Source organism: Prosopis cineraria, unplaced genomic scaffold (assembly GCF_029017545.1).
Source record: "Prosopis cineraria cultivar Desert tree isolate PC_DT_omini unplaced genomic scaffold, ASM2901754v1 PC11, whole genome shotgun sequence".
NCBI lineage: Eukaryota > Viridiplantae > Streptophyta > Magnoliopsida > Fabales > Fabaceae > Prosopis > Prosopis cineraria.
The window spans coordinates 21,808,622-21,952,800 of record NW_026555342.1 but is presented as its reverse complement, the minus strand read 5'-3'; the positions used below and the strand labels follow the sequence as shown (position 1 = coordinate 21,952,800).

The following is a 144,179-nucleotide window of genomic DNA, read 5'->3' as shown; positions in this document are numbered from 1 at the left end:
AATTAAATCAATAGCGGAAACATGTTCTTGAAAAGTTGAATCTTATTGGACGCCTTCTTCACCAATTTCACATCAGGCCCCCACGTGATATGCTTGAAATTTTCATTTTTGGAATATAATAATACTAATAATAATAATAATAAATAATAATGTGATGTATAGCGTTCTAGAATTGGTGCTTTATAGATAACTTGTGGAAGCATCCCATTGAACCTGTCGACAAGTTGAAATCATTTTTACTTCCAACCATAATTCCCAAAGTTGAGATCATTTTAAAATGCGAACAGGAAAAATTAATAAAGATATATATAGAAAAGGAGAAATTCTTATATAAACTTAATACACCATATCATCCATGTTTCATTTAATAAAATTGCACTAATTAATTAAATAAAATTTTGCATGTCATTATTTTTAATAATTTTATTTTTACAATAGAATGACTATTTAATTTTTTATTTTTTTCTTTCTATTATCATTAATAAAAAACTAATTTATATTTAATATCATTTAAATATTATGTTTTTATTGAAAGGAATATGAATAACATGACGCAGTGATTCTATAATATTTTCTCAACCAAAGAAACTGGATAGGTAGCTGCCCACTTATGCCAATGCCAGGGGCCACCAAGAAAAAGAAAATTTTAACTTTTAAGGTATTCCTCATATCTCAATTTATAAAATACTAAAATTTAAATAAAATTATATATACTAATAAAATTTATTAAATACATTTTTATAAATTTATTAGTGATGAAAATATCAGTAAGCACCCTCGTTACTAGAAAAATTAAGATTAATGGTGGAAGTTTAATAATGAATTTTAAATTTGAACATTAGTGATGAATATTTTATGACAAACTGAAACATGTATTATCACATTTTTGTCAAATTTATAAACTTAGTAACAATTTAATTCTGTCATAAATCTTCATCATGAAATTTTTATATTAGTGGTAGATGTTTTTTTATTAAAAAATTAGTAAACTGTGTTTGGATAATTAAAAAAAAAAAATTTAAATCTACATAGAGAGATTCACATAAAAAAACTTCAAATTATCAAAAAAATAATTATACAAATTTTTTTATTGTAAGTAAAAGATATAATAAAATAATATATAAAAATAATAACATAGTTTTTTTTTATTATTCAAATTTACATATAAAAATAATTTTTTATCATATGAGAATATTTTAATTATAACACAGATAATTTAAAATTATATGCTCAAATATTTAATAATATATATTAATTGATATTGAATAAAATATTTAAATATTCATTTATATATTCTTTGTGTTAATACGTGTGTATATATATATATTATTGAAGATTTACATAATAAATATGAAATATATAAAATATATATTAAGTTAAATATATGTGTTCAATTTAGTATATATATTAAATTTTATATGTTAAGATTGAAAGGACATTATCGTTCAACTATCAAAAAGTACACATAAAAAAACAAGAAAGATTTAGGATTTCAGCTTAGATAATGTCACAAGTGAAAAAAAAAATGGTTTGCTAAGTACTAATTAATGACAGATATTTCTATCACTGAATTACTTACAAATCCATTTTTGTCATTTAATGAGTGACAGAAAATCTGTCACAAAATCTAAATTAGTGATAGACAAATTTTGCTGATTAATGAATGATCTGTAGTGAAACTGCCACGCAATAGCAACAATGAAAAAAAATTATATAACAATAAGAGTAGAAATAGCGATTAGAAAAGCAAGAAGATGCACAAAAAGATAAGAAAATGCCAATTACTCCCACCATCACAGCGACAATGACCAGTGCAAAAAGAAGAATGTATTTTTTTGTTGACCAGGTATCCACCGCCAACAACAATAATTAATCCACCGCTAATAACAATGATTAATCCCTTCGCCACAAATTTTTTACAAGGAGATAAATGACTGGCCATAGAGTGTTCTCTATTTACATGAATGAAGAATCGAATCCTCTACCACATACTTAAGGGATGAAGTGAGATAGCCACTACGCTATACTCATTATGATAAAAAAAAAAAGAAGAAGAAGAATGTTAGAGAAAATCTTCATAGAGCCCACATTGTTCGGTCCGTTCATGACATCATATTTTTCTATTATGATGATTTAAAAAAGTATCTTGTTTCTTTAGGAATAATTTTTTTTGTCTTTCTATTCTTTTTACAAGGTTTATGATTATTCATTCCACACTTCACCGATATTTCTCACGGCCTTCTTTATATATATCAAATCATCTCAAATAATTTTAATTATTTTTTCTTTAAGAGATACACGCCTTTTTTTTCTTTATATATACTCATTTTAAATTTTATATTTTTATATATACCTGCACATCTATTTCAACATTTTTATTTCTATTACTCTAACTTTAAAGATAGAGTGTTATTTCTAGGAAAGTTCGAAGAACGTTCAGAAAGAAGAAACAATAATGGCTGCTAAACAAATCCACTTGCCACGGAAGTCTCAATCATATGATAGAAGAGGCATCCACAATCTAATTAATCAGTTAGCAACGCACAATAACTATGCAGTTATAAAGGCATTTAGAGAGACATTAATGATATTTAAAGTAATTTTCAGAATTCAAATTATTATTATTGCAAATTCATCATTAAATTTATTTAGAATTATCATTATTTTTTAATAAAAAAATAAATTTACTTGTGCATTATACGAATCTAAATAATAAGTGGTATTGGGCTTTTAGATCCTATAAAGTGTTAGTATATATTTTATTATTTGTATTGGTATATTAATTTTTTTTAAATATTAAAGGACATTATCTTAGATTTATAATTTGAAATTCATCAAAAAAATTTGATAAACATCATCAATGATTTATAAATATAAATAAAAAATTAATTTTTATATGAATTTTATTTTTTAAATTGTTTTAAAAAAATTAAAATTATGAAACTTAATTAATGAATTAGGAGGTAGGACAAGGACAACCTGCTAAGAACCGCCACGATTCAACCTGTGAGTTTAACGTAAAAGGCCAAAAAAATTAATACCGAACCCCAAATAGAGAATAAAATAACGTGGGCCACGCCAAGATATCATTTCAGTTTGGGTCCACACGGGTTTCCTTTCACCCAGTTTTTGATCCATTGATAAAACCGATAATTCATGTCGAACCCACATGTTAATTTGAATTCGTTCGAAAAAATTTAAATCATATTTACAAAAATAAATTTTAATATTCAAGCTTATTCGAAAAAATTTCAAACCAAGCCCGATGGAATTCGTGCTTGACCCAAATATCCAAATAAAAAAATTATTTTTAAAAAATATATAAAATATATTAAATTATAATTAATTCTTTAAGTTTTAGGTTATTTTACTTAGATATCATATATTTGAGTTATATACACCGTTTTAGTATAAAAGAATATTTTATAATTTTTATAAAATAAAAATAATAAATTTTAAAGTAAAAAATTAATTAAAAATAATTTTTTAAAAAAGGGAGTATTCGGGAAGCCCGAAGCTCAAAAGAATTCAGGTTACACTTAATTATTCAGGTTTTTTAAAGAGAGGTCTGTTTGTTTGAGTTTTCTTATTTGGGCTGAGCTTGAATAGGCCAGTATGTCTGAATTCCTGCTCTGTCCATTGGCCAATCACTATACAGTTTTTCAATAGCTTTTCATTATTGAGAAATTGAAGTTGCTAGAGCTGGGAATACAAGCAGGTTCGGCCCTTAAGCCTAAGTCCTAAAGACTAATTCTCATTTTTAACTTATTTTTCAAGTTTGACTCTTATGTGAAGGGTTTAGGATCTGGCTTGCAAGCCCTTTTTTAAAAAATAAAAAAAATTAAAATAAAATTAAACATTATAAATTAATTAAAATATTTTGAAATTAAAAAATTAAAATCCTCATAATTTTTTAGAAATTAAACAAACACACATTTAGAAGTCTAGTAATAAAATTTAAATCTTGATTAAAAATAATTTATTTTAAATACACAAACATAATATTATAGAAAAATAAAAAATATTAAAATTTTTATTCTACTCATTGATATTTATTAAATTATATTATATTAATTTTAAAATAAAATTAAAATTAATGATAAATATAATGCATAAAATCAGATGAGTAAGTTATTGGTTTCAAACTCATGTTTTGCTAAAAAAAAATAACATAATAAAATTTAAAAGGTCGTCCAAACCTAAACTATTTTTATAAAGTTTATTAAAGTTAAATTTTTAAACTTAATTATTTAAAAAAATTATTTTTTAATATAAATTTTTATTTATTGATTTTAAACTCATGTTTTATTAAAAAAAATAATAATATAATAAAATTTAAAAAGCTCGTCCAATCCTAAACTTTTTTTATAAAGTTTATTAAAGTTAAATTTTTAAATTTAATTATTTTAAAAAAATTATTTTTAAAATATAAATTTTTATTTAAATAGCACCACCAAGCAAGACAATCAGGTCAGCTTTTATTTTCGGCTTTAGAAATTGCCAGGGACAGCCGAAGTATAGCAGCCTCTGCGTTTCCTTCTCTTCATCCGGAACCCAGAAAACTCAAATATGTCGGCTACAAGGAGTAAGCACTTAAAAGTGAGTCCAATCCTTTAGCTTCGATTACCAATAAAGTCTTGATCTTCCCGTTCATCTTCTACAGAAGTGAGTCCAATTCTTAGTGTTTATGATGTTGTTGTCCATTATCATCTTCCTCTCCATTATCCCACATGTATTTTCCTTATCCTTCAACTTTGCTAGTTTCAGTCCCAATGAAAGCAGCATAATATATGAAGGTTCAGTCACTTAAAAAAATCTGCCATTTTTCTCACGACATCCCACAAAAGCATTAACAAACCGGTCGAGCGGTTTATTACAAGCCCTTGCATCTTTGGGATAAAACCACCACCACGCTCACAGGTTTCACAACCCATTTCTCCTTCAAGATTGATTCAGTGAATAATAGTAAATATGGAGATGGGCTTGCATTTTTCCTCGCAGATTCTGGTTCTAAGCTTCCACATGACGCTCATGGTGGTCCAATTGGCCTTGCAGATTCGTATTTGAACTCAATCGACGATCCATTTGTTGCTTTGAGTTTGATATTAACACACTTCTGGGATCCTCCCAACGAATGCGGGTGTAGATGTTAATTCTTTGAGTTCTATTGCCACTGTGACTTGGTTGGCTGATATTAAAGGAGGTAAACTCAATGACGCTTGGATTCATTACAATTCTAGCTCAAGAAATCTGAGTGTTGTGTTCACTGGGTTTAGTAATGGCACTATGTTGTGCAGCATCTTTGCCATTGTTGATTTCAGACGTTATCTTCCTGAATGGGTAACTTTTGGTTTCTCTGCTGCTACAGGAAATGCTTCTGCTTTACATGGTTTATATTCATGGGATTTTAGCTCAACACTAGATGAGAACATAAAAGTGATGGCTCACATTCATGGAAGAAAAGGCAAGGCACGACTAGTAGTGGGACTGAGCATTGGTGGCTTTGTTTGAACTTGTTTTGGTTTGATTTCTTTTAGATTGTGGAAGAAGTTGAAGGACAATTAAGAATTAGAGGATAGTCATGGGTCTGATGAGTACATGAACGAAGAATTTGAGAGAGGAACATGTCCCAGAAAGTTCAAATATGCTGAATTAACAAGGGCATCAAATAATTTCAGAGATGACCAGAAACTAGGGGGAGGAAGATCTGGGGCTGTTTATAGAGGATTTCTCAAAGATTCAAATTATGGTGTTGCCATAAGAGGATATCAGAGGGTTCTAAACAAGGAATGAAGGAGTTCGCCTCAGAAGTGAGAATTGTCAATCAACTAAGGCACAGAAACTTAAGTGCAACTGATTGGTTGGTGTCACAGAAGAAAAGAACTTTTGCTCGTTTATGAATACATGCCAAATGGAAGCTTAGATTCTCATCTCTTCAACAACCAAAGCTTGCTGAATTGGGAAACAAAATATAAAATACCTCAAGGCTTGGCATCTGCATTATTGTACCTACATGAAGAATGGGACCAATGTGTTATTCACAGGGATATTATGGAATCCGATGTATACAGTTTTGGAATTGTTACTTTGGAGATAGCTTGTGGAAGAAAACCTATTGACCCTGTGGCAGAGAGATGAAATGATCATGGTGGAATAGGTATGGGGGCTTTATGGAAGTGGAGAGTTCTTGAAGCTGCTGATCCAAGACTAAATAGGGATTTTGAGACATCAGAAATTCATCGCTTGATGGTTACTGGTCTATGATGTGCTCATCCTGATCACAATAATAGACCTTCAATAAGACAAGCAATCCAAGTTTTTAACTTGGAAGCTGCACTTCCTAGTCTTCCAACATATGTTCAACATTCAGTGATGAAGTCATCTGAAGGGAAGAACAAAGACATAAGTTTTTGTTCTTCTGATATTTCAATATTGTACCCACATTCTCACATTAAGAGATTATTTTACATTGAAATTTCTTGCATTCACATTCTTTGAAAACGGGCAAAAGTCAAGCCCCATAAATGATTAAGTCTAACTTTCAACTTAACTACTAAAAATATCAGTTTGCAACAGTTATGCATAGCTTCAATCAGTTTGTATTTTTTTATTAATGTAATCTTTTCAGATTGAATTGAAAGTTGAAATTGAGTTGTTTTGTCTCACATTCCACCTGCAGTTTGAGGTATAAAGTGTTAGGCATGAGTAGAGATTGAACACTTGGCATAAGGATGATATATTTGGTCACCAAGATGGATCTGGTCTCTGGCAAATTGCCACAAGAGGGCTAAAGAAAATTATTTGAGGACACATAATATTGATGGAAATGCCAGAAAAGAATATAAAATATAACTTAAACCACTAGCATCTCAATGAGAAAACCACAAATTGTTATGATTTTGCTTGAGAAAAGATTCGATCAGGTAAAAGAAACTTGTTAAATGAAAGATCTGCGTCCGCCGTTTAGATGGAAAGAAAAATAAGAAGGAAGGAAAAATAGCGCAGAAAACAACAATAAATCGCAAAAAAAATTACTATTTTTTGAAATTTCATTTCCTAATTTTCTTTCCCTTTTGGTTTTCTTCTTACTTTTCTCGTCATCCAAATCAATATTTAAGCATCATATTATTCACTAAATAATGTAAGAATAACGTAACTGGACTTTTAATTCTCTGCAACAGAAGAGAATGAAAACATATGATTTCAGTCTCTTTAAGATGCATGAATTTGGTTTCATTAGAGCTTCTGGGTGATATTCATCACTAAGCAACAGATCTTGATTGAAATGCATTGTCATTCAGTATAACAATTCGTACCATCTCACCAGAGTGGAAAAACTCATGTGGTACTGTTTGGTTGCTGTTTCGTAATTTATATTTACTTCTAGTGAAAAGTTTTCACTTTCAGGATGAGAGGAAGAAAATAATGCAATGTGGGGAGCAATTCAATTATTGAAAGCTGTGAATGATTATTTTGGTTTTTTAATTTTTAAATTATTTTAGGCTAGGATTTAATTAAAATCAAAGAAAAAAAATTCTAATTTAGCCATAAAAATATATTTAAAATATAAAAAGGTGTAGTTAACGTTTCAGAAGAAAAAAAAAACTGAAATTTGAACAAAACCATTTGGTTTTCAAATTTCTAAAAACCAAACCAAACATTTTTAATAATTGGTTTTGATTGAATTTTTTTGGATTGATTTATTTTGATTAGGTGTGGTCGATTTTGTTTGGTTTTGACCGAAAAAAATCAATCAAAAAAATAATCCATTGCCATTTGCAAAAATAAGCTCACTTCTAAGATATGATTTACAACACAAATGAGAGCATTGAATAGCATATGAAAAAATGGCTTACAATAATTATCAATCAACATTCAAAATACTCATCAAGTACAAACAATCCTGAGGGGCTCAGAGGTAACACTCAAAATAGAAAGATATTTTTTTCCCTAAAAATTTTCTATTTAAATTTCAGATGAAATTATTACTGAAAACCTCATTTCTAAAATCCATACTTTACCTCACTGAACGATAAGAACTAGTTGAGATTTTAGGTGGCTGGTTTCATTTTTCTCAGGGAAAATATAAATCAAGGATCAGTGAAAAAAATTTATATCAATCTATGATTGCTTATTGTCAAAACTCGAATAGATATTTATCTATTTGAATTAGTTTTTTATTAATAAGTATTAATTTATATTTTAATAATAACTTATTCTAAATTAACAATAATTTATTTAAATTTTTTTTATTTATATTTTAACAACAATTAATTTTTAATTAATATAAATTTCTTTCGGGTCCTTCGTCATTAATTTCCTTTTTTCTTAGCCTCGTGTTCTTCTTCCTACCTCATCTTTACCTAATACCTAACCGTCTTCTTCAAATCTTGTCATCTGATGAATATCTTACAAAACTTGACATTTTTTTTTATTTTTTTCTTTTGGTTACTAAAATAACTATATTTGTGGTCTCATAAAAGACAAAAAAAGTATATTAACAAAATACTCTTGAAAAATTTAATTTCTTAAAATGCATTTGACATACTTATTAAAACAATAATTTTATTCTTCAATTTATATTTTTTATTTATCAAACACATTTTAAAAAAAATAAGTTTTAAGTTTTCAAAGATATTTTATTTTATATTCTAAAAAAAAATCGTATTTTTTTTCCTCTGGACAACTAGCTGCCAACTAGCTTTTTTCCCATGTGAATATATAATAATTTTCTTTAAATTGAATTTAATAATTACTATTTATGTTTTAATTTAATCCCACTAAAATATGGAAAGAAATTAAAAGAATTAAAAAAAACTTGCACCAAAAATGAAATGTGTGAAGATGAATTAAAAGAATTAAAAAAAAGCATAAATCCTTGTTCTATTAAATCTATAAATAATGTGGCGTTCTAATTTGTATTTGGTATTGATCATTATTATATTGATATTGATTTATCAATTTATATAAAATATAAAATTTAAATAGATTACATAATTCACAGGTGTTGAATACCTTGGCTGGTGTATTGACACAACTATTTATTTTTTATATATAATTTGGTTCATATCAAAACTATAAAATAAAATAGAAAACTTTTGTCAAGTAGTTATAGCAATATGCAACTGTTCAATACCAGTTCAATAATACAAAATTTTGGCCAGAAAATAAAAACTTGATCGTGGTTATTAAATTATAATTAATCATATGAATATATGTTTGATGAATAATTATAAGTATAATTTTCCTGTAACTGTAAGCATTAAACATGATTAAATTCTGGGAGAATTACACTTAATTATTTTTTTTTCAAATTATAATACTTTTACTATACATTAATAGAGTTAATTTGGAGTAATTTCAGTTTAAAAAAATGCAGAATATTATTATCTATAAATGATAAAATTCATAAAATAAGAGAACAAGAGAATTTATAATAAATCAAAAAATTATACTTCCTCCCTTAAATAAATAAGGTATTTTTTGAGAAGTTGAATGTTAAAAAATATAAGACATTTTTAATTTTTTGAGATGTAATCATTGTTTTTTTTTAAATATCAGTATTGATAATGACTTTATATTTATTGTTGGGTGTTTAATAGAGATAAATATGAAAAGATATGATTAGTTTGAAAGTAGGTAACTATTTTATTGGGGTGAGATTTAATAAAAATGTCTTATATTTTTAAATGGAAAGAGTATTTTATAACATTGGAAATGAAATGAATCCTATAACAAATAAAAGGAATAGTTGGCTAGAAAAATCAAAAAAAAAAAAAAGAAAGGAAAAGTTTAACGTGGGCAATTTGACGTCAATACTACAAAAAAAAAAAATCTTATTTACTCATATCTATGCTTTCAAAAATATTTTTCTAGATGCTATAAATCTAATACTCAATGTATCTCAAACCAAGATTCAAATTTTTTTTCACACGCGAAAGTACAAAATTTGGCCTCAATCAAGCCAAGTTCTATCCTTATAATTACAACAAAAAAAAAAAAATATGCTTAATTTAGGATAGCCTACCATTTCAATTCTCAATATCCTTCTCTCGCTTCCTACTCCCCCCCCCCCTCTCTCTTTGCGCACGGCGCTATCCTAGAGAGAAGAAGACATAAACTTTCATTAATCATTCCAAAGTATGTAACCTAGAGAGAGGAGGTAGGAAGTGAAAAAAGGATACTTTAAAATTAAAATGATAGGCTATCCTAAATTAAGAATAATTTTTTTTTTGTAATTATAAGTAGGGAACGTTGTTTGATTGAGACCAAGTTCTGTATTCCTGTATGTAAAAAAAATTTGAATCTCGATCTGATATAAACTAAGTCTCAAATTTATGGGATTTAGGGAAATATTTTTAAAAGTATAGTATTGGGAAAATATATTTTTTTTTTTGCAGTATTTGAGGTCAAATTTCCGTTTAACGTATTATTATTTCGTATTTGTAGTAATTATCCGTATTATTATTACGTCTATTAATTTTAATAATTATTTTATGTAACGGTAATACAGTACCCCACCTCTATTTGTCTGTCTCTGACCTCGCTGTTTCGCGACACTCTTCCCACGCCCTCAGCATTCTCTTCTCTCCTTTATCTCCTTTTTATCTCTCTCGTCAGAAATCTCTCACTTCATGATGAGCGCTTATCCATTTTTTATCTTAAAAAATTGAGATTTTTTCCTCAAGGTCGGAGATTAAATTCTTTCCTCTGTCATGCTATCTGTTAGCATCTCCTAGCCGCAGATGCAGATTCTGGGTCGTTACTGTGTGCTGGTTTCTGTATACTCTGTTCTTGAGTTGTATGTTCTGCGAATTCTCGTGGGGTTTTGGGTGATGGATGTTACTTCGATGTTGAAGTTTTTGACTAAGGCAGGTGAGATTGGATTTGGGTTTGTTATTCGCGGAAGTTTCTCCCGGTTTCTTAATGGATTGGCGATGCTCTTGATTTTTGTGTTATGCATGAAGTTTTTTGCATTTTGGTTGCCATTTTAAGGGTTTGATGCGCTTTCTATGTGAGTTTGGATCAAAACCCAGAAATGGATTTTTCTTCAAAAATGGCGTCATTGAAGTATGCGCTTCAATGATCACCCATTTCAAGTGTGGCCCACTGGAATCTTCTCAGAATCTAGATGTACTGAACAAAAGCAATTCAATCTCTGGTAAAGAGAACGCGAAATCTAACGATGATGCTGATACCAATTTCAACATCTCAGAAGAGAAAGACGATAATAATCAAAGTGAAGTTCATGATGAGGATGAGGAAATCGATGTAACAACACTGAGAAGACTGGTGAAGATTGAAAGGCAGCGTGCAGATTCAGCCTGTGAAGAGCTTGAGAGAGAAAGAAGAGCATCTGAATCAGCAGCAGAGGAAGCGATGGCCATGATTCTTCGGCTTCAGAGTGAGAAGAGTTCAGTAGAAATGGAAGCAAATCAATTCCGGAGAATGGCAGAGCAGAAGCAACAACATGCTCACGAAGTGATTGAGTCATTACAGTGGATTAACTTGCAGAATGAATCTCAGTTTAGCTTATTGGAAGATCAACTGATGCTTTATAGAGAAAAACTGAGACTATATATGAATGAAGATGAAATGGAACAATTCGAAGAAGGGCTTGACTATGACGACAAGACCTTTTCAAGTTTCTCTGTGGATAAGGATCTTGATGACTCATTAATTAGCTAATTTGCAATTTATTCACAGAGCTTGTAAGTACTGAAATTTTCTTGCCACACAGAATGTATTCAGCTAAGTTTTCCTCTAACCCCTTTTAGTTCACAAATGTATATTGTACTTACTCACTGAGATCTTTAATAGTAGTGAAGGCTCATATCATATAAAATTGTCTTTATATTTTCTCTTTCAACATTCACATTCTCTAGTATATTATTATTATTGTTTGAGAGTTTTTAACATTGCAAGGATACTATGCTTAGGATAACTGTTATCTATGTACTGTTTTCTTATAACTTCATCATCCTGGAAATGGATTTCACTGAAGCACTTTACAGAGCAAGAATACTTATGCACCATCACTTTGTTTTTTTTTTAATTTTTTTTTTACTTTTTTTTTTTTAAATATAAACTCGGTCTTCACTCACAAAACAGAGAGATTAAATAAGTTCACCCAGAGTACTGTTAGTCCTATCATTACCCACCATACTAATACAAGAAGATCGGTTGATCATAGGTACAAATATATATATATATATATATGTATATTGAAATTCTTCATTAAGTAATCTATGTTTTGCAGCTTTCTATGATTATGAGTCTATTAGTGAATTGAATTGAGAGGAAAAGATTGAAGTCTTTAGATATATCCCTGAGATACGGTGTGTGTAACTGTGAGGCAGTGGCGTGATGAATTGCAACGTCCAATGATATGCACAATAAAATAAAGGGAGGTTATGATCTCAAGTATATCAAATAAGTAATTCAATGAATGGATTAAAGCCTTAAACCCTGCAAATAATTTCTGGATATGTTAACTGAAACATTCAATTGGTGCTCTAACTGAATCTTGAGATGGGTTATGTGTTGTTTATAAAAGACCATTATGAATGATAGGCACATTTTTTTTTTTTGTAAGACCCATTTGAAGACATGTTTATGTATTGATTTTAGGCTTGGCTTGGTATACTTAGGTTGAAGTAAATTTTTATTTGTTTTGCAGGAAACATTGTCTTAGTTTATTCTTAAAAGAATATTTCAATCTTGAATATTATCCTCGCGTTAAGCACAGCAGTAGATTATCAAACAGGTGATTTGAAATAATGCACATAAAGCTAGCTTTAATTCTAGGAAGGAAATCAATGAATTTTAAAGAAAAGTGAACAGAAAAGACAAAAAGTATCAAAAAAGGAATATATATTAGTATAAAACAATATAGAAAACAAAACTAATTCTATGCAAAACATTGGCCACATCTAATTATTGAAAAAAAAAAAAAAACAGAAATAGATGAGCAGGTAGAGCATCGTTCCCTTTCTGATGAATGAACCTCTACTATTAAAAGTGCACAACAACATTGAAGCAGTTGTCTGAAGATTCGAAAAATAATTGACATTACACTGGTGATGTCTTGTCCGATTGGATCTCCATCTATGTATCCATGGCTAGTATCTAAGTAAGATATGAACTGCTTGTTAAAGCACACAATATATTGAGGTCTGAGCTACCGACATCCAAACGATCATTGTTCCTCACAGATCCGACCATAGGGCTGATGAAACCTTCATTACAAATGACCCCGATGTATCACCCAAAAAACAGGAAGAAAGAAATAAAAGGACCTCAGTAAGTAACTTGCTTACCTACTCGGTCTTATTTTTTCCAAACTCGTGGTCCAACCTCACCTTTCCGTCTGAGGACTTGGATTATGAATGGCCACCTTGGTCTGCTTGTCACTATAGCTACATCAGACTGGTCTCTAAAGTGCACCCGAGGGTCACTAAAATAGTTTCTTGAATCTGGTGAGCCAATTGCTGAGGCTCTACCTTCCTTTCATGGAAAGTTTGATTCCTAGCTTTCTAAATACTGAGAACAAGAGTAATATAATACTTTTACCCGCCGCATCTCTATCACTCCATTAGTGGTTGTTCCAGCTTCCATAACTACATCTATAATAACTCGGTGAGCCTGTATTTGAACCCTTTTGCATCGCTAGTTCCTCAAAAGCTTTCTTGGATTGAAACACTCATTTATTATCTTTGTTCCAAACAAGTTGTTTATCTTCCGTTTGACGAAAGATTGAAGGGGTTTCGAGGATATGTTACTTGACCTCTAGAGAATAATATGCATCAATAATTTGCTTATTCCATTCCTTCCTGACTCCTGTTACGCTGAATAAGATCTACAACATCGGTCTGGGTAAAACTTGAGGAGACTAATCCTGATTTACTCACATAGGCCATCATAGATGGTGATGAGGATGTTTCGCATCAACAGAGCGTCGTTTCTTGTTATTCTAAGCACATGGATTTTCTCGTCCTCTGACGCCTGTGGTATGAAAGAATTCAAATATGTTCTACAAAATTTTTTTCCTAGTTTCTAATTTCTGTCTCTATTTGGCTGAATCCATAGCATTTCTTTAATCTTCGAAGTTTCATGAATTCTCTCCCTTGTTTAATATCAAACCAACGACCACGTTCTGCATAAATCATATTCAACGAGTTATAATTGGCTGCATTTTCTGGTTCTGATCTTATAAGGTGTGGGGCTAGCATTTCTGCAATGTCCAGTCTTCCATGAAGCTTACAAGATGATACCAGAGAGCTCCATATTCTTGGGCTAGGTTTCATTGGCATCGTTCTCACTATCTCTAAAGCATCTTCAAGCTTCCCTGACCTTCCCAGAAGGTCAATTTCGCATGCATAATGCTCTATGGTTAATGGTAATTTGTAATCTTCACTTATTTGTTTGAATAACTTCTGTCCCTCAGCTACAAGGCCAGAATGATTACAAGCATATAAAACAGCAAGGAAACAGATGGAATCTGGCTTCATTCCTCTGTTTTTCATATCATAGAAAAGTTTTAAAGCTTGTTCACCACATCCATGCAGGCCATATGCACTAATCAAAGTACTCCATGAAACTGAATCTCGGTTCAGCATTTCTTGGAATATCTTGTGTGAATCATCCAGACAACCACACTTAGCATACATATTTATAAGTGCATTGCCCAGGCAGATATCAAAATCTAAGCCAAGTTTCAAGATATAACCATGGATTCGACAAGCATGCCTTAGTGAAGATAAGATAGTGCAAGCAGAAACTACAGCCAGCATTGTTACAGAGTTTGGTTCTGTTCCCTCCAACATCATCTGTCTGAAAAGCTTCAAGGCATTGTAACCATCCCCTCTTTGAGAATAGCCCCCAATCATTGAACTCCATGACACCACATCTTGATAACTTGACCTTTTGAAAATTAACTCAGAAAGATGAAATGATTCCTCAAATTTAGAGTACATATTTATAAGAGCTGATAAAAAACTATGGTCTGATTCAAAACCACTATGGAGTGCATAGCCATGAATCTCTTTCACATGCTTCACAAGGCCTAGCTCTGCGCAAGCTGGTAACAGAGCAATTAATGTAACTCTATTTGGTTCAACTCCCTCAGCCTGCATTGCTCTGAAGTGTGCCAAAGCTTTCTCATAATCTTGATCAGAACTCCACCCAGATATCATAGCAGTCCATGAAACATCATTTTTCACCGTCATTCCATCAAACACACGAGAAGCCATTAGAGAATCATTACATTTAAAATAGAAATCCATCAAAGCTGTTGATAGGAAAACTGACTCTTTTTCTTCTATTCTCTCATCAGCAATAACAAGACCGTGAATCTGTCTTCCTCCACTCAAACCTATTTTTCCGCACATGGATAACAAACTGGCCAACAACTCTGGCTTTGGAACAAGATCAAACGAATACATTTCCTTTAACGTTTGCAAAGCTTCTATGACATATCCGTTTTGTAAATAACAATTTATCATGGAATTCCAAGTGATGGAGTCTCTGTGAGGCATTTTGTCGAACACTTTACATGCCGATTGAGCGTCTGAGAACTTGGCGTACATAGAGATGATGGAATTGGACACAACAGCTTCTGAATCCAAGCCTGTCTTGATGCCTACACAGTGAAGCTGGAAACCGAAACCATAACGCTGTGCAAAAGAGCATGCTTTGATGACTGATGGAAGAATAGATGAAATAGCGTGAAAACCATGGACATGAAGCTCCTTGTACAACTCAAGCGTTTGGTCATAGAGACCCTTTGAAACGAAACTTCTTATATGGTTTGATGATGTTAAAACTGTGGCTGAGGAAGGTAGAAATTGCATCATCAGTGGCCCTCTTAATTTCATCGGCGGAGATTCAATGCATGCATAGCCGTTGGCCACTTCAATTTCTGGTCAAGTGTTGTGATAATTCAATTCTTACTTTATTTGCATATAGCCATCAGAGCTTTCAAAATGGTCCCTCGAGTCATGTTATTAGATGTTTTAATATAGTCCCTAGCTCACACTTAATTAATAAATGGTATTTTTTTTTTTATAAGGAATCATCATTTTCTCCAAAACATCTTATGTTATAGAATACTTCCTATGGGCCACGGGACCAAAATATAGGACGTTCTTTAAAAGCTCCACTTAATTCAAAATGTGAGATATTGTATAAATTATATGTATATATATTGTTAATTATATCTTTATTTTATTATACTATATTCAAGTAATTAGTGATTTTCAACCAAATTGTGCAGATCAATAAAAATTTAAAATTAGTGAAATGGTTGAAGTGACTCTCCATGGTTTCAATTTATCAGATGTTTTTGGAGTAAATTGTGAAGAGTGAAGACTGATAACAAAACTTATTAAATAACAAAACTTATTAAATACAGTTAAAATTCTTATAAATATCATAAAATTTCAGAAAACATATTTTTTAAAAAATAAATGATTTTTATATAACAAAACTTAAACAAGAAGTCCTAAATTTGCATTGTTGTTTGTTGTTATTCTTAAAAAGAAAATGAAATTTATTGTGAAAAAAATTCTTTTCTTTTTCGGCCAACAAATGAAAATAAAATTCAAAGAACATATAATTCATAATTTCATAATTATGTAAAATTCTTTAAAAAAATTAACTGTTTGATTCTTATAATTTTAATTTAGTTATAATTTAATCTTTAAGTTTTATGTCGTTATAATTCAATTATTATAATTTTAATTCGATTGTAACTTAGTTTTTAAATTTTACCTCTTGTAACTTAGTTCTTATAGTTTTAATTATTTAAATATTAATTTCTATATTTAAAAAAATAAAATTATAAAGATTAAAGATATTTTAAACTTTTAATATTTATATTTTCTATAAAAATTAAAAATATTTAATAATTTAAAAATATTAATTATAAATTTTAATATAATTCTCGTATTTATAAATTTATTTTTTAAAGATAAGAAATAATATTTTAAATAATTAAAAATATAAAAATTGAGTGGTAAGAATTAATGCTTAAGGATTAGGTTGCAATCCATTGCCAGTGAAAGTTCAGTCATAAGATCAAATGTTTAATATTCCCAATTCTCAGTCATAATTAATCGGGGGCCAGGTCAAATAGTTAGCGTGGGCGAGAACGAACGACTACCGTAAGCCCGGGGTGAGGGAGCTCGATGCAGTGTCGTCGCCGTTGACAGAGACTTGACGGAGAAGAGGGAATTGACGCCGGAGGTGATAGCGGTTACAGAGGCGATAGAATACCGGTGGGCTAGCGTGCGGAGGAGGGGAAATTTTTGCCTTCAAGGTTCTTCTTTTATTCATCTGAATTTTTCCTCTCGACGATGCGATTATAGCCTTTCTCTTTGGCTTTTGCATTTATGAGCAATGATTTTCGATTCAGTTAGAGTGGACAAGTTGCTGATGTTCAACTGTGCAAATCTGTATTGCTTCTTCTTTGCTAATAATTTAAGTTCTCTTCAAGCTATGTAACGATGTCAACGTTCTGTTTATGCAAATAAATTTTCAATCTGTTGAACTTCTTCTAGTATGATTTAGCCTTCTCCTTTCCACGAAACCTATTTCTAGTGTCCTGGTATGAGTTCTCCGCTAAAGGCTGATTAGTGCTTAATTCTTCCCCGTAAAGTTTGCGTGTTTGATTGGTTTGTAAGTTGATATAATTAAGTTGAATCTATTTATAACACCTACCTTTTGTTTGGACATTTTAGGTGTAAAAATTCTTTCATGGGAAAACTGTATTGTCCCCTGTGATAATGAAAATAACTTGTTTATCACGCTTTTATAAGAATATTTTGGGAGTACATTTTGATTTTTAGTTACCTCTGTTTTGCTGGGTTGATATGTACTTAAGCAATGCTTTTTGGAGGCCAAATATGAATGAATTTTTTAATTCGTGGCCTTTGGTATGCAGTTTTATTCATTTGAGGATAATCGTTGTGTTTGTGGGTGGTTGCGCTGCTGTTCTTTTGGACCATTTCAAGCTAGGCTATTTAATCTTGTCTCTATGGTTACAATTTTATCAGATGTCCAACTGCTCAATTGCTATTCTTTTGGTAACTTCTATCAACAATGGAAGTGATTTTCTTTTGTTTCTTTTAATGTTCATTGTTATATTGTTTATGCGATATGTGATGTTATCTTTCTTATTTGAGAAGTTTGATTTCGCGCCTGTAGATGCAGATAGAAGTTACAGAACTTTTTGAATGCTTGAGCTGTATATATTTGCATTGGAATAAATATGAGGTATTTTAGGAATGCTTTTTTCTTAGCTTGCTTGTTCAGTGCTGTGTTATATTGAATGACTGACTGGGAAGTACATGCCTTTTTTTTCTGATCTTATTCTTTTTTACCCTTCTGTTGTATCTGAATTCTAAAAATGAAATTATGATAAAAAAATAAATATTTGTGTTTCTTGTTCTTTTGTTTATTTTATTTATTTATTTATTTTTTTTCAAAAATTGCCTTATAAAAGGTGTTGCTGTCTTATATCGTCTTCAATACTTGTTTTCTGTTATTTGACACTGGCCTTATTTTAAAGAAGTAGGATAAAAAATAGATTATAGCAGCTTCTTGATTTGTGTTGCTGAGATAACTTTTCTATCAGATATTGAGTCTTTTAGAGGCATGGACACTCATAAAAACCAGCAGGAAAGGCAAACTTCATCAGCTGCGACAGCCTCGCCTATTACGTCGTGTCGAAGGAAGAAGAATGAGCAAGCTACTTTCTTGGAAGATTTGAAGGATCATGTTGATGAGTTTATAAGTGCTTCTATGGGTGAACACAAAACTTGCTTTCAGAAAACCATTCGAAAGGTTTGACTCTAGAAAGCTTTGCTTGAGATCTCTAATGTATTTGCATCACCTTTTGGCTTTGCCATTGACTGTCTTCTGATGTTGCGTGGTTATGGTTCGTTTCAGATGTTTGGGTTGTCCAAATTTGTTACAGAAAGAAACTCTGATACTGCCAAAGAAGTTGAAAGCTCTCTACCTCTCCGGACAACCATACGAGAGTAAAATCTCAAGACTTTTGACCCTTCTGTTTGGACAGTGTGTATATATTATAAAATTCATAGAAAGCAACATATTTATTAATGAATGGTATAGTTTGCTTCTTTGTATAATAAAATTTATTTGTTTGACTTGATCCGAGATGTTTTAACTCAGCATATTTAAAAACAAATTTCCAAATGCATACTTTTAGCACGTAATATAATTCTTATTGCGAAGACAAAAAAGAGATTAACTATAAACTTGACTAATAGAGGAGGACATTAGAATCAAAAGGTTACCATTTGAGTAAGAGTTAAACGGAATATTTGCATTGTAATTTTGAGAAGAGGTCAATCAATAGTAACTTGAAAGTAAAATTGAGAGATCAAATTATATCTTAAGTGCAAAAATTAAGACATTTGAAAGCTAATATTTTACATGATGCAGAAATTGAAGGAGATATTGCACATATAATACAAGTTGAGTGATTTAGTTAGAAAAAGGTTGAAGGCATTTTTTGTGATTATAAAGTACTTGACAAACTAGAAGGAAAATTTTATTGAAATGCTATAAGATGAGTTATGTTATATGGTAATGAATGTTGGGTTATAATAGGACAGCAAAAGCATAAAATTAGAGTAACAAAGATGAGAGTGTTGATGTAGATTTACAAACATATGTAAATTGAGAGAGAAATGGTAGAAAATTATTTTAGATGGTTTAGATATATATAAAGAAAATCGTGAGAGGCATAAGTGAGAAGAGTAAAACAAAAAATTTTGAACTCTATTAAAAAAGGTAAAGGAAGGTTAAAGAAAATACCTTCTGAAATTGTTGATTGAGATCACTTCATTAATAACATTTCTAAAAGATTGGTATATGGTAAATCACAATGGCATGTACACAATTTATGTAGCCAACTCTACTTGGTAAAATAAGGCTTATTATTGTTATTGTTGTTGTTGTTGTTGTATTGGATTCCTTGGGATGTTAAATCCCAAGACTTTTGATCCTTTCGTTTGGATAATATATATCTATATATCTAGAAAAAATTAATTATTTGATTCTTATAATTTTAATTTAATTATAATTTAATCCTTAAATTTTGACTTAATACAACTCAATTCTTAGAGTTTAAACTTAATTATAACTTAATTATTAAACTTTAACATAGGGCAATTTAATTCTTATAGTTTTCACCATTCAAAATATTGGTCCCTATATTTTTTTTAAAAAATAATATTATAAGGACTACATTTATTTCTTGAATATAAGGGATTAATGTTTTAAATAATTAGAATTATAATAATTGAATTGCATTAAATTAAAGTTTAGGGATAAAGCTACAATGAGTTAAATTATAGGAATTAAGTTGTATCAAATAATAAATTTTTCTTTGTATCTATATCAATATATATTTTAAAATTCATTGAAAGCAACACTATTATTAATGAATAAATAGAATCATTCATTTTAGACTATATGCCATGCATAAGAGCCAAGACCACAAGCTAAGTGCTATGAAGCTGTTTGAAGCCACAATGTAAATTGGAGAAGCTTCATCTTTGAGTTATTGCATTGGGGTTCTATTCAATTTAGTAGTAGTTGAATTTCAACAATCCGGTCTGTTGCTATTAAAAAAAAAAAGTGAATTTTTAAATAAAATTGTAATTAATACATTAAAGTCCATTTGTCTTAATTTTTTTGAAGAAAAAATATATTAAGTATATAAGGTGAAAGTAAATAAATTTTACCTTTATAAAATATTATATGAAATGTGTTTTATTTTTATTATTTTTTATTATTTGAAATCGATTTTATGCTTAATTAATCTTTAACATATTTTCGGCCGGCGAAAGGTGGATCTGGATTGTATTTGAACGAAACAAACAACCCAATGTCCAAACACTAGCAAGAGCCCAAACAGAAAAGAGGATATTCGTAACCCCCTCTTTTTTGTAAAATGATGTCCTTAACTTGAATTCTCAATTTGATGCTTTTTTTTTAATAGAAGAAAGTTTAAGTGAGTTGGGAGTTTGATGCTTATTTTGGTTTCAACTATCATGTGGCCAAAAAAAAAAATAGCATACATCATAATTTCCAATCAAATAAATCTTCTATGAAATTAAATTATAACAATAAATAATCTTAATATGCTAATTCTAGATACTAACTAATAACAGTTAGATTCAAGAATATCAATTAATGACAGTTAAATTTTTGAAAATATTTTTATGTAAAATTAATTGAAAATAAAAATTCAAACTATATTTATGAGCACATCCAAATGATAGAATTTTGAGATTCACAGATGTATAGATATATATATATATATATATATATTTACATAAAGAAAAATTGATAATAATATTAATGAAGGATCATGAAATATCAATAAGGATTGGATACATTGGCCGAAGAAAACAAGGATTTTTTTTTTTACTTTGAAAAAAAGAAAAAAGATTGATTTAATAAAAAGGGTTAGTTTTTGACAATGTAATCAAATCTATATTTGAATTTTCATTAGGAGATGGCAATGCTCAATGGAAAAACCACATACAAGTGATTAAGGAATTTTAGGTTTTGCACATCCTTCCTTTCATATTTGCATCACACCTTTTAATATTTTAAATTTTAAATTGATTTGATTCGTTCTCCAAACTAAATTAGATCAAAGACCAATAATGTAATAAATATATATAATTAATTTATTTAATTATTAAATTATTTTAAAAATTATTAATTTCTTCAAAAAAAAAATATATTCAGTTGAAGGCTAAAAAAGTTTAACTTAAAATTTTGATAAGAAAGGTTAATGGAATTTGACAAGTTTTATCCACATCAGTTTTCTTCCTCTAATTTAATCATGCTTGACAATCAATTTGAGACTTACATCATTCATATGTGAAGCCATACTTAATTTGCATCACAAAAAAGAATTGGTAGTCTTGTAAAAAAATTGGTGAAATTAAGAAGACATAGTTTATCCTTTTATTTATACTCTCTTGAAGTTAACACAACAATGGTAGAAAAAATATTTTTAGTTATGAAGTTTGTGAAAAATCGGTTGTAGAATTATATGGAAAATCTATTAATAAATAATTGTTCAGTGATTTATATTAGAAAAAATATTTTTTAATATTGACAATGAAATGATTGTTGAATGATTTCAAAACATAAAGCATGCAAGATATAATAGTAAGATATGTACTTGCTTTTTTAATTTAAAAAATTATTAAATTATTTTTAAATTATTAAATTTAAAAATGTTGCACCTCTGACATTGCCATTGATTGTCCATGTTTAGTCCTTAACTACGTCTTGAACAATTGCACAATGAAAAAAGAAAATGAAGGATCATGAAATATCAATGATATATAAGTCCCTGCATTCAATTATTTTTCTTATACATTGTAGTAATAATTACAACAAATCTTTGAGATATGCAAACAGAAAAGAATTGAACTTTTGCACCGAAAAATCCAATCCAGATATCATCAAAAGATCAATATTTACCCTTTCTTCTTATATATATTCACCCATCAGAGATTCATAAATCAAAAGCTCAAAATCAGAGAATTCATCCACCCCCATGAAAATTGATCTGTACAAGTTTCACCAAGTGATGATGAAGCCATGGTCATCACTGTCAAAGACCAAGAAAGATATGAAGAACATGAAGATTCGAAAAGGTTTCATCCCAATCAATGTGGGTGAAAAGGAAGAAGAAATTGTGCGGTTTATGGTTCCAATATCATGTTTTTCATCCAAAAAATTTCAGATATTTTTGGATCAATACGACGATTACATTCAAAGTTTACGTGAAGGTCCTATACCCTTGCCTTGCTGTGTAATATTGTTTGAGAAAATGCTTAATATTGTTACCAAGGACCATGATAATTGAATATTGATAATGCTATTCATTAGATGTATTATTCATTATTAGATCTAGTTGGATAACTTTGTTCAATATCCTCTCTATTCATGTAAATATACTGCAGGGAGCCAAATTTGTCTCGGTTATTCATTTGGTGTCTCAAATTTAATTTTTATCCGTTTAGTCCTTTAAATTCACATCAGTTATAATTTACTGACATAAATAATAGAATATTGAGGATAATGATATAAATTAACAAAATGTAATTTCAATTTATTATACGTTTTAGTTAAATTTATTGTAATTGAAAAGAATATGTTTTATAAATTAGGAAAAACTTATATACCTAACCTCATATATTTAAAGTGTCTTTATTCAATTAAATCAAAACATGTGGATAATTTATATAGTATATATTATATGACAAACTCTTGTAATTAATAGTATTAACACATTAAAATAAACTTGATTTGATTTGATTAAATAAAAGCATATTAAGTATATAAAACTAAGTATCTAAGTTACCCTTATAAATTTTTAAAATTTTAATTTATCATATTTCCAATGTATTACAGAAGGAAAAAAAAATAATTAATGTTAATATATATCAACAAAAAGTCATGAAACAATCGTGATAATTAAATCCATATATTCCATTATCTTAAATATTCAAATAGCCAATTTGCGTGCGATCATGCCAGAAAATAGCCAATTTGTAGCTTTAAGACTTTTGATGAACCATCACCTTATTGTAGAGGTAGTAGATGATGAAAAGAGATCGCCTATTCATCTTCTTTGACTATCTCATACTACTGTACTCTTTTGATTAATGGATACATGCCTCCAGTTAATATGCAATTTGCATATTAAATTATAAGACTAGGAGCATTTAAACATTAAACATTTATTTAATATGTCCTAAAATTTAAATAATTAAAGTTTCTGCATTTTCATTTCTATCGTTAAATTAAATTAAATGTTCGTCATTTTTCTAAAAAATAAAGGTTAATATGTGATTTTCATTAAATTCTACTCACCCTCTCTTTTCTACCCACTTTTGAGGAAAATTACATATTAGGCTTCTTAAAAAATAATTACCATTTACTTTAATTTAATGGTGGGGCAAAATTACACCAATTTTAATTATTTAGAGTTTAAAATGTACCAAATAAGAGTTAAAAATTTATATCACCTTTAAACTTATAGTTTAAAATTCAAATTACATATTAACCCTACATACCATTGTTGACATTATTTTATGCACTCTTGTAGTTGAGGGCTTGCCAGATGTGCTTTCCCTCAAACGGACATAGTTTGTTCAACTAAACTTCTAAATCAAATGGTAAATTCTTAAAATCTTTTTCCATGATTTTCTCATATGCAAGTACTAAAAAATAAAAAAAATAAGGATGGAGCAAAATGAAAGAGCCGTGTGGTGGGATGAAAGCATGCTGATTTTGGAGAACTAGACAGAATTTTGCAAAAAGAGGGTTTGTACGTTGTCTTTTGGTTCAGTTCATATGGCTTGATATTTCTTTTTTTTTTTTTGGTATTGCAAGCTTGTATTATCTCTATTAATGTTTTCATAATAGATAATCAGTTTATCATTAAAAAAAATCACTTTTTTCGAAGCCACTTGTTGCAATTTTGTCTAAATTTTCCCTCCATTGCTTTTTCTTTTTGCAACTAATAAACTCTAGTGTGATAAAAAATGAACTACTATACTAATTAAAAATTAACTTTATCTTTTCAAACATTCCCATGGTAATAAAGAGTTTATCATAATAAAAAAAATAAAAGCAATCTTTTTAAATTATTACCATGATATAAAAGAGTCTACCATAGTAATTAAAAATCAAACAAAGTTTGTGAAGCTTTACTATGGTATGAAAGGGTTTTCCTTAATTCATGAAACAATTTTAGAGTTGGCAACCATGCTGAAAAAGAGTCAACCATAATAGAACACATAAAACCTAGTAAATAAAACGTACAGTGATAATTAGGAGCTTCTAAACAATTTAAAATTCATCAAGAATGGGATTCCACATGAAAATAGTTTGAACCCAAAATGTTGAATTAAAATAGAAATAATATGTAAATAAGGTTCCCAAGGATAATTTAGTTCAAAAACAAGTTAGTTAATGTCAAAAGTGTTTAGGGGATCAATTTGGAAATAAAAATACAAAAAGGTGGCAATTCTAAAAAAAATGTAATGTTTGTTGTAGCCAAAGTGTCAAACGCTGTGATGTGTGACAAATTAGGCACTGTGGTAAAAGTTTCATTTGTCACAGCACATGACACAAAGCTTCATTTGCCATAGCACATGAGTCCACAACAATAATTTCTTAAACCCAAAAGTCAATATTAGATAAAGGACCACTTGACTACATCCAACACACACCAAACAACTTAATTAGATCAACAATTGCCCACCAGTTTACAAATTCATCGGTTGGCTTATAGCCTCCTAACATAAATTAAGTATGGTAGAAGATTTTGCATACATGGATCATAAGTTTAACTTTCAAACATGTATGCTTTTAAATATCTCAATCTCATCAAAATGAGACCATGAGTGTCTAAAACTCATCTCATGACTCCAATGGACAAATTTAATCCTAAATAACAGTCACATGCTCAATATATGTTATTCTAACAATATAAGGTCTAAACAATCCCATACACCAACTAGACCTTCGGTACTCCTCTAGTTAGACCCTCTACTATAAAAAAAAATTAATCAAGGGGAATGAGATACAAAGATACCAGTAACCAAAACTAAGATACAATTATGCATGTCATACACCTAATCATATGATTGCTAAGTGAGAAGTACAAAAAAGAAAGGTCATTCCAAACATATTTTCACACATATACAAAACCTAATAATTTAATACATGACCACCAACCTTATCTTCTCCTTTCTTTAGAATAAAATCCATACTTAGTGCTCATTTACTCATCTAGAAGTAGTTTAGCCCAAGGCATGATAAGCCACTTGGGTCCAATAAGGGTATATCATATGACATAAAAAAAGAATTTGAACAATAAAATCCCTACCCCTTACAAACCCATATAAATCATGCATATAAGCACAAAACATATAAAATCTAAACAATATTCATGCTTTCAAATAGGACATGATCTTCCAAACAAAGGCTATCAATATATATATACATACATTTCATCCCACTTGCCACTATTTTCACAATCAAATCATATTTTATATTCCATTGCCAAACAATATTTACAAACAATCAAAGGCACACAACTAATCATACAAACACACAATTACAAATTAGAAACGTGACATATTGTATTATTAACACACACACACACACTATATATATTAGGATGGTTTTCTTGCATTATTGAATTTTTAAAAACTCAATTCTTATAGCCCATAATCAATTAGGGTTCACTTTTAGCTAGGGGTGTTCAGCTTTAACCCGTTCTGACTGGCCCAGTATCGTCCCAACCTAAAAACATTTAAGATAGGATGGGAAAGGGATTCAGGATGAGATGGGACACATGATTATCATCGACATGTCCCGTCCCATCCCGAATATTATATATATATTATTTTATTTAAAAAAGATATATTAAATATATTAATTATGTTACTATAATTTATACTTATATTAATTATATTAATTATAATTTTAATATTTACAATTCTTATATAAAGCTAAAGTTTTTTATATTGATAATTTTAATGACATAGAGTAAACAGAGTGATATCTTTCTTTATAACATATTAATTATATTAATACAATTTATTCTCATATCTATCTATTTAATAATTTTTATTTATATCATATTTCTTGTTTTATTTTTGAAAGAGTAATTAGCTAAGCACATCTAAACTAAACTAGAAGAATAATGATTTAATATTGTGCTTGTCTTACATATTATTGCTACTCTTATAGCATAGAGGTAACTTGTAATTGCTATCATAATGTGTAATTGTGATTAATGTAATTCAATAATTGACTTTAAATTGTTGTGATTTATGTACTTTTGTTGTTTTGATTCTAAATTTAATAAATTATATGATTTAAAATTTAAATGAATGTTATTATCCAGATCTTTTTCGACATTATTTGATTTATAAGGATGGCAGAATGTCCCAATCTCATCTCAATCCTATCTTAAGACGAGATAACTTTTGGGATATGATGGGATACGGGACAAAAATTTAGTCTCAATCTTTTTTTTAAGATGAAACATAGGATAGAAGTGTCCCAATCCCATCTCGTCTCGTGAACACTCCTACTTTTAGCTTAGGGTTTTTAACCTACAAGTCAAACTATGGTCAAATTGTAGTCAAACCAATTAATATACTATTAATTTTTGGAAGGTTAAAATTAATATTTTTCATAGGGAAGATAGCATCTTAAGACCTCTGTGTCAAATTTATACAAGGACAAAATGATTTGGTACTTTTTCTACAATCCTTTGATCCTTCTTTCATATTAATTTCGTAAGCACAATGATAGAATTGCCTCTCAAGTTAAAAAAAAGAAAAAGAAAATTGGCACAAGCTGCCAAACCCCTAGCATCGCAAGGTCACCGAAGCCCCTACCGCAAGCGGGGTTCCCGATGACTAATCACCAGAGTTCTAATACAGGTAACAACTATTCAAGAAACAATTGTTTAAATGGCCAAGGGAAGGTTTAATCCGAAAACTCTTGACCACTTAAAAAACTTATTGGCAACTAGGCCACCAAACCCTTTAAGTATACATAGCAAAAAAAAAAATAATAATAATAAAAATAAGTAGTAAATCAAGCTTCTAACTACTTTTATGTTAAAATATAATGATGTGTTATTAATTTCTAAATGAAACTTGTTATTTTATAAATGTTAATCTGCATGAAAAATTATTTTAAAACTTCATGTATTTTACTTGTAAAAAGTCTAAATGTATTATTAATCATGAATAAGTTGTTATCAAAAATCAAACTGATACTTATTAATGAAGGATTAACATGTATAATTAAGCTCATCCTATCAGTTTTTCTAACTTGTTAAAATCATAATATATTGTTAATTTGAATGAATTGTTGTGAAAACCTAAATGTACACTTGTTGATAAAAACTAACACACATAATTAAGTCCATCTTATCTATTTTTCTAGCTTGTTAAAGCTCAAATGGACTGTTATTAATTTAAAATAAATTATTGTCAAAACCCGAATCGATACTTGTAGTTAATTATTAAAAACATGGGTCTATTCAAATTTTTAATCATCAACTATGATTAGACGTGTATTTTTAATCATCGACTACACGTCTTTATTTAGATTTTAATAACAATTTATTCTAAATGAATAATATTTTATTCGTGCTTTAATAAGCTAGAAAAATAGATAAAATAGACTTAATTATAATATGTTATTCCTTCATTAATAAATATATATTTAGGTTTTTACAATTCATTCAAAATTAACAATCTATTTTAGTTTTAACAAGTTAGAGGGATATGACCTGGGCAAGTTTGGACATGCTAGGACCTGCCTGTGCCAGGTCTAGACCTTGTGCTGCCTTACTCGGACCTTGGCAATACTTGTCTAAGCTTGCTCGAGGTGATAGGAAGGGCTTAGTTGTACATCTTAATCCTTCATTAATAAGTATCGGTTTGATTTTTGGAAACAACCTATTCATGATTAACAATACATTTGGACTTTTGACAAGTAAAATGTATAAATTTTTAAAGCTATCAATTTGTAATTGTTTATGCCAGATTAACAAGTAATATTTATAAAATAATAAATTTTATTTAGAAATTAACAATACATCGTTATGTTATGACATGAAAATGGTTAGAAACTTAATTTACATACATACATACATATTTTACTATATATAATTAAAGGGCTTGGTGACCACATTTTTATGTGGCTAAAGGTCATGGGATCAAACCCTCCCTTAGTTGCTTAAACCAATTATGTTTTAAATAAAATGTTATCAGCACTGGAGCTCTGGTGACCAACCACTAGTAGCAAGGGCTCCGGTGACCTCGTCGTCGACAGTGTTCCAATGGCCAAAAACCGCAATGCAATTTTGAAGTCAATTGGTCCTTGACTGATATTAATTTTCCTTAGTAGACCTTGGATGCTATTTTCCCTTTTTCATAAATGAATTTTATTTAAAAATTCAGAAAGATGTCGATAAAAATACAAGGCATTAAGCACTTTTTGAAAACATATTTAGCTAAATAAGAAAATCAAGTACAGGCAAAAAAAAAAAATAGAGACAAATAAAAGGAACTGCAAAGTTTGAAAAGATGTGATTATATTTTAAAAAAGGCTTTAAAATTTAAGAAAAAATCAACAAAGAACAAGGGGAAGAAGAGAAAGAATGCAAAGGGTTATGTATGCTGTGTGCACGTGCATGTTTCCTCAAGTCCCACATAGAAAATATTTATTTAAAAAAAATACTTTAAATGCTTGATAATATAATACGGTTTTTAAGAATATAACATAAACATTCTTCATAAATGATGAATTTTATTTAAAAATTGAAGAAGATACAAATAAAAATGTTAAGCAATAAGTATTTTTGGGAGACATATTTAAATGAAATAAAAAATCATGCTTAAACAAAAATATATATAGATAAGTAATAAGTGCAAAGATTAAACGACGTGCTTATCTTTAAAAAACGTTAAAATGAAAGAAACAGATCAACAAAGAGAAGGAAAAAAAGAAACAGAGAGAGAAATAATGTAATGAGTTATATATGACATATGTGCATAATATTTTTTAAAAGAAATAAGAGATGACTTTTATTGAAAATATTGAGAAAGATATTAAGAAAAATATAAATCATTAAGCATCTTTGAAGACATATTTAAGCTAAATAAAAAAAAATCAAGTATAGGCAAAACAAATAGGGATAAATAATAAGAAGTGTAAAAACTCAAAAGATGGGCTTATATTTAAAAAAGGCTTTAAAATGTAAGAAAAAATCAACTAAAAGAACATGGCAAAAAAAGAGAGAAAGAATGTAATAAGTCATATATGGTGTGTGCGCACGCAACCTTTCTCAAGTTTCACGTAAAAAAATGTTTATTTTCAAAAAAAAAAACTTTAAATGCTTGATAATATGATAATTTTTTATGAATATATGATGAGTTTTATAAATATAAAGCGTTCAACCCTTTTTGAAGACATATGTAAGCTAAATAAAAAAAAAATCAAGTATAGGGAAAAAAAATAGAGATGAGCAATAAGAAGTGGGAAGTTTGAAAAGATGTGCTCATATCTTAAAAAAAAAAAAACAAGCTTTAAAATGTAAGCAAAAAATCAACAAAAATATATCATTAAAAATGATGAATTTTATTTTAAAAATTGACCATCTTCATAAGCGATGAATTTTATTCAAACTTTTAGAAAGATATCAATAAAAATGTAAAGCAATAAGCATTTTTTTGAAGATATATTTAAGTTAAATAACAAAATCAAGTTTAAACAAAAAATATAGATAAGTAATAGGAAGTGCAAAGATTAAAAGACGTGCTTATATTTAAAAATACTTCAAAATGAAAGACAACAATCAACAAAAAGTAAAGAGGTAGAAGAGAAAATAAAGATGACTTTTATTTAAAAATTGAGAAAGATGTTGAGAAAAATATAAAACATCAAGCATATTTTGAAGACATAGTTTATCTCAAAAAAAAAAAACCATGTTTAAACAATAAATATAGATAAATGATAAAAAGTGCAAACATTAAAATACTTATATTAACAAAGCTTTAAAATTTAAAAAAAAATCAAGAAAAAGCACAAGGGAAAAAAGATAAAGAATGCAATGAGTTATATATTGTGTGTGCGCATGGTGGTTTCATCAAGTCCTAGACTGAAAATATATTTTTTAAAGAAAATAAAAGTTGATTTTTTATTAAAAGCTGAGAAAGATATCAAGCAAATATATATATATATATATATATATTAAAAATTTTTTGAAAACAAATAATAGGAAGTGCAAAGATTTTAAAGAAATGCTTATAATTAAAAAAAATCTTTAAAATGTAAGAAGGTGGTGCTTAAAAAATGTAGATAAATAAGAGCAAAGATTAAAAAAATGCGCTTATATTCCAAAGATTGTTTTAAATGTAAGGAAAAAATAAATAAAAAGTACAAGGAAAAAAGAGACAGAAAGAATGCAATGAGTTATATATTTAAAAATTGCACTTAGTGCATGGTGATTTCATCAAGTTTCACATTAGAGATGACTTTTATTTAAAAATTGAGAAAGACATCAAAGATAAATATAAAGCCTAAAACACTTTTTGAACACGTGTAAGCTAAATAAAACAAAATCAAGTATAGACAAAAAAGTCATAACCAAGAGGAAGTGCAAAGTTTAAAAATCTTTGCTAATATTTAAAAAAGATTTAAAATGTAAGAAAAAATAAACAATAAGAACAAGGAACAAAAAAGAGAATGCAACGAGTTATTTAAGTCGTGTGCGCATGCTTGTTTCCTCAAGTCTCATATAAAAAATATTTATTTCTAAAGCAAATATCATAAATGCTTGATAATATGATACCTTGTTTATGAATATATGATTAACATTACTCATAAATGATGAATTTTATTTAAAAATGGCAAAAGATATCAACAAAAATATAAAGCATGAGGGAAAAAAGAAAATATATATGATACTAAAGAAAATACTTTAAATGCTTGATAATATGATACTTTTTTTTTAGAACATAAGATCAATATTTTTCATAAATGATTAATTTTATTTAAAAATTGAGAAAGGTATCAATAAAAATGTAAAAACATAAGCATTTGTTGAAGAGATATTTAAGTTAAATAAAAAAATCAAGATTAAATAAAATACATACATAAATAAAAGGAAGCTCAAAGATTAAAAGATATGTTTATATTTAAAAAAACTTTAAAATGAATTTAAAAAGTAACAAAAAGAATGAGGGAAAAAAAAAAAGATAGTTATATATGGCGTGTTTGCACGGTGGTTTCATCAAGTCATATTCAAAAATTATTTTTTTAGAGAAAATAAAAGATGACTTTAATTTAAAAATTGAGAAAGATACAAGAACTTTTTTAAGACATATTTATGCCACGTAAAAAAAAATCAAGTTTTAAAAAAATATTATTTTATACGTTTTAAGACTGAGATCTTTAGTTAAAAATCAAGATATCAAGAAAATAATATTTCCTGACTGAGAAATTCTTTGTTCTTAGATTGACAAAAGAAGTGAACAACAATACAACATGATGGATAGCTAACAATATTAAAAATATGATAAACCCACTCAACAAACAAAGTAACCATCGTTTCGAAACTACGTATCATAAAATGTTAGAACAGTAGGGGCTTTCAAACACAAAAAATCACAAGTACTGTTGGAATCAAATCAAGACCTACTCAATGGCTATTAGTTGTAATCTAACGTTGACATTGACAAGAAACATGAGTAAGTCAAGTTACAACTACATTCACTCTTATATGATCCATCTAGATAACTATGTTAAATTCCCTTAGCAATTAACAATATCAAATAAGCGATGAAACTACTTTCTTCATAATAGACAAGCCATCCTTTTGAAGCAATCTATGGTATGATGCCAGAACACTAGGAGTTCCGGTACATATACGCATCCCACTAGTTATATTTGCTAGCACACTTTTCTTAAATCCATTTAATCAAATAGTCTAATTCTGAACATAAAAGCATTAAAAGAGTCTCCACTCAATCATTAACAAGGCGATGCTTGGAGGGTAAAAAAGTGCCCTCAAACTTTAAAAGAATAGAAGATCAGCAGAAATTGAGAAATAATATATCAGCTATGGGTGTTGTGAGCGATAAACAAAAATTACCCTGATACGAGTGGTGGCATCTTGACCAGAATGGGGAAGCGGTGTAATGTTTCGCACCGATCTGCCTTGCCACCGCCATCTTTTGCTGCCGTTTTGTTGATTTCACCAAGTCATGACCTAATTCCGAAATCAAACCAGAAACATAACTAAAATTTCCAGATTGACGAAAATGGTATGAGAAAAAACTAATAATAAGTGACAGTATACCTTCAAGCCCTTAAAGAATTGTAAGAAATAAGGAGCACTTGGAGGAGTTGAAGCCTTGACAGAAAAAACAAGGAAAAAAAAGAGAAATAATATAATGAGTTGTATATATTATGTGTGCATGCATGTTTCTTCAAGTCCCACATAAAAATATTTATTTTTAAAGAAAATAGTTATATTTAAAAAAAACATTAAATTAAAATATAAAAAAATCTACAAAATGTGCAAGGAAAAAAAGATAAAGAATGCAATGAGTTATACTAATATATGTGTGCATGGTGATTATATCAAGTCTCACATTGAAAATATATTTTTTTAAGAAAATAAAGGTTGATTTTTTATGTAAAAACTGAGAAAGATATCAAAGGAAAAAAAAGCATCAAGCACTTTTTGAAGATAAATAATAGGCAGTGCAAAGATTTAAAAGATGTCCATATAATTAAAAAATCTTTAAAATGTAATGAGGTGCAAAGGAGGTGCTCAAACAAAAAATGTCGATAAATAAAAGAAGGTGCAAAGATTAAAAAGGTGAGCTTATATTTAAAAAAATATATAATGGAAGGGAAAAAACCACAAGGAAAAAAAGAGAAAGAATGCAATGAGTTATATATGTGCCTTATATAAGCTAAATAAAATAATCATGTGTGGACAAAAAAATAGAAACAAGGAATAGGGGTGCAAAGTTTAAAAAGATGTGCTTATATTTTAAAAAATCTTTAACATGTAAGTAAAAAACTAAAAGATATCAATAAAAAAGATTAATTTTATTTAAAAGTTGACGATCTTTGTAAATGATGAATTTTATTTAAAAATTGAAAAAAATATCATAAACAATGTAAAGCAATAAGCATCTTTTGAAGATATATTTAAGCTGAATAAAAATCAAGTTTAAACCAAAAATAGAGATAAGTAATAGGATGTGCAAATATTTTAAAATACTTGAAATGACAGAAAGAAATCAACGCAAAGCAAGAGGTAAAAGAGAGAAAAAAAATGTAATGAGTTATATATCGTTTGTGCAAGGTGGTTTCATCAAGTCCAACATCAAAAATTTATTTTTTTGAAGGAAAAAAAAGATGCCTTTTACTTAAAAATTGAGAAAGGAACTAATAAAAATATAAAGCATTAACCACTTTTAGAAGACATATTTTATCTAAATAAAAAAATCATATTTAAACAAAAAATTTAGATTAATAGACAGTGCGAACATAAAAAAGATGTGCTTATATTTTAAAAAGCATTAAAATGTAAAAAAAAAAGCATGAGAAAAAATGATAAAGAATGCAATTAGTTACATATGCTGTGTGTGTACGGTGGTTTCATCAAGTCTCATCAAAAATATATTTTTTAAATGAAAATAAAAGTTGATTTTTATGTGAAAAGTGAAAAGATATCAAGAAAAAATAAAGCATTATTAAGTACATTTTAAAGACAAATATAGGAAATGCAATGATTTAAAACATGTGCTTATGATTTAAAAAAAAAAAGCTTTAAAATGTAAGCAGGTGCTTAAACAAAAAAATGTAGATAAACAAAAGGTGCATAGATTAAAAATTCAACTTACATTTTTAAAAAAGGTTTAAAATGAAAAAAAAATTCAATAAAAAGAAGAAGGGGAAAAAAAAAATAGCGAGAAAGAATTCAGTGAGTTATATATGATATGTGCATGATGATTTCATCAAGTTTCACATTAGAGATGGCTTTTATTTAAAAATGAGAAAGATATCAAGATATGTTTGAAGCATTAAGCACTTTTTGAACAAATATGTAAGCTAAATGAAAAAAAATCAAGTATAGACAAAAAATAGACATAAGCAATAATAAGGGGAAAGTTTAAAAAGATGTGCTAATATTTTAAAAAAGCTTTAAAATGTAATAAAGTTAACAAAAAGAACAAGCAAAAAAAAAATTAGAGAGATTGCAATGAGTTGTATATGTTGTGCATGCATGCTTGTTTTCTCAAGTCCCATATAAAAAGTATTTATTTTTAAAGAAAATATCTTAAATGCTTGATAATATGATACCTTTTTATGAATAGATGATTAATTTTATTTAAAAATTGCAAAAGAGATCAATGAAAACATAAAGCAATAAGCACTTCTTAAAGACATATTTAACCTAAATAGAAAAATGGTTTAAAGAAAAAAATATAGATAAAGAATAGAAAGTAAAAGTTTACAAAAAAATGTGCTTATGTTGAAAAATAAACTTTAAAATGAACCAAAACCTTCAAGAAAAATAATTCGGAAAACAAGAGGAAGAATGCAATGAGTTATATATTGGGTGTCTGGTTGATGGTTCTATCAAGTCCCACATCAAAAATTTATGTTTTCACAGAAAATAACAGACGGCTTTTATTTGAAAATTGAAAAAGAAATCAAAAAAATATAAAGCATTAACCACTTTTTGAAGTCATATTTAATCTAAATAAAAAAATCAGGTTTAAACAAAAACAATAGATTCTATTAAAAAACAATAAATAAATAATTGGAAGTCCAAGCATTAAAAAATGCACTTATATTTAAAAAAATTTTAAAATGTAAAAAAAATAAACAAAAAGCATGAGGAAAAAAAGAGAAAAATGCAATTAGTTACATATGGAGTGTATAAACGGTGATTTCATCAACTCTCATACCGAAAATATATTATTTAGAAAAATAAAAGATGACTTTTATTTAAAAACAAAAAATAAATATCAAGATAAATATAAACCATTAAGACATTTGAAAACAAATAATAGGAAGATGTGCTTATAATAATAATAATAGTAATAATAATAATAATAGAGCTTTAAAATGTAAGAAAAAATTCAACAAAAAGAACAAGGAAAAAATAAAAAGAATGCAATGAATTTTATACGGTGTATGTGCATGGTGGTTTCAACAAGCCCCCCATCAAAAATATATTTTTTTTAAAAAAATGAGAAGACTTTTATTTAAAATTTGAGAAAGATATCAAGATAAATATAAACCATTAAGCACTTTTTTGAAAATATAGATAAGTAATAGGAAGTGCAAAGATGTTTTTATATTCATAAAAAAACTTAAAAACATAAGACAAAAATCAACAAAATGAATAAGAGAAAAAAAGAAACAGAATATAGTGAGTTATGAATGCTATGTGTGCATGCTTCTTTCCCCAAGTCCCACATCAAAAATATATATTTTTTAGAGAAAATACCTTAAATTCTTGATAACATCATACATTATTTTAAGAATATAAATGATGTGGTTATGTACTTATGTATGATGTGTGCGCATAGTAGATTCATCCAGTCATACATCAAAAATTTAATTTCTAAAGAAAATAAAAGATGACTTTAATTTAAAAATTGAGAAAGATATAAGCACTTTTTAAAGATATATTTAAGCTAAATATTAACATTAACATTTTTCATAAATGATTAATTTTATTTAACAATATAAACCATATTTAAATCATGAAGTACCTTTTGAAGACATATTTAAACTAAATAAGATATAGGCAAAAAAAATAGAGATAAATAAAAGGGAGTGAAAAGTTTGAAAAGATGTAATTATATTTAAAAAAAAGTTTTAAAATTTAAGAAAAAATCAACAAAGAACAAGGAAAAAACGAGAAAAACGCAAAGAGGTATATATGATGTATGTGCATGCTTATTTTCTCAAAGCCCACATAGAAAATATTTATTTTTAAAGAAAATACATTAAATGCATGATAATATCATAAATTTTTAAAGAATATAATATAAAAAATTTTCATAAATGATAAAGTTTATTTAAAAATAGAAAAACAAAAAAATGAAAATGTTAAGCAATAACGATTTATTGAAGACATATTTAGGCAAAACAAAAAATAATTTTTAAACAAAAAATATAGATAAGTATTAGAAAGTTCAAAGAAAATACATTTCTATAAAGAAAATAAGAAATGACTTTTATTAAAAATTTGAGAAAGATATGAAGAAAACTATAAATCATTAAGCACCTTTCAAAGACATATTTAAGCTAAATAAAATAATAAAGTATAGGCAAAAAAATTTGGTTAAATAATAAAAAGGGCAAAGATTAAAAAGAAGGGCTTAGAAGATTTTTTTTTTAAAAAAGATAGGCTTATGTTTAAAAAGGCTTTAAATGTAAGAAAAAAATCAACAAAAAGAACAAGGCTAAAAAGAGAAAGAATGTAATAAGTTACATATGTTGTGTGTGCATGCAAGCTTCCTCAAGTCCCCCAGAGGAAATATTTATTTTTAAAACAAAATACTTTAAATGCTTGATAATATCATACATTTTTATGAATATATGATAAATTTTATTCAAAAATTGGAAAGTTATCAATAAAAATATAAAAACAATAAGCATTTCTTAAAAACATATTTGTGCTAGATAAAAACATCAAATTTAAACAAAAAAAATATAGATAAAGCACTTTTTGAAGATATTGTTAATCAAAAGATGTGCTTATATTTAAAAAAAGCTTTAAAATTTATTAAGCAAAAAATCAGCAAAAAGATATCAATAAAAATGATGAATTTTATTTAAAAATTGATGATCTTATAAATGATGCATTTTATCTAAAAATTGAGAAAGATATCAATAAAAGTGTAATGCAATACACGATTTTTGAAGACATATTTAAACTAAATAAGAAAATCAAGTTTAAAAATAAAATATAAATAGAGAATAAGAAGTGAAAAGATTAAAAATATGTGCTTATATTTAAAAAAATTTTAAAATGAATGAAAACAATCAAGAAAGAGAATGAGGGAAAAAAACAAAGAGAAAGAATGCAATGGGTTTATATATGGTGTGCATGCATGGAGGTTTCAACAAGTCTCATGTCAAAATATTTTTTAAAAAGAAAATGAGATGAATTTTATTTAAAAGTTGAGAAAGATATCAATAAAAATGTAAAGTAATAAGCTGTTTTTGAAGACATATTTAAGCTAAATAAGAAAATCAAGTATAAAAAAAAGATAGAAACAAGCAATAGGAAGTGCAAAGATTAAAAGATGTGCCTTTATTAAAAAAATTTAAAATTTAAGTAGAAAAAATGAACAAAAAATAGGATGAAAAAAGAGATCGAATATAATGAGTTATACATGCGGTGTATGCAGGGTGGTTTTATCGAGTCCCACGTCAAAAAATCATTTTTTAAATAAAATAAAATAAAATAAAATATGACTTTATCAAGAAAAATATAAAGCTTTAAGCACTTTTTCAAGACATGTTTAAGCTAAATTAAAAAAAATCAAGTTTAAGCAAAGAATATAGATAAATAATAGGAAGTGAAAAATAACTACGATGCACTTATATTTAAAAAACTTGTTAAAACGTAAAAAAAAAAAAAATCAACTAAAAGCATGCGCGAAAAAGAAAAAGAACACAATGAGTTATACATGATGTGTGTGCATGATATGTGCACATTGAAAATATATTTTAAAAAAATAAAAGATGACTTCTATTTAATAATTGAGAAAAATATGAAGAAAAATATAAAGCATTAAGCATTTACAAAAGATAGAATTAAGCTAAAAAGTCAAGTATATATAGGCAAAAAATAAAGATAAATAACACAAAGTGCAAAAATTAAATTGACATGCCAATTTTAAAAAAAGCATTAAAATAAAGAAAAAAAAATCAACGGACAGATCAAGGGAAAAAGAGAGAAAGAATGCAACAAATTATATATGATCTGTGTATGCATGTTTCTTAACTCCCACATAAAAATATTATTTTTAAATAAAATAGTTCAAATACTTGATAATATGATATATTTTTATAAATATAAGATTAACATAACATTTTCCATAAATGATGAATTTTATTTAAAATTCGAGAAAGATATCAATAAAATATAAAGCAATAAGGATTTTTTGAAGACATTTAAGCAAAACAAAAAATTGAGTTTAAAACAAAAATATACTCCCTCTATTAAAAAATATAAGGCATTTTTAGATTTTTGAGGTGTAATCATTATTTTTTTTTCAAAAGTGCTCCTATTGATAGTAACTTTATATTTATTATAGGGTGTTTAATAGGAGTAAATATGAAAAGATGAGGTTAATTTGAAAGTAAATAACTACTTTATTAAGTGGTGAAATTTGGTTAAAAATGCCTTACATTTTAGAAATTAAAAAGATGTGCTTAAATTAAAAAAAAACTTTAAAATGAATGAAAACAGTCGAGAAATATAATAAGAAAAATCAGAGGAAGAATGCAATGAGTTATATATGGTGTGTGCAAATGAAGGTTTCAACAAGTCCGATATCAAAAATATTTTTTAATGAGATGATTTTTATTTAAAACTTAACAAAGATAACAAGATAAATATAATGAATTAAACACTTTTTGAACACATATTTAAGCTAAATAAAGAAATCAAATATAGACAAAAAAATAGAAATGAGTAATAATAAATACAAAGATTAAAGAGATGTGCTTGTGGGTCATATAAGCTCTGTTTGCATGCATGTTTCCTCAAGTCCCACACATAAAATTTATTTTTGAAAAAATACTTTAAATTCTTGATAATAAGGTACATTTTTATGAATATATGATTAACATTAACATTTTTGTTAAATGATGAATTTATTTAAAAATTGAGAAAGATGTCAATAAGAATATAAAGCAATAAGCACTTTTACATTCAAGCTAAATAAAAAATAAAGTTTAAATCGAAAATATAGATAAAGAATAGGAAGTTTAAAGATTAAAAAGATATGCTTATATTTAAAAAAAACTTTAAAAGGAATGAAAACATTCAAGAAATATATGAGGAAACATAAAGAAATAATGCAAGAAGTTATATATTGTGTGCATAGAAGTTTCAACAAGTCCCAGATCAAAAATACTTTTTAATGAGATGACTTTTATTTAAAAACTGACAAAGATATCAACATAAATATAAAGCATTAAACACTTTTTACAGACATATTTAAGTTAAATAAAAAAATCAAGTACAAACAAAAAGAATAGAAATGAGTAATAACAAGTGCAAAGATTAAAAAGATGTACTTATATTTAAAAAAAAAAGAAAAGGCTTTAAAATGTAAGCAAAAAATCTAGTAAAAAAAAAGGAAAAAAGGGAAAGAAAGTAATGAGATATAAATAGTGTATGCGTTCTTTTTTCCTCAAGTCCCACATCAAAAATATATTTTTCTAGGAAAAATACTTTAAATGCTTGATAATATGATAATTTTTTAAGAATATAATATTAATATTTTTCATAAATGATTAATTTTATTTGAAAATAGAGAAAGATATCCATAAAAATGTAAAAAAACATATTTAAGTTAAATAAAAATCAAGTTTAAATAAAATATATACCTAAATAATAGGAAGTGCAAAGATTAAAAGATGTGTTTATATTAAAAAAAAACTTTAAAATGAATTTAAAAAGTAACAAGAAGCATGAGTCAAAAAAGAAGAAAAAAATATATAATGAGTTACATATAGTGTATGTGCACGGTGGTTAAATTAATGAGTTACATATAGTAGATAAAGAATAGGAAGTTTAAAAATTAAAAAGATGTGCTTAAATTAACTTCATTTATTTTTATTTTTTCTATTTGTTCAAAGAACTAAATCCCCTAATTTCCTTTGTTGGAAACCTAGAGAGTTAATTAACAATGAGGGAAGGGATACTTGTAGGAGACTTTTATGATATGGGTAAGACAATTAGGGAGGCTGTTTTATAAGAAAATTGTGATACTTTTATCGTATAATTGCAAAACAAGATGTTGATTATCAAAAAAATTTTTAGATCTTTGTTGAATTTTGTTTTCCAAAAAAGTTATTTTTGAATTCAAAGGAAACAATTGATAACATCTAAAAAATTTGTGGGAGACCGCACATTGTCTATAGGGTTATGAAAAATATTAGGAAAAGAATTATATGAAATCAAGAGGTATTCTATGACCATATTTTCAGAGAAACTAATACTTATATTGACTGATTTACGCATAATGCACATTTTTTACAATTAAATATAAGTTATTATGAAACCTCCTATAGAATGTTTTGCTATTACGAGTTATGATTTTATCAATGAACTCATGGATTTGGGTTCATCCTTACTATTTTTTACTCCAATCATTTTCCCTCCTATTGTATTAAAAAAAAAAAAACTAGGCTAAAATCACAAAAAGATGAAAGCATGACTTATTTATTAAATATTTTACCAGAGTAAATAAATAATTTAATTTTTTATTTTTATTTAACTATTGAAATACAAATGTCTCAATGTAAAAAAAATTTAGTTTGCAAAGTCTCAATTTAGCTCTTATGATATTCGTTTGGAAAAACTACATCTTTAATCTTCTATTTTTTCGGTTTGCAAAGTCCTTGCTAATAACTTCATGGAGCTATCAATGTGTTGCAAAGATATATGACTAATATATCTTTTAGAAAAATATATCAACTGTCACTCTTCATAATTAATAATTGATAATATATGTGAGCAGTAAAGTTCTTCAAGTCAATGATAAAATGGAGAACAAAGCTACAACTTGCCTGAAAAAAAGTATGAATTAAAGTTCTTGCTCTTTTTAAAGTATGAATTAAATCTGAAGCTCTTCTAGATAATTCCAAGAAGAGATCAGAAGCAGAGTGCTGCATTGAAGCAAAAGCACTAGCAATATGATAGCAGAAGTTTGAGGCCATGAACACAAGCCCAGATCTTTGCAGAGAGACAGTCACCATAACCCAATACTCCCATATTCTTTTGTACGATATATTTTTTAAATTTTGAGAATTGAATTCTCCAACCTTGGTCAATGCAACCTCTGCAATTCTATCCATTTTAGAAAAATAAAGGAGATCGACTCCAATTTTGGACAAAGCCCAAGATATATTAGAGATACCTTGTGCAGAGCACTCAGGTAATCCTGTCATTGATATTCTCACAAGCATAGACATCTCTCTTTGTCTAGAAAAACCCAATCTTCGAGCTTTTATCATACAAACTTCCTCCATGTTCTTAGCAATACGAAGAAGAGCAGTGGCAAAGGAGAGAGAGGTGAGGGACTTAAGCCTTTTGCAACTACCACAATAGTTTCAGAGGTAACCTCCAACACTTCTTCTGCGGTCTGTACTTGTATAATTGCTTTGTTCAAGTTAATTTCTTTAATACGGTCAGATGGTCTAGAGAACTGAAACAACCTGTGGACAAACTCTTCCATTGTTTTCTCCTTCTTTTCCATGAAGAGTCCATCAGCCATCAAACTAACTGACCTTTTCAAATCATGAACATCGTTCAGAGGCCTGTTAGTTTGTGACGTCAAGTCCAACTCTGAAACTATAATCAAGATCATCTTCCAAATCCTCAATTTTCTCAATTTTCTTTTCTGTCAATTTCTTCTTGTTCTTGCTCTTCTTTTTCCTTTTAACAGCGACCAAATCTTCCAATGTATGAGCTATGCCCCTTGCTTCAATTGATTTAAGCGCAATCTTTCTTGCTCTCATACACCAATCCATTCCATCAGTGTCTTCAAGCAACTTTGATTTCTGTTCTTTCTTCCTCTTCTTGGGAGCTTGATAACCATATGGATCAAGCTCCCTAATGAACTCTGACTCACAGTCCATAGTTGATTCTTCACCTTCATCCCCATCAAATGCAGCAACACTAGTTCTTCCTGAGCTAGCCGCAGTGTTTTTACCTAAAAATGTGCAATTACTTCTCTAGATATGTGGCCCGATTTTAAGATTGAAATGACAAACTTTTGTAATCAGAGGGAAGGCATGACCAAATTTTGGAGTGAAACCAGGTTTTATACAAGCTTTGATTCAGAAGAGAATTCAATAATCGATCCATACTTAGTTTCCTAAAGCTCTAGAAAAATGATTAGTTAAACAGCTTTGACCATGCAGCTCAGTTAAAAAGATCATTAAAAAAATTCCTTTTTCCCCACTTCCCTATCTGTTAGCAGAATGTAATATATCAATCAAAAGCAGTTCTTGCAGAACCTAGCAACCTGCAAACATAAAATGGTTCATCTTTCAATGAAATAAATATGAGGAAACAAGACATCATAAAGCATACGTATATGTCTTCCAAATTAGTTTCAATTACAAATATAACCAAAGAAGAACTCAGCATGATGAATATGTGAAATGATTGCATTAAATATCACTTCGAATGAATCAAAAGTTTGCTCACTCTTTCACTCCTCTTGCCCTACTCATCATTTTTAAATGCACTCTATAGCCAAATCTTCATTCAACTTGCCAAGAAGCCACTCCTTGCTACCATCAGAAACAAGGTATCTTCTTTCACACTCCAATTATACTTTACAAACACAAGGTCTTTCAACTATGATTAGGCAAGCCTATCATATTATTCCTCTTAGTATGGAGCTGCAGTATTATGATATTGTTAGCAAAAGCTGAAGTATTTTTTTCTTTATCAGTAAATGTAAGTGAAAACTTTGTTTTCATACCTTATTTGACTGAAATTTTCAAGCACACTCTGATTTCTTTCACCTCGTAAGAATTAGGAAACTTTCATCGCACAGATTTTCAAAGTAGGAGCAAGAGCACGCGCACACCCACCAATCAGCTATTGAGTTTGATTTGTATCTTATTGAATGGAAAACTATGAGCTGAACAGATAAATGATATACAGTATGGGACTACTGACAGAAAAAGATTATTTGCAGTAACTTATATGTTATGGTCAGGTTCTTCAGTAGAAAGATGACATGTGTAAGATTTTCGCGGATAAAGATGATAAGCGCATTTACTAGAGTACATATAATGATTCACTGCCACTGCCTTATACCTGATGTTGCAAAGAAGTGTAATTTTCAAAATATCATCAAAAATATTCAATGAGGAGAGCATGGGGTGCATTACAGATTAGGGTATTCTGACCCCAAAACTTCACCTCCTATGAACACCACATATTTAGGCAAAAATCTGTGAATGCCAAATTTTACTAAATCTTAATTCGCAAGAGATTGAAAGAAACTTGGAAATAAAATCTACCAGCAATCAAGCTGTTCGCAGAATTATCACCAGCAACTTGAACCACTTAGCTTGGACCGGGAAATCGTGATAACCATTTGTCCAGTGTCAGGAATTGTGGCAACCAATCCTTGTCGAGAAATAGTTGCACTTGGCTTGGGGTTCTCCTTTAGTTTGAATGTCCCAAACTTCAGATTTATGTTTCGTTCAGAACACCATCATAGGAAATGGCTAATAGATTATTTCATTCACATTAAATTTCAAGAGGGGATGTAGTTCAAATGGTAGAGCGGCTAATGTTCAGAACACCATCTCCATTTACATCTACTTTTTTCTATTTGGCCAGAGAATTAGATTGCATAACTTCTTTTGTTGGAAACGGCTACTTGTAGGAGATAAGTAAGACAATTAGAGAGTCTGCGAGATTCTCCCTCCATTTGTATATATAAGAAAAAAAAAATATCATACAGTTTAAAAAAGTTGATTAATCATAATAATTATGTATGAAACTAAAAAATTAGACTAAAATGTCCTACATTAATCAACATAAGCATGCATTAATTATTTCTTGTTAATACAAATTATGAGAAGCAATTTAGAAAATGTGTAATGAATACTTATTGAAATATGTGATTTTACTTATATAAAAAATAAGTAAAAAGTAATAGTTTCTCTTACAAATAAATCAGAATAATACTTTAATAGTATAATAGCAAAACAAAATGTTGACTTTCAAAAAAGGTTTTAGATCTTTGTTGAAATTTTAGTTTCAAAAAATTTCATTTTTGGATTCATTGGAAACAATTGAAAACATCTAAAAAATTCATAGGAGGTCGCACCTTGTCTTTGGGGTTATGGCCGGATTTTTAGAGAAGCTAATATATGTACTGACTGGCTTACACGTAATGCACATTTTTCTTACCATTAGACACAAGTGTTTATAGAACTTCCTATAGAGTGTTTAGTTATCATGAGTTATGATTTTATTGATAAACCCATAGATTTGAGTTCATCCTTATTGTTCTTTATTCCAATCATTTTCCCTCCTATTGTATTCCAAAAAAAGAAAAAGAGCTAAAATCACAAAAAGAGGAGAGCATGACTTATTTATTAAATATTTAACTAGAGTAAATAAATAATTTAATTTTTTATTTTTGTTTAACTATTGAAATACAAATGTCTCAGTGTAAAAATTTTTTTGTTTTATTTGTTGAGTAGAAACAATCATTGTCTTATTTGATGCTAATCAAATCCAACGATATTAAGTTACCCAGAAAAGATGGAGGAAAGAAAATTTTTCTGGCTGGGTTATGCGTTTTTGACTAAAATAGTAAAAAAGCAAAGTACGTATTAAATGTTCTACAATATTACCGTTGAACACGATTTCTAAAGTAAGGATTAGTTTCGAAATTCAAATGAAGAAGATATTAGGTCAGTTTTGAAACAACGGAATACTTTCGAAATTAATAAATTCACGTGATTTTGGAAATTTTTTTGATTAAATAAGTAATTTCAAAAAATTCACAAGTAGTTCAAGAGTTTAGATGTGAAATCTTGAATGAAATCTGATTTATGAGTGTTCAAGAAAAATTAAATTGAAATTGCACAAATCTTCCTTTGAAATTAAAAGAATTATCAGAAATACAAACTTCGAAAGTTATGGCTTACTTTCAAAAGTGAGAAACAATTTCAAATTCTGGGAACTAGAGAACCTATCAAGAGTCTCAAAGCTCAGGTTTAGTTTTGAAACATTTTCAAAATACAGAAAAGAATTTTGAAATTTAGGAAGAGTTTCAAAATTTGAATTGTGAAAAAACATTTCTAGATCCCTTTTGAAATTCACGGCATCAATTTCAAAATTGAGGAATAGTTTAAAATTCTCAAGTAATTTTGATATTCAGAAGATAGTTTCGAAATTCTCATATCATCAACTTTTGTATCAGCACATGAATTTTGAAAGATTAATTTTTAAAGCCAAGTTTTGAAATAATATGCATAATTTCAAAAAAAAAAAAAGGATAAAGGACTAAGATCAAGATTAAACCAATTTCAAAAGATAGGAAGAATTGGGAAACCCGAAACAGAGTAATTTCAAAAGTGGTACATAATTTCGAAATTCTCAATAAAATTTGAAAACAAAAAATTAATTAAGTTTAAGCCATCAAACTTTACACCTTTACTTTCTCAGGGTAAATTAAACGTTTCAAACAAAAAATCTTCTCCAGCTTTATTATAATCAAAATCAGGGTCAACATATTTCTACGTGTTTGATTCTGTTCTTTGTTTTTATCATGTTCTTAAAACAATTCAATAGAGTAATTTTTTAGAACAAGTTTAAAAGCAAGAAATGAAAAAAAATTATATATTTGAATATATATTTGAATCTATTACAAAATAGAGACTGAGAGGAGAAGAAAAGAGAGAATACTATACTAAAAGAATAAGAGAACATGGAATTTTTTTTAATTTCAATGTGTCGAATACAACTGAAATACCTTTTATTTATATGCACAAATATATCAATTAAAGTGAATATAATATACAAGATAATAATAACTGAAAGATATTATAATAATTAAAAAATATTGGAGAATATGAGATAATGGACATCTACATAATATTTTAATATTCATAATAGAACGATTTTTTTGAAAAACATAAGTAGTTAAATAAAGATTGAAAATAATTATTTATTTTACTAATATAAATGTCAATAATGAACACATGATGTTTTCTATCTTTTCCCTAACTAAAGAGAGCAAAAAATAATAAAACATCAAACAGATATTCTAATTTTTTTCATTTTTCAAAACAATTTTAATTTTTTTATAACAGATAATAGAAAATATATTATCAAACAATTTTTTTATTTGTTTAAAATTTTAAAATAAAAAATTATTTTGAAGACAAAACAACTAATTAAAATGCCCTTAATAGTTTATGATATTAGAGACAACGCCTGAACTAGACTAACTAGATTCTCCGTTGTCATACTAAGTGACAAATTAAGCTATGCAAAATTTACAGGGCAAAAATATAATGAAAGATGCATGTGTAAAAAATTAAACATTGATTTGAAGGTACACATATAAATTATATATATCATTAATTGTAACGTTATTCATCAATTATATAAGTTTTTCTTTTCCATTTTGGATATCATTTTTCCCTAATAATGAAAGCTTCATGTGTGCGTGAAAATTTCATGCAGAATAATATTAAAATAGATAATGACAGTTTTACAACAGTGGCGGACGCATGATCCTAAACCAGCTGGGGTGTGTTTTTTATATACAAATAATAAAACACATTGCATATAATTATATTATTTTTAAATAATTAGATTTAACAGAAAATGATTTTATTAAATTTATCTTATTTGTTGTTTAAAAAAATTATGTCAGGCAAATATTTGTTACTTCCTTATAACTTCATTTTCCTTTCAAAATGCATAAAATTTTCAATCTGCTAATTTGAAATCAAGTTTTAACATTAAAAATAATTTTAATGATTACAAGTAATTAAGAGGATCATAAATTTGAAAACATATTTTAAACAAAGGTGCATAAAAATAAATGATTTTATGGAATAAAATTATGCGAAGTAAATGAAATTTTTGAATTGAAAGTAAGTACTAAAATATTTTGCTTTGTTATAATATTTTCCTGCTTTAATTTTTAATTTGTCGAAGCAAACAAACAATTTTTGAGAATTTTAAAATAATATTATATTTTATTTGATGATTTTTCCCTTTTCCAATTTCCACTAAAAATTGTTGTCTTTTCCAAAACGCATCTCCCAGCTCTCTCTCTCTCTCTCTCTCTCTCTCTCTCTCTCTCTCACACACACTCACATTTTCAAGCTAATAAGATATATTCTCATTTGATGATTAAGAGATGAGGAAGGGAACTGATACACCTATCAGTACTATGCACACCCTCAAATCAATGTAGATCGGCCGCTTTTTACAACATACAGGAGAACAGGAAACTTTTTATTAAAAAAGAAAAAAAATTACCTTCACTCACTCTAAGTTACATGTTAATATTATATTAAGATATTGCAATCATATCAAAATTAAGATCTAAACCAAATTATTATAAAAGAAGGAAGTGACGTTAATCAATGATAATGATAATATAATAGGGTCAAGATAAAGCTGGTGAATAATATATTATTTAGTTCATATTAAATTCAAACATGGCATGTAGCTCAAATGGTAGAGTGACTATTCTAATTATCGAGGTTTGAATCCTCACATCTCCATTTATTTCCTTTTTTTCTTATTTAGTTGGAGGACTAGATAACATAACTTCTTTTACTGGTAAAATAGAGAGCTAATTAACAATGAGAGAGAGAGAGAGAGAGAGAGGCTCCTTGTAGGGGACTTATGCAAGATGAATAAAGCAATTAGAGAGGCAGCTTTATAAGAAATTTGGGATACTTTTCTAGGGTAATTGCAAAACCAAAATATGTTGAGTATCAAAGATGGTTTAGATCTTTATTAGAAACTTGGATTAAGAAAAGTTATTTTCAAATTAAACAGAAACAATTAAGAAAAATGATTATGCCAGACAAAGAGGCATTCTATGACCATGTTTTAAGGGGAGCTAAATCCTGTATCAACTCACTCACACAAAATGCACAATTTTCTTATACCATTAAACATAAGTTCTTACGGAACTTTTCATAAAGTATTTAGTTATTACGAGTTATGATTTTATCAATGAACACACGGATCTAGGTTCATCCTTGTTGTCTTTTACTGTAATCATTTTGCCTCCAATTGAGTATTTAAAAAAAATGAAGCTAAAATTGTAAAAAGAGGAGAGGATAACTTATTTATTAAATATTTAACTAGAGTGAATAAATAATTTAATTTTTATTCTTATTTAACTATTGAAATAGAAGTGTCTCGACGTTTTTTTTTTCTTTTCTTTGTTTTTTTTTTACAACGTTCTCTTATAATATTCTTTTTGGCAAAACAACATCTTTAGTTTTCTATTTTTTTTTTTGGGCAAAATCCCTTTCCAATAACTTTATAAGGCTATCAATGGGTTGCAAACAAACATGACTAATATATCTCTTAGAGAATTTATCAATTGGCATTCTCAATAATTGATAGTTGATAATTGATAAGATTTATAAGCAGTAGAAGTTCTTCAAGTCAATGATAAAATGAAAAACAAATATACAATCTCCCTGCAATTGCAAGAAACCTTATTTAAAAATTAAGTGTAAAGATCAAGACAAGCGTTCTTGTATTTTTACAAAGAAAAAGTCTCATTTTTCACTAGCATAAACATTAGTCAAGGAGGTCATATAGTAAAAAGGGAAAGTATTTATACTTCTTCAAGATGCATCCTCCTTACTTAAAAAATTCAGACAAATGTTATATATGAAAATCGGGTTAAAGTGTAATTTTATATCTAAACTATTCTCAGATGAACAGTATTGCTTTTAAGCTATTTATTGTAGCATTATTGCCTCTAAACTAATTAAATTGGAACAATATTGTCTTCGTCGTTTAAACCTCTATTATTGTATTTAGTAGAACCCACTTTTTATGGGTTAAAATACATTCTTTCCCCTAAACTATTATCAAAGAACAATGTCCCCCTTAAATTAATTAAATGCGAGCAATGTTGCCCTTATCATTTAAAAATTATAAACATCATTAAATAGAGAGAGATAATAAAAAGTACATTTTGTGCTAGTGCTATTCCATTCACATCCTTTCTAACTTTCAATATTCATATAAAAGCATTTATTTATGTTATGCTATTTCTCACCAACATTTCAACGAGAACTATACATTGAGAAGAATCTCAATTTTGTACTAATTTTCTTCAGTGACAAATATGAAAATAGTCAAAGTATAAATTACAATGACAACACTACAATAAGAGCTCTTGATCCAACAAAAAACATATAAACAACATTTCCTGAGTAAAAGGGTTGCTTCTTATCATCTTGAGTAGATTAGTCTACAAAATTGACTACCATAAATATATATAGTCTCTTATTTGCATTATAACAAAAAATCCTATGCATAGACCATCATAAAGTGGTAACCCAAAAACAAATTCAGCAACTGGAATTCACAGTCTGGTTAAAATCCTGACCTGATTCAATGTTAACTAGAGAAAAATAATGAAAAATGAGTTTCACTAGCTACAGTTAATAAACATTTATGATTTTTAAATGTCAAGGGCAACATTTTCCCTCTAAGAAAAGTTTATGAGTAAAATTATACCTTAATTCATAAAAAGTGAGTATCGCTAACCACAGTAACGAACATTTAAATGGTGAGGATAATATTGTTCTGATTTAATTAGTTTAGGGGCATTATTACTACGATGAATAGTTTAGGGATCACATTGTTCCTTTGAAAATAATTTAAAGACAAAATTGCATCATAACTCACAAAAATTGGAACATTTTGCTAGAAGAAGTACTTAAAGTATATGAGATGAAGTCTGTAAAATATAAGTAAAGACTTTTTTCTTTACAACCTTGTTGGATAGTCTTGTAACAAAAATCTCGTATATAATATTCCATCATGTTATTTTCTCTAAAAAAAATTTATATTCTCTTGAAATACTAATATTTTACTTTTGTCAACAGGTATTCAGATATGCTCTGTATTTATCTTTTTGGAAGACCATGTGTATCATAAAGAATCTAGTTATGATCTATTAAAGATGAGCTTCTCATCTTACATTTTTTAGAACAAATTCTGAAAACAAAAAATTAAAAAAATCTATTCCAATAAAGTAGTGAAATAAAGGATGAAAGAACTATTTATTTTATTAATATAATTGTTATTAATGAAAATGTGATATTTTTAATCTTCTCTCTAATTTTGTAAAACAAAAAGTAATAAAACATGATAAAGATATTCAGGTTTTTTGATTTTTCAGAACAACTTTTAATTTTTTTTTTTTTTAAAACAAATAATAGAAAACAAATTTTCAAAATAAAAAACTGTTTTGGAAACAATTAATACAATATACCCTTGAACTTTTTTGGTATTATAGCCAACTCGAGATTCAACATTACCTTTTTTAGACTAATTTTCATGTCAAATTGCGAGTGAAAAAGTCAATTGTCCTAAGTCACCCAAACTTGCATGAAAATGAAAAATAGGAAAAAGAAAAAGCAAAAACTTATCTTAATTATACTCGCTTAACATGTGAAAACAAATTTGAACTTATCCCTCCCTTCAAAACACAGAACACTATGTAGGGGCTGTAATTTAAGTCAAACCTAACAATTATTTGAATAAATATTGAAAAATTTAAGGTCGGACTTAAAAAAGATATTATTTATTTTTAAAAAAATAAAAAAAATTAAAATTGGTTCTGAAAAATTAAAAGTTGTCCTAGACAATTTTACTTACGCTGGAGTAAGTTCATATAGGGACATACGCCAACATGCAAATTTGATCCTTATCTATGGGCCAGTGAAAAATCACAAAAAAGTCTGATCCTTATCGTAATTACTTCCAGCTTTTACTACCTTTCCTCTCAAATGCACACATTTTAAGTAACTTGATAGCGTAAAAGCATTTATTTTGAAGAATTTGTCAAACAAGAAAATAGTAATAAAAACATTAAATATTTAGCCAAACACAGACCCCTTTTTTGGATGAAAATTCTTCGAAAGGAAGCTGTTTGAAAACAATAATATATATGAACTCGACATATAAAAAACAGGGAAATCAAAGGGCGCTTGGTCTATGTTTTCTTTTTTTTTTGTTTTTAAAAAACTGTTTTGTAATATAGTATTCAAAATTACTTTTCAAAATAAAAAATAAAAATCCTTTTAGTTACATTAATTTAAAAAAAATTTAGAATTAAAAAATAAACTGATAGTGATAGTTATAGGAGGTTAATAGTGGTGATTTCTGATAGAAATTAATCGAGGTAATTGGAATTTATAATAATCAAATATAGTGTATTTTAAAAACAAGAAAAATAAAATAAAAATAACTTGAGGTTGTTATCATTTTTTGTTTTAAAAATAAAAAAATGAAAACAGTTTTGGAAACAATTAAATAAAAAAAAGGGGTACATATTTTCAAAATTCTCAATAAAATTTGAAAACAAAGAATTAATTAAGTTTAAGCCATCAAACTTTATACCTTTACTTTCTCAGGGTAAATTAAACCTATCAAACACAAAATCTCCTCCAGCTTTATCATAATCAAAATCAGGGTCAATATATTTCTACGTGTTTGATTCTGTTTTTGTTTTTATTATGTTCTTAAAACAATTCTATAGAGTAATTTTTTAGAACAAGTTTTAAAAGCAAGAAATTATAAAAAAAATTATATGTTTGAATCATTATTTTGAAAAACATAAGTAGTTAAATGACGATGGAAAATAAATATTTATTTTACTAATATAAATGTCAATAATAAAAACATGATGTTTTCTATCTTTTCCAAACTTTAGAGCACAAAAAATAATAAAACATCAGATAGATATTCTAATTTTTCCATTTTTTAAAATAATTTTTAATTTTTTTATAACAGAAAATAGAAAATACATTATCAAACAATTTTTTTATTTGTTTTAATTTCAAAATAAAAAATTATTTTGAAGAAAAAAACAACTAATCAAAATGCCCTTAATAGTTTATGATATTAGAGACAACTCCTCAACTAGACTAATTAGATTCTCCGTTGCCATACAAAGTGACAAATTAAGCTATGCAAAATTTACAGGACAAAAACATAATAAAAGATGCATGTGTAACAAATTAAACACTTGATTTGAAGGTATACATGTAGATTTTATATATATCGTTAATTGTAATATTATTCATCAATTATATAAGTTTTTTTTCCAATTTGGATATCATTTTCCCCTAATAATGAAAGCTTCATGTGTGTGGGTGAAAATTTCATGTAGAACAATATTAAAATAGATAATAACAGTTTTTAAAACCAGTGGCGGACGCATGATCCTAAACCAACTGGGGTGTATTTTTTATATGAAAATAATAAAACACATTGCACATAATCATATTATTTTTTAATAATTAGATTTAATAGAAAATGATTTTATTAAATTTATCTTAATTTTTTGTTTTGAAAAAATTATGTCAAGTAAGGATTTGTTACTTCCTTATAACTTCATTTTCCTTTCAAAATGCATAAAATTTTCAATCTACTAATTCAAAATCAAGTTTTAACATTGAAAAATAATTTTAATAATTAAAAATAATTAAGACGATCATAAATTTCAAAACATATTTTAAACAAAGGTGCATAAAAAATAAATGATTTTATGGTATAAAATTATGCAAAGTAAATGAAATTTTTGCATTGAAAGTAAATATTAAAATCTTTTGTTTTGTTGAAATATTTTTTGTATTAATTTTTACTTTGTTGAAGCAAACAAACAATTTATAAGAATTTTAAAATAATATTATATTTTATTTGATTGTTTTTCCCTTTTTCCAATTTCCACTCACCATTGTTGTCTTTCCCAAAACGCACCTCCCAGCACTCACTCACTCTCTCTCTCTCTCTCTCTCTCTCTCTCTCTCTCACATTTTCAAGCTAATTAGATATATTCTCATTTGATGATTAAGAGATGAGGAGTGGCAGTGATACATCTATCAGTACTATCCACACCCTCAAATCAATGTAGACCCGCCATAATTTACAGCACACACGAAAACAGGAAACGTTTTATTAAAAAAGAAAAAAATTACCTTCACTCACTCTAAGATGCATGTTAATATTATATTAAGATATTGCAATCATATCAAAATTAAGAGCTAAACCAAATTATTATAAAAGAAGGAAGTGACGTTAGTCAATGATAATGATAATATAATAGGGTCTAGAAAATGCTAGTGAGTAATATATTATTTAATTCATATTAAATTTAAATAAGGGGATATAGCTCAAATAGTAGAGTGATCATTGTAATCATTGAGGTTCGAATCCTCGCATCTCCATTTACTTCCTTTTTTTACTTATTTAGTTAGAGGACTAGATGGCATAACTTCTTTAAATTTGGGATGCTTTTCTAGTATAATTGCCAAAAAAAAAATGTTGAGTATCAAAGATGGTTTAGATCTTTATTAGAATCTTGGATTAAGAAAAGTTATTTTCAAATTAAACAGAAACAACTAAGAAAAATGATTATGCCGTATTGACTTGTTTACACATAATGCACATTTTACTTATGCCATTAAACATAAGTTCTTATAGAACCTCCCATAGAGTGTTTAGTATTATGAATTACGATTTTATCAATGAACCCGCGGATCTGGGTTGATCCGTGCTGTCTTTTACTATAATCATTTTGCCTCCTATTGTGCATTCCAAAAAAAAAAAGAGCTAAATTATAAAAAGAGGAGAGTATAACTTATTTGTTAAATATTTAACTAGAGTAAATAAATAATTTAACTTTTATTTTTACTTAATCATTGAAATGGAAGTGTCTCCGTTTTTTTTTTGGGCAGTGTTCTCAAATTAGTTCTTATAATATTCTTTTGGCAAAACTACATCTTTACTCTTTTAATTTTTTTTTTGTTCGCAAAATCCCTTCCTAATAACTTTATAAAGCTATCAATGGGTTGCAAACAGACATGACTAATATATCTCTTAGAAAATTTATCAATTGTCATTCTCGATAATTAATAATTGATAAGATCTATAAGCAGTAGAAGTTCCTCAAGTCAATGTAAAATGAAGAACAAATATACAACATGCCTGCAATTGCAAGAAACCTTATTTGAAAATTAAGTGTAAAGATCAAGACAAGTGTTCTTGCACTTTTACAAAGAAAAAAATCTTATTTTTCACAAGTATAAACATCAATCAAGGAGGCCATACAGTAAAAAGAGAAAGTACTTATACTTCTTTAAGATGCATCCTCCTCATTTAAAAAAGTCAGAAAAATTTTATCTACGGAAATTGGGTTAACGTGCATTATTACCCCTAAACTATTCTCAAAGAAGTAATATTACTATAAAACTACTCATTATAGTAATGTTGCCCCCAAACTAATTAAATTGTAGCAATGTTACCCTTTCCGTTTAAACATCCATTATTGTAGGTAGTGGGATCCACTTTTTATGAGTTAAAGTGTAATTTTTCTCCTAAACTATTCTCAAAGATCAATGTCCTCTCTAAACTAATTAAATCTGAGCAATGTTGCTCTATCATTTAAAAATTATAAACATTTATTAATCAAAGAGAGATAATAAAAAGTACTTTTTGTACTAATGCCACTATATTCACATCTTTTTGAACATTCAATTTTCATGTGAAAGCATTTATTTATGTCATGATATTCTCTACCAACATTCCAACGAGAACTATACATTAAGAAGAATATCAATTTTTGTACTAATTTTCTTTAATAACCAATATGATGAGAGTTGAAATATAAATTCACACTAATAATACTACAAGATAAACTCTTGATCAAACAAAAAGCACATAAACAACATTTTTGGATAAAAAGGTCACTTAATATCATCTTGAGTGGATCGGTCTACAAAATTGACTATCATAAATATATATACTCTCTCATTTTCATTATTAACAAAAAAGCCTATACATATACCATCACAAAAAAGGTTACCTAAAAACAAATTCAGCAACTGAAATCCTACAGTCTATTGAAATTCTGACCTAATTTAATGTTAACTAAAGAGAGATAATAAAAAGTGTGTCCTACTAGCTACAACTGAAAGACATTTATAATTTTTAAACAGCAAGGACAATATTTCTTCTTTGAAAATAGTTTAGGGGCAAAATTACATTTTTAACTCATGAACAATGGGTCCTACTAATTACAATAACGGATGTTTAAATGGTTATGACAACGTTGCTTCAATTTAAATAGTTTAAGGATAATATAGCTATGATGAGTAGTTTAAGGGCAACATTACTTCTTTGAAAATATTTTAATGGCAAAATTGCATCATAATCCAAGAAAATTGGAACATTTTGCTAGAAGAAGTACTTAAAGAATATGAGATGAAGCCCGTAAAATATAAATAAAGACTTTTTTTCTCAACAGCATTGGTGGATAGTCTTGTGAAAAAAAAAATCTTGTATATAATATTCCATCATGTTATTTTCTCTAATTTTTTTTAATTCTCTTGAAATACTAATATTTTACTTTTGTCAACAGAGATTCAATTATGATCTGCATTTATCTTTTTAGAAGAACATGTGTATCAAAAAGAATCTAGTTATGATTTATTAAAGATGAGCTTCCCATCTTACATTTTTTAGAACAAATTCTGAAAACAAAAAATAAAAAAAATTTGAATAAAGTAGTGAAATAAAGGATGAAAGAACTATTTATTTTATTAATATAATTTTTATTAATGAAAAAATGATATTTTTTATCTTTCTAATTTTGTAAAACCAAAGGTAATAAAACATCATAAAGATATTCAGGTTTTTTAATTTTTCAGAACAAATTTTAAATTATTTTATTTTTAAAAACAAATAATAGAAAACAAATTTTCAAATACGTTTTTTAATTTTAAAATAAAAACTGTTTTGGAAACAATTAATCAAATATACCCTCAATCTTTTATCGTATTAGGGCCAACTCAAGACTCAACATTAACTTTTTTTAGACTAATTTTTATGTCAAATTGCCAATGAAAAAGTCTATTTGCTAAATCACCTAAACTTGTATGAAAATGAAAAAAGGAAAAAGAAAAAGAAAAAAACTTGTCTTAATTGTACTTGCTTTACATGTGAAAACGAATTTAAACTTATCCCTCCCTTCAAAACACATAACACGATATAGAGTCCATAATTTCATCCAAATCTTATAGCTTAGCAAAATAAAATTGAAAAATGTAAGGTCAAACTTAAAAAAACTATTATTTATTTTTAAAAATAAAAAAAATTAAATTTGGTTCTGAAAAATTAAAAGTTGTCCTAGACAATTTTACTTATGCTGGAGTAAGTTGATATAGGAACATACGCCCACATGCAAATTTGATCCTTATATATGGGCCAATGAAAAATCACAAAAAGGTCTGATCCTTATCGCACTTACTTCCAACTTTTATTGCCTATCCTCTCAAATGCACACATTTTAAGTAACTTGATAGTGTAAAACCGTTAATTATTTACCCAAACATAGACACCTTTTTTGGATGAAAATTCTTCGAAAGGAAGGTGTTTGAAAACAATACTATAGATAAACTCGATATATAAAAAACAGGGAAATCAAAAGGCGCTTGGTTTATGATTTCATTTTTTGTTTTTAAAATTTTTTTTATAATATAGTATTCAAAATTGTTATTCAAAATAAAACAAAATAAAAATCCTTTTAGTTATATTAATTTAAAAATAATTTTAGAATTAAAAAATAGACTGATAGTAGTGTTTATAGGAGGTTAACAGTGGTAATTTATAATAAAAATTGATCAAAGTAATTATAATTTTTAATAATCAAATATAGCATATTTTGAAAATAAAAAAATAAAATGAAAACAACTTGAGGTTGTTTCTCAATTTTTGTTTTAAAAAATAAAAAAAAAAGTTTTGAAAACAATTAAATCAAAAATACTTATCTAAACAAGTTTGAAAATTTTTCTGTTTTCAAAAATATTAAACAAATTTTAAAAACTGAAAAAAGAAGGCTACAAACCTATCATGAATGTATATGCTTCTGTGAGAGTCATGATTTCTACTAACCTAAATCTTTATAAAAATAGGTTTAAACAAGTGGTATACTAAGCTCAGCCTATATTATTGGCTCTGTCACCATCATGTATATAATTTTTTTCATTTTAAATATCATTTTCCTGCAATAATGAAAGCTTCATATATATAAAAATATAGATAGGAAAATTTCATTTAGAACAAAATTAAAATAAATCATGACAATATTACAACATCATATACGAGAAAAGGAAACTTTTTGTTGTAAGAAAAAATTACCTTCAGTCAGTCTGGTATACATGTTAAGATTATGTTAACTAAGACATTGCAATCACATCAAAATTAAGAACCAAACCAAATTATTGTAAATGGAGGAAGCGGCGTTAATTAATGATGATAATATAATAGGGTGAAGAAAATGTTGTGTCTAATATATCATTTCGTTCACATTAGATTCAAAGGGGGGATGTAGCTCAAATGGTAGAGCGATTGATGCACTTACTGAGGTTCGAATCCTCGCATCTCCATTTATATTTTTTCCTATTTGGCCAGAGGACTTGTTGATCTCATAACCTCTTTTGTTAGAAAACTAGAGAGCTAATTAATAATGAGGGAGAAGCTACTTGTAAGAGACTTACACGGGATTAATAAGACAATTAGAGAGGCCACTTTATAAAAAAAAAAAACTCATATACTTTTGCAGTATAATAGCAAAATAAAATATTGACCACCAAAGAATAGTTTAGATCTTTGTTGAAATTATGGTGTCAAAAAAGTTATTTTCAAATTCAAAGGAAATAAAGTTTAAAAATGAAAAATTAATTAAGTTTAAGCCATTAAACTTTATGCCTTTACTTTCTCAAGGTAAATTAAACCTATTAAATACAAAATCTTCTCTAGGGTTTTCAAAATCAAAATCACATTCAACATATTTTTACATGTTTTGATTTTGTTTTCTGTTTTTATTATGTCCTTAAAACAATTCTATAGAGTAATTTTTTACAACAAGTTTTAAAAACAAAAATTGAAAAAAATTATATATTTGAATCATTATTTTGATAAACATATATAAAATAGTTAAATAAAGATTGAAAATAATTATTTATTTTACTAATATAAATGTCAATAATGAAAAGATGATGTTTTCTATTATTTCTCTAACTTTAGAGAACAAAAAATAATAAAACATCAAATAGATATTCTGATTTTTTTTTCATTTTTCATAACTTTTAAATTTTTTTATAACAGACAACAGAAAATACATTATGAAACGATTTTTTTATTTAATTTAATTTTCAGAAAAAAAAATATTCTGAAGACAAGAAAGTTAATCAAAATGCCCTAAATATTTTATGATATTAGAGTCAACTCAACGCTCAACTATAGCCTCACTAGATTCTTGGTTATCATACAATGTGACAAATTAAGCTATGCAAAATTTATAAGGCAAAAACATAATGAAAGATGCATGTGTTGAAAATTAAATACTTGATTTAAAGGTAAGCATATAGATTATATATATATATATATATCATTAATTGTAACATTATTCATCAATTATATAATTTTTTCTTTTATATATATATATATATATATGTATATATGTATGTATGTAGATGAAAATTTCATGTAGAACAGTATTAAAATAGATAATGACAGTTTTACAACAAACGCGAGAAGAGGAAACTTTTCACTAAAAGAGACAAAATTACATTCGCTCACTCTAATATACATGTTAATATTATATTAAGATATTGCAATCATATCAAAATTAAGAACTAAACCAAATTATCATGAAAGAAGGAAGCGACGTTAATTAATGATGATGATAATATAATAGGGTCAAGATAAAGCTAGTGAGTAATATATTATTTAATTTGTATTAAATTCAAATAAGAGGATGTAGATCAAATGATAGAGTGGTTGTTATAATTATCGAGGTTTGAATCCTTGCATCTCCGTTTACTTCCTTTTTTTTCTTATTCGGTTAGAAGACTAGATGGCATAACTTCTTTTATTGGTAAAATAGAGGGCTAATCAATAATGAGAGAGAGGGCCCCTTGTAGGGGACTTGCACTACAAAAGGAAAAAGACAGTGCTAATCAATGCCAATCCTGTTGCTAAATGGCTTAGTGACAGAATAAGTTTATTGGCAAAAAAATCATCATTAATAATGAGGTATTTAAAAATTTCAGTGAAATTATAATATTTTGAACGATTATATTATTATTTATATAATTCAAAAGAATTTTATTATCTTTTTTTATATAATAATTATTTATATTTTGTTATATTGTTTAAAAAATTTGTTAGAAAATTTAATATTAAATTGAACAAATATTTTATTATCACCATATATTATAATTTTGTAATATATAATATTTTATATTTTTAAATTATTTTTAAAAAAACATTTTTTATTTTTAAAAAAAATAATTGGGTATGTTGCAAAAAATAAAAATAATTAAATATATAATTTAAATTATTATAATCATTATTAATATATAAATAATTTAAAATAATAAATTATAATTATTAAATTATTTATTTATAGTATAATAATAAATTATATATAAATATATATTATAATCATATAAGAAAATTTAACACAAGTAGTGATGTAATTAGCAATGGAATTATGACCAAAAAGGTTCACAAATGCTATCACAAAATGAAAACAATATATCTTGAAAATTAGTAATAGATATTTTTGTCAAAAAAATTTCATTGCTAAATTATTTTTGACAGTTAAATGATAGAATTTTCAATGGTGAAATATTCTATTGCTAAATTTTTTAGTAAAATTATTTTTGATAGTTTAGCAATGGAATAGTAACTCATTTTTTACCAATGGAATGTTGTATGGCTAAATTCCATTGATAAATTAGTGATAAAATTAGTGATGAATTTGTGATAGGATTTGTTTTTTATTTTTATGTTCTTAAAACAATTATGTAGAGTAATTTTTTTAGAACAGGTTCTAAATTCAAAAATGAAAAAAATATATTTGAATTATTATTTTGACAAACATATCTAAAATAGTGAAATAAAGGCAAAAGAACTATTTATTTTATCAACATAATTGTCATTGATGAAAACATGATATTTTTTGTCTTCTGCTTTTAATGTTGCAAAACAAAAAATAATAAAACAATATAAAGATATTGAAACTTTTTTAATTTTTCAAAACAACTTTTAACTTGTTTTTAGTTTTATAAAATAAATAATAAAAGACACATTTTCAAATATATTTTTAAAATTTTCAAAATACAAAAACTGTTCTGAAAACAATTAATCAAACATACTCTTCATATTTCATGGTATTAGAACCAACTCAAGGCTTAACAACTTTATCTTTTTTCAGTCTAATTTTCATGTCAAATCTCTAGTGAAAAAGTTTGTTGTTCTGAATCACCTAAACTCACCTGAGAATTGGGGAAAAAAAAAAAAAAACTCATCTCAATCATAGTTGCTTGACATGTGGATAGAGATGAAAGTAGGCCAAGCTACCATTAAGAGCCTACAAGCTGGCTTACTTCATATCAAGCCAAGCATATTTACTAAATAAGCCAAGTCAAGTTTAGGCATTTGATTAGGCCTATTTAATTAAATAGGTCAGGTCTATATTTACAAGATCTAACCTACAAATCTTATATTTGGTCAAAAAAAAAATCTACAAATCTTATAAGCTAGCCTATTTACAAGTATTTTATTATATAATATATTACATATATATAATATGTAATATATAATATTTAATTTAAAAATTTTGATATAATTAACTCCACTCCCTTTCTTCAGCCCTTCTCATTCTTCTTTCTAAAACAAAACTCGAAAGTACTAGATATTTCTTCCTTGATTATGTTCTTTTTTATTATATTTTGTATGATAAATTTATTATATACCGGTTTCACCATTTGCTTTTTAATCAATATGTTCCTTATCATTTCTAGTTTATTAGTTATGTTTTCAATTAGATTAGACTTATGCATATATTGATTTCAATTTTGTTATTGTGTTGTAGTTGATAAGTCTTCTTGATTATTATCTTAGTTGGTAAATCAGGCTGTATATAAATAACCTTTAATAATCTTACAATTTATATGAAACCTTTAAAGCTTATTTAAAAAACTTACTTTCAAATATGCTTTTAAAAAGGCTTCCAGGTCAAGTTACGTTTTAGATAGACTCAAAGCTTGAACTGTAAAAAAAGTCTTATATGAGCTTCAAATCAAGCTCAGGCTTCTGATCTATTGCACAAGCTCATGCTTATATTGTCAAAATTTAACTTGGCACAACCATTTTCCACTCTTACATGTGAGATTGAGTTTAAACTTTTCCTTGCATTCAAAGCACTTAACAAAAAACTTAACACTAAATAGAATTTGGTAATTTGAGTAACCTGACGGATCAATTTGAATAAATATGGAAAAAATTTAAGGTCAGACTTAAAAAAAATTGTATATTTTGGAACAGGGCAAAATACCTGAATAAAAGTTTAAATTTTTTTAAAAATATATATTAAATATTAATTAATTATTTAACCAAAAGACCATATATTTGAGAACATTATGACAAATATTTTCTTGGAAAAATAAAAGTATTAATGATGTTATATTTTTATTAATTTTAATATATCAATAATTTAAAATGTATTTTAATATTGATTTTTTAAACTTTATGATCCACAATGTTTTTTTTTGAAAAAAGTTGAATCTTTTACATTGTTTAAGCATTCTAAAAAGTATATTTTATATTTTTTATAATATTAAAAATAATTAATTTTAAAATAAAAATTATTTTAAAATAATACATGAAAAAATGATGATTCAAATATTTTGATACATCGTGAATAAGCCCAAAGCCCAAGACTATTTAGGATTATGAGAAACACGCGTTTTTTACTAAAATATTTGTGCTTCTATGGAAGACGTGATTTCTGCTTGCTTATATGCCTAACCTGATCTATTTATTTCTGCTAAGCAGAATATTATTCAGAATTTTTCATTCTAATAATTGCAGTACATTTTGTTTTTTGCATTCCAATGTTCAATATTGCTTAACAATTGTGATAATAAATGAATCACACTCAACAGCTAAAACGCGCGTTAAGGTTGCCACAATCTTTCATGGAAACTAATAACCAAAGGGGAAAGAGGTGAGGGACGTAACCGTACTATGCCATTGTTTTCTCCCTCTTTTCCACGAAAAGTCCATCAGCCATCAAGCCAAATTATTACAAAAGGAGGAAGAGGCGTTAATGATAACAGTAATATAATACAGTGAAGAAAAAGTTTATGAGTAATATATTATTTTCTTCACATTAAATTAAAACAGGGGATGTAGCTCAAATGGTAGAGCGATTGATGCACTTATTGAGGTTCGAATCCTTGCATCTCTATTTACTGTTATTTTTTCAAAGGACTAGATCGCATAACTTCTTTTGTTGGAAAATTAGTATGAGGGAGAGGCTACTTGTTGGAGACTTGTATGAGATGAGTAAGACAATTAAAGAGACCACTTTATAAGAAAACTAGTATACTTTTCTAGTATAATAGCAAAAACAATGTTGACAATCAAAGAACATTTTAGATCTTTGTTGAAATTTTGGTTTCGAAAAAGTTATTTTTGGATTCAACAGAAACAATTGAGATCATCTAAAAAATTCATGGGAGATTGCACCTTGTCTTTGGGGTTCTGGAAGATATAAGAAAAATGATTAAGAAGAGGTATTCTATGACCATATGTTTAGGGGAGCTAATACTTGTGTTGATTGGCTTATACTTAATGCACATTTTCCTTATTATTAAACATAAGTTCTTGGGCAACTTCCCATAGAATGTTTAGCTATTATTGGTTATGATTTGATCAATAAACCCAAGGATATGGATTCATCCGTATCGTTTTTTTACTCCAATCATGTTGCCTCCTATTTTATTCCCAAAAAAATGGAGCTAAAATCACAAAAAGAGGATAGCATGACTTATCTTTTAAATATTTAACTAGAGATGTATAAATGTAAAAATTGTTTTGTTTGCAAAGTTTCAACTTAGTTCTTATAACATTCTTTTGGCAAAGCTACATCTTTAGTCCTCTAGTTTTTTGTTTGCAAAGTCCTACCTATTAGCTTCACAGATCTATCAATGTGCTTCAAAGAGATATGACTAGTATATCCTCTAGAAAAATCTACCGATTAGCACACTCAGTAATTGATAATTGATAAGCTTAGTGAGCAGTAGAAATTTTTCAAGTCAATAATAAAATGGATAACAAAGCTACAACCTGCTTGCAAAAAGCCCTTATTTGAAAATTAAGAGAAAAGATCAAGACAAGTGTTCTTGTTCTACAAGAAAAAAGTCTCATTTTCATATGTATAAATGTCACTCAAGAAGGCCATACATTAAAGAGAGAAAATCTTTTTGCTTCTTCAAGACATATCCTGGTTATTTAAAAATTAAAAAATAAAAAATAAAACATGTAATATCGAAATCTAGATTTTTACTAAAAATATTGAGTGAAAAATGAGAATATTTTTCATTGATATATCTAATAATAGATATTGTCTCCTTTGTGAACGCTAGATTCTCTGTTATCATACATAGTGACAAATCAAGCTATGCAAAGTTTACATGGCAAAAACTTAATTTAAAGGTAAACATATAGATTATATATATACACAAAATATATTCCTGATTGAATATGAAAAAAATGAATATGTAAATAAAAAATCATTAGTTCTACTTAAAAAACTAATAAACATTCAATAAAGAGAGAAAAATCTTATACGTGTTAGCACAATCCCAACAAAAATTCAACAATCTTAGTAAAATCACAACAAAAAGTTAAATAATTTTGCTCAATTAAATAGACTAAGTTGACTGGGACACCATGAGATAACTAGGTTAGTCTTGATTAACACTATCTCGAATTAGATCATAAACAAATTGGCCAACTGGCCAGTTCACCTAGTTACTAGGTGAATTGGCTAGTCCAATTTGATTTTCCAGATAGGATAAAAAAAGAAAACTAATTCCAAATCATCAAGGTGATTCAATATATAAAAAATAATAGTTTTTCATAAAAAAACCATCAGTATAGCTAATGCACTCACAACAATTTAAATTTAAATGCAAATAAGAGAATCAAATATTTTAACCTAAACTCGCTTAACAAATCAAAGAACCAAAACAATAATTGTTTCACAGTACTATAACAAAAACATTTTAGATAACAAATTCACCAAGGAAACAAAAGGGAAATGGAGTTCATGGCTACAAAACTTATTTTACTTCATAAACTAACTGGGAAAATGAATTGTAGAACATTCATATTTCCTAATTTTTTTTTTTTTAATGTAATTTTTTTAAAAAATTAATATGGGCTGGGGGGTTGTTAGAGCTTGAACTCCTTTTTACATGACCTAATAAGGTGTGCTTAGAAGCTTGGTTATGCACACTAAAAATCCATGCTTTTTTTCCTAAATCCTTATAGAAATAGGTTTAAACGAGCGGCCCACTAAATTCAACCCATATTTCTTGCTCTATGATTGTCAAGTATACAAGGTTTTTCATCTTGGATATTATTTTCCTGCAATAATGAAAGCTTCATATATATATATAGGAAAATTTCATGTAGAACAATATTAAAATAGATCATGATAGTTTTGCAACATCATATATGAGAAAAGGAAACTCTTTATTGTAAGAGAAAAAATTACCTTCATTCACTCTAATATAAATGTTAAGATATGTTAATTAAGACATCGCCATCATATTAAAATTAAGAACCAAATCAAATTATCATAGAGGGAGGAAGTGGCGTTAATTAATAATGATAATATAATAGGGTGATGATAAATTTATGAGTAATATACTATTTTGTTCACATTTAATTCAAAAAGGGAATGTAGCTTAAATGGTAGGGCGATTGATGCACTGATCGAGGTTCAATCCTTGTATCTCCATTTACTTCTATTTTTTTCATATTTGGCCAGAGGACTAAATTGCATAACTTCTTTTGTTAGACTAGAGCGCTAATTAATAATGAGGGAGAGGCCACATGTAGGAGACTTGTACGAGCCAAGTAAGACAATTAGAGATGCCGATTTATAAGAAAATTGGGACACTTTTGTAGTATACTAGCAAATAAATTGTTGGCTATCAAAAAATGTTTTACATCTTTGTTGAAATTTTGGTTTCAAAAAAATTATTTTTGGTTTCAATGGAAACAAGGAGAACATCTAAAAAATTCAAGGGAGATCACACCTTTCTTTGCAGTTATGGAAGATAATGATTATGTGAGACGAAAAGGTATTCTATCACCATATTTTCAAGGGAGCTAATACTTGTGCTAACTAACTAACAAGCATTGCAAACATAAGTTCTTATGAAGCCTCCAACCAAGTGTTTAGTTATTGAGTTATGATTTCACCAATGAACCTATGGATATGGGTTCATCCTTATTGTTTTTTACTCATCATTTTGCCTCCTATTGTCCTAAATCGCCTATGCTCGCACGAGAATGAAAAAGAAAAAAAAATTCTCAATCGCAGTTGCTTGACATTTAAGGATGTTTATAAATTCAGTTTGGAAAGTATGAAAAAAAGAACCCGTCTCAGTCGCAGTTGCTTGACAAGGAAAAAAAAAAGAAGTTCTTGCTCTTTTTAAAGTATGAATTAAATCTGAAGCTCTCCTAGATAACTTCAAGAAGAGATCAGAAGCAGGGTGCTGCATTGAAGCAAAAGCACCAGCAATATTAACAACATTTTGAGAATTGAATTCTCCTACCATGGACAATGCAACCCCTGCAATTCTATCCATTTCCAAAAAAAATAAAGGAGTTTGCCTCCAATTTTGGACAAAACCCAAGTTATATTAGAGATACCTTGTGCAGAGCACTCAGGTAATGCTGTCATTGCAATACTCACAAGCATAGACATCTCTCTTTGTCTAGCAAAAGTCAATCTTCGAGTTTTCATCATACAAACTTTCTCCATGTTCTTAGTAATACGATGAAGAGCAGTGGCATTGTGGCAATATTCAAAGGAGAGAGAGGTTGATGGACTTAAAGCCTTTTGCAAGTGCCATGATAGTTTCAGAGGTAACCTTCGACACTTCTTCTACATAATTTGATCTAGAAAATTGAAGAGTCATAGTATAAAACAACTCCAAAAAGGTGAGAAATTCCTATGCCACATTCCAATCATAGACATTAAGAGGTTTAACTGTACCTTTATCACCATTATGATCACCAAGTTCATCTTCATCCTCCTCTTCCATCCTATCAACATAGCTTGAGTTGGAAGATAGTTTAACTTTCTTTTTGAAGTAGTTCTTGTAATCTTGATCCTCATCCTCCATTCTGTCAAAGACCTTAGTGAACTTAACGGCATTCTATAACATAATGTATGTTGGATTCCACCTATTAAGATAAGCAAAAGATTTAAATGTTAGAAAAAATTGCATATCATAATGCAAACAATCATAATTTAACAATTATGTAAATTAATTGGTGGGACAATCCATGCTAAGAAGACTCTTTGAATTAATTCTCAATTTTTCAACAAGCTTCTTAAATTTTTTAAGCCTATCAGGAGAAGATCTAACAAACTTGATTGCATGCCGAATAAATTCAATAGATTGATTCATATCTTTAAGGCCTTTTGAAATAATTAAATTCAAAATATGAGCAGCACACTACATTTGCAAGAATTCTCCATCACACACTAGACCTCCCAAATCCTTCAAACGCTTTTTTAAAAACACAATAGCAAAATCATTAGAAGAAGCATTATCAACTGTAATTGCAAATACTTTCTCAATACCCTAATAGAGTAAGCATCCCTTAATTTCATTGCCAATTGTATCCCTTTTATGGTTTTTCACCACACAAAAATTCAAAATTCATTTCTGTAATGTCCATTCCTCATCAATCCAATGAGCTGTCAGACATATGTAGTTGGAATTTTAAATTGAAGTCTAACAATCTGTGGTGAGTGACACACGAACTTTAGATTTCTTAAAATACCTTTTCAAACATTTAACTTCTTCTAAATATATCTTGTAGCACAACTTAGCCATAGTGGTGTGAAAATGCCGCTAAAGGTTCTTAATCCTAGTTTTAGAAGAATGGCCAGCAAAATCTTTTCTACAGTAATTGCATTTGGCTCGATGCTCACCTTTTTTGTTTATAAACTTCTCAAAATGATTCCACATTTTAGATGTTGTGCTCCTTTTATGTTTGGAGGGTGGTGCTTCTTCAACTTGGGTAGGTTTATACTCAATGGGTGCTGCAACGGTGGTGGTAGTTTTAGGTTCATAGTCCCCTTTCATAGCTTGCACATTTTCCATAATGAATTTTAAAGTAAAAACTATACAACAACCAAAACAAACCAATCATAGACATATTTAATGTTGGGTGCAGCACATTAACAATCACACATAATACAAATACAATTACCAACAAGCCTTAGAAAGTGGACAATATCTTATGGGAAAGACTAAAGAGTCTCTAGATCAAAATAACAAAAAGGACAAACTTCAACATTCAAAAAATATGCCACCAACAATAAATTAAAGCAAATGTAGAAGTTTGTTTATGAATTTTCAATAGGCTAAATCTATCTAAGAATTTGCTTAAAATATAGAGCTTTGTTTGCTATCAGTGAGAATTATAGGCAAAGCAAAATACTAAACCAATAATAGCCAGCCAAAAAAATTAAACAATATAATCAATATTGTAATAACCCTGACTAAATTTAAAATAAATAAATAAATAAATAGGTTAACTTGCTTAAAGTGTGTTTATATTAGTTCTTGGGATAAATATAATAAGTTAGAGACTTGGTCTAGTGGCAGCTGAGCAAGTCTATGCAGTAGGTCCCAAGTTGGAATCTGGAAGAGAAAAAAAAAAGAGTTAATTTTATGGAAGGCTATTTCAGAAACACACTTTTTCAAGTCTATTTTCAAGAATGCTGTCCCTAATTTCCTTTTCAATTGTGTACTTGATGATTACTAAACAGATCTGGTTGAACTCACTCTATTATTTATGGAAGGCTATTTCAGAAACACTAGACTCGAAAGAGAGATCCACAGGCTTGGGTTCTCTCAGAGCTAAATCTTTCTCAGAAATGGTCAGATACATAGTCAGGGACCCTTTCCAGTCATCATAATTAGTCCCATTGAGATCCTTCACAAAGGATAGTTGCATAAAAGCAGAAACTGAAATCGCAAAACAGAAATTGGGAAATATTAATTATGCGTGCATAACATAATTGTAAAACAGAATTTCCCAACAAGCGATTATCAATTATGCAACTATAATCATGCACCAAGAAGGCTCATATATCATAAAAATTTAGCTTATACAAAAGTCCATACAAAATAATGTATTAAATATTTCCATACTTATATGGTACAACAAATATCTAACACATTAAAGGAGTGCTATTAGCTTATCCTCAAAACCAACCATCAAAATCACATTAATAATGTCACACCTATGGGGTATGTCTATTATCAATGCTACAAGATCTTAAGTATCATCAATAATTCACAAAGTCACAAATTTTATGACCTTAGGATAAAACAAAATAATTTTAAAAGTCCTTAGGGTCTTTTGGGAATTAGGAAACAAATTTAGGACTTAAGTGAAATTTTGAAAGGTAATCAGGGGCAAATAAGTAATTCTAAAAGAGATTTGGGTTAAAATTGCAATTCTAGAAGTTAAGGGGACCAACTTACAATTTTAATAAATTTGTTGGGGTAAATGAGAAAATTCTATAAATTTTGGGCCTAATGAGGTAATTCTATCCTGGGGTCAAAACATAATTAGAGTCTGGAATAAGGGCCGGGCCTGGAGGGCCGGGCTTGGAGGCCCTGTTTAAATAAGGGTTCGACCTTTAAAAATAAATTTTTTTTAAAGTAATCGAGTTTGAGAGCTTGGCCCTGATAAGCCTTGTAAAAAAGGGCTCGGGCTCGGGTAGCCCTTTAAACCCTGTTATATTATTATTATTATTATTATTATTATTATTATTATTATTATTATTATTATTATTATTATTATTATTATTATTTTCTTTGGTGAAACATGTGTTTGAAGCTAATGACCTGCTCACCTGATCCTACACACATTATATTATTATTAATTTTAATTTTTTTTAAATTGATTTAATATAATTTAATAAATATCAGTGTATAGTATAAAATTTCTGATATTTTTTATTTTTCTATAATTATTATGTTGTATATTTATAAAAAATGAATTATTTTTTAACCAAGATTTAAATTTTATTACTAGACTTCTAAATGTGTGTTGTTTAATTTTTAAAAAATTATGAGAATTTTATTTTTTTAATTTCAGAATATTTTAATTAATTTATAATGTTTAATTTTATTTTTATTTTTTTATTTTTTAAAAAAGGGTTTACGTGCCCGGCCCTGAGCTCTTTACATAAGGGTCGGGCTTGAAAAATAAGGTTCAAAATAGAAAACCAGGCTTTAGGGCTCAGGCCCTTAAGGGTCGAGCCCGCCCGTATTCCCAACTCTAAACATAATTAACAGACTCTTCTTTTTTTTTTTGAATCAGGCCTAGATTTCATCCAGGCCCAACACAATGAAACCGGATCCCTAGGATCCGGTTTCGTTTGCGCCGCTAGCTTCTCCCCACCTTCTTTTTTTTTAATATCAGAGATCTGGGCCCATACAAAAATGGGCCCAGAACTCATGGAACCGAATCCTTAGGATCCGGTTCCTGACCCGTTTCTAGGTCTTATCCAGCCGCGAGCTAGAACCAGAGGGAGAAGGGAACCGCTGGCATGAAGCTATTGCCGGACGAGAAGACGAGACAGAAGGATGCTGTCACCGGCAACCAGGGAGACGATGCCGGCGAACCAGGAATACACAGAGGAGAAAAGAAAAAAAAAAGCATCTGTAGCAACTAGAACGACGGCGCAACAGTTGCTACTCCTTCCAACGACGTGAACGCTGAACCACAGAAAGAAAGAAAAAAAATATTCGTCCTAAAACACGAAGATGCAGCTGAGGAGGAATTTTTGTTTTTTGCTTTCATCACAAATATAACAGGATTAAAAAAATCAAAATCCTTAAATTTAATAATAATAAGAGGAGAGAAACCCCATGAATGAACATGGTGAAAAATTTGAGCAAGATTAAAAGAATTTCAATTCAATTAATCATATTGAATTGAGATACTTTAGATTTAACATTTACAACCAAGCTCTGATGCCACGTGTTGGATCTATATATCTCAATTCATATAAATAAATAAAGTAATGTTTGCGTACCTGAAGAATCCATGAGTGTTTGAGAAATCTCGATTACCTCAAGTTTAGGCAGGTACACAACCCACAAGTCCCCAGAGCTTTCAGAGAGTTCGGAGATAATAGAAGTAGAAGAATGAGTCGTGTATTTGCGATTATCGACTGATCGACTTATATAGATCAGATATGTAACTGCCTTATTAAATAATTAGATAATTATATTATCTATTATCTTTGACTTAATCAGTTAAGAGATAGGAAATAACCGACGGCTATTGGATTGTGGGTTGGGCTTCTACCCATTGGGCTCACTTGTGTGGTCCACCTATTACAGTCCACACAAGATCATAAAGACCAAACTATTGGGCTTATTAATTAATGCTAATTCATAAATAATATTCCAACAGAACAAAGATATACAACCTGCATGCAAGAAGCCTTGTTTGAAAATTAAGTGCAAAGAGCAAGCGTTCTTGTTCTTCAAAGAAAAAGTTTCATTTTCACAAGTATAAGCGTTGCTCAAGGAGGCCATACAATAAAAAGAGAAAATATTTACACTTCTTCAAGATGTATCTCGTCATTTAAAAAAAATTCAAATAAATGTTATTTTTGAAAAAAGGGACATTTTGCTAGAAGAAATACTTGAAGAATATGAGTCAAAAGATTTTGAGTGCCAACTTAGAAGGGGAGTGAGAAAAGAAGAAAAAAGAGTCGCAGACATGGCATGACTAACCCTTATTCACAAATGGTGGCTGCTGATTTAGCTCTAAAAGTGTGTAGAGAAATGTGTACGTAGATGTGCAAATAAAAAATGTTCAAAGTAGGTGATGTGAATAATAATGGTCTTGTATAATGTGTATGCATGGCTTTGTTAAGTGTGTCTTTTGTCTTGAAGTGTCTAGTAACCTGTACGTGTCTTTTTTAATGAAAGTGTCTAGTAGTAGTAACTTTGTGTCTTTCGAAGTGTTTTGTGACTTGTATCATTCAACATGGGAATTGCGGTGGAGAGAAAAGGCAAGAGATGAAGTCTATAAAATATAATTATATATAAATAGCTTCTTCTTCTCAACAGCCTAGGTAGATAGTCTTGTAACAAAAATCTCATATATAAAATTCCAGTGTGCTTTCTATATGAAAATTCTCTGATTTCCTTCTATTTTCCTGAAAACTTGCATTACTAATATTTTACTTTTGTCAACAAAGATTCAAATATGTCGTATACTTGCCTTTTTGAAAGAATATGTGCATCAGAAAGAATCTGATTGTGCATATTAAAGATGAGCTTATCAACTTAAATTTTTAAGGGTTTAAATGTTTAGATATAATATCCTAATATGTCCCAAGATCAATGCTGTAATTGAGGCCTTATATATTTGTATTATTGTCTTTCAAGAATAATAAGCTTAGTCTTTAAGTTAATTTGGAAACTTGGGCTTGTTTTGAAGATGAGCTCAAGTTCTAAACTCGGGCTTCTTTGAGTGAATTAAGCTAATTAAAATCTTAAACTCAAATGCAGATAATAAATAGATAAGTTAAAAATGATATCACCAAATTTATTTTAGAAGAGAGTGGAAGAAAATAAACAGTTCATTTATCTTGGTTCAGCCAACCTCTTGCCTACATTCAGTCCCTAAGTCTTGTCACTTCAAATTTTTTACTAAATCTTCCAAGATTGATTTGAGATCTTAAAAGCTTCTATACATAATAGAATCTTCAAGTTTGAAACACTCTCCCTCACTATGGTAATTAAACCACCCACTCAAGGTCCCTAAACTTAGGTCTCTGTTCTCAAGTAGGAAAACAAGTTAAATTAAACAAAGGATGATAACACAAGTAATCATCTTTCTCAAAAGAGTATATTTGTAATCAATGAAGAACACAAGGGAATTAATGAAATTGATTGAAGTAATTGAGAGTCTTTAATACAATAGTATATCACTTCAGTCTCTTAACTTTATCTTCATAAATTAGTCATATTCATAGCGTTTATGTGCAAAGTATACATTAGACTCATTAATCTCCCTGTTGTGTCTTGATCTTTGTTGCATAGAAAAAATTGTTTTTTTATCTGATGCTAATCAAAGCCAACGGTATTAAGTTGCCCACAAAAGATGGAGGAAAGAAGTTTTTCTACCTAGGTTATGTGTTTTAGGCTAAAGCAATTGAAAAACAAAAGTTCTGACATTATTACCATCGAGCACAATTTTGAAAATAAGGATTAGTTTCAAAATTCAAATGAAGAAAATATTAGCTTGGTCAGTTTCGAAATAAAGGAATATTTTTACAATTAATAAATTCACGTGATTTTGGAATTTTTTGATTAAATAAATAATTTCATAAAATTCACAAGTAGTTCAAGAGTTTAGATGTGAAATCCTGAATGAAATATGAATTTATGAGTTATGGGTTCAGGAGAAATCAAATTGAATTTGCAAAAATCTTCTTTCGAAATCAACAGAGTTATCAGAAGTACAAACTTTGAAAGTTATGGCTTAGTTTCAAAGTGAGAAACAATTTTGAAATTTAGGAAAACAGAGAAACTACCAAGAGTTTCGAAGCTCAGGTTTAGTCTTGAAACACTTTCAAAATATAGAGAAAATTTTCGAAATTTAGGAAGAGCTTCGAAATTCGAATTGTGAAAACACAATTATGAATCACTTGTGAAATTCAGGGCATCAGTTTCAATATTCAGGAATAGTTTCGAAATTCTCAAGCAATTTCAATACTCAAATGACAGTTTAAAAATTCTCATATCAGCAACTTTTATATTAGCATAGGAATTTCAAAAGATTAACATAGTTTCGAAACACATTAAGAATTTCACTTTTAAAGCCAAGTTTTGAAATAATATGCATAATTTTGAAAAAGATAAATGACTAAGATCAAGATTAAACCAATTTCGAAAGATAGGAAGAATTTGGAAACCCAGAACAGAGAAGTATGGATTTTGAAAATGGCACATAATTTCGAAATTCTCAATAAAGTTTGAAAACAAAGAATTAATTAAGTTTAAGCCATCAAATTTTCTTTCTCAGGGTAAATTAAATCTATTAAACACAAAATCCTCTCTAGATTTGTCATAATCAAAACCAGGGTCATCACATTTCTACATGTTTGATTCTTTTTGCCGTTTTTATTATGTTCATAAAACAATTCTGTAGAGTAATTTTTTAGAACAAGTTTTAAAAACAAAAAATAAAAAATTATATATTTAAATCATTATTTTGAAAAACATATCTAAAATAGTTAAATAGAGATTGAAAATAATTATTTATTTTACTGACATAAATGTCAATAATGAATGCATGATGTTTTCTATCTTTTTCTCTAACTTTAGAGAACAAAAAATAATAAAACATCAAACAGATATTCTGATTTCTTTCCAGAACAACTTCTAATTTTTTTTAATAACATATAACAGAAAATGCATTATCAAACAATTTTTTACTTTTTTAATTTTCAAAATGAAAAATTATTCTCAAGACTAGAATGTTGATCAAAATGCCCTTAATATTTTATGATATTAGAGGCAACTGAACATTTAACTAGCCTCACTAGTTTTCCGTTATCATACAAAGTTACAAATTAAGCTAGGCAAAATTTACAGGGTAAAAACATAATGAAAGATGCATGCGTAGAAAATTAAATACTTGATTTAAAGGTACATATATAGATTATCTATAGGGAAAATGATAGATAAATCTCAAAAGAATCAGTTAATTTAAATTAAATCTTAAGTGCCAAACTCTAAAAATTTATAAGTTCATCTCTTAATTTTATAATTTTGTTGTAATAAATTTGTAACTTATTTTTTAAGTTTTAACAGGATTGAAGAATAAATAAATTTATTTTTCTGTTAAAATTTAAAATGTAATTTGCAAAATTCATCATAACAAAATTGCAAAATTGCAAACCAAACTTGCAAATTTCTAAAATTTGAAATTTGAAACCTAATTTGAATAAATTAGTTACCTTAAGACCTCTCTATCATTCTCCCTTATATATATCATTAATTGTAACATTATTCATCAATTATAAAACATTTTTCCATTTTGGATATCATTTTCCATAATAATGAAAGCTTCATATATATAAATATATATGAAAATTAGAGAACAATATTAAAATAGATAATGACAATTTTACAACATCCATGAGAAGAGGAAACTTTTTATTAAAAGAGAAAGACAATTTGAGAGGCAGCTTTATAAGAAAATTGGGATACTTTTCTTGTATAATTGCAAAAAGAAAAAATGATGAGTATCAAAGATGTTTTAAATCTTTATTAGAATCTTGATTTAAGACAAGTTATTTTCAAATTAAATAGAAACAATCGAAAGTATCTAAAAAATTTATTAGAGATACTCTCTTTGTTAAAAAATGTAAGGTATTTTTTAAGAAGTTAGATGTGCAAAAATGTAAAACATTTTTAGTCTTTTGAGATATAATCATTACCTTTTTTCTAAAAATGCCCCTATTAATAGTGAATTTATATTTATTATAAGGAGTTTAATAAGAGTAAACATAAAAAATAAAATTAATTTAAAAATAGGTAACTATTTTATTAGAGGGAGAAATTCGATTAAAAATGTCTTACATTTTTTAACGGAAAGAGTAGCACTTCATCTTTGGGGTTGTGCAAGATATAAGAAAAATGATTATGTGAGAAGAAGAGGTTATCTAGACTGTGTTTTAAGGGGAGCTAAATCTTGTGCTGACTGGCACCTTACAAATAATGCACATTTTTATAGACATAAGTTCTTATGGAACCTCCCATAGAGTGTTTGGCTATCATGAGTTATGATTTTATCAATGAACTCATGGATCTGGGTTCATCCTTGCTATCTTTTACTATAATCATTTTGCCTCCTATTGTGTATTCCCAAAAAAAAAAAGAGCTAAAATTATACAAAGAGGGGAGCATAACTTATTTATTAAATATTTAATGAGAGTAAATAAATAAATTTTTTTTATTTTTATTTAATTATTGAAATAGAAGTGTCTCTGTAATTCTTTTTTTTTTTTGGGCAATGTTCTCAACTTAGTTTTTATAATATTGTTTTAGCAAAACTAAAACTTTAGTCTTATATATATATATATATATATTTTTTTTTTTGCTTGCAAAGTCCCTTCCTAACTTTATAGAACTATCAATGGGTTGCAAACAAACATGACTAATATCAATGGCGAAGCCAAGAGGCAAAATCATTTACATATTCATGATTTAAAAAAATAAAAAAATATATTTAATAATTACATATCTTATAAATTTTCTTTACGTGATTTCATATTTTGGAATCGTTAAATAATCAGCTCATTGTCAATGCTTTCAAATATATCTTTTTTAATATAAGTCAGGAGATAATCATTCATCCATGGATTCCTTATTTGATTGTGCAACCAAATTTTTATAAACTTTATAATAAAAAAAGCTCTTTCAATTGTTGCTGTGACAATAAGTAATACCATTGCTAATTTCAAGAGAAGATAAACTAATGAATAAACAATGTGTCTTTTAATTTCAAATAATTTTTTAACAAATTTGTTTTGAGATTTCAAACAACATAGGCGAGATTATTTTTTTTCTTATTTTCTTAAAGGTTTAATAAATGTTAATTTTTTATAAAATAATATTACTATTTGGATATATTGAAATTGTGGACTAAAATTTATTAGGCTTTTGAGTTAAAAAAATTAATTTTGGATCTAAGTTAAAAAAATAATATTAAATGGTTTAAAATGCAAACTATGAAAAAGAAAAGGTGCAAAATATAAATACTTATACTCCCATTCCTATGTGAGTACTTTTTTTCGTTTGAGGTGCAAATACATGTGGCTCCACCACTGACTAATATATCTTTAAGAAAAATTTATCAACTAACATTCTCAGTAATTGATAATTGATAAGATCAATGACCATCAAAAGTTCTTCAAGTCAATGATAAAATGAAGAACAAAGGTACAACATGACTGCAACTGCAAGAAACCATACTAGGAAATTATCTGTAAAGATCAAGACAAAGTGTTCTTGTTCTACAACGAAAGTCTCATTTTTCACAAGTATAAACATCACTCAATAAGGTCATGCATTTAAAAGAATATGAGATGAAGTTTGTAAAATATAAAGACTTTTTTATCAACAGCCTTGATGGAAAATCTCGCATATGAAATTCAATTGTATTTTTCTTTATGAATTTTCTCTAATTTTTTTATATTTCTCTTAAAATATTAATATTTTACTTTTATCAAGAGATTCAAGTATAACTTGCACTTGTCTTTTTAGAAGAAAATGTGCATAAAAAAGAATATGGTTATGATTCATTAAAGATGAGCGTCTCAGCTTACTTTTTAAGGCTTTAGCTTTTAATGTTTAGATATAGTACTCTAACAAGGCCCAAGATTAACGTTGTAAATGAGGCCTTAGTTGTATTATTGTCTTTGAAACATGATAAGCTTAGTCTTTGAATTGATCTGGAAACCTAAGGCTTGTTTGGATTTTTTTTCTATTTTTATGTTCTTAAAACAATTATGTAGAGTAATTTTTTAGCACAAGTTCTAAACACAAAAAATGAAAAAAAATATATTTGAATTATTATTTTGAAAAACATATCTAAGATAGTGAAAGAAAGGATAAAAGAACTATTTATTTTATTAACATAATTGTCATGGACAAAACATGATATTTTTTGTCTTCTCTCTAATAGTGTAGAACAAAAAAATAATAAAACATCATAAAGATATTGAGGTTTTTTAAAATTTTTCAAAACAACATTTAACTTTTTTAATTTTTAAAATAAATAATAAAAAAGTTTTCAAATAATTTTTTTAATTTTTAAAATAAAAAAACTGTTATGGAAACAATTAATCAAACATACCCTTAATCTTTTATGGCATTAGAGCCAGCTCAAGGCTTAACAACATTACCTTCTTCAAAACTAATTTTCATGTCAAATTGCCTGTTGTCCTGAATCACCTAAACTCACATTTCTAAACTAATTTTCATGTCAAATCGCCTCTTGTCCTGAATCACCTAAACTCACACGAGAATGGGATTTAAAAAAAAAAAAAAAACTCATCTCAATTGCAAATGCTTGACATGTGACGATGTGAGATCAAGTTTAAATTTGTCCCTGCCTTCAAAGCACATAACAAACACATAATACTAAACAAAGTCAGTAATTCAAGCCAAACTTAATAGACCAATCTGAATAAATCTAAAAAAATTTAAAGTTAGGCTCAAAAAAAATTATATATTCTCCAATGGGCCCAAATACCTTAATAAAAGTTTAAATTCTTTTAAAAAATATATATTAAATATTAATTAATTATTTCATTTTTAGCTTTTTTTTTAATACCAAAAGACCATATATTTGAGTACATTATGACAAATATTAATATTTAAAATATATTTTTATATTAATTTTTAAACCTTAAGACCCATAACTTTTTTACGAAAAAAAAAGTTGAATCTTCTACACGTATATTTTATTTTTTATAATAATAAAAAAATTTATTTTAAAAGAATTTATTTTAAAAAAATATGTGAAAAAATGATAATTCAAGTATTTGGGTACAACTCAAGTAAGGCTAGCTATATGGGCTTTTAGGCCAAACTTAGAAAACCTTAGCCCAAATTAGACCCAACTTAAATAAGTTGGTTGCCAAAATATTAACTCTAACAATACATTATCATGATTTGTTCTTCTCAAAGTAACCCTCAAATCATCATGCACTACAATTCTATGCGATAACATACTTGACAATGTGTAACATTCTGGAAGATATAATAATGTCAATAACACGCGTGAAAAGATTCTACTTGGAATGGTCACATAGGGTAAAATCATATCATACTTTATCGTCTACTGAAAGTTCTCATTAAATGTAGATTTCTTTTGTCACAAACTCAAACCTATTTTATAATTTATTTTTACTTCACCACCCCATACATCAACTTACAATAATAAACTCATTTATTCCCTTCTGATAGAGCACAATGGCGTCTTGCAATCCATGTAACTGACCCCACCTAATGGGATAAAGGCTTGTTGTTGTTGTTGTTGTCGTTGCCCCACCTAATGGGATAAAGGCTTGTTGTTGTTGTTGTTGTTGTTGTTGTTGTTTTCTTAAGTTCTAATATTATTTTCTCAATTGAAATTAACTTACTCTGGCATAAGTAAATTACCTAGGATTAATAATATAGGAGCGTACGCCACCATGCAACTTTGATCCTTGTCTATGAGCCAATGAAATATCACAAAAAAGGTCTGATCCTTCTCGTAATTACGTCCAACTTTTATTATCTATCCTCTCAAATACACACATATTAAGTAACTTGACAATAAAAAGCATTTATTTTGAACAATTTGGCAAACAAGAAAATTGTAATAAAAACACTAAATATTTAGCCAAACACAAGCCTTTTTTGGATGAAAATTCTTCGAAAGGAAGTTATTTGAAAACAATAAAGATAAACTCGATAAAAAAAAAAAAGTAGGGAAATCCAACCTATCATTAGCGCACATGCTTCTATGAAAGACGTGATTTCTACTAATTTATATGTCTAACTTGATCTATTTATTTCTGATAAACAGAATATTACTCAAAATTTTTTCATTCTGATAAAAGCAGTACATTTTTATTTTTTGCTTTCCAATTTTCAATATTGCTTAACAATTGTGATAATAAATGAAGGGAAAGCATAACTGTTGATCCATGTACTTTGCTCATGTTTTGTTATAGGTCCTTGCATTTTTTTTTTTTTCAATGTTTTGGATTCCTACACTTTCATTTTTCAGTGTTCTGAGTCCCTCCAAGGTATCTAAAAAGTTTATGTTTTCTCATAAATGAATTAACTCAACAGCTAAAACGAGCTTTAAGGTAGCCACAATCTCCTATGGGTACTAGCAAGGGGGGAAAAACAAGACATTCATTTCCTAATGAGGGTAACATAAGAAGAATCTCATTTAACGGACACTTTTAACAAATATACATGCCCCTTCAAAAATTTTTGACCATCAGAAGTCAACTCAAGATACATATCTTAGCATGATTGACAGAAAGATCTAGATGATCATTTTACCTCTGTCAATGTAGGGTTTGCACATCCTTCGTCCATATGTTTTCTCAGAATTTCTCTAAGATACTCAGCTTGTTCGAATGACCCTTGAAGTTCCTCCCACTACAAGAAAAAACAAAGTTACCTCATTTTTCCCAGACAAAAATGATTATCACCATTAATTATCAAGTTTTTCAACTTCTCAAGCTGACATTCAAACAACTACATTGCTTATGTAATGTTTCTGGGGCTGCTACAACTTTATCTGATCATGAAATGAAATGATCAGAATTCTTTTGCCCAACAAGCAAGAAATCTAACATGGAGTATAGTGCATAACATACAAAATCTCTTTTGGGAAATGATATGGGAAACAGTCATGCATTGGCAGGGCAGACAGTTTAGTTTATTGATTGAGTTTTCTTTCCTTGCATTTAGTTGATTGATTGAGTTTTTTTCCTTGCATCTTTTTCTCCCTTTATTCTCTTTTCTCTTTCTTTTATAACAAGCAATTTCATGTCGTCTCCTATGTAAGTGTCTGAAATGAGTTGAGCATGGACACTTCTCCAATTTTGAAGTGTCCCAGCTTCATAGTCATTAACAAAAATAAAATGGAACAGAACAGGTGCAAATAGAGGATTGCGATTGCCAATCTCTAACCACATAACATCATAAGCTTACCAAAAAACTGGGAATTGAGTTCTGTATAAAAGTTGTGTTACCACAATACAAACTAATCTAGTGTATGGTAGCAACCAGCAAGCAAGCAATTCTGTAATAGAAATACATTAGCATATAAATTCAGGACCACAGGACTAACAAGAATTCTCATAAAGACAGAAAATGGCATTGTACATTCTACTTCTATTCTGTTTTCTAGATTATATTGATCCAAATTTTGAATTTGCTATTCAAAAACCACTGGTATGGTGAGAGTAGAATAAACAATTACCAAGAAAAATAATATGCCAGAAATTACCTCCTGAAGAGACAATGATATAACTTTCCAGCCAGCAGCAGTAATGTATCGACGTTTTAGCATGGTATGTCCTAGAGGCAAGCCTAGATCAAGAACAGAAAATCACATTAAAATGACATCAACAGAGGGAAGTTTGGGTTCAGAAAAATAATGAAGGTTGTACAATTTTTTCAAATGTTTGAACAAAATTTCTACCAGTGTTTCTTGAGAAATGAGTTGGACCATCAATCTCCAGGGCAAGTTTCTTATCAACTAATACAGCATCCAAAGTGTAAACATCAACAACATATTCTTTCACCCATTCAAGGCCGGTGCTAACAAGAAGACGTCCAACCTCTTTCTGAAATGAAGAAGTCACTTTCTGATTAAATCTCTTTGTTTTTCCAGTACAAGCAACTTTACCCTCAAGTTCACTGCTTAAAGATAGCTGAAGATGTGGGAATTCAAGCTTCAAGCACTGATTAACAAGTTGAACCTGAGAAGCAAACATAACATCCGCCCTATATTGCTCTGAAATCCTTTGCTCCTCATAATGACTCAGAGTTCTCCAAACATGAGAGAAGAACCCTCTTTCCATTTGTCCAAAGACAGCATAGGACCAAGCTATATTCCCAAGCTGATCCCTTCGGAAGGTGAGTACAGGAGGGACAAGAGATTCATCTAAACCAGGATTTGAATCTCTGATGCCTTGTACAAAATAATCTGATGTTTCTTCACTCAGAGGAGAATATTTAAATTGGCTTTCATCCTGGAAGACATTGTCTAGAGAATCAAATATAGCGTCAGCAGGTTCATATAAAGCTGCAAAAGCCCATAAAAGCTGGGCAAGTTCTTGCTCTTGGAAAGTATGAATTAAATCTGAAGCTCTTCTAGATAATTCCAAGAAGAGATCAGAAGCAGAGTGCTGCATTGAAGCAAAAGCACCAGCAATATTAGCAACATTTTGAGAATTGAATTCTCCTACCTTGGTCAGTGCAACCTCTTCAATTCTATCCATCTCAGAAAAATAAAGGAGTTCGCCTCCAATTTTGGACAAAGCCCAAGATATATTAGAGATACCTTGTGCAGAGCACTCAGGTAATGCCGTCATTGCAATACTCACAAGCATAGACATCTCTCTCTGTCTAGCAAAAGCCAATCTTCGAGTTTTCATCATACATACTTTCTCCATGTTCTTAGCAATACGATGAAGAGCAGTGGCAATATTCAAAGGGGAGAGAGGTGAGGGACTTAAGCCTTTTGCAACTGCCATGATAGTTTCAGAGGCAACCTCCAACACTTCTTCTGCAGTCTGTGCTTCTATAATTGCTTTGTTCAAGTTTATTTCTTTCCTACGGTCAGATGGTCCAGAGAACTGAGACAACCTGATGACAAACTCTTCCTTTGTTTTCTCCTTCTTTTCCATGAACAGTCCATCAGCCATCAAACTAACTGACCTTTTCAAATCATTAACATCGTCCAGAGGTCTGTTAGTTTGTGACACCAACTCCTCCTCTGAACTATAATCAAGATCATATTCCAAATCCTCAATTTTCTCAACTTTCTTTTCTGTCAATTTCTTCTTGTTCTTGCTCTTCTTTTTCTTTTTAACAGTGACAAAATCTTCCAATGTATGGGCCATGCCCCTTGCTTCAATTGATTTAAGTGCAACCTTTCTTGCTCTCATACACCAATCCATTCCATCAGTGTCTTCAAGCAACTTTGATTTCTGTTCTTTCTTCCTCTTCTTGGGAGCTTGATAACTATATGGATCGAGCTCCCCAATGAACTCTGACTCCCAGTCCATAGTTGATTCTTCACCTTCATCCCTATCAAATGCAGCAATACTAGTTCTTCTTGAGCTAGTGGCAGTGTTTCTACCTAAAAATGGGCAATTACTTCTCCAGATATGTGGCCCAATTTTAAGATTGAAATGACAAACTCTTGTAATCAGAGGGAAGGTACAACCAAATTTTGGAGTGAAACCAGGTTTCATACAGCTTTGATTAAGAAGAGAATTCAATAACCCTTCCATACTTAGTTTTCTGATGCTCTAGAAAACTGATTAGTTAGCCAGCTTTGACCATGCAGCTCAATTAAAAAGCTCATTAAAAAAAATTCCTTTTTCCCCACTTCCCTATTTATTAGCAGGATGTAACAGATCAGAAGTAGTTCTTGCAGCCAACCTGCAAACATAAAATGATTCATCTTTCAACCTATATGCCTTCCAAATTAGTTTTAATTATAAATATAACCCAAGAAGAACTCAGCAAGATGAATATGTGAAATGAGTGCATTAAATATCACTTCAACTCAATCAAAAGTTTGCTCGCTACCCCTCCTGCCCTACCCATCATTTTTAAATACATTCTACATCCAAATCTTCATTCAACTTGCCAAGAAGCCCCTCCTTGCCACCATCAGAATCTCTCAAGGATAATGGGTCAATGGAACCTTGCTCGATTTATCTTCTTTCAAACTCCTATTATACTTTACAAACACAAGGTCATTCAACTATGATTAGGCAAGCCCATCATATTATTTCTTTTGGTACGGAGCTGCAGTTTTATGATATTGTTAGCAAAAGCTGAAGTATTTTTTCTTTATCAGTAAATGTAAGTGAAAACCTTGTTTTCGTACCTTATTTGACTTAAATTTCCAAACATATTCTGATTTCTTTCACCTCCTAAGAATTAGGAAACTTACATCACATAAATTTTCAAAGTAGGAGCAAATCACGTACACAATCCACCAATTAGCTGTTGAGTTTGATTTGTTTCTTATTGAACACAAAACTATGAGCTGAACAGATAAAAGATATACAGTATGAGACTATCGACAGAAAAAGACTACATGCAGTTAGTTATATATTATTGCAAGGTTCTTCAATAGAAAGACGACAAGTGCAAGATTTTTGTAGATAAAGATCATAAGTACATATACTGGAGTACATATAACCATTCAATTCAACTGCCCTCTACCTGATGTTGCAAAGAAATTTAATTTTCAAAACGTCATCAAAAATATTCAATGAGGAGAGCATGAAGTCCATTACAGATTAGGGTATACTGACTCCAAAACTTCACCTCCCATGAACACCACAAATTTAGGCAAAAATCTATGATTGCCAAATTTTACTAAATCTTAATTCGTAAGAGGTAAAAGAAACTTGAAAATAAAATCTACCAGCAAACAAGCTGTTCGCAGAATTATCAGTAGCAACTTGAACCACTTAGCTTGGACCGGCAAACCGTGATAACCATTTGCCCAGTGTCAGGAATTGTGGCAGCCAACCGTCGTCGAGAAATAATTGCACTTGGCTTGGGGTTCTCCTTTAGTTTGAATACCCCAAACTTCAGATTTATGTTTCGTTCTTTGTTCAAAACACCAGCGAGGAATACGACTAATTTGATGTTATACGGAAATGCATAGCAAAAGGAGATACCTTATCTTGAGTAGACGAACTCGAACTCACTCACCTGCCATTTTTGGAGCAGATAACACAGCGAGAAGCCGAGAGACGATAATCGAGAGGGGAGGCTAAGATTTTGTATAGAGAAAACTAGTAATCCAGTTATGACTCACACAACTTTGTTCTGTGCAAAACTGTCACCCCCGCCGTCAAAGAACCAGACTAAACGTGGCTGATGTGTCACAAACGAGGTTAACTCTGTTAACTATTACTTAGGTGGCATCCATGTCAGCAACATCTATATTTATGTGTCAAGTAATTAAAAAATAAAATAGCAAAATGTACATTTAAATCTGTGGATCGAAGAATCAGAAAGCGAATCAGAAAGGACAGAAGCAGAAGCATGCCAAAAGCTTTAGAAGCGCAAACCAGAATGGAGCAAGTTATTCACGAACCTGTCTGAACCTAATCTGGCTGAAGCTAATAAGAATCTGACTGAAGCAAGCACACGATCTCTTCCTCCGACTCCGTCGCCGTGGGTTCTGCTTCTGCCCTTTGCTTCTTTGCTTTCTGATTCTTCTGCCCTTTTTCTCTCCGAAATCTCTTTGGTGAGGCCTACTCTAGCCAAGTAGAGTGTGTGAAAAGATTTTGCAAGGGCTCGGGTCAAACTATGAATTACGGTAAGACGAAGATGCGTTGCTCAAAAAATGTACACTTCTCCTGGGCTTATGAGTTGAGCAGGGAAATGGGAGTTAGCTTGACAGGTGATCTTGGTAAGTATTTTGAATATAATCCCTCTCTTGCATGAGAGGACTACTTATACTTACTTTGCTCCTATCCTTGAGAAGACTCGAAAAAGACTCGGTAATTGGAAGGAGAAATTCCTTAACAAAGCAGGAAGAGCTACCCTTATAAAGGCAGTGTTATCTGCCTTACCTTCATATCATATGCAAACGTTGCTCTTGCCTAAAAAGTTGGTGAATGAATTTGAGAAGAGTAGCAAAAATTTCTTTTGGGGTGATACATGACACTCGTAATTTACACTTGATTTCCTGGGAGCAAATCTCTAAAGCTAAAGTTGATGGGGGGTTTAGGTATCAAAAACTTGAAGAAACAAAATGATGAAATTGTGTTGGAAGCTACTTATGAACAAGGTAATTCGCACTTGATTTCCTAGGAGCAAATCTCTAAAGCTAAAGCTGATGGGGGGTTTAGGTATCAAAAACCTGAGGAAACAAAATGAAGCTGGTGTGATGAAATTGTGTTGGAAGCTACTTATGAATAAGGAGTTGGGTGAATGTCCTTAGAAGTAAATATAAATGTGAGCATGGCAATAAACTCCTTGTCAAAAAAATAAAAAAATAAAAAACAATCTTCATCTCTCAGTTGGTGGAATATTTGTGATGTCAGGGAGAATTTCAAAAAAGGTATAGGCCAAAAAATTGGAAATGGGCTTCCTCTTGGTTTGATAACGGGTCAGAGATGAATATTCCCTTGATCGATCTTGTTCTAGGTTATGAAGTGTTGCTTAACAAAGGTGACAAAGTGGTTGATTATGTGATGGGAAATGACGACTGGGATAGAAAGAAGTTAAAACGCTAGTTTGATGCACACAACGTTGACTATCTGATTAAAATGTACTCACATTGTGAGGAGAGAATAAATACTTTTAAAAATTTTCTTCTCATAGTTCTTTTATTGTTGAATCTGTCTATAATTTTCTTTTTGCAAGTGACTCTCAACAACAAGATAATGTTTAAAAACTAATTTGGAAACATTCAATCCCTGAGAAGGTCAAGTTTTAGTTTAAGTTTATTTCAGTTATCAATTTAGTCCTTAGCTTAATTTTTATCAATTTGGTACCTGATGTTTTCTTAAATTATAATATTAGTTTTTTAAGTTTTAAAATATAAATTAACTCTCAAATTAATTTAATTTATAAAGTAGGTCAATGACTTGACATGTATATACAACCAAACAAAAACAAATTAGCTCTTAAATTAGTTTAATTTTTAGGACAAATGGATAAATTACTCTCTTCACTTTAGGTTCAATAACACCATATTTTATGAACTTGTTTAATGTGCAATTTGTTTCTTCAATTTTTGAAAACAATATAATTTGCCCTTGCCATTAACAAAAATTAATTTTGAATGTTAGTTAGCCAAAAATGACTGAAAAGGACCCCAAAAAATAGAAAATGACCCAAAAATTATATAAAAAAACCTAAAACATTACACGTCCTTTTATGTAATTTTTTAAGTCTTTTTCTATCATTTTTATTTAACTAATTATCAAAGTTAACTTTTTTAACGGTAAGGAGCCAGAATGCACCTTTTTCAAAAGTTAAAGAAATAATTTATATAATAAATAAATTTTGAGTCCATGATGCTACTAATCTAAAGTTTTGGTATAATAAAGGAGTCTCTTACAATGTATTTTGTTCTTTTGTTTTCTAAAATTTTTTACTCTGTTTTTTCCTATATAAATTATTACACTTCTTTTTATTAATCTATTTGACTAACATTAGTATTCTATTATACATCTCAACAAATTTTAAAATAATAAGAATTAAATTAATAATTAAGGTGAACTTAAGGATAATATTGATAATTGAGGTGAACTTAAAGAACTTAAATGCATAAATAAATTTTTACACTTCTCCTTCCATTTATCAGATAGAGAGAATATTTATTTTGATATTTATAAAGTACTTCTATGATTTTTGTGTCCATATTTATCATTTTGTCCTTATTTAATATTAGGAAGGTTATTAAATGGTAATATATTTATTCTTAAAGTATGTATATTTAATTGGATAAATTTAAAAACTTATTAATTTTTTAGGCAAAGTTAATAAAATTTAATATTTTTTTTTATTCCAATGAAATATACTATAGGTGAGATATAAATAAGAGAGGGACAAATAAATAACAATTGCTTTTGCCAACAAACAACTTTCCTTTGCGATTTTTGTTGTTCAAATTGTAAAGGGTTAAATACTATTTTTCTCTCCTAAACTTTTTTTTTTAGGAGCATTAGGAACTTTTATTAGAAGTTGAGATAATATTCTCTCTAAATAATTTTTTTAGAAGCAAAATTGACATTTCGTCAAAGACTTGTTATCTTTTCAATTATCTACTAATGTTAAATAATTATGGAACTCACACACAGTGATAACAAAACATTTTAACTCATTTTGATGTCATTTCACCACTAAAATCAGGCCAAGTTTTTATTATTGTCATTTCTAGTCTCTTTGACCCATGTTTGATAATCAAAATGGGTCTGAATGCTTGATGTCACTATGCAGGAACCTCACAATTAATCCACCTCAGTAAATAATGAAGAAAGTTTAGAAAAAAATTGAACTTTAATCCAATCATAAATTGTCCTCTTTTTTAACTTATACTGAAATTAAAATAACCTTAAAAGGCTACATACATCCAGAGTTAGCAATAAGGGAGGATCCCTCTTCATCCATCAAACCTAATAGGGGGTTTGGGAGATGATCAAAAATATAAAAAGTCTATTTAAAAATATGAGCTTTTCTAGCTAAGTAATCAGCAAAAACATTCTCTTCACAATCCAAGTGTAGAACATTAATAGTCCAATCCCTATGGAATAAAATCTGTGCATTAGCTACTACATCTTTGAAGGGGTGATTTTTACTACATCCTCTTGTCAGCACGTTCAGTGCTCCTACACAATCCGAGTGTGAGATGACATTCTTGTAGCCACGATCCTAATGCATGCTCAGGCTATGAATAATAGCAATTAATTCAACAATACCTGAAGGAGTATTGAGGAGTTTACAGTTGAAACCTTTCTTCCACTTTTTATGTTCCCCAAAATAATGCCGCCGCAGCTAATCTCGCCATTAGACATAACTAACGCATCCACTTCCAACCTCATAAAACTACTCCAATCTCTATTGGCGGCTTTTGTAACTCCTCTTTCAAAAGATAAAAGTGGAACTATTTTAAGTAGGTCACAACCACCGCAAGCCCAAAAAAAACTAGATAAAGCATGTTTTTAAGCCGAGCTTAATAGACTAACCCAAACCTACCCAAAAAAAGTAAAAGCAAGACTTGGCTGTATGTACTTTTTTTAAAAGGATATAACACTTTAAGCCCAATTTGAATAAGTTTAATTCAAATTAAGCTCGACTCGAACAAGCCTGACTGCTGAAATTTTTAGTTTTATATGTATATAGAGTTGGTAAATTTAGCCAAGCTCAACAGGCCAACTTAATTATCTGGGCTTTTTTAAGAAGATAATATATTTTAAGTCTGATTCGAATAAACTCAAATCGAATTGAGCTCAATTCAAATAAGCTCAACTCGTTCAAAATATCAACTCTACATGTTTCACATTGACAAGTATTTTTCTCATCAAATACTTTTCTACATTTGGTCACCTAAATATCCTAACAAATATAGTCAAATAGGGTTGCCCAAGAAAACTTATTAGTGAAAGTCTGACCAACGTCATCGGTCAAGTTCCACTTGACCCAATTAGCACCTTGAAGGCTTCAAAAGCCATCTTAGCTTTCTTCTTTGACTACTTGTCACCATGTTTCGTTTGCTTGTTGGCAGTCTTTGATTAAATGCATTAAATCCTCGATCATCGTGCATCCAAACAGACATGACTGCTCTACTGCAAGGCCTCTCTTCAATCTGAGCTCACATGTATGGGTCCTCCTATGCACGAAGAGCCACATGAAGGATTTGATCTTCTTTGCTATTAGTCATCTACAAAGGATTTTCCATATGCTTTTCACATTGTTTTTATTACCTGCATTGACAAAGTTATAAGCTGATTTAACAGTAAATTGTCCTCTTTCAATCCTTAATAAAAGAGTAATTTTGAAAGCTTTTTTTAGTGCTTGATATGAGATAAAGTTAGAATAATTAATTTTTTTCATTCTATGTTTACCCGTTATTTATTTGTTAATGCTTGAATTTCTAGACATCAATTTATGATGATTATTAATTATAAAGGATAATAAAATTAAAAATTTATATATTTTTAAATAATTTTAAAGATATATGTATCATTTCTTAATAAGCATAAAGTTAGTTAAGTTTATCTTATATTAAAAACTAGAAAGAATATAGAGTAAAGCTAATAAAAAAACATAACAACTATGCAAGGTAGATTGATGGTATTTTTTAAGAAATATAATCAATTTTTTTTTTTTTTCACTAGATAAACACATTCAATTCAAAAATAGGAATGCAAAGAGTTCACAGTTAATAACAGGCCAAAGCCCAAACACACAAAACCTAATCCCAAAAAAGAAAACACCACCATAATAAACCTTAACCTATAAGCTGAAAAAGAAAGGATGGAGGTTCGTCCCATCCCTTTTAACAATGGAATTGCTAACCTTAAAGCAGATTCAAAGCACGGTACGACCATGGCTGCAAGATGAAAAACACCAACAATAGCAACAACACATCCACCATCTTTACCCCTAAACAGCACCACCTTACATGTCTCAACCCAATGCTGCCATAACTGTGCAAAACTAACCACCAACCCCAATAGATTAGAAGATGTGAAATACAAGGCCTTACCAAAACAAAAACAATGAGGAAAGGCTTGAAAGCTTGAGATTCAGCATCAAGCTTACACTCTTCAATTCGCAATATCACAACCTTCAACCCTGCCATCTTTAAACACTCGATGTTCACCATCGTTGCAGCACAAATTAAACCCCATCATAAAACACAAAAAAAAAAAAAAAACCCTAGCCCCTAAAAAAAAAAAAACACCTCCAGATCTGACACAAACCCTCCCCCAACAAATTTAGGGAAGAGTGGTGCTAGAATCCAATCAACAGAGATGATAAGAACTTCTCACAAACAAAGAGGAAAGAAGTTCTCACCAAATGAGAGAGAAATCTCCCATTCTTTTTTTTTTTGACCTTTCATAACTTAAGCATTCACATGCCAATGTAAATATTGGTGTGTTTGGGTAGCTCACTTTTAACATTTGAGAAGTACCTTTTCACTTTTGGATGTAGGATGTTATTTAAAACAAAAATAAAGAAATGAAAAAGTACTTTGTGAGTGTTATTGAAAATAGATTTAGTGAATGTAAGATGATGGGTTTTTGAAAAATGAATTTGAAAAGTGAGGTGTAATTTAACCATGATATCCCAAATATAATCTATTATTCTTTTATTTAAAAAATAGTGATAATTTATTAAAAATATAATAATCATTTAAATAATGATTAGATATCAAGTTTTTAGCATTATACATTGAATAATTAATCATGTTAATTTTTTAACATTGATGCATATTCAACTATTTATAAATTTTTTGTCCAATAAATAAAATTTTATGTTTTCTACTCTCATTATTTAATATATCAAATTTTATATTATTTAAAATTTTTATCAACCAACAGCAATTTGTCTAGATAGTTAATTTTTTTTGAATAAAAAATGCACCATATATATTTTTTGAATCATGCTAATTTTTAATATTAATGTATGTTGAACTATTTATTATGTGATTTTTTCCAACATATCAAGCTTTATATTTTCTATTCTTATTATTTAAAAAATTAAATTTTATGTTATTTTAAATTTTTCACATTTTTTAAATATTTTTAATATATTATATTTGTATAACAAAAATTATAAGTTATCATAAATTAATGTTTTTTTTTATCATTATATATTCAAAAGCACATTTTAAAAGTATAAAACTTCATCAACCTAAATACCTTTTAGCTAACTGTGGCAAAAAAAATATTTTAATTTACTAAATTGACTTTTAAGAATATATCTAAACATAAATTTTATTATAATAATTAATTTTTATTAAACTAATTTTTATCTAATAAATTTTTGATAAACTAAAAATTAAATATATAAAATTAGCATAAGGCATAAGAAAATAAAATTTAATAATCCAAATTGAGCCATCACTTATCTTTACCAGAATAAAGAAATAGCAAACCTTCATCCTTATCGCCTTTCCACGTCATCTTCACCACGACTTTTGTTTACAATACAATTTTACTATTTTCATTTGAAATTTGATGAATGCAATTAAAAATTTAGGGAGAAGGATACAAAAATATCTTCTAAATAAATAAATGACAGAAGAGTACTACAAATTATAATAATTATTCTGAAGCTTCAATGAATTTCTCTTACATAAATTATTTTAGTGAAATTATTTTTTTTCAAGAGAATTGGAAAGCTAATTTTAGTGAGCTAATTTGTGCTAGAAAAGTCCTGGACTTCAGAATAATTATGATATTTTGGGGTACTCTTCCGTCGTTTACTGGAGGTGTTTTTGTATCATTCTCCCAATTTAATTTTTAACTTGCATTGCAACGTAAATTCTTCGGCGTTGCTTTGCATTCCATTAGTGTTGGCTTATTATTGAATATTGAATATTTAAATCTTTCTGTGTATAATATGATTCGTGGCAACAATGTTTAATGATCTGATAAAAAAAAAAATTGGACATTCTCAGTCTGCCCCTGCAGATATAAAGGAAAGATATGAGTTTGTACCATTTTCCAATTAGCTAGGAGTTTCAGAAGTGAACGAAGATGTTGCGGCTTGCTATTCATCGAGGTTAGTTAACTCATCTGTAGACATTTTTTATGCTGAAACGATTGATGAATTGCTGGAATAAGTAATCGGATAAACATAATGTAAATTTTGATCCTGTGCTTTGTATATTTACGATTTTGCTTACTTCAGTGAGGAAGTTGAACAATTTGAGACCCCAGATCTTCGCTTTGGGAAGTTACCAATTCTCTACGGCTGCTGAGACCAGGAAGCTTAATCCGCCGGTAAGTTCAAGCTTCGTTTGGCTTCCTGGAAAATGAAATTTTCAGATTGGCTTCATTGAGAAAAGGAAAATTAACGATGCATTTATCTGTCTAATCGATGAGAATTTCATGAGTATATTTAAGCTCACTTGGATACAATGGAGCGTTACTGCTGAAAGCTACGATTTTAAGATGAACTATTATAGTGAGCTTGAATCTTTGGAAATCTTTTTGTTTTAAGAAAATTGTATCCGACTTCCATCCTGTTATAATCCAAGGGCTAGTTAGTAACATCCAAATGAGTAACAGGATATATACTTTCTCGCTTCTGCTCCAATGATATATATTAGCTTATACGCAGAGATATGTGATGCATGATATTTTGCAATTTTTTTCTTCTTTATCGTAGCGAATATATAAATATTATTTGCTGTAGTCTTCACGTGTCATAAGAAGTTCCAGACTAGAACTCAATCTGGCTGAGTTGGATTTCATATTCATGAAACTGTGGTAGCATTAAGATGAATTCTTCTACTTCAGAAAAATCTCATCTTTCTTTTTTTTTTCTCTCTATTTTTTTCCGGTATTGCATCAGAGGGTTCCAAATCTTATTGGGGGCAGTTTTGTTGACTCAAAATCATCTACATTCATCGATGTGATAAACCCTGTAAGTGTCTTTTCATTTTTTTTAGAATGTGGGAATTTACTGAGCTTATAGTTTTCTTTGTTGATTTGAGGAAGCCAAATTTCTGAAAATGTTAACTTTGATAATAGGCAACACAAGAAGTTGTGTCACAACTTCCTTTGACAACAGATGAAGAGTTTAAAGCTGCGGTATCTGAAGCTAAAAAAGCTTTTCCATCATGGCGTAATACTCCCATCACAACTCGCCAACGTGTTATGCTGAAACTCCAGGAGCTTATACGCAGAGATATGGTAAGTATGATAAGATTTTTTGTTGCTCTGTTCATTCACAAACATATTCCAGACAGCTACCCTGCCAGCCATACCTGTAAGAGGTTTTCTTTTGATCAGATTATATCACTAATCAGTACTCTGCAACTGTTTTAGGATAAACTCGCTCTGAATATTACCACTGAACAAGGAAAGACATTGAAGGATGCACAAGGAGATGTATTCCGTGGCTTAGGTTAGCCTGTCTATTTGTTTCTGTGGAAGTTAATGTGTTGAGAAGATGATTGAGGCCATGATTTGGTTTTGGAGTTCTCTTAAAACCTTATTGTCTTGTAGAGGTGGTGGAACATGCTTGTGGGATGGCAACTTTACAAATGGGGGAGTATGTTTCTAATGTATCACATGGAATTGATACTTACAGCATAAGAGAACCACTTGGTGTTTGTGCTGGGATATGCCCTTTCAACTTTCCTGCAATGATTCCCTTGTGGGTAAGCTGAACTCTACTTATTGGCATGTTGTTAGATTATTAGTTAATCTTTTCCTAGAGTTTTGGGTACATCTTATTTCTTTTATGCTTAGGTGTGTTATCTAGCATGCATAATGTGGCAAATGTATAGATGGCCCAAACTTAGCTGCCTTCCAGAGTAGCTTACACACACACACACAAACACACACACACACACACACACACACACACACACACACACACACACACACACATCTTATCCATATTATTATTAGTCATCATAGGAATTGAATGGATATTATATTGCATTGCACTCAACAGCTGTCATTCTGTTTGTTTAATCTGGTTGGTAACAAATTCAAACTTATAGTATCTAACTGCAGATGTTCCCAGTGGCAGTTACTTGTGGGAATACCTTTATTCTAAAGCCGTCAGAAAAAGATCCAGGTGATTTTCTTACTTTGGCTGGTTGTATGTTTGTACCTCAAAGTAACCCATCAATTTGGAGCATAGTGTTGACATGGAAAAAATGGACTCTTTATTTTTTTGCTCACGGCTGGAACATTTTTCTGATTTTGTTAACTTTGTGGCTTTTGAAATAAGTAAGCCTGGGCCGTATTGTCAATCACCAGATGTTGAACATTTACTGAATAGAAAAGCTTTTACTATAACCACTTCATCTGTGACTGAGGAATCTTGTACTAAGAACCGTGGCATGCCTGTTCTGAGATGAATAGGCTCAGAATAATATGCTTGTCACTGATAATAAATTGAAATTTCACCCATGATGTCCTTTTCAAAAATTTAAAGCTGTTCATTCTCATGGCTTTTGTTGAAAAAAATTAATCTGGGTTTTGGAAGTAAGCTCATGGTATAATTTTCTTGTCTGTGAATTTCATTAAGAAAAAATTATTGCTAGGGACATGGAATGTTATCAATTGTCTTTCTTAAATACAATATTTTCAATTCAAACTAGATATATACTACTAATGGCTTATGAACACTATGACTTGCGATTCATTTTATATTGTATATTAATTGAATAAATTAATTAAAATATAGTAAAAGATCAGCTTCTTTCAGCTTCTGTCTGCACCTTTATGATCAATACTTTTGTAAGAACTGTGTTAGCATGTTTTCCGAACATAATTCTAGCAAGAAAAATGAAGTTAGTGAACACCTACGGGACAAATTTGTGTGCATTGACAGTGGCTATTTTCCTTACCTTCCTTTGATCATCATTTTACATTTGATTGCTGAACACATATATGATGATTTTGTTTGGAGCAAGATTCTCATGTTCCTGTTTGTCTGAAAAGTCTATATATATATATATATATTTTTTCCCCCCCTTCTTTTTTAAGTATCAATTTAGGTGTGGCCATAAATATTCATCTAACAATGGTTAATGGAATATTTTTCCTATATCCTGAAATTGTGACCGTTGGTTGCTGGCACGCTACTGACAGCAATCACAAGCATCCATCCATCCACTTTTGTGATTTATTATCTTTAGTTTCTTATGATGTACAGACAACTGCTCATTGTAATTGGAAGCTATACCATGACTTTGGTTCTATTTTAGGGGCTGCTGTAATGCTTGCAGAATTAGCATTGGAGGCCGGTCTTCCTGAGGGTGTCTTAAATGTTGTTCATGGAACTCATGTATGTTGTCATTTACTCATTAAACTTCTGTTCTTGGCCTGTTTCTTGTGATACTCGCCAATGAAAGTACTCACAGGCTCATTTGAATATTTTTTGATGTCATTGCGAAGATGTTCTAAATTTTAAACTAGAAGTTGAGTGTATTATTGTCTCACACGTTGGGTGTTTGTAGGAAAGCTCTATTAACAAACTCTAAAACTGTTGTCCCATTGGCAACTAGTTACAGATTTAACAGGAAGTTGGGTGTATTATTGTTTCAAACCTGGGTATTTGAATGAAAACTCTATTTACAAAGTCCAAAACCATTGTTAAGTAGGTAACAACTAGTTATTATTATGCTTAAAAATCGTTCATTATACTCTGTTTTTTGATTTGATGATTTTCTTATCTTTCCATTTGGTTCCAGGATATTGTAAATGCTATTTGTGATGATAATGACATTAAAGCTGTATCTTTCGTTGGTTCAAATGTTGTAAGTGATCTCATGCATTTATTATTCCAATCCAGTTCTCTTATGATGCCTCCTCTTTTTATGACCCTCAACTAAGATTCCATTTTGATCAAGGGAAAAAAAATAAAGGGAACTTTTTGAAAATGTCATAAGTTTCTCTTCCTTTGGTGGATGGAAGAGAAAGGGGCAGCAAATAAAGTATCAAGAACTTTCAAAATTTTCACTTTTCTTTAGACATTTAAAATGTTACTAAACCTGGTTAAATGCTTCTTTCATGCAAATGCTGGTGATCATTATATGCTTTTGATTATCCTTTTCTATATTTAAGGCTGGAATGCATATATATTCAAGAGCATCTGCTAAAGGAAAACGTGTTCAAGTAAGTGCAGTTCATCACTGGAGTTTCTTTTTTCTTAGAAAGATTGTTAGTCCATTACAAATGATATGATGGAAAATCTACTTGGATTGTGAACTTAAATGATCGTTGTTTTCAGTCTAATATGGGAGCCAAAAATCATGCAATTGTCATGTCTGATGCAAACGTTGATGCTACTGTGAACGCTTTAGTTGCTGCTGGTTTTGGTGCTGCAGGACAAAGGTGCATGGCTCTCAGCACAGTTGTTTTTGTTGGAGGATCAAAACCATGGTATATGCTTCCTATTCTGTTAAATTACTTCATGATTATAACTTTTTCACCTGCACCTTAAAGTTGTTAAGTCTTGTTCACAAATTTCTTAGCAAGTATTTTTATTCATTTATCCCTCCTAGTGGAATAAGGCTTGTTTTGTTGCTGTCTTGTACTAAAACATGATTTATGCCTTTCTGTAAAGTCAGCAAGTTATTATTTTTATGCCTTTCTGTAACCATGAGGGGACAGTCCAGAGGACAGCCTGGTCCAAGGATTTAACTTATTGTGATGGTGATGTCTGGGTTAAATGTGTTCCTAAAGGTTTTAGCAATCTGGCTGTCTTTTGTATCTATTAAGGTACCTGAAATTTGGGTATAATTTTCATAATCTTTTCAGGGAATCTATATTAGCAGAGCGTGCCAGTGCACTTAAAACAAGTGTTGGAACTGATCCAAATGCAGACCTTGGTCCAGTCATCAGCAAACAGGTTTGTATGAGGTTTTACATGCACTTGCTCCATGTAGTGTATTTGAATTATATCTCGATAGTTGGCTAGGGGAAAAAAGCTAAACAAGCATTACTGGCATGGTTTCCAAATGCAACTCTTTTTCACATTGATCATGTGTGTGGTTTAACTTCGTGTGTAATGTTCTTACTGCTTGCATAGGCAAAGGAGCGCATACACAAATTAATTCAATCTGGTGTTGAAAGTGGGGCCAGACTGTTGCTTGATGGAAGAAATATAGTGGTAGCTTCTAAATCCTTGACTACTTGTATCTTCTTGTGTTTATTACATACTCCCTTTAATCCTATTTATAAGTCACTTCCAACATGTTTCATTGGAACCAAGGAAAACCTTAAATCTCATTAACTTGGTCTTAAAATTTAATAAGTTTCTACCTTTTAAATTTCATTACTGATATTTTATTCAAAGCATTTAATAAGGGTAAAAATGTAAGAGGAACATTGAAGATTCACAAATGTCTTATAAATAGGATCAAATGTTTTCTTTTCTCTTTGCCCTATAAATAGGGCCAGAGGCATATTTAGTTTTGCGTGTATCATCAGCATAACACCATCAATCTTTGTGATTGACAGAATATTTAGATACCCAGGCAGCAGAAAGATTAATTTATAGTGAATATTCTGATTGAAGTAATCTATTTTCAGCATAGAGCCTTCACCTGCTGAGCTCTACTAGGAAATAAATTATAAGTAAAATACAAGAGGAACAATAAGAATATTATGGAAAACCACAATCTTCAAATACTTGACAAAAATATTTTGATCATAGGTATAGATACCTGGACAATTGTTAATCATTGCAAAGAGTGATTACTGATTAGTGTTAACTGTATAATGACTTGATCACGAGTCCATTCACCTCTTTCAAATCTTTATTTTATTATTTTTTTTTTTTTTTGGGGGGGGGGGTGAGTTCCTAACTCACAACTCTCCCAACCTTTTATCTTGTAACTTGAAGGGCATGTTTGGTTTGGACTTTCAGAGCCCAAAAGTCCTTTTTTCAAACCAGCTTATTTAAACTTGTTAGAGCTTTTATAAACTGATCAGAAAGTCCATTTGAAAATCACAACCATACCATCTGAAAGCCTATTTTCAAAACACACCTACGGCTTACTTCTGGCTTTTGAAATTTGGACGTTGAAGCATTTAATGAGGGAGTTAACAAATTTTAACAACCTTTTATCCCATCTTACCCGTTGCTCCACACAACTTTTCCTCCACTCTTCCATCAGATTCCGCCACAGTCCTTGCTTCTGCTTTCCTTCTACTCTTCCATGGTAGGAATATATATAATTTCTTTTGTCATATAAAACTTTGCGTTATTTATATTCTTTATTACTTTTATTATTCAACATATCAAATTTTATATTATTTATATATTTTTCCAACAAATCAAGTTTTACATAACAAACATTACATATAGCTTTTTACTAATTACACGTTTAAAAGTGTTTTTCATTTATATCATCCAAACAAATTTACAAATATCAGTTTATCAAACTGATTTTTCAAAAATCTATCCATACATGAATTCCGTTACTATAATTTTTACCAAATTTAGACAAACTAAAAACCAAACATACTTAAATCAATAAGCAACCGAGAAGACTTATTCTTCTCTACCCCCTTAAAATAGAATCTCATCTTTTAGTTGGAAACCAGGTAAAAGTCCCTTGCTTGTAGTGTTTGATTCATTTGTTTGGTGGTAGATATGGCAGTGAATTACCTTATCACACTGGCACAATTTATTTGGTTTAACCATAACCATCTGATTTATATGTTGGCTTTATATTGATTCTCCTTGTGCCCCCCATCAACTCTCACCTTCCCAAGGTGCAAGAAAATGAAGCGCTCTAAAAGTAAGGTAAAATGGCACATAGAAGTAAGTATATACTTTAATGCAGAGATATTGCGGACAAGCTATAAAGATGAGTTCTTGCGTGATCTTTTCAGTAGACTCTAGTTTGTCCCCTAGACACCCCACCTTTCACACTAAAAGGAAGATGCTCACCAATTTACTCACTTGTGGCAAGTAGGTTCCAGGCTATGAATCTGGCAATTTTATTGGCCCAACCATCTTATCAGATGTCAGTGCAAACATGGAATGCTACAAGGTATCTTCTTTACAGCCTAAATGTTGTGAAATGACACTTTCCGAAGATGTAGAAACTTGAAGTTTATTGTGGTTTAAACCTGTCTGTCTCTTTAATGACATGTGCAGGAGGAAATTTTTGGCCCAGTTCTTCTTTCATGGAGGTGTGTGTGTGATCTGTCTTGTCCTTAAACTCCTTCAAGTTAGAAGTATTTTTTTCCATTTATATATTTCCATGTCTTGTATTACTTGATTCTGCTTTAACCTTTTCCCCTGCTTTTTATATAGAAACATGCTGATGCAGTGATTTTCTTTTTGTCTCCTCAGGCTGACAGTTTGGAAGAGGCCATAAACATTGTTAACAGAAACAAGTATGTTAAAAAATTTCTTCTTTTTGCGATCATCTTCTGTTAAAAATATTCATTTTTTAATGTTGACTTTTCCAACAGGTATGGAAATGGTGCTTCTATATTTACTACATCTGGTGTTGCAGCAAGGAAGTTTCAGACTGAGATTGAAGCTGGACAGGTAAAGTCACCCTAGATGCCATTTCTGATTATGCTTATAAAACAAGGAATTCTCTTCAACTAAACCAACAATTTGACCCTTAGATCGTTAATTATATACATTTTGTCCTTGAAAATTAGTGACTGTGTGGACTAGTTCTTGGAAAATAGTAATTTTGTTATATATTTGGTTCTTTTCATCTGGCCAAGAGAATTAGCTTGGTTATTTGTTAATTTTCATGGATTAAAACTGAAAGAGCCTAATAAAAAGGGAAGACCTCCATTTGGTAACACAAAAAATGCCTTATAAGGAAAATATAATAATATCGAGGGATTACAATTTCAAAATGAAAATAGTGAGGGATTTTGATCAACATATGCATTTTTGCAGTATTTGTCCACCAATTACTCTATTATTTTTGGGTAGATTGCCTTGGCCGTCAATAGAAAGGAGAGAACTTAAGTTTTCTTGTTTATTGTTTTGTTAAGATCTCTAACAAAAATGCCTAGAAAGAACTTTTTGAAAAACATAATCATAGTGTGTTGGAGTCTAAACATCATTTGGATGTCATGTTTTAATTGACAGACCTTGTAGTGAACACGATAAATCTGTGCCTGATGCTTTGTTTGGAATGGGAAAAAAATGAGAGAGAAAATTATAAGAGTAAACTAGAGGAAAAAGACATTTTTCACCCTTGTGTTCCCCTAATTTCCCCTTAGGAAGGGAGAAAACTAAAGGATAAATTTCATATAGGGAGGCAGAGTGTTTTTTTCCTTCTACTTTTCTTCCCTAATTTTTTCTCCTCTTATTTTCCTCCTATTCCAAATAGAGGGTAAGTTTGTTATAAAGGAAAATAACTCTCATATTCTTGTTGATCATGACTTGTACTGTGTTGAAATCAGGTGGGCATCAATGTTCCCATTCCAGTTCCATTGCCCTTTTTCTCATTTACTGGCAACAAGGCATCATTTGCAGGAGATCTCAATTTCTATGGTAAATAATTTACCTCCAAAGCTTCCACACCCCCGTTTGATTTTTTTTTTTTTTCATAGTTACAGACGGCTCATGATACAGACAACATCATTGAGTTTGGTTTTGTGATTTGTATGATCTACAGGGAAGGCTGGGGTTAACTTCTATACTCAGATTAAAACAGTGACTCAGCAATGGAAGGATTCTGCTGGTGGTAGCAGAATTAACTTGGCAATGCCAACCTCTCAAAAATCTTCTTGAAACATTGTATAGTAGTAAATTTGGATCCCTGAAGTATTTATTACTTCAATGAGTGAAATAGAAGGAGATAAAATAGAAAAGAGGGTGAAATCTACTTCCCCCCCCCTTCCTTCTCTCTCTACTTCAAGAAGGTGAAGCTTTTCAGAAGATCCAAATTTATGATGGAAGTTCTGCATTGTGTTTTTCTTTTTTAAAATTTCCTCTGTACCTAGGCTTGCTTTTTCCAATGAATAAAGAGACTCTTCCTGTTAGATGTGCTTTTATATTTCTGATCTCTTGAATAGGATGGGATTGTAAATGACATTTTAAATCATCATCAATATATCAGTGTTTAATATAAAATTCACAATAAATAGTATTATTTATAAATTATAAACAGTGTAATTTATTTATCAAGCTCTATGCAGCGTTAAAACATGTGTCTAGTTTTATATATGCAATATTCACCACCTATCATTTGGTTCCATCTCATGGTTTGCTTTTGATTAATCAACATGCATAAAGATGTATAACATTGACAACTAAAGGGTACAATTTGATTTAGTTCAATTATGAGTATTAGTTTTTTATTAACTACTTAGTATTTGGAATTACTGATGAAATTTGTGTTAAAAATATTTTAGTTGTCATTAGTTGTATGGCTTGATTGACTACAACTTGAAAGAATTGGTGCGAAACAGAGAAAAATGGCAGTGGCACATGATACTTTTGCCAAAGTGGTCTGGTTGGAAAGTAGTGACACTCAAAGACCCTCAATTCGATAAATGACAATTAAGAACCAAGGTCTTTAATTGATTTTGGGGAAAATGAAAAGTGGATCAAAAACAAAATGCTCCTATTAGGTGCATGTCATTTTTGAAAAATTGGACGCTCAGATTCATCAATATCAGCCTACGCAAGTTTCTTGAGGATATTTACAGAGATTGGATACATAGTGGGAGAGGTAATGCATTGCATAATTGAGAGAATCAATTTATCCTGGATCTTGGCATCATAGAGTATCTTTAATAAATTCTCATTTCAGTCTGTCAAAGGTTTTTATTTTTTATTTTTTATTTCCTAAATCTACTCTAACTGTCATCCAATCTTGTTTAACTCCTTTTGTTCAATTTAGGAAATTACCATATTATCAGTGATATTCCATGCTTCAATCAAACTCGCTTGATAGGGAAGCCTCATTTCAGAAATCACCACCTTCAATCTATTTGCAACACCTTTCTTAACTATTTCGTAAGCTATTCAGCATATGCTAATTTGTGTGAAATCTTTGAAGTAATGGGGTTGGTCTGCTCTTAAAAAAAGTGTAATAAGAATTGTGTTCAGATCATTAGGAATACCTTCACCATTGAAGAGGCTTTTGACCAATTGAAAAATTGAATTCTTAACCATATCTCATTGACTTTGATAGAAAACAGTGTGAATTTAATTTTCTTTACTTTTACTTTTTATTTGGTATAAGTTTTTTTTAATATACTTTTATCATCATATTTTATCCACTTAACTTAAAATAATTGGCATTAGCATTTCTTTTTTTCTTTTTTAAATAAGTTGTATAAAGAATAGACTTTGCACATAATAGAGAACATCTCCCTGAAATATTAAAAACAATGAATAGATCTCTTCTAACTAAATTACTATATACACGAGGAGTAAGATTCAGACTCTTAATTACTTGCTTAAATGGCAAAAACCTCTACTACCTATACCAACTTTAGTTGGTTTCCTCATTAGCATTTCTAAACATTCTCCAAAATAAATTTTGCGGCAAAATAAATAAACAAATAAACAACACAAGCCATCATCGAAAAAACAAAACTGGGGGAAGATAATACATTCTAATTTTAGACGCCTAGTAAATATATACAAAAACCACGTCCCAAATATAGCAATCATACAATTATTCTTCATAATCGTCGTCGTTGTCCTCATCATCATTGGATGAAGGTTGAGAAGGACCACCGCTCTCAGTGCCTAATTGCATGTGAGATAAAACTTGTTCCATGAAAGCATTCATCTGAGTTTGTTGGGCTTTCATTTCAGCAACAACCTTGGCAAGACTTGCTTCGTAAACCTCGGCTTGTTTTGAGAGCTTTTCCTCCAATTCTTTCTTGAAAGATAATTCTAAGCACTTTCTCATCTGGGAAAGCTCACCATGGTTGCTGCCTCCAGAATTTTGCATGCCATTAAAACTAAAAAGACCAGCCTCTGATCCTAACCCATATACATGACCTTTTCTATTCTTTCCGCCCACAATCTTGAACCCTATAGAAGAATCGGTCTCATTTAGCCTTGACCCTTGAGCCTCTCGCATTTGTTCATACTGGTTCTGCATAAGCCAGGGGTTAAGCAAATGTTATATATTTATATATATATATACACACACACACACACGAAGTTAACCACATGCTTTAAATGAACAAAATAAACATCAAATATTCAAATGAACAGATAAAATTAAAAAAAAGGTAAATAACCAAATTGACCCCTAAATTATAGGTTTAAGAATGTTTAGGATCCTATATTTATTTTTAATGCAATGTTTCTCTTCAAACTCAAAAGTTACAAACAAAGACCCAAAAAATTATGAAAAAGTCATTTTTTATCATTTTTTGATAAACTAACAGTCAAATCAACTTTTGTTAACGATGAGGGCCATATCATACTATTTTCAAAAGTTGAAGAATAACATTACACTGAAAATAAGTTTAGAATCTCATACACTCTTGGGTCTATATAAGCCAATTTGCTCTTTTACCCAATAAAAAACATTAATCATATCTTCATCAGATCAGTGACAATCTTTTTATGTAGATGTGTGGGCTTACATGTGTCAGCTGCTTTTTTACCAACCCAACCTCCTTTCTTCTCATTGTATTGGATCTTCTTGAATAACTCCGGGGTTTGAACCTCCCTACCCAACTCATCTTCCTGCAGTACTTGTATGAGTTAGATTCACATCAATTGAAACAATTGGGGGGCAAAAAACATTACGCAATGAACAACCACATTCAAAAGAATGCTTACCATCTTTCTTTTATGCTCTGAAAATGGCGTCCGTCCACCCCTATGGAGGCATCTTACAAGAAAGGCAACGCGTTTAGAGTTTTGTCATCCTTAACACCATGAGGTCTAAGAACTAGTCGTCTATCTGTCAATCTAATCCCTGGCTCATATGTGGTAACCATTGTAGACGAGCTAGCCACACCTGAGCTCTGCTCATACATTGAAGGTCCTTCTGAGCCAACACTAGTGGACTGATTGGAAGGCATCCGAATGTGTGGACAAGAAAAAGAAGATGATGCAGCCTCGGATCCGGGTGGGGTCCCAGAATGTGGAGATGGCTGAGGAAACGATGACTGTGCAGCCGCAAATAGTGCCTCAATGGGTTGATGCTGCTTCACAACCTTTTCTTTGCCCTTATTGCTAGTAGCAGATCCTCCAACCATTTTACGTCGTTTGCCTGACATCTGAAAAATAAACAATAGAACATTTTATGGGTAAAAATTAGTAAACAACTCAGGAAATTTGTTGAGTAATATAATAATAAGACTAAATTACTAAGGTTATATCAATCACTTGCCAAATCAATATCTAATAGTTCATAAACCAAAATTTCATCACATTCTTCTGTTGTTTCAGTGGGTTCGTTTCTAAAACAGCTAACATCTACATCGCCTACTTTGGCCTAACTCGTGTTAACTCCCGTATGATGCCCCAGCCACATTCATAAAATTCCCAGTGCCATACACTCGTACGGATTAAAATTCCTACAAACTGCAAGGATGACATCAAATAGAGCCATTCAGGGATGTTCCTCTTTTTGGTTATGCCAATAGTAACTATCAGGCATGAATCCTTTTTTATACAAATGCATCCAGACATCATTTGACTAATGGTACTTCATACATTTACATATTTTAACCCTCCGCTCTTGTTCAAGTACATCAGGTTGACTTGCAAAGCCTACATACTCTTCCACACTCACAAAAGACTCTTGGGTGATCCTTAGACGCGTATCCATTATTTAGTCATCCGCACAACAATGATGCTTGAGAGGATCCATCACCGAGCTTCTAGGTTAGACAAATTGATTGACTCTATAGACAACAAAAGGTTTCTATCATGGAAGGAAATTGTGACTAGTGTTGGGTATCAAGTGGCAGAAGTTCAAGGTCTTTAATATTATGAAATATTAAATCTTACGGTCATACAAATTTCTCACTCACAAAAATTAAGCTCGGGATTCCTAATAAGCCAGTTTACCCCCATACACCCACAGGCGAATCTTTGTTAATCAAGTTGTTCATCTATAAGACTGGCACATGCAAAACATAGCAATACCTATCAATGCCATTGCCATTATCCATGCCTATATTTGAAGTTTTAGCACAAAATCAATGTATCAACATGTATATAACTTAGAGGAAGCCGCACTATCCCACGGACTCCATCCAACACATTGGTATTGAGATATAGTTACTTCACATTGATAAATCAATGTAACTTAAATCATCTCTAGGTTATTATTTTGGGAAGCCACCAAAATTAAGATGAAAAACCTACACAAAAGTTCCTTATTGTTCAATTCTTAAAATAAAAAATTTAACTAATGCTTTAGTTGTTAAAAAGATTTTTCCCCATTCAGAGAATAACTAGAAGAAAAGTGATTTGTCAATCCCACTCTAACACAACAAATTGCAATACAACAGGATTCTTGTAGTTTCCAATTAAGAAAGAAAAGACAAGAGGTGGATAAGTATCTTGCAAACTTTACAAATTTGCTAATTCGGTCACGCATTGAGGAAAGCTAGAAGCACACTACTACGAGGAAATAATGAGACACACTATGTGGCAAGACTAACTAACCAAATCAGATTAAACTAATTAAAAGGACAAGTGGAAAACATAGGAGAGAACATGTAAAAAAAATATATCAATTAGGAATATATTAAATAATCTCTTACTGTTTGATAGAAGGAACTGAGAAATTCATAAGACAAATTCTTTCTATGAAATTAGATAAATGGTTTGAAAATATAGTAAAATAGGAAATTGCTTATCGAGAAGCAAAATTGAGATAGCATAATAAACAGTTGACTCAGTATGTCCTTTTGAGTTGCAAGATCAGCACATAATTGGCCCTGGTTGCTGCAAGCATAATAAACATTGGAGAAATCAAGGATCAGCAAGATATACAAATGTGTTTACGCTACTCACACAAGAAAGAAGGATGATTCTGACTGAGATTAGAGGCTCTAAAATGAAATGATAATGATAATGAACCCTCCAGAAGAAAAACCACATTCCATTTCTTCTATATTACATTAAACATTTCCCAAGAAAGAAGGGTGACTATGATTATAAATGCTACAGAAGAAAAGCTATATGCCATTTCTTCTTGCACGTCCCTGGATGCAAAGCAGTTTGAGGGAAAAACAAAATGAAAATGGAGGTTTAGAAAGAGCAATTTTAGACAGAATATGACACCATATAACTTTAGACAACTGAAAAGCAAGGTGCAAAGTTTAATGCCAATTTATAAGCAGCAGATTATACATCAGACAACACAATTTGCAACTTCAATTCGTAAGCAAAGAGATTACATATTCCCGCCTACCACCATACATAGGCGATAGAGGTGATGTAGTCCAATTCTCGAGCTATTATTCATACTGCATTGCTATAACGAAGGTTCAAAAGTGATTTTCACTGAACCCGACATTGTCACACGCAGTTTGATATCATCACGTGCATATGCAGTTCATAGGTACGGATAAAAGCATCAAGTAAGGGTAACATTTTGAAGTGTATTCAATCGAAAAGCTAAAAGTAATTAATCCGATTGTAAAGGGTGAGAGAGAGAGAGAGAGAGAGAGAGAGAGAGAGAGAGAGAGATTGGAATTCTTTTGAAGTGGCAGACAGAAACGCATCCTGAAGCTGGAGACCTACCGGAGAAGCTCGCTTGCCGCCGGCGGGAACGAAGGGGAATAACAGAGTGACAGCTCGCTACCGCTACAGTGGACGTCGGTGGTGGCTTCCGCGGCAGATGGTCGTCGCCGACGATCAGGAAGGATGGGGGCTTCGTGCTCGTTACGAGTGACGAATGCTTGGGGACAGTGAATTGGAATTTGGGAATCGGAATTTGTCCGTCCAGCTTCAGGCTCGTGGCGCTCTGTTTCCGCGCGTTTCAAATTTTGTTTCTTTAATTTTATTTCATAGATGACAAAATTTTGAAATTTATATAATGAAAAATTAGAAGGAGGGATCTAATAAATATTACTAAACTTTATTATGAAAGATCATTTAAAAAATTTAGATGAAAGATTAAGATAAGTGTAATTGACAATTATAATCTTGATATATAATAGTATTTATTAGGGATTTTAGTCGCAAATCGGAAGTTTCTAATTTTTTTTATTTCACATGAAATAATGTTGTGAGAATTTTCTTTTTGAAAATTTTTAATTCTGCCCGAACTTTTTTTGTGGGAAGAAAATTCTTTAAAGAATTATATGCTTATAAATATTCACTAAGAAAATAATATTAAATTTTTTTATTCAAAACGATTTTTAAAAATTCTATTGTAAAAAGAGGATTTTTATTTTTTTATTATTTTAACTTTTTTTACTATGCAGAAAATTTGTTGTAAAGAGCAAAGTATAAAAAACTGAACTACTCACTGAACTTGTTAAAAAATTAATTTAAGAATTAATGATTTAATCACAGTCAAAAAGATAAGGACGAAATTAATATTTTTACATTATATAATTATTATGTTAAATTAAAATAATATTATTATTATAATATAAGAAAATAAACATTTTTTACTGAAAAAATTAAATTTAAATAGTGACAGATTTAAAATACAAAATAATAATAAAATCAAAATAAAATTTGAACAGTTAAAACCTCAGCCTTACTTGATCCTGAGACTCATCGGGTGCAACACCTCTCTTGTAGAAAAACGAGAGCGTGCCTTGAATATCAAATGTAGAGAGTCACATCCCTGTTTCTTATACTTGGCCCACTATATTATTCATTTATTATTTATCTTTCCATTCATTTAAAAAAAAAATAAAATACAAATTAACCTATATAATATTTACTATGACCTTTAGTCTCATTGGAGTTTTACGTGTAGGCAAGACCCATCTCAACTTACTTTCATTTTTCTCTATGCTTTTCAGTTTTCACCTTTTTTGTTTCCACTCCTTTCCTTTTAACGTTGTTTTCCATCCTCTTTTTATTATTAGTTTGATGCTAAGGGAAATTAATAAACACCATGCGAGTGTACAAGCATAATGTAGGTAATAGTAAATCAATGTTGTTCTCACAGAAAATCAAGTAAAATACTTAAATGTGTCCCCCCATTATTTCTGGAATTTTTGGTATTTTTAGTGGTCTGAATTATGTTAGCAAAAGGATTTTAAAATTGTGAAAGTCTTTTGTGATTGTACACAAGCGATCTCCACTATCACAAAGGACAACCATAGTTATCACCATTTTCAAACATAAATGACTCTACTAAAAGACTTTTGTGTAAGCAATGGGTTGTTAATTTTAATGTTGTGTACAGGGAAAATAATAGAGAGATTGATTATCTTACTAAGTTGTGCCACAATCTTCCGCTCTAACTTTTATGATGTTTTCCCTCTGACTTGGGATTTTGTTTTCTTTTTGGTAGGTTGGGCATTTTCTCTCCTGTTGAGCTATTTTTGCTGTTTGTTCTCTGTTATTGGTTTACATTCGGTTGAATAATTTCCCTTCTGATTAAAAAAAAAACAAAGAAAATCAAGTTAAATGATAAATAGGTATTAAATTTTCAATTTCATTCAATTTAATTTAAAATGTTAAAAATATTTTAAGTTAAGTAACTACAATTTTGAATTTGAAGCACTCTAAACTCAAGAAAACAAAAAAAAAAAACCTTGAGTAGTAAGCCTATTTTTATTTCATTCAATTTATTGATTACATTAATTTTAATTCCATTTTAAGGGTTGGGGAACTTGAATTTATAATCTCGAATATCTTTTGGTTGCTCAAAATTCTACTCAATTCTAACTCAACAATTTCTTGCTAAAATTAGATTAAATGCTTTAAGTTCAAGCTTCTTCTAACCACTTAGGTCATTGAGGTACAATCATGTCTTAAAGACAAATTAACTAAGTTAATCTTAAGCTATTGATTCCAATGTCCAAACAGAAATTTCTCTCCCAATTTTATTTTATTTCCCTAAGTAGTATCTAATGGTGGCCAATCATTAATTCAAAGTAAAATTAGAATTGAAATATAAAACATCCATTTATCATAAAATAATCAGTAAATCAAATTACAAATTAAGTAAATGAGTTCATAGTATGTACTCTAAAGCATCAAAGTTCAGCCATACCATATAGTTAAATAAAACCTGAAATCAGCATAACAATGGTTTCTCAATGTCAATATCTCTAGGAACCAAAAGACTTAAATTCCATTTAAGTTAATTATTGCAATAAATAAAGAAAAGGCTAAAGTATATATTTAGTCCTTTAACTTTACACAACATTTCATTTTAATCCTTTAATTTTATAAAATATATTTTTAATTTTTGTTAACCCTAACACTATTAGTTTTATCCCAACAAATTTTTATATTGAACTTTTAAATATTAACAAAATATTCTTAAATGTTAACATATTAAGTTTAATTTTTTTAAAATAATAATAATTGACACAAAAAATAATCATTTAAAAGTAATAATGTTAGAGTTAAAGGATTAAAAGAATACTTTATAAAATTAAAGGACTAAATTAAAACCTTATATAAAGTTAGAGGACTAAAAGCATACTTTAACTATAAAGAAAATAAAAAAAGAAGAGGCAAAGGAGAAAAAAGAAAACAATCAAGCAAATTTAATTGAGGAAGCTGATCAGAAGGGTGAGAGCAATAGAGCAAGAGCAAGGGTTCCTATCATCGGCGTGTTTGTTAATGGTGGTATAATAGTAGCAGCAGCAGCAATGATAACAACAACAACTAGCTAATTTTATTCTACTAGATAGTGTGGGTTACATAGATCGTACAACACCATTATTTTCTATAATTAATCAAGCTTTTAAAAATATTATCAATGTTAACTAGGAGGTTTCATTCGACATATCCATGTAAGATTCAACAACGTTTTACGTTAGTTGTTAAAAGCTAAATACAACCCTCCTCTTTTTTTGTGCTTGGCAGTGGTGAGAATTTTTTCCAATGACAAAGGGGATACATTTTTCATTTAAGGCAATTGAAGAAGAGGCAAGTGTACCGCTTATCGTTTTCATCCAATAGCAAAGAAAAGTTGGCTACTCCTTTAGTTAGTGTTCAATCAGAAAGAAAAATTACTTCCTTCTTTAGTTAATTTGATTGCTTGTCTAACGTGGCCATGGTGGCTCTTGTTGTATGTATATTTTTCCATGTTTGATAGATGCTGATCGAATTAATGGAACTTCACTATGTATTTTTTTGTATGTGTATCTTTCCATGTCAGAGGTGTTAGGGAAGGGAAAGAATGGCGAACAACGAAAAAAGAAGGGAAAGGAAAATCAAAAGTAAATGCCCTTCATAAGTTCAAGCAAGACTTTCAGATTACGCATAAAGGTAAATGGATATTCAAGGGACTGAAATCATAACATCAGTGATAAATTAAAAGTTTGGGTATTTAGAGTGGATTATACAAAATGGTGATAAATTAGTGAGGATATTGCATATAGAATATAATCTGGATGTGTAAATGGGCAAAGAGTATAATTATTTGTGATAAAAAAATACTTTATAAACTTAAAGAAATATATAAAACCATTATAAACCCAATAATAACACTATATGATAGTGAATATTGGATTTTAAGGAATAATAAGAGCATAAAATTGGGTACATGAATAGATGTGGGGTCATACAAGAAAATATAGGGCATTAGGACGTATTTGGTTATTAAAGAGGAATGGGATGGTATAGAATGTTTTGTACAGAATAAAATGAACTAAAATAAAGTTGTGAAAACATAGAGAGATGGAGAAAATAGATAAATGAAAACTGTGGGGGCGATAGAGTGATGGGAATGAGGATTGTTATGAATAAAGTCATCAATCTAATTCCCACCTAGCTATCAATCACTCCAAGGCTTTCATCTCTCTACAATTTTCATCCCTCTGTCAATATGCAATCTTAATTTAGTCTATTTTGTTCACTATCAATTCATTCCATTCTTTTCCATTTCATTCCTATAATTGATCACCATAATATTCGTAATGAACATATACAAGGAAGAGCTAACATGACATTTATTGAGAAAAAATGATAGAAAATTATTTAAGGTAGTTCAAACATATATAAAAAAAAAAAAAGGCTAGTGGAATTTGAAGGTGCTGGTGAAGAGGGTTGAGCAAACAACAATTTTAAATCTTGTAAAGAAATGTAGAGGAAGATGAAAAACAAAATTAAGTTATTAGATAGAATCATTTTGGTGAATAATATATCTAAAAATTTGATTGTTGACAAAACACAATGACATTATGTGATCCATATAACCAATATGTAATCCATATAACCAACCCTCATTCAACAAAATAATCAAAAGGCCTAATGTTGTTATTGGCTTACAAGTTAAAAGATTAGTTATAAATATTAATCTATATAAATACAAACATATGGATGGTTTCATTTATAGATTAATAAGAGTTATTATTCCATGTTTTAAAGCAACCACCGGCAGCTTCATTTGATGTTCTTTATGAAGAGTTCTGAGTTTTCCTCCTCTTACTATAGTTTATTGACTTATGGTATGATGTACTCTTTTTGTCATAACCATAATCATAATAATAATGATAATAAATCCATTTTCCAAAGAAATATCTTTGTTAATTTGTTTAATATTTAAGTACACCAAAATTTTAACTGAATTTCTCAATCTATATAAAATTATCGATAATTCTTATAATAGAATGCTAGATAGTATTTGGTTAGAGAGGAATATAGGGAGGAAATTTTTATGAGTCCAAATTTTAGGGGGGGAAAACTAAAAGTGGGTTGAAAGTTTTTAATTAATTTCCTTTAATTTTTTCTCTTACGTCTCTGTAATAAAATTTTGCAATTCTATTTATCTATTTTTAATCAAAATCATTAAAATTTCCCTTCCCCCTACCAAACAAAAAGAAAAAAGATAATGAATTATTATTATTATTATTATTATTATTATTATTATTATTATACATGGTGTTGAAATTCTTAATAATGCATGAAGGAAAAAGATCTAGAAATAAACACAAAAACGAAATATCTCTCAAGTTTCCATTAGTCCAAAATAAGTGTACTCAAAGTAATGATCAGCATTATACCCATATATAGATTTCTTATTAATTTTTTTGGCCAATATAGCTCTCTTAAATTGACTTCCCCTCAGATCAAATGAAGATACTGAAGGATTTTTATTTGTTATTTTTCCTATGCGCAGATAGGGAGAGAGAATTAGATAATATGAGCAGAGAAGTTCCTGGAAAGAGATTCACACAGAAAATGAAATATAGTGTATGATATATATATATATCAGCTAACCAGGTGCTTTTGTTACTGACAAATACAAAGAGACACGAGTGTATCTCTAAGCAACACTCAAATGTTTGAGCATCCGAAATGTATGTATGAATAAACAACAACAAACACAGGTAGACAGACACCACTTCAAGATATACACTTCACAGCCAACTTCCAAAAACATGGCGCACACATACATAGAACTCTTGGATACCTGTCCGTAGAGCTGAATTATTTCCTAGCATACTCTGTAAGGGCTTCTTTGTCTCCTTACAGCTTTCTTCATTTAAAGAAGCTGAATTATTGGCTAGGAGCTGGAAATTAGCTCCACCAGAGTCTTAAAATCACGAGCCGCTTTACCCTCTGGTTTAGCAACATCTTGCAGAGTCTTCTTCATCTTCAAGGCATTTTCTCTAACCTCCTTGCCCTCTTCCTGCACCAAAATCATATCCAAGCTCTTCATCAATCCACTCTTTGTGAACTCTCCACCTTCTACTTTCACCCCAAAGCCCCACACATCGGAAGCCATTCTCCCACACATGCTTTGATCTGCGAAGAAGGTCCTGCAAATCATAGGCACTCCATTTGCAGCACTCTCCATCATGGAGTTCATACCACTGTGAGCCACATATACTCCCACTGATTCATGTGCTAGAACTTGCATTTGCGGAGCCCATGGAACTATCTTCCCTCTCTTGCTCGTCCTCTCCACAAACCCATCTGGTAAAATACCCTTCAGATCATCCTTCATTGTCCACAGGAAAGGAAATTCACAAGCTTCTAATGCTTCTGCAATAGCTGCGAGCTCAGGAGGTGGTGGAACAGTCACAGTTCCAAAGCATATATAAGCCACAGATCTACTTCTCTGCTTGTCCAACCATTCCAAGCACCCTGAAGGGTCCATTAATGGAGAAGAAGAAGAGAAGGATCTGGTGAAAGAGTGAGAAAGCCAACATAAAGCATAGACTGTAATTTGGACCTCATGTCTTCAACAAACGACGGCAGATCTAGCTCCTCGTAGAAGTTCATCGCTACTGCTTTGGCCTGAGGTAGTGCTTTCCCAATTGAGCTTGGTGTCCTTGAGAATTATGTCTCATTCTCACCAAATGCACGCGATTCATAGGGCAAATCTGAGACCCTCATCTGGGACAAACCCGGAAGAAAATCAACTCGTTTGTCACTTTCGATGCCATTTTTCTCACAATGCTGTCGCACCAAGTGTGTGTTAAAAATGAGGAGACAGTGAGGTTGAAAGACAAAGCCATGTTGCGATCCAAGAGACGTTCAGTTCCTGAGCTAGAGCTAAAGGAGTCACAAAAGCGTCAGAGAGAATGCAAGTGACCCTGAGGTTTGTGCTTTTCACTGCTAAATCAACACCATGTTTGAGATTCTGAGTACAAGACTTAAGGAACAAGTCAAGCTTTTCAATGGGGTTTTTTCCCAGTACATGTCCCTCGGGGACACCATCAGAGATATCGAAGCTTTTGACGTTGTCGGGGATGGTGGGCTTGGAGAAGAGTTCTTGGTTGTGTTGTGGCGGGGCAATGTACGAGAATACAACATTTGAAGCAGCGTGAGCTAGCTTGAAGACGAGGTTTGGGAGAGTGATAGGGCATACGGTGGCTTCCAAAAGGGAATGGAATCACTGCTACGTGCTTAATCTCACCAGATGAAGATGATGATATGGCCATAATATTGTTGTGTTCAGACTGAAAAAAATACAAATGTGAAGAAAGAAAAGCGAGGAACATAAGACTAGACATATAATGGTTGTGCAGAATATATAGAGTTCGGCGTCAACTTCTGAACAGTAAATTAAATTAAAGGCTTGTATCAAAAATAAAAAAATTAAATTAAAGGCCTTGGACTGGTAGCGATATGTCGAACTCGTATCTGACTAAAGTGTTCATTAGTGTGATGTGATCCAAACTATTCAATAAATTTTAATTTAGATGGTGCAATTTAAAGCATTATTTTATTTTATATTTATTAAAATAAAAATTTATAAAATTATAAAACAATTTTGGTAAATTATTTTATTTTAATATGGTGTAGATTTAATTTAAAGGATTTAATTTAAGATTAAAATTTTTATAATTGCTCTATAGTGAGTATCAAGTGATGAGCACCAAAATTGAATCCTTTCAAACTCATTTGTTAAGTTGATTAAGACACCGACGGTGCTGGTTACTATGTTTTAAGTTGTTTGCTAGTTCGGATCATAATATTGCTGGGATTTGAATTGAGTTTGATTAGGCTTTAAGCTTTTGGTTTTAAAAAATTGAAAAAATGACTGAAAAATCTTTCTAAACTATACAAATAATAATAAGATCAGTCTGAACAGGAAAGGCATTGGACCAGTAGGTAGATTTAAATGTTGTGGTGCCAATGTCACAGGCTGGCTAACATCTAAAACACTTCATCTATTTAAAAATATAAAATATTTTAAAAAAATTAAATATTTAAAAATATAAAATATTTTTAATCTTTTAAGGTGTAATCATTATTTTTTTAAAAAAATATCCTTATTGATGAATGACTTTATATTTATTATAGAATATTTAATAAGGATAAATATAAAAAAAGAGATAATTTAAAAGTAAGTAACTAGATAAAATTCAGTTAAAAATATCTTAGGAAGTAAAGTCTTTTTTCTTAAAATTTATCTTTAAATTTCATAATATTGTAGTCTTTAGAGAGTAAAATTAAATATTATAACTTAAATGAGGCCAATAATTCATGCGAGGTTCTAGACACTCGCCTAAAGCTATCCACAGTCCAATCTATAGCTATAACTTATCCCCCTTTATTCCATGATGCACGGGGCTTTATTTGAAGATAACTGTTTTCATAAAATTGTATATTAGGCACTTACAGTTATTATATAAAAAAATAAAATAATAAAAAAATTTATTTAAATTATATAAATAATAAATTAATTTCATAAAATAATATAATTTATTTTTTAAGGGATATTTCTGTTATTAAAGAATTATAAGAAATAATACTTTTGCTCTTTATTCAATTAAAAAAATTTGCAACTTTTCATTCACAATTTTTGTTATTAACAACTTGTGTTTTTAAATTTATAATAATTTAATAACTATTTTCTAGTCTTAATATATAGGTCTTGATATGTATCAAGTGTTAAAAATTTATAATTTTTCATTTACAACTTTTGTCTCTGAATTTGCATAATTTAATAATTATTCACAAATCTTGATCTACAAGTCTTGATATACATCAGATGTTAAAAATTCACAATTTTTCATTCATAGTTTTTGTTCCTATATTAACAATTTTTATTTTTAAATTCGCAACAATTTAATAGTCATTTGCAACTCTGCATCTATAATCTTATATGCATCAAATGTTAAAAATTCATAAATTTTTATTCACAACTTTTGTTCCTATATTAATAACTTTTCTTTTAAATTCGCAACAATTTAATAGTCATTAACAACTCCGCATTTGGAGGTCCTGATATGCATCAGATGTTGAAAATTTATAACTTTTTATCCACAGCTTTTATTCTTATATTAACAACTTTTGTCCCTAGATTCACAATAATGCAACAAGAAATTGTAACTTATTAATTCTCTCTATAAATTGACTAAATCAACAAAAATAAATTACCACTCTAATCTAAAAAATAATAAATTTTATTAATTTAAATGACAAGAAAACCTTAAAAAGTGACAACTATCTAAAATTTGTTATTAGTTACATAATCTACAACTTGCATCAAAATACCTTACAACCTTTTTGATAAAAATATATGAAGGGTTGAATCTTCTAGTGTCATCCCTTCTCTTAATATTTTTATCTTCACACTCCCCCATCATATTGTATTTTACTTTCAATATTTTTACAAAATGTCCCCCTATATGAAAATAATAAAATAGCTCCTTTCTAAAATTAAAAACAAAAGAAGCCATTTCTCATACCAACCTGAAATAATAAAATAGCCATTCATTAACATATTTATTTTTCAAATATCATAATCAGATATATGTTATGTTTTTATTGAACAACAACTATTATTCTTATATTCGCAACTTTTATATTAGTCATTCATAATTTTAGTTTATGCATTTATAACACAATTAAAAGTGATATATCATTTATCATTTAACCATGAGTAAATATTCATACCCATGTATAGTATAGAAAATGAAGATCTCAATCATGTCATGAAGAGAAAATAAAAATCTCAATCATTTACACACATTAACCTACATTAATTTCAACTATCACATATGGGAGGAGAAATTTTTAAGAGGAGAGGAAATTTATCAACATGTAGCACAGCTAACAAAGGAAGAATGATTGCTTATATATACCCACATACAACAGCTCAACAAAACAAATCACTCACATACAGAAATTCAAAAAGAAATAGGACAAACGAGAAGGAGAAGGAGAAGAAGGAGATGGAGACAGATTAGAAGAAGAGCACGAAGAAGAGAAGAAGAGGAGAACAAGAAGATGAAGCAGAGGCAAGAACAAGCGAGAAAACTCTACATTGAGGTTTGAGATTTTGTTTTATTTAATGGCCATTGGTCTTTTTTTTAATTTCCTTATGACAAAAATATCTCATGAGATTTCAAGAAAATTATGCCATTTCATGGGATTAATCTGTCATTTACATAATTTAAATAAATTTTTTCATCATTTTTTTAAAAAAATTATATATATATATTATTTAGCTATGTAGATATGTCAAATAATATATTATAAAAATATACATATATATGATATTTTATTTTCAATTATTAATATCAGAAAAATACTTATATTCATATTTATGTAACCCTTTATAGTTTTTTTTTGATAAAATGTTATTTTTGTGTAGAAAATGAACTTAAAATAAAAATATTAGTAAATATTAAATAATTTTTTTATGAATATTTTTGTTAATTTTAATTTAATTTTTTTTTTTACCATGAAAATAAGTAAATACATAATTAAAACGTCATTGAAAAAAATGAATTTTTTATAGTGATTAGCTAGAGATAGAATCCCTCACTGATACTTGGTATTTCAATAATCATCTTATTTTTAAATAGGCATAAAAATGTGTTGCTAATTTTCTTACTAATTATGTTATTTTAAAAGAATACAAAATCTCTCTCTAATTTCTTGTTGAATTTTCTCATTTAGAGAGATATGAAAATTCCTCATAATTATATTATTTTAAAGAAAAATTGACAATTTCTCATTATTTTATTTTAAAGAGAGATTAATAGTCACTCATTAATTTTAAATTGAGTTTCAAATTAACATCATTTATTAATTTTCTTGCTAATTTAGCATTTTAAAAAGAATAGATAATTCCCACTAATTTGCATTTTTCTAATAGTGTAATAACACAGTTTGTCGAGATACACATGGCACTTGATAATTGTTATGAAAAAAATATTTTAATTATTATTCATCAAACTTAATGAGAAATCGTATAAATAAAAAAAAATCCTTTAAAACAAGAAAAATATGCACCACTAATCATGGAAAAAATATATGGATAAAATTTTGAGAGAATTAACCTACAAGTTTTTTATAGTTTTTTCTCAATTTTAATCAAGCCCTGTAGTTTATTTGTTTGTTTTAATCAAGTATTTGTAATTTGATCTATTAATATGTTAATCATTGAAGGTTAAAAATAATCATAAATTATTAAATTTCCCAGACATAAATTCTTTAATTGTTTATAGAAAATTTAATTTACTAATTTTATTCAAAATTAAAAAAATGCTTTAATACGTTGTTTAAATTTTTATTAATTTTTTATAAAATTCTATAAGTATAAAAAATATTTAAAAGACAACCTAATATATAAATTTTGAGTTATAAAAATTATGTAGTTAATTCTAAAATTTATAATCATTCTATAAAAATAAAATTTCTTAATTTTGTTTTTAAAGGAAAAATTTAGGATTTTAAATTTTAGGAGTTAAAAAATTTATTTGATCAAATTATAAAGACTCAATTAAATAAAATAAAATAAATAATATAATTCATAATTGAAGAAAATTGTAAGGGCTTGTACATATATTTTTCCTAAAATTTTATAAAATTTTATATAAACTTACATAGTATGTTACACAAGCAACTACGCGTCTTTTATTAATATATGATATGACTATTACTATTAGTAAGATATAACTAAAAATAATAGTAGAAGAATCTATAATAGAAAAATAAAAATGTTAATCACATTAATTTTAAATTTTTAAACATGATAGAGTTTTATACAACTGTTTTAAAATAAAAGTTTTGTATATTTTATAGCTTTGAAAATAATAAAACATATGGGCTAGAAAAAGCAAAGCAAGGATTATATATTAAAGACCTAGACTAGACTTCACGTACATATGGTTCTCCTTTGGTTTAGTCTGAACAGGAAATGCCTTAGACTGGTAGCTACATGTCGAACTAATTTTTTTAGCAGGTTTAAAAAAAAAAAAAATTGAAAGCACCCATTACCCAAACTTTACGGCAGAATGATATTAAAATCTCAAAATAATAAATTGTAGTTAGATCACGAACAAAATTTTTTTTTATAAAATCAGTTATTAATGTTGATTCTAACACTTTAAATTTAGAAGTTTTAATAAAAATAAGATATTTAAATTTTAAATATATTTTTTAATTTTTAATTGAAAACTTATTTGCAACTGTTTCAATTAATATTTATAATTTATTTTCAAATTTTTTTATTAAAAATTTAACTTTTAAAAATTTACTAACATTAGCTATACATTATAAGACCTATCAGTAATATACAATTGATATTAGTAAATTAATAAATAAAGCTAGTAATAATAATTGATGTTACTGTTTGTTTGACAATCAATTGAATAATGATATTTAAGTCTTGTAGTAAAATTCATTAATTGATGTTAAGTGTGTTTGAACATCATATTGAAATTGTTATTTACGTCTTGTTTTATTGGTGTTTAAAAAGGGAGAAAGAAAAATTTTTCAATTAGTGATTATAAAGTCATGTAATTTATAACCCACATTAGTAAATTAAAAGTAAACATAAAAATTAATACTAATATTTTACATCTTGGACAAAACTAACAAGTGAATGGTATTTATATTTTTACATTATAAAATTATTTTAGGTTAATCCTCCTGGAATGATATAAAGTTTCAAATTTTTTTAGAACCCGTTAATAATTAAATTATATCCTTGATTTTAACTAAATTCTTCTAAAAAAAAATACCGATAGTCTAAAATTTTCTAACGAAAATGTTGTGGAAGTTATTATGTGGGAGTAATTGAAAAAGATACAAATGCAAAGAACAAAAAGCAAGGAATACATAATGCTTCTACATAGCAGTGTTTTGAACTCCAAATTGAATCAAACAGTCTAACCGTCAACTACTCAACACAACGACTTAATTCAATCATTTAAATTATTTGAGTATTTGGACTGGTTGATGTTGATTAGACCCCAGCAATTTTAAGAGAATTAAAGTTAACCTAAAATTAGAGTGGGTCAACCCAATCTAAAGCCTCAAAAATAAAAAAAGGAAAAAACTTATTCTCAGTAGTTCAGATTCATAATTTCTCTTCTCTAATATCTTATCTCTCCTCCATAACCAAAATCCAATTCCTAATTTTTCCTCCAGCCTTTACCTCCAACTCTAGCAATTAGCCTTTGATATTGAGATGGAAGTTCATGAGTTGTGACATGATGGCATGTTCTAGTTCTAGCGTTTTGCTCCAAGATCGTGAGCTCATGCTGACATGCCTCCACCTCCAGCTCTAGCAATCTGCGCATCAAGTCTTTGGCATAGAGATCTCAAACGTCATAGACAAATTAATGCTTTATTTATATATTTATATATATAAAAATTATTATTTATTTAATTTTTATGTCAGCAGTAAAACCAATTGAATCATAAAAATATGATTCGATATTTTTTTTGATTTGATCTCTGATTTGAGTTTCAAAATATTGCTACAAAGTACAGAATCATATATTTTTGGTTCAATCTAAAGTCTAAACAAGAAAGGCCTAGGAATGGTAGCTGCACGTGGAACTAATTTGTCAAGTAGGTAGAGAATAAAAGCACCCTCGACCCAAACTAAAGTGAAAATCACATTAAAATTCTAAAACCATAAATTTATGATAAATTTTAATAAATTTTTTTATAAAAGTAGCTGTAAATATAATCTAAACACTTATAAATTTAAAAGTTTAATTGTAAATAAGATATTTAGATTCTATACATAACTCTCACTATTAAATTAATATTTATAATTTATTTTTAAAAAAATTTGTCAAAAACATCATGATGACTTTCAATATTTTATTAAATTTATTGATATTTTTAATGCAATTAGAAGTTATTTATTTAAATTTTTTAGTAAAAATATCATTAAGTGGATAAATGTGTGTGAAAATGAGTTTGAAAATATATTAGAAGTTAGTGAATCAATTTTAGCATTAATTTTTAGGTTTTATGTATGTTGGAAGGTCTAATTGAGAGGTCCAAAGATAAAAATTTTAGAGTCTAAGTTAAAGAAATTAAATTTAAAAAAAAAAATTTAACAAGTAATGTTCGTTGTAGCGAAACACAACTTTAACAAAAGAGAGAAGGAGAAGGGGAGGAGAGCGGTGGAGAATTTTGATAACATGAGCAGAGAAGTTCCTGGAAAGAGATTCACACAGAAAATGAAATGCAGTTATTATATAGATGTATCAGCTAACCCTGGTGCTCTAGTTACTGACAAATACAAGAGATACGACTATGTCTCTAAACAACAAATACAGGTAGACAGACACCACTTCAAGATATACACTTCACAGCCAAGCCACTTCCAAAAACATGGCGCACACGTACATAGAACTCTTGGATACCTGTCCGTAGAGCTGAATTATTTCCTAGCATACTCTGTAAGAGATTCTTTGTCTCCTTAGAGCTTTCTTCATTTAAAGAAGCTGAATTATTGGCTAGGAGCTGGAAATTAGTTCTACCAGAGTCTTAAATCACGAGCCGCTTTGCCCTCTGGTTTAGCAACATCTTGCAGAGTCTTCTTCATCTTCAAGGCATTTTCTCTGACCTTGTTGCCCTCTTCCTGCACCAAAATCATATCCAAGCTCTTCATCAATCCACTCTTTGTGAACTCTCCACCTTCTACTTTCACCCCAAAGCCCCACACATCGGAAGCCATTCTCCCACACATGCTTTGATCTGCAAAGAAGGTCCTGCAAATCATAGGCACTCCATTTGCAGCACTCTCCATCATGGAGTTCATACCACTGTGAGCCACATATACTCCCACTGATTCATGTGCTAGAACTTGCATTTGCGGAGCCCATGGAACTATCTTTCCTCTCCTGCTTGTCCTCTCCACGAACCCATCTGGTAAAATACCCTTCAGATCATTTCATTGTCCACAGGAAAGGAAATTCACAAGCTTCTAATGCTTCTGCAATAGCTGCAAGCTCAGGAGGTGGTGGAACAGTCACAGTTCCAAAGCATATATAAGCCACAGATCTACTTCTCTGCTTGTCCAACCATTCCAAGCACCCTGAAGGGTCCATTAATGGAGAAGAAGAAGAAGAAGGATGTGGTGACAGAGTGAGAAAGAGCCAACATAAAGCATAGACTGTAATTTGGCCCTCATGTCTTCAACAAACAATGGCGTATCTAGCTCCTCATAGAAGTTCATCACTACTGCTTTGGCTTGAGGTAGTGCTTTCCAAAACGACCTTAGTGTCCTTGAGAATTCTGTCTCCATCTCACCAAATGCACGCGATTCATAAGGCAAATCTGAGACTCTCATCTGGGACAAAACCAGGAAGAAAATCAACGAGATTGTCACTTTCCATGCCATTTTTCTCACAATATTGTTGAACTACGTGTATGTTAAAAAGGAGACAGTGAGGTCGGAAGACAAAGCCAAGTTGCGATCCAAGGGACTTTCATTTCCTGAGCTAAAGCTAAAGAAGAAGTCACAAAACGCCGAGAGAATGCAAGTGACTCTTAGGTTTGTGCTTTTCACGGCTAGATCAACACCATGTTGGAGATTCTGAGGGCAAGACTTAAGGAAAAAATCAAGTTTTCAATGGAGTTTTCTCCCGGTACATGTCCCTCGGGGACACCATCGGAGATCTCGAAGCGTTTGACGTTGGGGGGAATGGTGGGCTTGGAGAAGACTTCATGGTTGTGTTGTGGCGGAGCGATGTACGAGAACACGACGTCTGGAGCAGCATGAGCTAGCTTGAAGACGAGGTTTGGGAGAGTGATAAGGTGGCTTGCAAAGGGCCATGGAATCACTGCTACGTGCTTGGTCTCATCTGAAGATGATGGTGATGATATTGCCATGTTGCTGTGTTTAGATTGAAACTGAAGCAAACACGAAGAAAGAAAAGCGATGCGCCGAACTCATTTGTTAAGAGATTGGAACTCGAAGTGATCCATCTTGGGTGGTCATCACCCTGGTACTAACAGGATGATGAGATCTGATTCAGATTTAATAATTTTTTTTATTTTCATATTATTAAAATAAAAAATTTATAAAAATTATAAAAAATTTTAATAAATCTTTTTTATCATCAACTGGGTTTAAATTTAATTTAAAGAATCTAATTTAATTTTAAAATTTATATATTGACTATCTAAACATACTTTACATAGTTCATATTAAAATTTTTTAACTTATAAATTTTTTAAAAATATTTTTATATTTTTATTAAATTTGAACTGTGCAGAATACATTGAATAGTTAAAATATATAATTATAAAAAAATTTAATATTAAATTAAACTGTACAAAATACATATGGGAGTCAATAAAAATATAAAAATTTTTAAAAAAATTAGGCTTTAAGCTTTTGGTTTTTAAAAATTGAAAAAATGACTTAAAAATCTTTCTAAAATATACAAATAACAATAAGATCAGTCTGAACAGGAAAGGCGTTGGACCAGTAGCTAGAATCAAATGTTGTGGTGCCCAATGTCAAAAGCGGGCCAACGTCCAACCTCTTAGCCTTTGCTGATAAATGTATGAGTCAGAGTAATTTTACATCTGAAATTTTCATTTAAAATATCTTTATATATTTATCATTCACTTTTCATGAAATGTATGCTTTGCATAAATTTTAATAGCCATTTTGTGAAGAAATAAATTATTTTTTTATAATTTACCTTTAAATTTCATAATATTATAGTCTTTATAAAGTACAAAAAAAATGATAACAAAGTTAATTTAACATTTTAAAAAGGAATAGATAATTTTATTGATTTGCATTTTTTAATAGTATTATGAGAAAGTTTGTCATGTCAAATTGAGGAGACACACATGACACCTGATAATTGATATGAAAAAAATATTTAATTATTATTCATCAAACTTAATGAGAAATCATATAAATAAAAAAATATCATTTAAAACAAGAAAAATATGCACCACTAATCATAGAAAAAATATATGGATAAAATTTTGAGTGAATTAATATACAAGTTCTTATAGTTTTTCTCAATTTTGAATTAGGTCCCGTTGTTTATTTTGTTCTAATTAAGTATTTGTAATTTGATCTATTAATATGTTAATTCTTGAAATTTAAAATTAATTATAAATTATTAAATTTCCTAGAGATAAATTATTTTAGTGTTTATATAAAATTTAATTTAATAATTTTATCCAAAACTGAAAAAAAAATTGATTTAACACGTAGCTTAATTTTTATTAATTTTTATGATAATTCTATAAATATAAAAAATATTTAAAAGACAACCTAATAATATAAATTTTGAGTTGTAAAAATTATGTAATTAATTCCAAAGTTATATAACCATTCAGTAAAAAATATAAAATTTCTTAATTTGTTTTTAAAAAAAATTAAGGATTCTAATTTTAGGAGTTAAAAAATTTAATTGATCAAACTATAAAGACTTAATTAAAATAAAATAAATTACAGGAATCTAATTCATAATTGAAAAAAAATTATAAGTACTTGTGTATATATTTTTGCTAAAAATTTTATAAAGTTTATATAAACTTACATTGGATACAACTATGCATTTTTTATTAATATATGACATGACTATTACTATTTGTAAGATATAGCTAAAAAATAATAGTAGAAGAATCTATAATAAAAAATAAAATTATTAATCAGACTAATTTTAAATTTTAAAGATGATAAGATTTTATATAACTGCTTTAAAATAAAGAGTTTTATATATTATAGCTTTGAAAATAATAAAACATATGGCCTAGAAGAAAGCAAAGCTATGATTTTATATTAAAGACCTAGACTAGACTACACATACATATCGCTCTACGGAACAATTTGGTTTAGTCTGAACAGGAAATGCCTTGGACTGGTAGCTACATGTCGAACTAATTTTTAAGTAGGCAAAGGGGAAAAAAAATTAAAAGCACCCATTACCCAAACTTTATGGCGTAATGACATTAATATCTCAAAATAATAAATTTATAATAATTAGACAGCCAACAAAATTTTTTCATAAAATCAGTTATTAATATTGATTCTAACACTTGCAAATTTAGAAGTTTTAATTATAAATAAAATATTTAAAATTAAATATAACTTTCAATTTGCAATTGAAAACCTATTTGTAACTGTTTGAATAATATTTATAATTTATTTTTTAAAATATTTTTCAAAATTTTAACTTATATAAATTTACTCACATTAGTTATAAATTATAAAACCTATCAATAATTTATAATTGATGTTAGTAAATTAATAAGTAAAGTTAATAAATTAACAATTGATGTTACTACTTGTTTGAAAAATTAATTGAATAACTGATATTTAAGCCTTGTATGATTATTGATAAGTTAAGTCATGTAATTTTATAATTTATATTGATAAATTAACAAATAAAATAAAAAAAATTAACAACTATTGATTCTACATCTTGGACAAAATTAACAAGTGAATGGTATTTTAATATTTTTACATTTGAAATTATTTTACTTTAATCCCTCTGAAATGTGATATAAAGTTTTACATTTTTTAAAACCCATTAATAATTAAATTATATCCTTAATATTAATTAAAATTCTCCTAAAAACAAAATAAAAATATTGATGGTCTAAAATTTTTCCAACGAAAATGTTGCAGAAGTTATTAGATAGGAGTAATTGACAAAGATACAAATGCGAAGAACGAAAAGCAAGGAATATATATCGAAGGCCTAGACTGCAGTAGACATAGTGCTTCTACATAGCAGTGTTTTGAACCCCAGGCTGAATCAGACGGTCCGACCAGCGACTGCTCAACACAACATGTAACACCGTACTTTACTAATTAAAAACTCAATCAATAAAAATAACTATCATAATATAAAGATTTAAAGCAAAGTCTCAATTTATTTTAAAAAGACGATCATGACAAAGGAGAGTTAATTTTATAAAAATTTTGTCTACTAATTAAATATTTAAAATCTAGTCTTTTGTAAAATGATTAAACTAGTAAAAAAAGCTATGAAAGAGTTTGCATTTACTATTTAAAACTATAAACAATATCTTATCATGGTAAAAAAGAGTCTATTATAATAAATAAAAAAAAACCTAAAAAAAAATATTTTATTTAACAAAAGTTTAGGCTTACTACAGCCTGCAAACATGCGTACACATCCCACTATAAATATTCAAATATTTATTTTAATAAATCTCTCGATAATTAGAATTCTATATTAAAATATTTACTCTAAATAAATTCATTATGTAATTTCTATGGCCTTAGGCCTTAACTAATAGTACCATTTTCAGCTATTAATAAATAATAAATAATTTTAAAATTCAAACCAAATGACAAATGAGTCATATACTGGCAAATGATTATTCTATCAATTGAAATGGGACTTAAAGCTTACTCAAGTTAAGCCCTAAGCTTTCAGATTCTTTCTTTTTGCTTCGTTAAGCTTACCTAAAATGTTAAAAAAAGGGTGAGCACTAACATTTTAATACCCCCAAAATTTAACTATCCATGCACAAACTACAATCACATAATCATACAACAATTATACAAGTGTCCATAGGAATCATTCAGTAATGATATAAGAATTTCATAAAATATAACTCATAACATTCTAATATGCAATATCAATAATCTTCCTTATCATTCTATTCATCCTTATTTTGTTGACTAGAATCATAGGCTTAAATATGGTCTAACCCACATGCTGGATTAACCAAGCTTTTTCAGTGCTCGAGATGTACCTTACCAAAGGTATAGAGCCCAAGCCCAGACTATGGCTCCCCTCCTTAAAGAACTCAACAAAAGGTGTTATTGTTTTACTTTCTCTCTCTCTAAACCTGACTAGGTAAGTATTGGAAAATGGGTCTCTGAAAGAGGCCAATCACTGCGCGCGCAATGGAGGCAAATCATATGGTCACTAATTCATTTATACATTAATATCATCATCTTTTCATCAACCATTCCCCAATGCCTAATGTACATATACAACATTTATATCACATATAAGCATGCTTGAAAAAAAATAAAAATATCTCATCCGATTAACTCAATTTACATACATACTTGAAAGAAATAAACTACTCTTCAATAATATATAATTTTCATAAAATAATATTATTAATTTGCACTCACAAACATGTTTGAAAAGAAATGCTAACAATAATGCATAGCTAAGCTACAAGCATGCTTAGTAGAATTTAAGTAACATATAAATTTTTGATAATTAAATTTATGATTATTCACATCCATTATCAAGCACAAAGCTTGCAAAAATATGAAAAAACCTCAAGTTATCTGTTCTCTTTAGGTTTACATGTAGGCATATAGTAAATTAAGTAATAAGAGCTCTCAGTGAGAGTCTACAAAAGACACCCACATGTAAAAGTATTAATATATAATTTAAAACTATTAAAGAATTAATTTAAAGCTACTATAATTCTTAAAGTTATTTAGGCCCTTAAAGCTACCCCAAAGAACTCAATATTCTTTTAAGTTCATACTCCTTCTTTCTTAATGGACTAATTTTACGATATTTATATATCTAATAATTTTTGTATAACTCAAAAGAATTGATTTAAAGTTTTTATTCATCTCAAACATTTACTTTAATTCTCAAACCTTAATTTATGAGTCATCAAACCTTATAAGAAGTTTATGTATAGAAATTAAACTTTTTAAAATCTCAAAATAAATCTATAGATATATTTAGAGCCACAAAAGGACCCAAAAATTTTAAATATATCACACTCTAAATTTTTTTGTCTTCTAAAAACTAAAAATTAAGAAAATAAATTGATAGAATGAATATTTCAGATCACTTACATTATTTAATAAATCTTCAAACCACTTTTAAAATATCTGATTATACTACTTTTAACTTTTCTCGGTGGGTGCCGCACGAGCTCTTTCTCACCTGCTCACTTGTGCTGTCGCTGGGAAAAATTGTGCAGTGTGTACGCGTGATGCCTGGCAGCCTAGGTAGTTATGAAATGGGGAAAGCCACCAAAGCCTTCCCTTTTTTTTTTTTTTATAATTGTACACAAACACGCATACACTTTTATAAACACCCACACAAAATATTTTCACTTTATAATTACAAATATGAAGATGTTCACACACATACACGTACTCACACACACACACACACACACACATCTTTCTTTTCTTTTCCTTTTATTTATATATATATACATAGCATATTTTATATTACAAATTAAAAATATAAATAAATAAATAAATATTCAATCTTTTGTGCACTTGCTTTTATATGTATGTATGTATGTTATCATTATCATTATTATTAATATTTGAAGATAGATTCATATAATTTATTCAATTTTAGATAAATTTTCTTTTATTTTAAAATAAATTATTTTACTTACTTTCTAAATTCCTAATCTTGAATAAATGTTTAATAATTTCTTATGTATCAAAATTCCCATCATATACATTGAAATTTATTATAATTAATTTATCACCTAAAGATTAAAATTTAAAATGTTACATAACGACTTGGTCCAATCATTTAGACTATTTGAGTATTTAGACTGGGTTAATGTTAGTTAGACTCGAGTAGTTTTAAGAGAACCGAAGTTAACCCGAAAATTAGAGTGGCTCAACCCAATCTAAAGCCTCAAAAATAAAAAAGGAGAAAACTTATGCTTGGTAGCCCAGATTCGCAATTTCTCTTCTTTAATCTCTAGTTCTCTTCTCTAATCTCTCATCTCTCCTCCACAACTCATATTCAATATCTGATCTCTCCTTCAGCCTCCAACTCTAGTGATCAATCTTTGGTATCGAGATTGGAAGTTCATAAGCTATGACATGATGGCATGCTTCTAGCTCTAGCATTTTGCTCCAAGATCATGAGCTCATGCTGATATGCCTCCACCTCCAACTCTAGCAGTCCATGCATTAAGCCTTTAGTGTTGAGATCCTTAGCACCATAAAAAAATAATGTTTTATTTATATATTTGTGAATATAAATGTTGTTATTATTTAATTTTTATGTTGGTAGTCAAAACGGTTAAATCATAAAAACTATGATCAGTTATTCTTTTTAATTTGATATTTGATTCAAGTTTCAAAATATTGCTACATAATAGAGAACCATATATTTTTGGTTCAGTCTAAAGTCTAAACAGGAAAGGCCTTGGAATGGTAGCTGCACGTGGAACTAATTTGTTAAGCAGATAAAGAATAAAAAGCACCCTCAACCCAACTAAAGTGAAAATCACATTAAAATTTTAAAACAATAAATTTATGATAGTTAAGTTTTTAATAAATTTTTTTATAAAATTAGTTTGTAAATATTAATTCAGATACTTACAAATTTAAAAATTTTAATTGTAAATAAAATATTTAGATTCTATACATAACTCTCAACTATTTAAATTAATATTTATAATTTATTTTTAAAAAAATTTGTCAAAAACATCATGATGAATTTTAATATTTTATTAAATTTATTAGTATTTTTAATGTAATTGAAAGTCATTTATTTAAATTTTTTAGCAAAAATATGATTAAGGAATGAATGTATGTGAAAATGGGCTTGAAAATGTATTAAAAGTTAGTGGATTAATTTTAGTATTAATTCTGGGTTTTATGCATGTATGGAGGCTCAATTTAGGAGCCCAAAGATGAAAATTTTATAGCCCAAGTCAAAAGAATTAAATTTGAAAAGAAAATCCGAACAGGTCATGTTCGTTGCAACGAAAGCACGTTTTGCTATAGTAAAGTGCAATTTTAGTAAAACACAGAGAGAGAGAGAGAGAGAGAGAGAGAGGAAGGGTGGAGAATTAGATAATATGAGAAGAGAAGTTCCTAGAAAAAAATTCACACAAAAATAAAATATATTATATTATATATATATATATATATTAGTTAACCCTGGTGCTTTAATTACTGACAAATACAAGAGATACGGCTACTAGTTTTCTCTCTCTTGGATTGTGTGCCAAGAATCGTTTCCATGAGTTTTGACATGAAGGACCTTTGTAAACAACCACTGGATTGGTCAGTGAACACGCTACAGCCTGGAAATGGCAAGAAAAAGAAGCAGAATCCTTCTACAAACTCCTTGGAGGACTCTACCATGGACGATCATATGTGAAGTGAAGAAGAGGACAGTCTCCGATACGACCAAACAATGAAAGAAATGTCATCAAGAAACTCTGAACAAGAACAATCCAAACTAAAGTCTTTTATCGAGACTCTCTACTGGGCCTCAATGGAATTGTAAATGGTGCATCTGTAATGGAGGAAGATGACTTGTTCAAGGATTTAGATTACATACCATGGAAGATGCCAGAGCCCACAGAAGAGATACGAGAGATGATGAAGATATATCTCACGATACCTGTGACTAATGATGAGTTCCAAGAATGGTGCCAACCATGAAAAATGCCTTAGTTGTCACTATCTTGGGGAAAAAGATGAACCTTACGACGATGAAGAGATGGCTGTCTAAAATACGGGAAATACCAGAATTTGAGATTATTGATCTCCCTAATAATTATTTTACCATTCAGTTTACTGATGGGGAAAATTGGAAGGCACAACACCAGAAGGTTCTTTTTCAAGGACTGTGGATGATTCAACAGCACTATATTATTGTTCAGCATTGGGATCCATTTTTTGATGCCCATCACAATGCACTTGGTCGAATTGGTCCATGGAGACATGAACATGAAAACTCAAGTATGCAAAACTCTAAGGAAGGACAACTAGCCCAATTTCTGACGCAGGAGATAATGAAGAAAAATCAAGAAAAGGAGGAAATTTTGACTCTTGGATGTTGACACCTGAGCCATACAAACTTAACCCTTGGAGGTTGAAAGAGACCAAGAAAAGCAAGCATTTCCAGTACAAAGAAAGAGACAGGGATATCAGAAAGCAAGGTAGGGAGATCACTTAATCCCAATTTTCTATACTTGCAGAGTTGAAGGAAGAAGGTCAAAATGAGGAAAATGCCAATATAGACATGGAAATAGAAACTAAGCATCAATATGATAGTGATAAAGGGATACCTCGAGACATGAATCAAAAACTAAAGGGAAATAGGCAAAAGGGGCCTACTGTAAGTAGTCACATCACCAAGCCAAGAGAGGCTTTAATGTCTTCAAATTTCAAAAGTCAAAAAGGCAAAGGCAAGGAAAATCTTCGGTCAAACCCTCAGGAGAAAAAAGATAATGAAGTCAAACACGGTAGGCTAAATACTCCTATTAAAAGTGGGCCTGGACTTAATTCACCATCCAAGATGCCAAAACTTACACAAAAGGGCCATTCAATAGTTATTGGCAGTAATTTCAATATAGGCCGACATGCAAAAAAACCTAAGAATGAAAGTATAGGGATGAGTAGTAAATAATCTGAAGGGAGCTGGAAGTGGCAATTTAATTAATTCTGAGAATATCCCAATTCCAGAGAAACTACTTTCAGCTTTAAAAAAGGTGAGGCCCCAGAACCCCTAACTCTTTACGGATAATGGGTGACAAAAAAGTAGAGACCAGAAGCCGAATATTTGGGGAAAATTGCAAGTTACAGTGAGTTAATTCAGGAGCTACTTCCAGAAAGGGCACTCATACACAGTAAGCGTATTTTCTCTAATCTTCTATTTAATTATTTTTTTATGATTGTTTCTTCTTGGAATTATCGAGGTGCTGGGGGGAACGAATTCCCTATTTTGATCAAAGATATTGTGAAAAAATATAAGAAACTAGAATCAGTGGAAAAAAGGCTGATCGTGTTGTTAGAAAATTGGGTTTACAAATTGGATCAGAGTGGAAGCTACTGGTTTTACTGGGCGAATTTGGGTTCTTTGGAGGGAGTTTGATTTCTCTATTGAATACATCAACTCTAGTCCTCAACTTCTCCATTGTAAAATTACAGATTTGGTTTCGAAGGATGTTGTGATGGCCTCTTTTGTCTATAGTGAGACTCAGGAACTCCATAGGATCTCTCTCTGGGAACATCTTGAAAGTTTGGTAGCTGACATAACTGAACCTTGGATTTTTTTAGGCGACTTAAATGCTTTTAAGTCACCAAGTGATAAATTAGGTGGTGCCTCTCCAAGTGACTCGAGCATGCTTAGCTTTAATCATTGTCTTTCTGCTTGTGGACTTATTGATTTTTCTGTCATTGGAAATAAATTTACTTGGGAAAGAATGGGTATTCAAGAAAAACTGGATTGGGCTTTTTGTAATCTTTCCTGGGCCCTCAAGTTTCAGCATCATTAGGCTTTTAATCTCCTCAAGTATAAGTCTGACCACTGACTCTTATAGCAAAATCTTTGGGTAATAATAATGGTTCCTATAAATCTACTTTCATTTATAATGTGGTATGGTCAGTGGAGAGAAATTTTGAGCAAGTTGTTGGGAATTCTTGGAAGGATAGATCATGGGTGGAAGGCACTAAATATTTTACAAATGAGGCTATTAAATGGAACAATGATAACCTTAGGAGTATACCAAGAAGGAAAAAAGAAATAATTAAGCAGCTTAAAGGCATTGATAAGACTAGAAGGAGAAATGATAAAAATGGGCTTAGAAAACTTAAACCTAAATTGTGGAAGGAGTACCATAAGCTTTTAGTCCAGAAGAACTCATTTGGTACAAAAAAGTCCAGGTATAAATGGCTGAAATGGGGGGACAAAAATACCAACTTTTTCATATTGCTACTGTCATCTAAAAGAGGAAATAAAGAATAAAAGCTCTAAAATCTGAACAAGGTGACTGGATTTTTGATCAAACAAATTTGAAAACCATGGCTGCAGACTTCTTTCAAAGGTTATACACTAAAGATGAACACTTTACTGATCCAACAACCATCCCTAGCTCATTCCCTTGCCTATCTATTCTGACTTTGCAAGACATCCATAAAGAAATCACTGATGCCTTTAAAGCTCTAGGACCAGACGGTCTAACTTCCTTATTTTATCAAACTCACTAGGAAGCCATTAAAGAAAAATTTATAGTTTTATGAAAGAAATTTTTTCTAATCCTTGCAGAATTGAAGAGATCAATCAAACCAACATCTGTTTAATTCTAAAGGTTGATCAACCTTCATGTTTCAAAGAATTCAAACCCATTTTCCTCTGTAATGTGAGCCTAAAGATTGTGACTAAAATTCTTGCTAACAGACTTAAGGGGCATATGGATTTCTTGATCAAGCCAAATTAGTATAGCTTTATTACGGGTCATCAAAGTAGTGATAACATCATCATTTCCCAAGAAGCTATTCATATGATGAGGAAAAAGGACAGACGTAGGAGCTACATGGCGATAAAGGTAGTCCTCAAAAAAGCTTATGATCGCCTAGATTGGAATTTCATTGCTCATACTCTTAGATGTGTTGGTCTAGGAGAACACCTCACAAATGTCATAATGGCTTGCATTAGTATAGCCTCAATGAAGGTGAATTGGAATGGTAAGCAGTCCCCTGAATTTAAACCTTCAAGAGGGATTAAGCAAGGTGACCTACTTAGCCTTTATATTTTTATGCTGTGTATAGAGCATCTGGGTATGATGATTCATCATTTGTGTGAGACTAAAAGGTGGAAACCTTAAAGTTGTCCTTGAAAGGGCCACAAATCTCCTATCTTTTCTTTGCTGATGATCTCATTCTGTTTGCTGAAGCATCATTAGATCAAGCATCCTTGATTAAATAGATCATGGAAATTTTTTGTAAAGCTTCAAGGCACCATATGAATTTGAATAAAACTAAATTGTTTTGCTCTGGGAATGTTTGTTGCCAACATAGCTCAGAGCTAAGTTAAAATCTAAGAGTTGGACTAACTTCAGACCTTGGTAAATATTTAGGCGTCCCTCTTCTTCATAAGAAAGTCAGTAAAGGTATGTTCCTTCCCCTTCTCCAGAAGGTTCACCAAAGATTATCTTCTTAGAAGAGTACCTATCTCATTATGGTTGGGAGAACAATTTTAATTAAATCTGTCATTTCTTCCCTTCCATCTTAACTTATGCAAGCCATTTTGATTCCTAAAGGTATTTTGATAGAGATTGAGAAATATTATAGGAAGTTTCTTTAGACTAACAGAGAAGATCAAAGAAAGCTTCATCTAATCTCATGGAGCAAAGTAAAAGAACACAAGCATATGGGAGGGCTTGGCATAAAAGATCTTCACACCCAGAATAGAGCCTTCAATATAAAACTCTATTAAGCTCTACTCACTAAGCCTGAGTATTTATGGGTGCAATGCTTAAAGGCAAAATATAAATGTGGAACAGGTAAATACACAACGGTGATCAAAAAACAATCAGCATCTCATACTTAGAATGGTATCTGTAAAGTCTGGAAAACCTTCATGCAAGGGTCAAAAGAAAAGTTAAGAATGGTACTACAACAAGCTTTTGGTGGGATCATTAGGCTTCGCTGGAGCAACTGTTGATTACTTATGTTTTAGGAAGGGATCATCATCTCGACCCACATACTGAGGTGTGTGACTTTATTCTTCCTTCATGCGCCTGGAACAGAGAGTTTTTACTTAAATTCTTCTCTATGGATATAGTTATCTATATATCCACTGTCCAACCTTGTCTTAGCATACTTGAGGATGTGTCTGGTAGAAAGCAAGTGGTGATGGTAAGTTTAGTTAAGTCTGCTTATAATTTCCTAGTAGGAAATGTGACTGCTAGTCAAAGTTTGGTTTGGAAATATCTATGGAAATGGGCTTTACCTAAAAAAGTAAAATTCTTCTTTTGGCAGGCCCTACATGAGAGACTTCCTAATAACCTTATGAGAGCAAAGAGAGGGCTTACTTTTGATCCAATTGTCCTTTCCAATGTAGCAGTAAGGAGAGCACTATACATATTTTGAGAGATTGCATGAGAGCAAAAAACACATGGAAGGAAATTATAAATCTTGTTTTTCATGACCACTTTTTCTCGTACAGCTTGCAGGAATAGATAGACTGGAATACAAAGCATCATATTAGTGGTAGACAAGTCCAAAAATGCCTATGTGTGAAAGTCTTTGGTCAAGTTTGTTGGTCATTGTGGACGCATAGATGCAAGGAAGTTTTTGAAGGAACATAATACAACATAGGAAATTTCTTACATGCTTGCAGAAGGAAACTGATGGCAGAGAGAGATTTACAGATCCTCAATTTGCTGTATGGTATTACCAATGAATTGTATAGATATAAATGGACTCTACCACCACATGGGACACTTAGAATAGATGTTGATACTTCTACACTTCAGTCCGAACTTTGTTCAGCATGTGGTGGACTAGTTCAAAACTCTGAAGGAAAGTGGGTAAGTGGCTTTCTCTGAAGGAAAGTATGGTACACAACTGAGTTTGAGCCTGAACCTTGAACAGGCAATTATATATTCTGATTTACTTGAAGCCATCTCCTATGTTTATCGAGGAGTTCATACTACTCATCTATTATGAGGAAATATCTGAGGTGTAAAATTTGATATCTAATCATAAAGATCTTAAGCTTCTTTATGCTCCACGTGAGGCTTTGTCCTATGCAGATTTTTTGGCTCTTATGGCTTGTGGGTACTCAAATGAGTTGATGCTACTTCCTGACCCTCCTAGGGGAATGTGATCATTTGTTAATGCTTGACTATAGTAGGGGTTTGTTTCTACTGATTTTTCGGGTTACTTCCTGTGTAACTTATAACCCCCTCTAGCTTCGGCTAGCCTTGGAAAAAAAAATACAAGAGATACGAGTATATCTTTAAATTATAATATTTCTTATAATTTATCTTTAAATTTCATAATATTATAGTATTTACAAAGTAAAATTTAATATTATAACTCAAACGAGGCCTATAATTCATGTGAGGTTCTAGACAATAGTCTAGGAGTATCCTTTATTCCATATAAGAAGTTGGTGGATGCATGGGGTTTTATCTGAAGATAAATATAATTCACACAAGCAACTATGTGTATTTTTTTTTAATATAACATGACTATTACTACTAGTAAGATACAACTAAAAAAATAACAGTAGAAGAATTTATGATAAAAAATAAAAATAAAAGGTTAAGTAAGTTAATTTTAAATTTTTAAATATGAGAAGGTTTTGTGTTTACTGCTTCAAAACAGGGAGTATTGTATATTTTATAACCTTAAAAATAATGAAACATATGGCCTAGAAGAAAGAAAAGCAAGGAAAATATATGGCCTAGAAGATCACTACTCACTAGACATACATGGTCCTGCATAAAAAAACAAAAGGAAAAGATGATAGTTTGAAATTTTTTAACTAAAATGTGGCAGAAGTTATCAGATAATTGATAAAGATACAAGGGAAAATTTTAGTAAAAAAAAAACCCCAAAATTTCTAAAACTTTACTAAAGGACCCGTACAGAATTTTTGTTAAATTATAACAAAAATGATAAAATTATCCTCATTTAAATGAACAACATAAAGGATTTATTCATTCCCATACTGTATGTTGTTCATTTACTTACAGAATATTGTTTATTTTCTTACTTCACTTGTTTATAGGCCTACTTTCACTTAATTTCATTCCAAGGGTCATAAACAAGTAAAGTAGGGAAATGAAAAAATATTATGTAAGTAAATGAACAACATACAGTATTGGAATGAATAAGTCGTCTTATTATGAAACTAACACGAAATGAAATCAAGTGAAACTAGTGCTATAAACAAGTGAAGTAAGAAAGTGAATAATATTCCGTAAGTAAATAAATAATATACAGTACGGGAACGAACAGGTCATTTATGTTGTTTATTTAAATGAGGGAAATTTGTTATTTCCATTACAAATTCAGCAGAAATTCTGTACAGATCCTTCAGCGAAGTTTTAAAAAAATTGGGGTTCTCTTTTTTAATAAATTCAGTCAAGGGTCCTTAATTAAAATTTTTTTCAAGCTACAAATGTGAAGAAAGAAAAGCGAGGAAGACTCTCATGATTATATTTATAAATTACTTTTAACATATTTTATTGAAATATTTTTTTTTCAAAACTTGTTAATTTTGTCTAAAAATGTAATAATTTCTAAACTTTGATCATATTAAATATATATATTTTAATAATATATTTTTCATTTCTAACATTTAATGAAAAAAATTAAAAAAATTTATAATAAAAATTTAATAAAGTAATTTATAAATAAAAAAAATTCTCCCTACTTATAAAATTGGATGAGGGGAAGTATATATTGAAGACCTGGACTAGACGAGACATTTATGGTCCTACAGAGTACAAGACACTATACTTTGGTTCTGTCTAAATAGGAAAGGCCTGGGATTGATAGCTACATGTCGAACTAATTTGTTAAGTAGGGAAGGACAAAGCAGCCATGATCCAAACTTTAATAAGGAAGAATGGCATTAAAATCTTAAAATAATAAATTTATGATAGTAAAATTTTAATATAAAATTAGTTATAAATATTGATTTAGACACTTATAAATTTAAAATTTTTAATTATAAATAAAACATTTAAATTTTAAATATAATTCTTAATTTATAATTGAAACTTGATTGCAATTGTTTGAATCACTATTTATAATTTATTTTTTAAAATTTTTTTTGACCATTTAATTATTATAAATTTTTTATTTTCAGATTTTATTATAATTCTTTCAAATTTTAAATTTTCTAGATTTAAATGATGTGGTGCCAAATCTCAGAGGCGGACCAACGTTGGTTTTCCTCCAACCTGTTAGCCTTTTGGTGATAAATTTATGAGATAAAGTAATTTTAAAATTTTCGTGAAAATACCTAATTTATACTTTGCATATATTTTAATAGCTATTTTATGTAGAAATAAAGTCGTTTTATCTTTAATTTATTTTTAAATCCTATAATATTATTCCTTTACAAAGTGAAATTTAATATTACTATCTCTATCTCAGTTTATAATATATTTTTAAACAAAATTATATATATTAATAAAACTTATTAAATATAATGTACAACATTGCTTTTTTAAAATAAAACTATAAACTTTTAAATTTTACAAGAGGCAATTTGAAAAATAATAACAATAAATGCTTCTTGAATTTTGCAGTTTCTCTTAAAATAAAAATAGATTAAAATATATAAAAAAATTTTAAACTTTTTGATGCAGTGTAGTTACACATAACTCCTATCATATTTAAACATTTGAAATTAACCACCACAACATTTTATTTAGGTCCCTACAGTTAATAACTATGTTATCTTACTAAGAGATTTTGCCGTATTAGATTAATAAAATACATATAGCATTGGATAAGAAAAATATTTTCATTATTTTTTAACAAAACTTAAGGAGGAATCATATAAATAGAACTTTATACTTTAAAACAAGAAAAATGTGCACCACTAATATTTTTGATAAAATTATTATTAACTTACATATAGGATATCACATAAGTTGCTACGTGTCTTTTCTTAATATGATATATCAATTAGAAAGGTTAATTTTAAATTTTTAAAGCTAAGAAATTTTTGTGTAACTACTTTAAAATTCAAGAGAATTTTATATATTTTAATCTTATAGATAATAAAACCTATGACAGTTTTTTATAATAAAAAATGGAGTGAGTATTGAAAAAATGACAATAAAATCCCTCCAAATTATATAAATGATAATATAGTCTCTCAAAATATCATAATTTTAATGAAGTCCTTAAAGACCTCTATGTCAATAAATTTTAAAATAAAAAAACTATTTTACCCTTACTAAAAATAACAAACCCTAATGATAACTTTTGTTTAAGAAATCACAACTTTTATTATGTAAATCGCAAGAGTTGAATAAAAAATCATAACTTGTCAAGTGTAATTTTTGCTATTAAAAAACAAACCTCAATAATAACTTTTGCTTAAATAATAACAACTTTTATTTTGTAAATCATAAGAGTTGAATAAGAAATTATAATTAGTCAAGTGTAATTTATATTATTGAAAAACAAGTTTTCAAAATAACAAACCACATGCACAACTTGTCAATAAGGGTAAAATAATCTTTTCAATTTAAAATTTATTGATAAAAAAGTTCCTTTGGGCTTCAGTAGAATTATGATATTTTGAGGGACTAGATTATTGTTTTTATATTTTGAAAAGATTTTATTATTATTTTTCGAGTATTTGGCTTATGACATTCCCTGATTAAATAAAAAAAAAGTGAGCCACTAAGCCAATTTTTATTTTTCAATGCATTCATTGCCCGTGATATAGAAAATGAACTAGGGACAATTACATTCAAGTCCCATACAAAAAAAATTAATTATTACAAGGTTCATTGATAATTAAACTAAATTGCATTGATAAGACAATTAGTTATCAATGTAGTTTAATTCAGTTATCAATGGATCTTACAGTAATTAATTTTTCTATGTGAGACCTGACAGTAATTCTCCCAATGAACTATCAACCAATTAAGATCGGTGAATGGTGGAATTTGATAAAAAAAAAAAATTATATACACACATACACATTATCAGGGAAAATCACAAATAAAGACATCCAAATATCACAAGTAGTTCATCAGGATCACAAAATTATGAAATTAAATTTTAGGACTATAATACTTTTTCCTTGTTTCTTGTTTTAAAAAGGATACTTTATCTAAAATGCAACCTTGAAATTTTTTAGGGCTGAATATTCTCTTTAATTGGGTAGGAAATTTAGTTGAAATGAATTATGAAAGGGTTAACATACAATTTGGACCCTGAACTATTGGTCCCAGGGCAATTTTAACCCTAAAGTTTAAATAGATATATTTTGAATTCTAAACAATTAAAGTTAAAAAAATTTCGCCCTTACCATTCACTTTCAACAAACGCCTGTCAAATTAATTTGGAGAAAATTTCACTTTAGGCTCCAATTTGACAAAAGTTTGTTTAAAGTTAATGGTAGGGATAAAATTGCCCCAACTTTAATTATTTAGGGTTTAGAATGCACCTTTTTAAAAGTTTAGGGCTCAACTCACCCCTAGACCTATAGTTCAGGGCCCAAATTACATATTGACCTTTTGTATTTTTAAAAATGCATTCTAATTAACAATAATTTACTAGTAATAAAAAAGTATATTTGTATATTATATCAATTTTTAAAAAGATTTGAAGAAGTGTGTAAGTTTTTTGGTTTGAATTGATCAATGAAGATAAAAATTTATAAAATAGAACAAAATATTTTATGATAAATAAAGAGACAGAGAAAAAAGTATATGAAAAAGAGTCTATTCTAATTTTTTTCCTAACAAAGAATGATAATATTTTTTTCCACCGTTATTATTATGAAATTCCATTACGCCAAGGAACAAATAGGAAAAAATATGAAAATGCACTCATAGTGAAAGATTATGTTACGCTTCTATTGTTGCCACTAATAACCTATTGAAACCTCACCCAATAAGAATAAAAATAGTCAACTCAACATTATCTCATTCATACTCAACATAATTTCTGCCAAAAACTACTTACTCATTATTATAATTTACAGTCTTCTTTTATATAGTTTCATCATCATCATCATCATCATCATCATCATTTACCTTTTTTTAACTTATTCTTTTCATATCTTGAAAAATTTGTATATTACCATGGGTTAATATGGAATTTGAACCCTAAACTATAGGTCCATGAATGATTTAAACTGTAAACTTTTTAAAAGGTGTATTTTGAATTTTACATAAGTAAAGTTAGGTCCATTTTGCCTTTGTTGTTAACTTTCAATAAACATCTAACAAATTGAGGCTTAAAGTGTAATTTTTTTCTAAATGAATCTAACGGGTGTTTGTTGAAAGTTAACAATAGGGGCAAAATTGCTCCAAATTTAATTGTTTAAAATTTAGAATGTATCTTTTTAAAATTTAAGATTTAAATTACCCATAAACCTATAGTTTAGGGTCTAAATTATATATTAACCTATTATGAAGTAACTTTATTTTAATTATAAACTTTTTTACTCCTACACTTGCCATGAGCCAACTTAAAATTCATTAATGCTAAAATCACTTTAATTGGATTGGAAATTTAGTTAAAAGAAGTTTATCTTGAAAATTATTTTACTCCCAAACTCACAAAATTGATTACCAAACTTGCAATTGGCTGGCTTAACATTTAGTAGTATTGAAATTAATTTAATTTGTTTGGAAATTTAATTGAATGAGGTTATGAAGTTACTTTATTTTAGTAGAAATGTTTTTATGCCCAGACTTGTAATTTGCCATAAATTTGCTAGTGCTAAAATCATTTTAATTGGGTTTAAAATTTAGTTGAAGAGTGTTATGAAATCACCTTATTCGAGTTGGAAATTTTTTTACTCCCAGATTTACAAACTTGGTCACTAGATCGGGGTATTGCAGTTAAAGCCTTACTTTTAAAACTAAAAAAAATGACAATGATTCTAAAATTTAATTTCATAATTTTGTGGTCCTAGTTGGTTATTTGTGTTTCTCAAAAATCCTTATTTGTGATTTTTCCTGGGGTTTGAGTTTCTTTGCAATTCTAACTCAAGTTGACATGAGTGATGAAGAATTCTCACACGTAACTTAAGAAAAATAGTTGGATATCCTTATTTGTTTCTAATTTTAAAATTAAAAAATGAGTTATAAATTAGAAAAATTATACTTAGATCTCACAAAAAAGATTTCATTATTAAAAGGTCTCATGAATTATAAATGCTTGTTGCTCAATTGTAAATATCCTCTGCCATGTTGTAAATAATCATGATTTGAAACTTGGAAGTATTTTATGCATTTCATTAGACCTTTTGGTAATTAGATCTCTCTTGTAGAACCTAGGTGCAATTTTCCCTTACAAATTCAACAAGATAAAGTTGCAAATTCCTAAAAATACTAAATTTTTTTTTACTAATTTTGGAAATTTATCCACTTAGTTTTCTCTCCTTCCTTTTTTCCCCCTGACATATTGCAATATTTTCATACATTTAAGGATGATATTATTGCATTTTTGGAAACTCAATTCTTGCATAAGGAATTTTTATGCCTTTAAAAAATCAAATAAGGTTCATTCATAGCCTAAGGGATTTTGGTCCTTTTGATAATTTTTAGACATTAGCTTAGTGTGTCTTTTCTCTTCCTAAGATCAATAAAATAAGTTTGAGATTCAAATGCATTCCAGCCTAAGACCTTGGAAATAAGTCATAAGATTTGACATAAACATTAATAATATGTTGTCATATTTTATAACCTAAGACCTTAGAAATGTCATTGTATTTTGTAATTGGCTTTAAGTTTTAATTTGAAATTTTGCACACATGCTTTAATCATTCTTATGTGTATAATTTCAGATGCAAACAAGGATTTGGATGAAGATCAGATGGCCAAAATTTTAGATTACAAGGCAAACTACAAAGCAAGAAAATCCTAGAGTGACGCATGTGTAAGAGTTAATTCAAAAAGCTTCTAATGACTATAGGCATTGAGAATTTCAACCAAGAAGCTCTTAATCACCCTTTAATCATCTTTTTAGAGATGTTTAGTGAGTTCAAATCAAGTATGGAGTATCCTACAAGAGCTACATGCGTATTCAAGTTAACCTAACTTGAATGGTGGTCACATTCATTCTTGAACCTCCTAACCAAGTTTGTTAAGTAGTTTTAGATATTTTATGACTTTGATCACTTAAAACCCATTCTATTCTACTCATTTTACACCATTACAAGTTCATATAGGAGTTTGGGATTGTGTAACACTTCATTCATTTTTTTACACATTACATTTCACACTTATTCTCTCTCACTTTTCTAAAATTTTTAGCAGCACTTCATTCAAATTTTCCCACACTTTCCTCCATTTTTCCACACTTTTCTAGCCACATTCCTTTGTATCAAGTAAGTATTGAAGCCATAGAAGTCGTTTCAAGGAGAATTCAAGCTTCGATCTAAAGAAAATTTACCATGAGAGGTTAGATTCTCAAAACTTTTCAAAGAAGATGAAGTAACATTTTGAGTTCTCTTAAACCTTTTCTCTTCTCCTTCTTTAATTATGTAATCCATGCTCTTAATGATTGATTCTAGATCTTAGATTAATCATTATGGCTGAAATTCATGTTCCAAAGTAGAGAGTATATGTATTTGATTCTTGAACTAATTGTGCATTTTAAGTGTTTGTGTTTATGCCACAAGGTTTTAATAAATGGATACATAATTCCATTTCAATATTTACTGTTTGGACATGTATTAGCTACTGTTTAGGTCTTAAAATCTAGTCAATATTATAATCTTGATTGGTTTAAGGTATTAAACATGATCAAGGTAAGAGTTAGGACTAGTTTTAAGCATTGAATCACATATTGGTGTATTTATCTTGGGTGGTTTGTGCATTAGATTTTAAGTGGTTATTAGATTTTAATCACTGTTAGCTAGTCTTAATGGTCGTTAGGACATCTTCGCATGCCAATTAAGAAAGCAATTGAATTTAAAACTAGGTGAGGAAGAACAAGGATGAAAATGGTGGGATCTAACCTTGAAAAGCTACTTTCAAACTCGATTAATTTCTCCACATTTTCTCTTTATTTGTTTCACATTAAAATCAAATATAAACATCTAAATTCCCTTTTTAACTCTTTAATTTAATTCTGTAACTTTAATTTGTCATGATCATTCAGTTGCTTTGGTTTCAAAATGCCTACTCTTTGAGGATAGAATAACTTAAGGTGCTCACATTACTATACCTGAGTTTACCTGAGTTTCTTTAAGAAGCTTGACACGACTAAGAGCTTTTCAAGTGGTACTGTTTTCGGAGAGCAACATAGCCAATAAATTTCAATTCATTCACCATTGTTTAGTTTGTTTTTCTATGATTTTTCATTGATTTTCATTGAAACTTTCAGAGCTTAAACCAAGCTGAACCTTGCTATTTCATAGAATTTGTTTTGACTTTAAAATTGAACTAGGAACAACTGAAAAGGAGTTTGTTCTTGGGACTAGATTTTTTAGAAAGCTACACATCTCAAATTTGATTCCACATTGGGAATTCAAATTTTGGACTTAGGAGATGTTCTGTACATGTATTCCATGACAAAAAGATTCTGGAATAGCTATTACAGAAATCCAAAATTTTATGTCACCTTTAAGTGCCGTAACTTTCACTCTATTTATCCAATTTGCTTGATTCTTATCTCATTTAATTCATTATTGTGTTAGCTCTAATTTTAATGTTTGGATCATCTTCTGGTTTTTCCATTAACTTGGTGAAAAGACTAAAAAATTTTGATAAGGTACTTTGGAAGTAGTCCTGAATTTCCAAAATTGTTCGCTGAGTTGTGCGAATTTCTGGGAGCAATTGAGAAGGAATTTTGATCTGAAATTTATCAGTATAATCCTTGTTATTTTATCTGTTTCATGTAAAAATTTCAGATGAATTTGACTTGGGATTTAGTTTTTGTGCAGCTCACAATCTCACTAACTCTTGACTAATATTTGCTGTCAGATTCAAAACAATAGACCAACTTTGAATATGCATATCTCACTCCCTACTCTTCCAAATTGCATCATTTTTATTTCTAAATTTTCTTTGGCATCTTATATTCATTTTCTTAGTTTTGAGTTTTTTTTAATTCCTTCTTTTTCATTTTTGAAAAAAATCAAGAAAAAATTTGCTACTGTGTGTTCTGTATTTGTCAGATT

The 144,179-nt window shown here is 29.2% G+C and overlaps 7 protein-coding genes and 3 pseudogenes across 14 annotated transcripts; 4 read left to right on the top strand and 6 right to left on the bottom strand.

Moving 5' to 3' along the window:
* Nucleotides 1-6,662, top strand: part of LOC129286323 (uncharacterized) — a 10,122-nt pseudogene extending 3,460 nt beyond the window's left edge.
* Nucleotides 6,663-10,559: 3,897 nt separating this feature from the next.
* LOC129286922 (protein FLOURY 1-like) lies at nt 10,560-11,887 on the top strand. The gene has a single exon (XM_054923026.1). It carries the CDS (start codon nt 11,002-11,004, stop codon nt 11,686-11,688), a length of 687 nt encoding a protein of 228 aa, XP_054779001.1. The 5' UTR covers nt 10,560-11,001; the 3' UTR covers nt 11,689-11,887.
* A 1,103-nt stretch (nt 11,888-12,990) lies between these two features.
* On the bottom strand, nt 12,991-15,944 carry LOC129285467 (pentatricopeptide repeat-containing protein At4g31070, mitochondrial). The gene is made up of 2 exons (XM_054921184.1): nt 13,320-15,944; nt 12,991-13,238 (listed from the first exon to the last, which is right to left on the bottom strand). Exon 1 carries the CDS (start codon nt 15,873-15,875, stop codon nt 14,049-14,051), a length of 1,827 nt encoding a protein of 608 aa, XP_054777159.1. The 5' UTR covers nt 15,876-15,944; the 3' UTR covers nt 12,991-13,238; nt 13,320-14,048.
* Nucleotides 15,945-17,093: 1,149 nt separating this feature from the next.
* LOC129287030 (uncharacterized) lies at nt 17,094-19,174 on the top strand. 5 transcript variants are annotated; one of them, XM_054923171.1, is made up of 4 exons: nt 17,094-17,317; nt 18,211-18,273; nt 18,635-18,843; nt 18,949-19,174. In XM_054923171.1, exons 3-4 carry the CDS (start codon nt 18,655-18,657, stop codon nt 19,042-19,044), a joined length of 285 nt encoding a protein of 94 aa, XP_054779146.1. In that variant the 5' UTR covers nt 17,094-17,317; nt 18,211-18,273; nt 18,635-18,654; the 3' UTR covers nt 19,045-19,174. The 5 variants fall into 5 exon arrangements, with proteins under 5 accessions (XP_054779146.1, XP_054779142.1, XP_054779143.1 ...); XM_054923167.1 differs by lacking the exon at nt 18,211-18,273 and adding an exon at nt 17,942-18,083; XM_054923170.1 differs by lacking the exon at nt 17,094-17,317 and adding an exon at nt 17,973-18,083 and having other exon boundaries at nt 18,205-18,273.
* Nucleotides 19,175-66,300: 47,126 nt separating this feature from the next.
* On the bottom strand, nt 66,301-68,083 carry LOC129285145 (uncharacterized). 2 transcript variants are annotated; one of them, XM_054920707.1, is made up of 3 exons: nt 67,746-68,083; nt 66,798-66,988; nt 66,301-66,700 (listed from the first exon to the last, which is right to left on the bottom strand). In XM_054920707.1, exons 1-3 carry the CDS (start codon nt 67,915-67,917, stop codon nt 66,662-66,664), a joined length of 402 nt encoding a protein of 133 aa, XP_054776682.1. In that variant the 5' UTR covers nt 67,918-68,083; the 3' UTR covers nt 66,301-66,661. The 2 variants fall into 2 exon arrangements, with proteins under 2 accessions (XP_054776682.1, XP_054776681.1); XM_054920706.1 differs by having other exon boundaries at nt 66,301-66,988.
* Nucleotides 68,084-79,756: 11,673 nt separating this feature from the next.
* On the bottom strand, nt 79,757-84,452 carry LOC129287222 (RAP domain-containing protein, chloroplastic). Of its 2 annotated transcripts, none has more exons than XM_054923409.1 (4): nt 84,309-84,452; nt 81,080-83,049; nt 80,885-80,967; nt 79,757-80,028 (listed from the first exon to the last, which is right to left on the bottom strand). In XM_054923409.1, the coding sequence occupies exons 2-4, from the start codon at nt 82,896-82,898 to the stop codon at nt 79,921-79,923; spliced, it is 2,010 nt and encodes a 669-aa protein (XP_054779384.1). In that variant the 5' UTR covers nt 82,899-83,049; nt 84,309-84,452; the 3' UTR covers nt 79,757-79,920. The 2 variants fall into 2 exon arrangements, with proteins under 2 accessions (XP_054779384.1, XP_054779383.1); XM_054923408.1 differs by lacking the exon at nt 84,309-84,452 and adding an exon at nt 84,050-84,302.
* A 7,272-nt stretch (nt 84,453-91,724) lies between these two features.
* Nucleotides 91,725-100,817, top strand: LOC129286717 (methylmalonate-semialdehyde dehydrogenase [acylating], mitochondrial). Its single transcript, XM_054922721.1, has 19 exons — nt 91,725-91,881; nt 92,011-92,102; nt 92,677-92,748; nt 92,856-93,017; nt 93,153-93,231; nt 93,333-93,487; nt 93,849-93,912; nt 95,051-95,130; nt 95,537-95,602; nt 95,910-95,960; nt 96,076-96,227; nt 96,606-96,696; nt 96,877-96,957; nt 98,771-98,848; nt 98,956-98,994; nt 99,154-99,197; nt 99,276-99,354; nt 100,236-100,326; nt 100,451-100,817. Exons 1-19 carry the CDS (start codon nt 91,857-91,859, stop codon nt 100,564-100,566), a joined length of 1,617 nt encoding a protein of 538 aa, XP_054778696.1. The 5' UTR covers nt 91,725-91,856; the 3' UTR covers nt 100,567-100,817.
* A 1,399-nt stretch (nt 100,818-102,216) lies between these two features.
* LOC129285301 (uncharacterized) lies at nt 102,217-106,741 on the bottom strand. Of its 2 annotated transcripts, none has more exons than XM_054920929.1 (4): nt 106,516-106,741; nt 103,591-105,714; nt 103,392-103,494; nt 102,217-102,892 (listed from the first exon to the last, which is right to left on the bottom strand). In XM_054920929.1, the coding sequence occupies exons 3-4, from the start codon at nt 103,488-103,490 to the stop codon at nt 102,464-102,466; spliced, it is 528 nt and encodes a 175-aa protein (XP_054776904.1). In that variant the 5' UTR covers nt 103,491-103,494; nt 103,591-105,714; nt 106,516-106,741; the 3' UTR covers nt 102,217-102,463. The 2 variants fall into 2 exon arrangements, with proteins under 2 accessions (XP_054776904.1, XP_054776905.1); XM_054920930.1 differs by having other exon boundaries at nt 103,591-104,033.
* A 5,498-nt stretch (nt 106,742-112,239) lies between these two features.
* On the bottom strand, nt 112,240-113,807 carry LOC129286322 (anthocyanidin 3-O-glucosyltransferase 7-like; annotated as a pseudogene).
* A 6,995-nt stretch (nt 113,808-120,802) lies between these two features.
* Nucleotides 120,803-122,463, bottom strand: LOC129286321 (anthocyanidin 3-O-galactosyltransferase 3GT6-like; annotated as a pseudogene).
* Between the last annotated feature and the right edge of the window lie 21,716 nt (nt 122,464-144,179).

Coding starts and splice junctions, on each gene's coding strand:
- LOC129285145 (XM_054920706.1), bottom strand. CDS start 67,917: ATGGAAAATGTGCAAGCTATGAAAGGGGACTATGAACCTAAAACTACC. Junction 66,989..67,745: donor GAAGTTTATAAACAAAAAAG/GTGAGCATCGAG, acceptor TTATCTTAATAG/GTGGAATCCAACATACATTA.
- LOC129287222 (XM_054923409.1), bottom strand. CDS start 82,898: ATGGAAGGGTTATTGAATTCTCTTCTTAATCAAAGCTGTATGAAACCT. Junction 80,968..81,079: donor TCATTTCTCAAGAAACACTG/GTAGAAATTTTG, acceptor TTCTTGATCTAG/GCTTGCCTCTAGGACATACC. Junction 80,029..80,884: donor TATCATTGTCTCTTCAGGAG/GTAATTTCTGGC, acceptor TTTTTCTTGTAG/TGGGAGGAACTTCAAGGGTC.
- LOC129285467 (XM_054921184.1), bottom strand. CDS start 15,875: ATGAAATTAAGAGGGCCACTGATGATGCAATTTCTACCTTCCTCAGCC.
- LOC129286922 (XM_054923026.1), top strand. CDS start 11,002: ATGCGCTTTCTATGTGAGTTTGGATCAAAACCCAGAAATGGATTTTTC.
- LOC129285301 (XM_054920929.1), bottom strand. CDS start 103,490: ATGAGTTGGGTAGGGAGGTTCAAACCCCGGAGTTATTCAAGAAGATCC. Junction 102,893..103,391: donor TAAAAAAGCAGCTGACACAT/GTAAGCCCACAC, acceptor TGGCTTATGCAG/AACCAGTATGAACAAATGCG.
- LOC129287030 (XM_054923167.1), top strand. CDS start 18,035: ATGGTTACAATTTTATCAGATGTCCAACTGCTCAATTGCTATTCTTTT. Junction 18,084..18,634: donor GCTCAATTGCTATTCTTTTG/GTAACTTCTATC, acceptor CTTTTCTATCAG/ATATTGAGTCTTTTAGAGGC. Junction 18,844..18,948: donor TTCAGAAAACCATTCGAAAG/GTTTGACTCTAG, acceptor GGTTCGTTTCAG/ATGTTTGGGTTGTCCAAATT.
- LOC129286717 (XM_054922721.1), top strand. CDS start 91,857: ATGTTGCGGCTTGCTATTCATCGAG. Junction 91,882..92,010: donor GCGGCTTGCTATTCATCGAG/GTTAGTTAACTC, acceptor TGCTTACTTCAG/TGAGGAAGTTGAACAATTTG. Junction 99,355..100,235: donor CTGAGATTGAAGCTGGACAG/GTAAAGTCACCC, acceptor TGTTGAAATCAG/GTGGGCATCAATGTTCCCAT.